General features: G+C 36.4%; 16 protein-coding genes, 2 long non-coding RNA genes and 4 pseudogenes across 22 annotated transcripts in view; 7 read left to right on the top strand and 15 right to left on the bottom strand.

Moving 5' to 3' along the window:
- The window catches only part of LOC106451398 (elongation factor 1-alpha 1), a 2,037-nt gene extending 808 nt beyond the window's left edge, over positions 1 to 1,229 (bottom strand). Inside the window, exons 1-3 of the mRNA XM_048754460.1 lie at positions 1,085 to 1,229; positions 420 to 892; positions 1 to 342 (exon numbers count right to left, since the gene is read on the bottom strand). The exon at positions 1 to 342 is cut by the window's left edge and continues 808 nt beyond it. Of these exons, the coding sequence (XP_048610417.1) occupies positions 1 to 342; positions 420 to 892; positions 1,085 to 1,214 (945 nt within the window). The 5' untranslated portion in view covers positions 1,215 to 1,229. The remainder of the gene's footprint in view (positions 343 to 419; positions 893 to 1,084) is intronic.
- A 28-nt stretch (positions 1,230 to 1,257) lies between these two features.
- LOC125585427 lies at positions 1,258 to 4,069 on the bottom strand (annotated as a pseudogene).
- Positions 4,070 to 6,571: 2,502 nt separating this feature from the next.
- LOC125585426 lies at positions 6,572 to 9,967 on the bottom strand (annotated as a pseudogene).
- Positions 9,968 to 12,692: 2,725 nt separating this feature from the next.
- Positions 12,693 to 14,018, bottom strand: LOC106417715 (F-box protein DOR). Its single transcript, XM_013858490.3, has one exon. The coding sequence runs from the start codon at positions 13,952 to 13,954 to the stop codon at positions 12,932 to 12,934; it is 1,023 nt and encodes a 340-aa protein (XP_013713944.3). The 5' UTR covers positions 13,955 to 14,018; the 3' UTR covers positions 12,693 to 12,931.
- Positions 14,019 to 18,062: 4,044 nt separating this feature from the next.
- LOC106417725 lies at positions 18,063 to 19,375 on the bottom strand (annotated as a pseudogene).
- LOC106416946 lies at positions 18,063 to 21,886 on the bottom strand. The gene is made up of 2 exons (XM_048754459.1): positions 19,083 to 21,886; positions 18,063 to 19,019 (listed from the first exon to the last, which is right to left on the bottom strand). The coding sequence occupies exon 1, from the start codon at positions 21,206 to 21,208 to the stop codon at positions 19,850 to 19,852; it is 1,359 nt and encodes a 452-aa protein (XP_048610416.1). The 5' UTR covers positions 21,209 to 21,886; the 3' UTR covers positions 18,063 to 19,019; positions 19,083 to 19,849.
- Positions 21,887 to 22,070: 184 nt separating this feature from the next.
- Positions 22,071 to 23,876, bottom strand: LOC106416945. The gene has a single exon (XM_013857820.3). The coding sequence runs from the start codon at positions 23,557 to 23,559 to the stop codon at positions 22,354 to 22,356; it is 1,206 nt and encodes a 401-aa protein (XP_013713274.1). The 5' UTR covers positions 23,560 to 23,876; the 3' UTR covers positions 22,071 to 22,353.
- A 614-nt stretch (positions 23,877 to 24,490) lies between these two features.
- On the top strand, positions 24,491 to 25,732 carry LOC106417592. The gene is made up of 2 exons (XM_013858374.3): positions 24,491 to 24,767; positions 25,378 to 25,732. The coding sequence occupies exons 1-2, from the start codon at positions 24,600 to 24,602 to the stop codon at positions 25,423 to 25,425; spliced, it is 216 nt and encodes a 71-aa protein (XP_013713828.1). The 5' UTR covers positions 24,491 to 24,599; the 3' UTR covers positions 25,426 to 25,732.
- An 858-nt stretch (positions 25,733 to 26,590) lies between these two features.
- LOC106418063 (calcium-dependent protein kinase 24-like) lies at positions 26,591 to 29,326 on the top strand. 2 transcript variants are annotated; one of them, XM_013858742.3, is made up of 7 exons: positions 26,592 to 27,097; positions 27,227 to 27,491; positions 27,570 to 27,693; positions 27,779 to 28,075; positions 28,161 to 28,276; positions 28,351 to 28,755; positions 28,827 to 29,323. In XM_013858742.3, exons 1-7 carry the CDS (start codon positions 26,817 to 26,819, stop codon positions 29,091 to 29,093), a joined length of 1,755 nt encoding a protein of 584 aa, XP_013714196.2. In that variant the 5' UTR covers positions 26,592 to 26,816; the 3' UTR covers positions 29,094 to 29,323. The 2 variants fall into 2 exon arrangements, with proteins under 2 accessions (XP_048610415.1, XP_013714196.2); XM_048754458.1 differs by having other exon boundaries at positions 26,591 to 27,097; positions 27,227 to 27,693; positions 28,827 to 29,326.
- Positions 29,327 to 35,741: 6,415 nt separating this feature from the next.
- LOC106417992 (GDSL esterase/lipase At2g31540) lies at positions 35,742 to 38,492 on the bottom strand. Its single transcript, XM_013858686.3, has 3 exons — positions 37,304 to 38,492; positions 36,965 to 37,223; positions 35,742 to 36,873 (listed from the first exon to the last, which is right to left on the bottom strand). The coding sequence occupies exons 1-3, from the start codon at positions 37,931 to 37,933 to the stop codon at positions 36,680 to 36,682; spliced, it is 1,083 nt and encodes a 360-aa protein (XP_013714140.1). The 5' UTR covers positions 37,934 to 38,492; the 3' UTR covers positions 35,742 to 36,679.
- A 9,602-nt stretch (positions 38,493 to 48,094) lies between these two features.
- On the top strand, positions 48,095 to 49,725 carry LOC106418583 (40S ribosomal protein S3-2). Its single transcript, XM_013859316.3, has 6 exons — positions 48,095 to 48,248; positions 48,336 to 48,483; positions 48,560 to 48,731; positions 48,905 to 48,959; positions 49,049 to 49,180; positions 49,275 to 49,725. Exons 1-6 carry the CDS (start codon positions 48,219 to 48,221, stop codon positions 49,542 to 49,544), a joined length of 807 nt encoding a protein of 268 aa, XP_013714770.1. The 5' UTR covers positions 48,095 to 48,218; the 3' UTR covers positions 49,545 to 49,725.
- An 8,110-nt stretch (positions 49,726 to 57,835) lies between these two features.
- On the bottom strand, positions 57,836 to 63,840 carry LOC106387138. Of its 3 annotated transcripts, XR_002655731.2 has the most exons (8): positions 63,639 to 63,840; positions 63,271 to 63,362; positions 62,998 to 63,048; positions 62,840 to 62,892; positions 58,709 to 59,019; positions 58,331 to 58,618; positions 58,228 to 58,245; positions 57,836 to 58,131 (listed from the first exon to the last, which is right to left on the bottom strand). It is a non-coding gene; the product is annotated as an uncharacterized LOC106387138 (long non-coding RNA). The 3 variants fall into 3 exon arrangements; XR_007322330.1 differs by having other exon boundaries at positions 57,836 to 58,245; positions 62,799 to 62,892; XR_007322329.1 differs by having other exon boundaries at positions 57,836 to 58,245.
- LOC125585425 lies at positions 58,329 to 62,633 on the top strand. The gene is made up of 2 exons (XR_007322331.1): positions 58,329 to 58,640; positions 58,863 to 62,633. It is a non-coding gene; the product is annotated as an uncharacterized LOC125585425 (long non-coding RNA).
- A 9,190-nt stretch (positions 63,841 to 73,030) lies between the features above and the next one.
- LOC106392855 lies at positions 73,031 to 82,733 on the bottom strand (annotated as a pseudogene).
- Positions 82,734 to 85,195: 2,462 nt separating this feature from the next.
- Positions 85,196 to 86,678, top strand: LOC106392854 (40S ribosomal protein S3-2-like). Its single transcript, XM_048755496.1, has 5 exons — positions 85,196 to 85,275; positions 85,908 to 85,962; positions 86,054 to 86,185; positions 86,292 to 86,426; positions 86,514 to 86,678. Exons 1-5 carry the CDS (start codon positions 85,196 to 85,198, stop codon positions 86,676 to 86,678), a joined length of 567 nt encoding a protein of 188 aa, XP_048611453.1.
- A 6,168-nt stretch (positions 86,679 to 92,846) lies between these two features.
- On the bottom strand, positions 92,847 to 93,866 carry LOC106392853 (ATP-dependent DNA helicase PIF1-like). The gene is made up of 2 exons (XM_013833631.1): positions 93,531 to 93,866; positions 92,847 to 92,873 (listed from the first exon to the last, which is right to left on the bottom strand). Exons 1-2 carry the CDS (start codon positions 93,864 to 93,866, stop codon positions 92,847 to 92,849), a joined length of 363 nt encoding a protein of 120 aa, XP_013689085.1.
- Positions 93,867 to 93,996: 130 nt separating this feature from the next.
- LOC125585803 lies at positions 93,997 to 96,570 on the bottom strand. Its single transcript, XM_048755495.1, has 3 exons — positions 96,565 to 96,570; positions 95,457 to 96,432; positions 93,997 to 94,466 (listed from the first exon to the last, which is right to left on the bottom strand). Exons 1-3 carry the CDS (start codon positions 96,568 to 96,570, stop codon positions 93,997 to 93,999), a joined length of 1,452 nt encoding a protein of 483 aa, XP_048611452.1.
- A 263-nt stretch (positions 96,571 to 96,833) lies between these two features.
- On the bottom strand, positions 96,834 to 99,233 carry LOC106391836. Its single transcript, XM_048755494.1, has 10 exons — positions 99,084 to 99,233; positions 98,736 to 99,009; positions 98,596 to 98,668; positions 98,338 to 98,462; positions 98,191 to 98,257; positions 97,983 to 98,088; positions 97,732 to 97,895; positions 97,524 to 97,638; positions 97,261 to 97,446; positions 96,834 to 97,191 (listed from the first exon to the last, which is right to left on the bottom strand). Exons 1-10 carry the CDS (start codon positions 99,231 to 99,233, stop codon positions 97,045 to 97,047), a joined length of 1,407 nt encoding a protein of 468 aa, XP_048611451.1. The 3' UTR covers positions 96,834 to 97,044.
- A 2,316-nt stretch (positions 99,234 to 101,549) lies between these two features.
- Positions 101,550 to 103,226, bottom strand: LOC106390185 (probable glutathione peroxidase 2). Its single transcript, XM_013830596.3, has 6 exons — positions 103,031 to 103,226; positions 102,786 to 102,862; positions 102,421 to 102,482; positions 102,217 to 102,335; positions 101,862 to 102,029; positions 101,550 to 101,772 (listed from the first exon to the last, which is right to left on the bottom strand). The coding sequence occupies exons 1-6, from the start codon at positions 103,073 to 103,075 to the stop codon at positions 101,734 to 101,736; spliced, it is 510 nt and encodes a 169-aa protein (XP_013686050.1). The 5' UTR covers positions 103,076 to 103,226; the 3' UTR covers positions 101,550 to 101,733.
- A 202-nt stretch (positions 103,227 to 103,428) lies between these two features.
- LOC106395244 (mitogen-activated protein kinase kinase kinase 20-like) lies at positions 103,429 to 115,965 on the top strand. Of its 2 annotated transcripts, XM_048754456.1 has the most exons (5): positions 103,429 to 105,785; positions 105,870 to 106,026; positions 106,189 to 106,206; positions 106,349 to 106,409; positions 108,079 to 112,762. In XM_048754456.1, the coding sequence occupies exon 5, from the start codon at positions 108,769 to 108,771 to the stop codon at positions 109,873 to 109,875; it is 1,107 nt and encodes a 368-aa protein (XP_048610413.1). In that variant the 5' UTR covers positions 103,429 to 105,785; positions 105,870 to 106,026; positions 106,189 to 106,206; positions 106,349 to 106,409; positions 108,079 to 108,768; the 3' UTR covers positions 109,876 to 112,762. The 2 variants fall into 2 exon arrangements, with proteins under 2 accessions (XP_048610413.1, XP_048610414.1); XM_048754457.1 differs by having other exon boundaries at positions 105,870 to 106,206; positions 108,079 to 115,965.
- Positions 106,947 to 107,819, top strand: LOC125585802 (glutathione S-transferase T3-like). The gene has a single exon (XM_048755493.1). It carries the CDS (start codon positions 106,947 to 106,949, stop codon positions 107,817 to 107,819), a length of 873 nt encoding a protein of 290 aa, XP_048611450.1.
- LOC106396573 (40S ribosomal protein S3-2) lies at positions 115,793 to 117,367 on the bottom strand. Its single transcript, XM_013837000.3, has 6 exons — positions 117,236 to 117,367; positions 117,000 to 117,147; positions 116,752 to 116,923; positions 116,523 to 116,577; positions 116,302 to 116,433; positions 115,793 to 116,209 (listed from the first exon to the last, which is right to left on the bottom strand). The coding sequence occupies exons 1-6, from the start codon at positions 117,263 to 117,265 to the stop codon at positions 115,997 to 115,999; spliced, it is 750 nt and encodes a 249-aa protein (XP_013692454.1). The 5' UTR covers positions 117,266 to 117,367; the 3' UTR covers positions 115,793 to 115,996.
- Positions 117,368 to 141,412: the final 24,045 nt, after the last annotated feature.

The following is a 141,412-nucleotide window of genomic DNA, read 5'->3' as shown; positions in this document are numbered from 1 at the left end:
GAATGTCACAACCATACCAGGCTTGAGCATACCAGTCTCAACACGACCAACCGGCACCGTTCCAATCCCACCAATCTTGTAGACATCCTGGAGGGGAAGACGGAGGGGCTTGTCTGAAGGCCTCTTGGGCTCGTTGATCTGGTCAAGAGCCTCGAGGAGAGTCGGCCCCTTGTACCAGTCGAGGTTGGTGGACCTCTCAATCATGTTGTCACCCTCGAAACCAGAGATGGGGACAAACGGGATCTTGTCAGGGTTGTAACCAACCTTCTTCAAGTAAGAAGACACCTCCTTGATAATCTCATCGTACCTAGCCTTAGAGTACTTAGGAGTCGTTGCATCCATCTGTTACATAATCAATAACGTTAGAATCAAGAACACAACAACACACAAATAAGCTAAAGAGTAAAGAGATCATTCACCTTGTTACAGCAGCAAATCATTTGCTTAACACCAAGCGTGAAAGCGAGAAGAGCATGCTCACGGGTCTGACCATCCTTAGAGATTCCAGCCTCAAACCCACCGGTGGTGGAATCGATAATTAGAACAGCACAATCAGCCTGGGAGGTACCGGTGATCATATTCTTGATGAAATCGCGATGGCCAGGAGCGTCGATGACGGTGCAGTAGTACTTGGTGGTTTCGAACTTCCAGAGAGCAATGTCGATGGTGATACCACGCTCACGCTCGGCCTTGAGCTTGTCCAGGACCCACGCGTACTTGAAAGACCTCTTGTTCATCTCGGCGGCTTCCTTCTCGAACCTCTCGATGACACGCTTGTCGATACCGCCGAGCTTGTAGATCAGGTGACCGGTGGTTGTCGATTTTCCGGAATCCACGTGGCCGATGACCACGATGTTGATGTGGAACTTCTCTTTACCCATGGCTGAATTATCTGCAGATGAAATTATAGAGAAACGATCAACACACAACAGATCTAACCAGCAATCAATCTTCCAAATAACAAAATCTCAGATAAGCTAAAATGATTTATGTAAAGAAGCGTTAAGCTGATAGAAATTGAATGAGGTCGAAACAGTTTCTGCAAAGTAAGAAATGAGATCGTAGATGAGGAGTAAAAGCTTACCTAAGTGATTGTTGCAGAGGGGAGATAGTGTAGCGGCTAGGTTGAAGAGGGAGATCGAGAAGCCTGTGTGTGTGTATATATATAGTGGTGAATGGCCTCGATGGAAAGGAAGGTAGGGTTTTAGCATCATAGCATAGCGATATTACAATCATGCCCCTGTTCTGAATGTTTTTTTCTTTTTTTTTTTGAAGTGGAATTCAGTTTAACACCTTTACAGTAATAGTAAACTGTCAAAAGAATAATAGTATGAACTATATACAAAAGGATGCACAATATAAACTACCAAAATCATTAAGAGTAGACCAAGATGAGAACTTAAGATCCAGCCTATGCGCTATTAAGAGAAGACCAAGAAACGGATTTTGGGTATTTGCGAGGGAGAAGACATCCTCTATAGTTTGGAGAAGGCTTGGGATTGTTGACTTCGGAAGCAACCTTGGATAGTATGTCAGTACTTGCCAAAATATGCATCCATTGGCTTAGAGTAATGGCACTAGTGCGAAAATTGAATAGATCTTCTCACCATCTATGAGACGACTGTTAAGAAACAAACTAGGTTTGTTTTAACTCTTTTAAGTTACTCAAACTCTCCCATTTCTTATCGATGAGGTCACACAAAACTCTAAATATATGCCCCAACCACGGCCTTTTCTATAGATAAATTAATCATCCATCAACGCAAAAGTCATCTCCATGATGAAATTAGCATTTTTTTTTTGTTATTCAACGAAAATGCTACATCTGACAAGCAAAGAAAACAGAGTAAGCTTGAATGTTTCATCAACTTGCATTTATGAAAACTAGCTCCGTCAATGACTTGGCTGGTCAACAAGTCTTCCATAGGCGGGTGAGCCTCTCGTGAACACTGAGTCAAGTAGCCGTTCATACTCATTACCCTCACTACAAGTTAGTTCTAAGAGCAACTTTCTCCAAAGCAGATGCTGGTATGGTTTTACTAGGATCAGATTGCACAACAGATGAGCTAACCGCTGAAGGACACACATCCCATTCTTGTTAGTCAAATGACTGGCTCACATACCTATTGGAAGTAGATGACCCTTAACATGATTTCAATGGAGAAGTAAAGACAGCTTTGCCGAACTTGTTCCAACATATTTATTTTTGCAGAAAGAAATTGGAGTCCACAGTAGTGTTGTCCTAGAGAATTCTGCAGCCTATCTCTGAGAAACAGGCAGGGCCATGAGATCCGATCCGCAAAGGAATCCACCACACCCCCAAGCCTCCTTCAGTATAAAACAAACAGCACAATAACAAGCTATATAGCCAATCTGAGTTTATCATTAATGTTTTGGCTCGTAGACGAATGAACAAAGGATGACAACAACTCAGATAGATTCCAACTATGATGTGCCAATCAATGTACATACCAATTTCAAACGTAAAACAATACATAGCTATTGTCTGGAAGTGAATTCAAAAACATAGTTTAGGACAATCATTGCTCCATAGTGTGTGCATGAGCCACTGAACAACAGATATGGGAAATAAGTTACAACAACACAAAATCAGTGGAAAAGATAAAGGGCTTTCATTAAGATCTTCAAGATGAGAAGTTTAGATCCAGCCTATGCTATTAAGTTCAAAAACAATTACACAAGCTTCACATCTGCTCCATGGTTCGTAAATAAGCCAACTATAGAACCCCTCTCAAATGCTCCCATTCCTTGGATTTCAACTCTTGTTATAGTTTCCTTGATGAAATTGTAGTAGTAAACATGGAAAGGCTCGGATGAAGATTTGCAGTTGCAGGACAAAACAAATTCATTTGTAGCAGTCACTCCTCTAAATAATAACTCCTCCCCTGCAACTACATCCTTCCACATAGAAGGTAATTTGAAAATACCTGGATACCATCCATGTTTTTCAGGGTCTCGTAGAATCCACATCTCAAAACTTGTACTTGTTCCACTAATAAAAAGGGGGTTGGGATGCGCCATTAGCGAAGCCAATTTACCTTGGAAGTTTATCAGAGTTGCAAAATACTTTTCTCTTTCCGTGAATTTAACAAAGCTGTACTTCTCAGATCTGACATCAAAGCAAACTATCATATAACCACCACTGGAAGCTCTAGCAGCGAGCGTAATACAAAACACCGCCGATGCAAATAGAGTCTGGATTCGGAGGAAAATGGGGTATGCCACATTCAGCCTTTCTCCATGTCAGGTTCCCGGAGCCTCTTAATGTGAGAACTTGATGATCCACAACTGTATCATATCGTTTGATCATTGCCAATACCTTGTCTTGTTTCTCAATGGGATCATACCCTAAAAAGCTTCTCACCGGAGTACTCTTTTTTACTAGTGGATCAATATTCATTTTGGGTAAAGGAAAGCATTGTCTCGTGCTAGGGTTACATATCACCGACACAAGCTCTTGGGTCTTCCTATCTTTTAACATCAAATCATCTCGTATACAGACAAAGCCATTGACAGGACTAGATATATCATAGACGCTCTCAAAGGGGAAACTCACTTGATGATCGGCGGTTATAGTAGACAAGTTCTCATCAGGATGTTGAAGCTGAGGTGAAGAGAAGAAGAGCAACTCCCTCTGTGTTCGGCAGGCGAACAAAAGCTTCGGGTGAGATAAAGATTTGGTCAAGAACAACTCCGTGAAATCAGAACGGCGAAGAAAGGAGGCCCACCGCTTAGATACGCAACGACATCTCGCAATAGACTTCAACGGCAACCTCGAGAATATCTCGATGGCGAGATCGATTGGTATCTTCTGTAAAAAATCGTCAATTGCACTAAGTTGTGTGCTGCTACGACAGATGGTCTGAGGATCATCCGAGACGTTGCACCCCCGTGAATTCATGCCGGAGGGAGACACTTGCTTCTTCGTCAAAGTCAAACTCTAGACAATTGGGAAGATGCAGTGCAATTAACCCATCCGGCACGACTGTCAATAAAATATGAAACGAAACGAAACGATCGTTTTGTTGGCTCAGTCAACAAAAGTTACACTTCATGTCGTTTTGGCTTGATTGAAACGACACACACGACACGAAATTAGTGTGCGTGTAGTTTGTCAATTAAAAAACGGAACGTCGTTCTTAGCTATTCATCATTTCGAGAGAAAAACACAAGAATTTCTCTGCTCGTCGGATATATTCACTATAATCCCAGCATGAGCCGTGTGATTTTCTAGCATACCACGAAAAGGTTAATTGCTCTAACAATTTTCTTTGATGCAGTTCTTTTCTTTGGTTACCTTCATTCAACTCGATGTCTCTTTATATGTAGCAGGACAATGCTTATTAGTGGCACTGAAGGCACGCAAATCAAATAGTTTTTCCAAAACCCAATTGTGTTAAAGAGTATGTCCAATTCTATGCTATTTTTATCTTTATATGTTATAATAGAGTAAGATCTACTCTAATTCACCTCTATTTTTTTTCTAAAATAAAAATTACTATTTTTTTTCTCTATATTTAAAAATTAAAATAACATTCCTCTATAATATAGACAAATTTTTTTATTTACACATCAGTCTTTTAACTTGTTATAACTATAACTAAAATATATGTATATGGAGAAATACAATTTATTTTTATATTTAACAATACAGTTTTTTTTGTTTACGTAATAATTCTTAAATTTTCACAGTTATAAATAACATAAATAAAAAATATTATTATTTTATTTTAAAAGAAAATTTGTATTTAACAAATGATATTTAGTTTTATATGTAACTAAAATGAAAATGAAAATTTAATTAATTAGAAGTTTCACATAGATTTTTCATATTGATAACATATTTAAATTTAACCTAAATATTAATTAATACAACATGCTCCAACAACTTTGATAAATAAAAATCATTTTTCATTTCGAAATGCATTAATTATTCATTTATAGGAAAATATAGTAATATCAATGGTTAGATAATGTCTATTTAGTTGACAAAAAAGAAGAAGATGATGTCTATTTTAATTTATTATATTTTGTATTATGTGTTTTTCAAGTAAAATGGTTAGTTTAAATAATATTTCAATTTTCTGAAAAAATCAAAATTCACAATGAATGGATTAATTTTCAACAATTATAAGTAAAATTTGTTAATTGTAAAATAGAAAAAGAATCTTGTAAGAATATTCTTTTTTAGAGAAAAAAATAGAGAAATACATCGGAAAATAATTCATGTCTATTATAGAGGAACAAATAGGAGAATACATTGGAGATGGTGTGAGTTACAATTCGATACTTTCATTGATTTTGAGTCGTGTCTCTTAAAGCATTTCTAACCCTCTCATATATTTACCTTTATATGCTATAATAGAGTAAAATTTACTTCAATCCACCTCTATTTCTTTCACTAAAATAGATATTGCTATTTTTTTCTTTTATATTTAGGGGAAAATAGCATTTCTGTGTAATATAGGCATATTTTTTTGTTTACACAATAGTATTTTAACTTTTTGTCATTAATAGATGAACTTTATATAGGGGGGGGGGGGGGGGGGTGCTCAAAGGGAAAAGCCATTTGATGATCGACTGCTATAGGAGAAGAAGATCAACTCACTCTCTTTTCGGCGGACGAACAATAGCCGAGGGCGAGCCAATGATTTCGTTAAGAACAAAAGCGAGCCAGGTACTCGGTCTACAAGATATTGGCAAGAAACTAATAATACATTACAAATAACAAAGTCCCTCAGTGACAATTGTCTCTGCTTCAAGTGGTCAGCAACATATACTTTCTCTCTCTCACTCACTTGAAAGTTGAAACACACAACAGCATATGGTTCCGGAAAAGGAAAAAGCAAGATGTAGCAAGTATATAGCACAAGGGAAACGACCTCTCTGCTAAAACATTCCCAAGAAGAAGGGAAACCATCTCTCTTCAAAAACATTTCTGAGATCCCCAAACTTGTATCAATACGGGTCACATGCTAAATAAACATGGACATGGAGTCATGAACATGGAGTCACGTAGCCATTCATACCATCAGTCACTACAAGTAGTTCTAGAAGCAATAGCTGATGCTAGTATGGTATATTGAGCTAACCCGTAAGGAGACACCTCTAATTCTAGTGAGAAGCTAACTTTCTTCTCGCCACTACTTGGTTAAGTCAAATCAGGACTGACATATATATTGTTAGCAGATTAGCTTTCACGTGATTTCCCTGGGAAAAGTCTTGTTGTTGCTTTCACGTAAAAGCAAAGACTGCTTTGAAGAACCTGTTTCAACAGATTTAGTTTCTCGGAAAGAAATTGTAGTCCACAGTTGTGTAGCAATCTGCCTCTTATCGCTGAGAAACAGGCGAGGCCATTAGATCTGCTGCGCAACAGAATCCAAGACACATCCTCGAGCCTCCTTCAGTATAGCAAGTTAGCAACAAACAACACAATAATATGTTACAGAGCAAGCTATACAGCCAATCTTAATTTATCATACGTCTGTTAGCTCTTAAACCACAACCGATAACAACTCAGATAGATTCCAATTGTGATGTGCCAATGTACTTATCTAAGTCTAGTATCAAACTTCAAAACTACAACAATTTGAACCTACAGTCTGAAATGAAATCAGGCGAGAGGAGTTTCAAAATATAATTTAGAACAATCATTGCTAAATATGCGAAACAAAATTACAACAACACAAAACCCGCGGAAACAATAACGGATTTCATTAAGATCCTCAAGATGAGAACTTAGGAGCCAGCCTCCACTATAAAGTCCTAAAACAATTACATAAGCCTCACATCTTCTACATGGTTGAGAAAGGTGAGAACTGTTGAACCTCTTTCAAACGCTCTCATTCCTTGGATTTCAACTCTTGTTATAGTTTCCTTGTCAAAATTGTAGTAGTCAACACAATTTCATTCGTAGTAGTCACTCCTTCAAAGAACAAGTCCTCCCCTGCAACAACATCCTTCCACATAGGAGGCAATTTGAAAATACGTTTGGACCATTCATGTTTCTCAGGGTCTTCTAGAATCCACACCTCCAAACTTGTACTTGTTTCGCTAATAAAATCGGGGTCCGGTTGCGCCATTAGTGAAGCCAACTTACCGTTGTAGTCTACTAGAACTGCGGGAGGCACTACACAAAGCTATACTTTTCAAATCTAACATCAAAGCAAACAATCAAATAATCACCATTGGGAGCCTTAGAAGCATAATACAAAACACCACTGATGCATATACAGTTTAGCCTCGGAAAGGAATGGGGTATACTGCATTCGATCCTTCTCCATGCCAGGTTCCCGTTTCCTCTTAATGTAAGAACTTGATGCTCATCAACTCTATCATCTTGCTTGGTCATTGCCAACACCTTGTGTTGTTTCTCAATGGGATCATACCCTAAAAAGCTTCTCATCCCAGTCCTCTTCCTTGTCTTCATTCTGGGTAAAGTAAAGGATTGTCCTGTGCTAGGGTTACATATCACAGATACAAGCTCTCTGGTTTTCCTTCCTTTTTAAGATCCGATAGTCTCTAATACATACAAAGCCATTGACAGGACTAGATATATCATAGACACGCTCAACTCTGAAGGTTATACGGTGATCACCGGTTATATGAGATAAGTTCTCACCATGATTTTGAGGCTGAACTGAAGAGAAGAAGGTCACCTTACTCTTTTTCTGGCATGCGAACAATACCTTCCGACTAGCCAAAGATTTGGTGAAGAACAACTCCGAGAAATCAGGACGTCGGAGTACGGAGGCCCACCGCTTCGATACGCAATAATATCTAGCAATTGACTTCAACGGTAACCTTGAGAATATATCCATGATGAGATCGATTGGGATATTCAGTAATAGTTCGTCAGCACTAAGTCTCGAGCTGCGTCGACGGATGGTTTGAGGATCATCGGAGACGTTATGCCGCCGAGAATTCATGGCGGAGGGAGATGCTTGCTTCTTCATTCTTCAATCCCTAGACAGTTGGGGGAATGCAAACCAAACCGTCTCGTTTCGCAGTGGAAATTACGAGTTCACGCCGCACCGCCGTAGATCAATTGATAAAATGACTGTTACGGTTTTGTGGAAAATAAATAATTGTATTTTTGTCGTTTATTATTAAAAAATCACCACAAGGGTTAAACTATTTATGTTTATCGATACAGGTCACAAAAGTGATCACATTAATACAAATCTTGGTATCATGTAGCTTCATAGAGCACCATTAATCATGTAACTTCTTAGAACCCTAGCATCTCTAATGGAGCTCTTAATCACTTTTTTAGTAATAAAGGGGTGTTAAACATTTTTTTAAGCAACCTCTAAATTTTATCCTCCAATACAAATATCTTATTTAGAGGTTCTTAAAAAAAAAAATTAAACATTGTTTTATTTAAGATAAAATTTATTTATCATATAAAACATATTAAAAAATCAAAAATAAAAAAATTAAGAAACACTTTGGTTTGTAAAATCTCTTGCCATCATCAGAAAGTAAGCCAACATTGTTTGAAACATCGAGTAAACCAAGAAGAAGACGTTCAAGAATAAATCAAGCTACACATACCTTTCATCCACACATAAACAAGTTGATTTAGTCATGCTTCTTGAACCCAAACCTTCCACTTGGAATTCAAGTGAGAAAGCCAGTATCCATCTTCTTATAGTGACTATGAAATTTCATGAGCAGAGAATCAACAAAACCATCAACTTCGTCTTCATATTTCTCATACAGAACCGGCATTGTGTGAGCTCCCACAAATCCTTCACACATACAAAATGCATCACCCCTTAGAAAAAAAAATCTTATAAACTCAAATTCTCAATCTTTCTAAAGAATCTCACTCACCAATATACAAAACGGTTAGGAAGTTGCAATCTGTAAGGGATCATTGCGGCTAGCCATAGTCCAATCGCAGCCTGAAAATTATGTTAATGCAGAACTGATTAAAGTGCCATGAACATTATTAACATTATGCAGATGTTAATAAGATATACACTATCATGAGGAACTGTTTCGAACTCCCTCTACAAGCCAAGTCCTGAAGAAACATCAAACCACGGTTAACCTCTGTTCCAATGGTCACACCGACTTCCGCAAAGAAATCTTTTGGAAGGACGAGGCGAGACACTCCAGACTGTGAGCTGCTTTGAAACATATGTAATAAAGCACTTGTTTAGATTGCAACCACAATGAGCCAATGATATGCTATGCAAACATTACCGGTTTAGAGCCCCTGAGGCATTAGACCAAACGAATTGCACGATCATACCAAGCAAGACCGTAACAAACGAGAGAGAGAAAATGGAAGTTGATCCACTCGAAAAGCACCCAGATCGCAGTAGCTCCCATCAGAACACTTGCGGAGATCTTCTTGTTCCTCCACAACAACACATCAGCAGCTGAAAGAATAGAATCTCTTAAAAGACTTTGTTAGAACACTGAAAGAATAGAATCTCTCGTTGATAACGTCCTCTACAATATTCTTCTCATGCATGATTCTGAAACATAATGAAATCTGAGATTCTCAAACAAACATATAAAAATCGAATCTTTCGGTTAAGTTCTTCCGACCAATACTGTCCTAAATCCTAAACCCTCGAAAGTATCCAGCTTTTTAACTAGTTCGTTTGTGATGATTGATATGAAACCCAGATCTTATTACTTGGCGAGAAAGAGCAGAACGAAAGTAAATATGAAGATGGCAAATCTCCTCGCCGTCACCGTCTCTTGCTCCAATATCCTCGCCGTCGCCGTCCGCGATCTCCTCATCAAGATGGCAAATCTCCTCGCGGTCACCGTCGCTTGCGTTTCTTGAAGAGAGAAAGGGACGTGAAGTCAATGATAGGGCAACATGTGTCCACTAAGCACCGCTTCTTTTCTAATTACTTCTTTTTCCTTTTTTTTTTAAATCCAAAAATCAGTAAGCAACCCATTAAGCACTTGGGTTAATAGGTGGCCTGGTTATTTGTTTATGTGCATAATAAAGTGTGTAAATGCAAAATCTGTGAAGCAAAAAGGAAAACAAATAAGCTTGAATGTTTTATCAACTTAAAGCCTTGATGACCTGAATATAGGCTGGTGAGTCTTTCATGAGCATAGAGATTCAAGTAGCCGTTCATACCATCACTGCAAGTAGTTTTAGGAGCAACTTTTTTCAAACCTGATGCTGGACTCGTATGGTTTTAGTAGGATCAGAGTGCCCAGTTAAGTTAACTGGTGACACCTCTGATTCTAGTGAGGAGCTAACTTTCTTTTTGTTGCGACTCGGTGAAGTCAAATTAGGACTGGCATATCTGTTGGAATTAGATTACCTTTCACATGATTTCGGTGGACAAGTTTTGTTGGTGCTTTACTTTAAAGCAAAGACGACTTTGAAGAACTTGTTCCAACAGATTTAGTTTCTCATAAAGCATTTGTAGTTCACAGTTGTCTTGTCCTAGAGCAATCTGCAGCTTATCTCTGAGAAACAGGCGATGCCATTAGATCTGATCCGCAACAGAATCCAAGACATCCTCAAGCTTGCTTCAGTATAACAATAAACAAACAGCACAATAATACCAGGCTGTACAGCCAATCTGAATTTATCACACATATAGTGGCTCGTAAACCACATGATCATATTAACAAAGGATAACAGCTCAGATCAATTCCAGTTATGATCTGCCAATGTACATACCTAAGTCTAATATCATAAGTAACATAATTTATAGCAATACTGGGAAGTGGATCAGTCAGAGAGGATTTTCAAAAACATAATTTAGCATGATCATTTCTCCATAATGCGTGAACCACTAAACAAGATATAAGCGAAAAAGTTATAACAACACAAAATCAGTGGAAAGGATAAGGGCTTTCATTAAGATCTTCAATATGAGAACTTAGAGAGAGCCATATATTTTGCTATATCTCCCTAACTGTTTGTTTCTCTCTTATTCCAATGACTAAGCAGTGCCAGCTCTTATCCACGGCAACATGGGCATTTTACATGGATCCATGGTTCATTTTTTTTTATTTTTAAAGTCCATTCAATCTGTTAAATTATCAAAAAATGTCCATAATTAAGTAAACTTAATTTACTTATTAAAAACAAAACAATAAAAAATCTGTACTTTCACCATTAGTTTTGGGATACTTTTTTTCTATTTGTTTGGGGTCTTAGAGATAAGTTAAAAAAATGCACTGAAGAAAAAATATAGAGAATATTTATAGCTCAGAAGTATAGAATTCAGCGTATAGCTCAGTTATGTAACCGTAATGTTGTTATCTTCTCGGTTTTAGAACCTTGAAAGCCTTTTCTTTTCAATAAATTAGGTCCGACATCTCACATGACTTGGTTGATCAAAGTTGTCCTCCATACCCTATACCAAGGATCTGAATATAGGCGGGTGAGTATCTCATGTCAAGTAGCCATTCATACCATCACTGTAAGTGGTTCTAGAAGAAACTTTCTCCAAAGCTGATGGTAGTATACGGTTTTAGTTAGGACCAGATCTCCTACCAGTTAAGCTAACAAGTGAAGGAAACACATCTGATTCTAGTGAGAAGCTAAGTTTCTTTCCTTCAGGACACGGTTAAGTTAAATCAGGACATATCTATTGGAAGTAGATGGCCCTTCACATGATTTCCCCGGGCAAGTTTTGTTGTTGCTTTCAGGTAAAAGCAAAGACGATTTGAAGAACTTGTTTCAAAGCAATTCTAGTCCACAGTTGTATAGCAATCTGCCTCTTTTCTCTGAGAAACAGGCGATGAGGCCCATTAGATCTGATCCGCAACAGAATCCAAGCAATCCTCGAGTCTTCTTCAGTATAGCAACAAACAACACAATAATATGTTTCATAGCAAGCTCTACAGCCAATCTGAATTTATAATACATGTATTTGGCTCATAAAACAGATCAACAAATGATACAACAATTCAGATAGATTCCAATTATGATGTAACATACCTAAGTTCAATATTAAAAGCAAAACAATTTGAAGCTATAGTAGGAAAGTGTAATTAGTGGATCACCAAATAACATAGTGTGACAGTTAGACAAGAGTTTCAAAAAAACATAATCTAGAACAATCATTGCTCCATAACCACTGAAACAAGAATATATGGTATAGAACAGAGAATATTCATTCTGATAACCGAATAGTTATAACACACACAGAAGCACTGTAAAAGATAAGGGGCTCTCACTAAGATTGCCTGAGGCGGTGCAATACATTCAGTTTCTTCAAGAACAAGTCAAGGTCTGCTCTGTTTCCTTCATTGTTTTGGATCCAAACATGCTTCATTTGTCTCTCTTCCGATCCAACAATGACTTTATTCTCAATTGTCTGTACAGGTTCTATGCGCTCCATATCTTTTAAACAACCCCATTACTACTCACGTGAGCAGAATCTCGACCCTTTTTGTTTACTAGGATCGCTACTCAAAAACCTGTGATCAGGACTCAACATCACTTTCTTGTTTCTGTAAACAGGACGAGGAGCTGGAGGAGTACAATTTGAGAAACAGTGGGTTATGTCTTATCCCAATGGAGGACACATGTGCCTAAGTGACATACCTAAGTTCAATATCAATAGTAAAACAAATAGTAGCAATAGTCGCAAGTGAAATCAGTGGAGAGGAGTTTCAAAACCATAATTTACACCTTTAAGCAAAAAAAAGTTATAACAACACAGAACCAATGGAAAAAATAAAGGTTTTCATTAAGATCCTCAAGGAGCAAGCTTCATTACAAAGTTCTAAAACAATTAGATAAGTTTCACGTCCTCTACATGGTTCAGTAAGGTAAAAACTCCAGAACCCCAACCCTTTCATTCCTTGGAATTCAACTCTTGTTATACTTTCCTTGTCGGAATTGTAGTAGTAAACGTAATAAATGTCATTTGGGGGACAAAACAATTTCATTTGTAGCAGTCACTCCTTAAAAGAATAAGACCTCCCCTGCAACTACATCCTTCCAAACAGGAGGCAATTTGTAAATACGGCTGGACCACTCATGTTTCTCAGGATCTTCTAGAATCCACATCTCAAAACTTGTACTTGTTCCACTAATAGCATGGGGGTTAGGTTGCGCCCTTAGCGAAGCCAATTTACCTTTGTAGTTTACCAGAGTTGCACCTTCCTCTACTGCTCGTTGAATGGCTTTAATGGAGCTGTACATCTCAGATCTGACATCAAAGCAAACTAGAATATGACACTTATTGGAACCCAAAGCACCGTAGTACAAAACAGTGTTGATACATATGCACTTTGGCCCTGGATAATAATGAGGTACGCTACATTCAATCATCCTCCAAGTCAGGTTCCTAGTTCCTTTTAATGTAAGAACTTGATGCACATATCTACCATCTACCCTGGCCATTGCCAACACCTTGTGTTGTTTCTCAATCGGATCATACACAAAAAAGCTCTTTGCAGTTCTCTTCATTTTCTTCAGTTTAGGTATTTTGGGTAAAGTAAAGGACTGTCCCGTGCTAGGGTTACATATCACCAACACATCCTCTGGGGTCTTTCTTCCTTTTAAGATCCGTTCATCGGTTATACAGACATAGCCATTGATAGAAATAGATATATCATCCACACGCTCAAAGGGGAAAGTCATATGATGATCCGCGGCTATAAGAGACACAGCCTCATCAGGATTTTTAGGCTGAGGTGAAGAAAGGAAGATCAACTCACTCTCTTTCTGGCAGGCGAGCAGTAGCTGAGGGTAAGCCAAAGATTTGGTCAAGAACAACTCCTTGAAGTCAGAACGGCCAAGGGCGGAGGCCCACCGCTTCGATACACAACGACGTCTCGCAATATACTTCAACGGCAACCTCGAGAATATCTCGATGACGAGATCGATTGGAATCTTCGATAATAATTCGTCAGCACTAAGTCGTGAGCTGCGTCTACGGATGGTTTGAGGATCCTCAGGGACGTTGCGACGCCGTGATTTCATGGCGGAGAGAGACGCTTGCTTCTTCAATGAAAATGAACTTATCGGACTGTGCAAAGGTACACTTTGGTCGTTTTGGTTTTGATTGAAACGACGCACTTGATATTAGATTGCATGTCGTTTGGTGTATTAAAAACGGCGAAACGTTTTTGACTGTTTCACCGGACTTGTATCAACACCGTTACATGCTAATGAAGAAAAGTTAGCTATATTTCTCCAATGGTTTTGTAACAAAACTTTTGTATCTCTCTTTGTGCCTGCTTATTACAGCTCTTTGACTGATCCAAAACGCATACATGTATGTTGTATATAGAAATGTTACATTTATTTACTATCCAACACATATGCACAATCAAGGAACAAATCTGTCCGCAATGCAGATGTTGGTATGACAGACAGGTCTACATTATATATAATAACAGTATGATGTTGTATAAAGCCTTTTTTTCATTTCAAATAGAATCTTCGAACAAGAAACAATCAGTGTTCAAGTCTGAATCAATGCCTTCTCTTCCCCTGAACTCGCAAAGCCCCACCACATTTTCAATAGAGAAATCATGCATCAAACCAAAGTCATCTTCTAAAAAAGTTCTGGACTTACGGGTCATGACAATCTTCCTAGGTGATTTTTCCTCTCCGCTTATCTCCACACTCTCTTCTGTAGCTTCAATAGGTACCACCTTTGACCATATTGCGCTCGAGTTTCTCAACCTTGATGGCAAACTTTTGTTCTTCTTCAAACTCTTCTTATTGGGTGGTCGGTTATTCCTGATCTCGGTTCGTTCCATTTCTGGAATCTGTGTTAGTTTTGAGTTTGACCCACGACCATTGAACATAAGCTTTTTCTTACACCCTTCTTTGAGATCTAGCTTTCTTGTATGAAGTTGTGCCCTCATTGACCTTGGTGAGGTGCTAGCACTTTTGGATCCAATATATTTTTTTCTCTGAGGAGACATGGAGAAAAGCGGCTCCACAACGTTCCTTCTCTTCGAACCTCCAAGTAGGGGTGTCAATTGGTTGGGCCACCCATGGGCTAACCTATTCCAAACAAACATGGGTGGGTGATGGTCATACCCAAATAATTAATGGTCCAATTGGGTTAAAGACCCACTTTGCCCATGGGTTAACTGGTCCAAACCAAATGGGTGTTGGACTGACCCAAAAACTTAATTTCTAGGGTTTAGAGAATTTGGGAAAAAATCAATCAGAAATAATTTTTCCCGATTCTTTTATTCTCTCTCGCGATTCTTTCTGCAACCAACGATTTTCTCCTCTCAGATTTTTCTTCGTCTACTATTCTTGTGTTCATCAATCCATACGATTCTCTCTTCCCTCCCATCGATTCCCTTCTTTATTTCTCTACAATTTCAGGTATGATTCGATTTTAGCTCTGATCTCGCGATTTCTCTACTTTCTGTGTTGTGGGTTTTGTGGGTTTTGTGGATGATAATCTCGTTTCCATTGTTTCCATTGTTTACTCTAGTTCTGATGATGATGATAAATCGTTTAGAATATTGTTTTGTTTTGGGTTGACGTGTATTGTATTTCTCTTTAAATACAGGTTTCGTTTCTGCTCGGAGTCATCCCTGTCTTCATAGCATGGATATACTCATAGTTTCTGGAGTACAAGAGTGAGAGAGCAAACGTTGGGAGAGAGTGAGAAAATCAAGCGTTGACGTTGAGTATATTCTTGTGTGTTTACTTATCAAATCACATCTTTTTACGAACAGGTATTAGAGCAAGAAAGTCAACAATATTTGGGGATCAATATGTGCATTTCAACGTCAGCATCCCTACGTAAGTCTCCATACAACACAGTTATTTTGCTTGAAATGTTAATGCTTGTGTTGATGTCTCTGCCCTTACATACAAGTTATGAGAATCATTGAATAACTCCAAGTTGCTATCTTTTTTCCTTCTTACAGGCTAAAGACAAGTAAAGAAGCTGGAAGCTAGAGCAAAGTGAATCATGATATCAGAGTTATAACTTTTTTTACATAAAACAGAGAGTTATGAAAAACTGAAGTCTATTGAATTTAATTTACATCACATTTGTATTCAGAAATTTTCAATGACATTAAAATTAAGTTTAGATTGAGTTTATACAAATTTTCTATAATTTTTATTTTCTATAAGTATATAAGTTTGTAAATTGAGTTTACAATAATTGATTATGAACAAAATTGAGCTAATTGTTAAAAAGAATAATAATTGGTGATCTTGGTTTATTTCCAATGGGTATGGGCTAACTTGGGTGTGGGTGTTTTTGGGTATGGGCATTAAATGGGTGTGGGTGTTCTTTGGTATGAGTGTTAAATGGCCCAACTGTACACACCCATTTGGGCGTGGGCCGCCAAACTTGACATCCCTACCTCCAAGCTCCGCAACTTTCTCCAAAGCTGATGCTAGTATGGTTATAGGAGGAGTAGATGGCCCAAGATTTGAATGTTTTTGTTGGACCAAGCTATCTTTCAATCAGAATACTTGTGTTTACTACAAAAAAAAAAAAGTTTGTATCCAAATCTTGACTGTTTAAAACAAGCGCTGAATATGATTGATGTTATCTCTCTGCATCAACCAGAGGAGGAAGAGAATATATTTATATGAGATTCTGAGTGTAGATCTTTTCTGATGATGAAACCGTCAAGAAACAGTACAACAAGTTAGCTCTTTTGCTTCATCTTGCATCAGAACAAGTTCAACGGCGCATAAGGCGCCTTTAAACTGGTTTTAAAAGATTGGTCTCAGTTTTCTGATTGAGAAGGTAAACATAAAAAGAGTGGAATGCAGAAACCACAAAAGCCACAAGCCAGATTCATCTAACAAGCTAAGGCCAAAGCCTAGGCATGAGTATGAATCTCAGCCTGAATTTGAACCTCCTTTTTTGGACAGTGTGCAATAGATGCACGACATATTGTGAATTTTTGAGGGCTGATTACCTTAATGTAACATAACATATTCTTTGGGGAGTTATTAGAACCAGAATTTGGAAAGAGTTTAGTGATTTTAGAAGTTGACAGATTTTTAAAAGTTTAGTAGATTTAACAAATGTTTTCTAAATTTCTATCAAATATTTTGTATTGATTTCTATAGATTGTTATTGATTATTAAGTATTTGCACAATGTATGTTTTCAAAATGTTTCTCCTTTTAATGTAATATACAAAATATTGTAGAAATTTTCAACAATGAATCTCGATGAGACACTAGTGTATTATTGTTTGGTACGTGTTCACATAGGCAAATGCATTTTATAGTATTGGTTCTTTGTGTTATGGTTTGTTCTTTGCTTTGTTATGAAAATAGTCATTTTTATCTTCATTTACGTGACAGATTTTTATCAGTCTTATTTTCATTGACATTTTTTTTGAGGCATCACTCTTACAAACGAAAGATTATGTTTGAACACACCAAATACGAAACTAACCGACAAAGAGATCTTCTGAAAATCACAGGTCAAACAAGAAAAATATATCATACAGTATGTGAATGTTTTTATTACTACACAGATTTCAGAAATCTTATGAGTAGACATGATATTTTCAAAGTCTAGGTTTATGAATAAAAATATAAAGAATTTAGCTCCCAATAACCATAGAATTTAATAGAATAGCAAAATCAATAAAAACTAAACTTTTTGAATAACAAAAAATTTAAACCAATAACAATGTATTTTGGAAAGATTTTAAAAATTAATAAACCAATAACAATAGATTCTTAAAATTTTATATTTCCTCAAGAATTCTTAAACCAATAACCCCCAGGCGCTCCATATCTTCAAACAACCACGTGAGCAGAATCTCGACCCCTTTTTTTTACTAGGATTGCTACTCAAAACCTATGATCGGGACTCAACATCACTTGCTCGTGTCTGTAAACAGGACGAGGAGCTGGGGGAGTACAGATTGAGAAGCAGAGGGTTATGTCTTATCCCAATGGAGTACACAGTAGGTGTTGCTTCAAGCAATTATGATCTGTTAATGTACATATACCTAAGTCCAATATCAAAAGTAAAACAAATAGTAGCAATAGTCGCAAGTGAAATCAGTCCAGAGGAGTTTCAAAACCATAATTTACAACTTAGATAAGTAAAAAGTTATAACAGCAACACAGAACCACTGGAAAAAAAGGTTTTCATTAACATCTTCAAGGAGCCAGCTTCCGTTACAAAGTTCTAAAACAATTACATAAGTTTCACGTCCTCTACATGGTTCAGTAAGGTGAAAACTCCAGAACCCCAACCCTTCCTAAACGGCCTCATTCCTTGGAATTCAACTCTTTTTATAGTTTCCTTGTCGAAATTGTAGTAGTAAACATAATAAAGATCGGATGAAGTTTTGGGGGACAAAACAATTTCATTTGTGGCAGTCACTCCTTTAAAGAATAAGACCTCCCCTGCAACTACATCCTTCCAAACAGGAGGAAATTTGTAAATACGGCTGGACCATTCATGTTTCTCAGGATCTTCTAGAATCCACATCTCAAAACTTGTACTTGTTCCATTAATAAAAAGGGGGTTGGGTTGCGCCATTAGTGAAGCCAATTTACCTTTGTAGTTTACCAGAGTTGCAGCATCCTCTATTGCTCTTTGAATGGCTTTAATGGAGCTGTACTTCTCGGATCTGACATCAAAGCAAACTAGAATATGACACATATTGGAACCCAAAGCACCGTAGTACAAAACACTGTCGATACATATGCACTCTGCCTTTGGAAAATAATGGGGTACGCTACATTCAATCATCCTTCAAGTCAGGTTCCTAGTTCCTTTTAATGTAAGAACTTGATGCACACCTCTACCATCTACCCTGGCCATTGCCAACACTTGTGTTGTTTCTCAATCAGATCATAACCTAAATAGATCTTTGCAGTGCTCTTCATGTTCTTCAGATTAGGTATTTTGGGTAAAGTAAAGGATTGTCCCGTGCTAGGGTTACATATCACCAACACATCCTTTCGGGTCTTCCTTCCTTTTAAGATCTGATGACCGCTTATACAGACATATCCATTGACAGAACTAGATATGCCATCCACACGCTCAAAGGGGAAAGTAATATGATGATCCGCGGCTGTAAGAGACACATACTCGTTAAGATTCTGAGACTGAGGTAAAGAGAAGAAGATCATCTCACTCTCTTTCTGGCATGCGAAAAAATAGCTGGGGGCGAGCCAACGATTTGGTGAAGAACAACTCCGTGAAATGGGGACGGCGGAGTAAGGACGCCCACCGCTTCGATACGCAACGACACCTCGCGATAGACTTCAACGGTAACCTCGAGAATATCTCGATGATGAGATCGATTGGAATCTTCAGTAACACTTCGTCAGCAGTAAGTAGTGAGATGCTTCGACTTATGATTTGAGGATCCTCCAAGACCGTGCACCGCCGTGAATTCATGGCGGAGGGAGAAGCTTGCTTCTTCATGAAACCCTAGACAATAGGGAAATGGATGTTAAGTGTTAACTCATCCGACAGTAAACAAAAGGTATACTTTGTGTCGTTTTGGTTTGATTGAAACGACACGCATGACATGATATCAGCGTTTCTATATTAAAAACAGCGCAGCGTTCTAGACTGGTCTCTCCCTCTTTTTTTTTTCTACTTTTTAAAACAGTGACTTTTCAATTTTCATCCATGGTTTCTATATTTCTCCAATGTGTTGTGTTTCTCTCCTTCTATCTGCTCTGCTTATTCTAAGGAGTAAGGACTAAGGAACATAAACTTATGTTCCAGATCTTTTGATTGATCCAAAACGCATGACATATATGTGTTATAAACTTATAAATAAATCTATCCAACAGGTATACAATCAAGGAACAAAGTTGTCGCCAATGCAGATGTTTGTTTGACAAGTATATGCAATATATAACCGTGATGTCGTATAAAGCCTTTTGCTTTTCATAGAGAATCTTCGAACAAGAAACAATCAGTGTTGAAGTCTGAATCAATGCCTTCTCTTCCCCTGAACTCGCAAAGCCCCACCGCGTTTTCTATAGAGAAATCATTCATCAAACCAAAGTCATCTTCTAAAAAAGTTCTGGACTTACGGGTCATGACAAGCTTCTTAGGTGTTTTCTTTTCCTCTCTACTTATCTCTACACTCTCTTCTGTAGCTTCAATAGGTACCACCTTTGAAGATATTTCGCTGGTGTTTCTCAACCTTGATGGCAAACTTTTGTTCCTCTTCAAACGGTTCTTGATGGGTGGTTGGTCGCTGCTGATTGTTTGTTTCAGTTCTGGAATCTGTGTTAGTTTTGAGTTTGATCCAGGCCGACCATGGAACATGAGTTTTCTCTTACACCCTTCTTTGAGATCTAGCTTTCTTGTATGAAGCTGTGCCCTCATTGACCTTGGTGAGGTGCTAGCACTTTTGGATCCAATATATTTTTTTCTCTGAGGAGACATGGAGAAATGCTTCATTATATCATCTGTTGTCCAATCAAACTTCTGCTCCAATGGCCAGAAAAGCGGCTCCACAACATTCCTTCTCTTTGAACCTCCAATCTCCGCAACTTTCTCCAAAGCTGATGCTAGTATGGTTATAGGAGGAGTAGGTGGCCAAAGATTTGAGATAACCGGTGAAGGAGACGCATCTGATTCTAGTGAGAAGGTAACTTTCTTTTCTTCGTGACTCTGCGAAGTCAACTCACGACTCACATATCTGTTGAAACTAGAGGTCTCTTCACAAGTCTTGTTGTTGTTTTCAGGTAAATGTGAAGAACACGGCTTTGCAGAATCTGTTCCAACATATTTTCCATCTTTTCGTATGTTCTCTGAAGAATATTTTGCATCCTTTGAACTTTTCTGGTGATGATGATGATGATGATTGTCTTTGGTGTCTTCTTGATTCTTAGCAGCATTTGATAACCAAGAGACGATGCTTTCGTCAAGTGAGAAGTGAAACGAGACAGAGACTTTACGTTCCCCTAGAAGGGAGCTAGAAGAATCAGAAGTCAACCAAATGGAATCGATATCTTCAATCTGTTGTTTCCTGGACTCGTCGATCTTTTCACGTCTTCGTTGAGGAGAGACACAAGCAGATTTGGTCCTCTTTGTCTTTTTTGCTGTGACATCAGGAAGAGCCTTTTTCCCCTGACGCAGCCTCATTGATTCATAGCTAGCACCTGTTGATCTAGACCGAGGAAAAACTGGTTTCGGATCATTTGTTGTTGTGTTTTGGTTTTTATTGATGGAGAAAGTTGATGTAATCCTCTTTATCAAACCTTTTGATCCATCTCTCCCACCTGCAAAACTCATGTTGTAGGTTTCAGATTTTACTCATTCAATCTTCAGAACCAAATACAAAGCTTTTTTTTTTTACTGTCAAAAGAATGAAGTTCTGAAGTAATCAAACTCTTAATGTGTTTATGTTTTTTTGTCTATTCATAATATTAACATATTAAGCTTCTGATTAGAGAAACAGAAACGGCAAATACAGGAAAGATTCATGCCGTTCTCTGAATAAAAAAAAAATAAGAAAGAAAATGTCAATTACTTGAAAGATGATATATGATTTTTTTTTTGTTTTAAGAATATTCTTTAAACATTCTTGCTACGTTGATGTAATAGGAATGATGTTGACATTAAAAATCATCCAACCATTTTTATCAAAGGCTTTGCTCTTTCATTACAACTAATTAAAAGTGATCATAGACATTATTAAACATTGTGGTATCATGTACGGGAGGAGGCCTGGTTATGTGTTTATATGCATCCGAAAGTCTGTAAATGCAACATCTGTGAAGCAAATAAAACAAATAACAAGAAGGTATTTATCAATTTAAACATTTTTGTACCTATCACACTATGTATTTGGGTGATCCTCTAAGTTCACTTCCAAATACAGTATAGCCACTGAAAGTAAATGTTTTTGTAATCGATAATGTAAATTATTTCTTACACAAACACTTATAAAAGCCAGACAGTTACTTGGTTTATAAAATATTTGCAAAAGATCAACACATCGCATTTTATCTTGGCAAATAAGAAGATATCAATAACAATTTTCTCTGCTTAGAGTGGTCAGAAACATACACATTATATCTCTCTGACTCACTTGAAACACAACACCAAATATTTCAGGAAAAGGGAAATAGCAAGATGTAGCAAACACACGAAAGGGAACGAGGAATTCTCAAAGAAAAAAGTATGTTTAATATAAGAGAAACAGTTATTCTGCTAAAACATTCCAAGAAGAAGGGAAACCATCTCTCTGCAAACACATTTCAGAGATTCCCAAACTTGTACCAACAGATACACAATTATTGAAACAAAAATGTCTCCAATGCAGATTTTTTTTTTTTTTTTGAAAATACCAGGAGGTTCGGAGCCGAATTCCGTAATCTACAGTGCAGATGTTGTTATAGTCTCGGGTTTTCGAACCTAGAAAGCCTTTTTCTTTTTCATAGAGCATCTTCAAACAAGAAACCATCAGTGTTGAAGTCTGAATCAATGCCTTCTCTTCCCCTGAACTCGCAAAGCCCCACCGCATTTTCTATAGAGAAATCATTCATCAAGGCAAAGTCATCTTCTATGAAAGTCCTGGACCTGCGTGTCATGATAAGCTTCTTAGGTGTTTTTCTGCACATCTCTACACTCTCTCCAGCAGCTTGAACAGGTACCTCCTCCCTCGAGTTTCTTAAACTTGCTGGAAAACTATTGTTCCTCTTCAAACTCTTCATGATGGGTTGTTGTTGGTTCTTGCTCATCTTGGTTTTCTTATTACCGATTGTCCGTGCTTGTTTTGGACTTGATCCAGGACCATTGAACATGAGTTTTCTCTTACACCCTTCTTTGAGAACCAGCTTTCTTGTCTGAAGCTGTGCCCTCATTGATCTTGGAGAGGTACCATTACTTTTATTTCCCGTTGACTTTTTTCTCCGAGGAGATATGGAGAAATGCTTCAATATATCATCTGGTGTCCAATCAAACTTCTGCTCATACGGCCAGAAGAGCGGCTCCGCAACAGTCTTGCTCTTGGGATCACCAATCTCTGCAGATTTCTCCAGAGACATCTCTGATTCTAAAGAGAAGCTAACTTTCTTTTCTTCTTGTAAAGTCAACTCAGGACTCGCATATGACTCTTCACTTGGACAAGTCTTGTTGTTGTTTTTCTCTGAAGAATATTTTGCCTTCTTTGAACTTTTCTGATGATTCTCTGCGGTAGTGATGATGTCACCTTGATTCTTAGCAGCATTTGATAACCAAGAGACAACCCTTTCGTCGAGTGAGAAATGAAACGACACAGAGACTCTGCGTTCCCCTAGAAGAGAGCTGGAAGAAGCACAATCCGAAGACAGCCAAACGGAATCGCTGTCATCAAAACATCTCAGCTTGGTGAACTGTTTCCCGGATTCATCGATCTTTTGACGCCTTGGCTGAGGAGAGACACCAGCAGATTTGGTTCTCTTTGTGTTAACATCTGGAAGAGCCCTTTTCCCCTGACCATGAAGTAGCCTCATGGATTCATAGTTTGAACCAGTTGATCTGGACCGAGGAAGTAGTGGTTTGGGATCATTTGTTGTGTTCTTGTTTTTCTTAGTGGAGAAAGTTGATGTAACCCTCTTCATGAAACCTTTAGATCCATCTCTCCCACCTGCAAAACTCATTTTGCAGGTTTTCAAATTTTACTCATTCAATCTTCACAACCAAATGTACAAAGCATTTTTTGGTTTTTTTTTTGTTTTACTTTGAAAAGAATGAAGTTATGAAGTAATCAAACGCACTGTGTTTATATTCTGTTTTTTATTTGTATCTAATCATAACATAAACATATTAATTGAGTGATTAGAGATTAAAAAAACACAGAGACGGCAAATGCAGGAAAGATTCATGCCATTCTCTCTCGATTTAAAAAACAAGAAAATGTCAACTATTTGAAAGTGATATAAGTATGTTTTTTAATATAGACTTATACTCTTTAAACATTCTTGATACGTTGGTGTAGTAAGAATGAATGATGTTTACATTAATAAGAATTCTTCAGACACACCAAGCACTAAGTTTGTTCTTTCTTTTATTCTGAGAATTAGAAAGAGTCAAGAGGTAAAATTCACAGAATATATATTATAAACCCTAGGAAAGCAATGTGTGGGGCAGAGTGGCCGTGCAACAATAAAGTAAGATGCTCTTTTTTTTTTTTTTTTGGTCGAAGTAAGATGCTCTTTACTATGAACCAAAGAGATAGCAACGAGTTAAAGAATACAGAAAGAGCTTTGATGAACGGCGATATCTCTATGCATATGGAAATGTAAAGTCTTAAGGAGAGAGAGAGAGAGCGGGAGAGAAACTGAGAATTTAATCCAAGTGACTCAAATGAATATAGCGCGATCCAATGACAATTACGTTCTCTGTATCCCTTTTGTTCCTCCGTAATAGTTAAAATCTTGGAACTTAAACATTTTACGCGGGAGTGCAAAAAGAAATTATTTTTGTAAATTGATGTAAAGATGTTTAAACGAAACTTTGGGCCGGGCCTTGAGCTTAAGTCACTTTCACATCTGATCATTGTTGTCGCCCGGTTTATCACTAAATTGATCGAAAAATCAAAATAATTTTAATTTAACCGGTATCTGAGTCTGAGGTGAATCGCGAGGCTCAAATTGGCAGAAACTAAAAGGGGTTGAATCGAGCGAGAAAGAAAGCGAAGATGGGAGGAGGAATGGAGACGAACAAGAACAAGTTCATAGAGGATTGGGGATCCGCCAGGGAGAATCTCGAGCATAACTTCCGCTGGACGCGTCGCAACTTCGCTCTCATCGGGATCTTCGGCATCGCTCTCCCCATCATTGTCTACAAGGGCATCGTCAAAGATTTCGTCAGTTCTATATCTCTCCTTCCTCTCAATCTTACTCGATTCGTATGAAAAATGATACATTAATTGGTTTAGCTTATGTGAAAGCAAATCAGTTATTCTGGTGGAACGATCGGATTCTGAAAAACTACAATTTTTCTATCTTCTTCCACAGTAGCATTCTTAGATGATGATGATGATGATGGTTCGATTACTGTGATTTTATTACAATATTTATTGGAGAAATTGAGTCTTGTTTTCATAATTGCTTGCTATTTTGTGTTTTACTAATCTGCTTCTGGTGGTGTTTTGTGTTCATCAGTGAAAAAAAAAGAAGAAGAAATAGACTTTCTTTTTGAATCTTAACAGTTTCTTGCTACAGCCCTCAAAAGGGTTTTTATTACTCCATTTTTAGTTTATGAACTATGAGCTCTTGAATATGGATTGGTGCAAGGGACACACTTATGCGATTTATTCTCTATGGCATTCCTTGTTTAGTTTGAGTTTTCAATGACGATTAATATGCAAAAGGTTATATGTGTTACTACTAGTTGCCACACAGTTCAGTGATATCTTATTTTGTCTTGTGTTTGACAGTCAAGCTAACGTAATCAAAACTTGAATTGTTTGGCAGCATATGCAAGACGAAGATGCAGGCAGACCACACAGAAAGTTCCTATGAGGTTCTTTGCAACACAACCACTCTCTGCATCTGTGATATTATCAAGAAGCCGATGCTACAACTTACCTTCTTGCATTATCTTCAGAATAAAAGAAGGAACATCTGAAGGATTACAATTTGCCTTTCAAAGTTCCTCATTTTAAACATTTTGCATTCTTGTTGGCGAATAAAAAAAACGTTAGTTTGCCAATTTTGACATTACCTTGGATCTCAATTTAGAAAGCTATTATCGTTTTGTAGATCTGCTTGCTTAGATCTTAAACACTATGGTGAAAGAGGAATAAGATCATACTCTCAATTTTCAAAATTTAACGCTCATGGATGTCCAACAGTCCAAGTAACTAACTCTTAACAATTTCAGTCTTAACTTAAGGATGCTGAGTTAAAATTCTATCTTTTTCACTGATTTGATAAAGATTTGTTAAATTAGCAAATTTAGATTTTAGTATGCCAATATATCATTGTTTAACAGGTCGCAGATATTTGATAGTTTATTCAGTTATTCGAGCGCAAACGTTACGGAATCCAAAATAATTGACAAACTTAATATTTCAGTCTACTATTTCATCATTGTTATCATAAACTTTCAAATTATCTAACAAACTAATAAGAATTTTTTTTTTTTATTGATATAGTTAGATTTCAGTCCGTAGTTCTGTTTTATTTAGATTTCAAATTTATCTTAAAACTGGTTTCAACAAGACAAGGATTTAGAAAATAGTCTTACAAGTCCTCTTGAGATCAGGACAAACCCATCAATAGCCAAAACTAAAAGGAAAGGGGGAACCAATGTTTAATCAATTTTGATACTAAATATACAATAAAGCAATTTTTGAAATTATGATTAAATATATAATTTGAGCAATAAAAATTTAGATAGATTATCCTGATTATGCATATAATTTATCATAGTTGATAGACGAACATATACTTTAATTATATATATACTTTAGAAAAGGTGATATTTGGATCATCCCTTATCTTTAGACGCATGGGAAATGGCGCGCGGGAGTAACGGCAAGAAAGTTAACGGATTTTTGAAAAAGAAAACTTAACCAAACAGACTGTCATAAACCAAATATAGAAAGAAGTCTCCATCCATCCAATCTTTTAGGACTTTCCTCTTTCTTTCAAACAAGCAACAAATAAACATAGAAAACACGAAAACACAAGAATATCACAAGAATAAGACAGAAGCCCCTAAGAAAAAAATTTTAGAAAAACAAAAAATAAGAAGATAACAAAAGAAACTTGAGCACAAAAGCTTCTCTCTTCCTTCCCATGGGGTGCATTTGAATAAGTCTCCTTCTTGAAAAAATCGCTTGATCGATCATCGATCATTCGTGGTTTTTTGGACATTAATTCCAAACAAAACCCAAGAAACAAATCCCATGGGAAGCTGTGTTTCGTCGCCATTGAAAGGTTCTCCCTTTGGGAAGAGACCTGCAAGAAGGCGAAACAACAGTAGTAGCACCAAAACATCCTCTAACCCTAAAACCGATACTTCTTCGACTAGTACTCTTTCCCGGAGATTGATTTTCCAGCCACCTAGCCGTGTTCTTCCCGAGCCCATTGGTGATGGAATCTTCCTCAAGTATGAACTCGGGAAAGAACTAGGCCGTGGTGAGTTTGGTGTCACTCATGAATGTATTGAGATAAGTACTCGAGAAAGGTATATTCTTTTTTCTTATACATGTTGTGGTTTCGGACCTGGCAGATAACATAATAGAAATCTTGAAAGTTTGTCTTTTTCGCAAAAACTGTTTTGTTTTGTTTGATTTCATGGAGCAAATATGAGCAGGTTTGCGTGTAAGAGGATATCGAAGGAGAAGCTAAGGACGGAGATAGACGTTGAGGACGTGAGAAGGGAGGTTGAGATCATGAGATCTTTACCAAAACATGCAAACATTGTTAGCTTTAAGGAAGCCTTTGAGGACAAAGACGCGGTTTATCTTGTCATGGAGATTTGTGAAGGAGGAGAGCTTTTTGACCGTATTGTCTCCAGAGGGCATTACACTGAACGCGCCGCTGCATCCGTCGCTAAAACCATTCTTGAAGTTGTCAAGGTGTGTGAAAAAAATTCAAATCTCTTTTGTATCTTTTGTTTTTTTCCCGCCTTTATTGTTGTTTTCTTGTGTCCCAAGGTATGTCATGAACATGGAGTGATCCATAGAGATCTTAAGCCTGAGAACTTCCTCTTCTCTAACGAAAGCGAGACTGCACAACTCAAAGCTATTGACTTTGGTCTCTCCATTTTCTTCAAACCTGGTAACTAAACCACACATCTCCATAGTATAACATCAGAAACAGTTTTAATAAGAAAAACTCTGTTTTAACCGAATGGTTATTGCAGCCCAACGGTTCAATGAGATTGTGGGGAGTCCTTATTACATGGCACCAGAGGTTTTGAGACGAAACTACGGTCCTGAGATCGATGTTTGGAGCGCTGGTGTTATACTCTACATCTTGCTTTGTGGTGTGCCTCCCTTTTGGGCAGAAACTGAGGAAGGAATAGCTCATGCAATTGTGAGAGGGAACATCGATTTCGAGAGAGATCCGTGGCCTAAAGTCTCACGTGAAGCCAAAGAACTTGTTAAGAACATGGTTGATGCTAATCCTTATAGCAGACTCACGGTTCAAGAAGTCCTTGGTAACTTCATAACAATACAATTTTCATTATCTATATAAAACGATCAATAAACGACATAGTTGATCTAACAACTATGTTTTTTCAGAACATCCATGGATCCAGAACGCAGAGAGAGCACCAAATGTGAATCTTGGAGATGGCGTGCGGACCAAGATTCAACAGTTCTTGTTGATGAACAGGTTCAAGAAGAAAGTCCTCAGGGTATATACAGTTTCTTGATTAATCTTACTTTACCACTCTATAAATTTTATAACTGATCTTTCAAATCTTTACAGGTCGTAGCTGACAATCTACCAAACGAGGAGATAGAATCGATAATACAAATGTTTCAGACGATGGACACTGATAAGAACGGCCACTTGACATTTGAGGAACTAAGAGATGGTCTGAAGAAGATAGGACAAGTTTGTCCGGATGACGATGTGAAGATGCTAATGGATGCGGCTGATACAGATGGAAACGGGACGTTGAGCTGTGAAGAGTTTGTGACACTGGCAATACACTTGAAGAGAATGGGCTGTGATGAGCATTTGCAGCAAGCTTTCAAGTATTTTGACAAGAACGGTAACGGATCTATTGAGCTAGATGAGCTCAAGGAAGCTCTATTTGATGACGATAAGCTAGGCCATGGTGGTGACCAGTGGATCAAAGACATCTTCTTTGACGTTGACCTCAACAAGGTAAATGAAACATAATCACACTTAACGGATGCATGTGAGGTTCCTAACATGTTTGGTTGGTAACGTGACAGGATGGGAGGATAAGCTTTGATGAGTTTAAGGCCATGATGAAATCAGGAACAGACTGGAAGATGGCGTCGAGGCAGTACTCAAGGGCGTTGTTGAATGCTTTGAGCATAAAGATGTTCAAAGAAGATGCTGGGGACAATGGTCCTAAGTCTTATTCCATGGAGTTCCCTTTAGCAAGGAAGAAAGCTAAGCTACTTGATGCTCCCAAGAACAAATCAATGGAGCTTGTTCATTCCAAAACCTATAGACCATCAGGTCTAAGAAACTAAAGAAGAAAGAATGATCTTTGATTTTTTTTTTTAATGTGTCTGTTTTTGGTGCTACAAAGAAAATGTGATTTAATTGGCTTAAAGTTGAGCACAATGGAGAATAACAAAAAAAAAAAAAAAATCAAAAGAGAGAATAGAAACAATCATTCAATTTATCAAGTTGTAGTAGCATCAATAATGGTGTCATTTGTAAACTTTTTTGAGCTGCAAACAAGTAGAAAACTCTTGTATCAAATTTGGATATAAAGTTGTAACAATTAAACACCTGACAGATTTAAAATAAATCAATTTCTTGAGATTAACTTCAATGTAGTATTATTACAAACATAGGATCGTTCAGGAAAAGCCAAACACAAAGCATGTACCATTTGCTCCTTTTTTTTCTTTAGAACCAGAGACACAAGAGTTCACTAGGTTTGGTTTCACAGAGCCTGCCATAGCAGAGCAGATGACAAAAGTGAAGTTACAATGGGTGTAGACTGTAGATATATAACACATACATATTCTTTTACACTATACATAAGAAGGAAAATGTATCACGAACCGTACAATCTAAACCCCACGCACCACCATGAGAGTACAGTTTGGTACTTTTCTTAGATCGTGTGCATTCTCCAAATGCTCTAAGAAACTGCTGGAAGTGATCTTAAGACCAGTTCGGGTTTTATACCTTAACGAGGACATGAGATCTGGGCTTTTGCTCGATCAACCAGTTCTGGAACTTCCTTTGCCTTTAACTCTTGTTTTACTACTGCAACCTGTTGATTTGCTGCTGCAAGCAGCGTGCGAGTCTACACCAGCAAGACCGTTCTCCAGAGCTTTCACCAGATTCTCAAAGTAGTTTTTCGTCACACTGTTAGAATACAAATGAAATAGAAGCAGAATCTTGTATTAAAAGTCTCGCTTAGGTCATGGAGCTACTTCGGAAAACTACTACAGGACCTGACTATGACCCTTGAACATAATGTATGGCTTCATTATTTTAAATATAGCAAACTTTTGTCACTTATACTTGCACAAAAATTATATATTCTTAGATCTGTCTGAACATCTGAAGCACCTTTTTCTTTTTCTTCTCTATCAAACAGCAGGATAGATGTACGAAGACAAAACGGTTACCTGGTCAAACCAGCTAGTTTTGTCCGGAAATCATTGAAATCTTTTGATGGGCCTTCCCCATTGAGAAATTGAAGCAACTCCTTTTCTACGCACTGATGGAGCCTCTCCAAACCTGACTCAGCTTCCCCTGAACCATTCAACAACGTTAAGCTGCTTTGAATTGGCAAGTATCTTCAGGGCCGGCTCACAAAGGAGGACAAGCGGTGCGAACGCGCCGGATCCAAGCGTGTGTCCCCGTATAATAATAATCAAGGGACCCATTTTTTTTATAAATTTATATATTTATATATAAAAATAAAATAAATAAAATAAAATTGAAAAGAGCTCAAAATTATTTGATATGTATATAGTTTTATTTTCATTACAAATATACAAAATACTACTGATTAAATTTTAAAAATATTTTAAACATTATCCACATATAAATTTTAAAGGGTAAAAAAAAATCTTTTGCCCTAGGACCCCTAACAATGTTGAGCCGGCCCTGAGTATCCTGAGCACAAGGAGGCAAGAAATGCATCAATCCAACAACGACTATTAGTCTTGATAGCATTAATTACCTTTCTGTTGTCTTCAATATAGGATCTAAGAAAGTATCTATTGTACTTCTTCTTGTCTTCTTCGGAAGCTGATTTGCCAACGATATGACCACCAGCAGCTACACAAGATGGGTCAGGACATCTTAGCATCAAACATCCCGCACTATTAATCCATGATCAGCTTTAAACCCAATTAAGATTTTTTTTTAAAAAAAAAAAACAGCAGAGATTTAGGGTAAACCCTTCTTTCACTGGAAACTAAGGGTTTGTCGGAGCAAACAACTTCGCAAAAGGAGAGTGGTTTGATGTCGATTTTTAGTTTGGAAATGAAATGAAATGAAGAAAGTATCCAAATCTTCCGGTCTACCGGAGAGAGAGTGAATCTTGAAAGGATTTGAGTGTAATGAACTGAAGTTTTATTTTACTGAAACTTCATGGATTCATTTCTTGTTGCAAGCCATTACATGAGTCTGATACTTATACTAGAATGTAAGTAGTGTTGCCCTAGACAGATGGCTTAATCACATACGTTCTATACATCAAGGGCTGAGAATCTATTTGCCATCTTCACACCATTAACCTCTTCTGTACCGGCTCTCGTCACGTTCTGCTTCTGTCCTTTGCTTTTGCTGAGTTTATCTTCATTTCCAAGACAGAGCCATTGAGCGGTTGATTCAAACTTGGGACCACTTGTATTGGGCTTATTCTTATCTTCGTGGCCCATCTTCTGTTTTCCCTTTTGCTCTCTTGTCAATCTTCTGCCGTTTTGTATGTTCTCATTAATATGCCCCCGCAAACTTGGTGTGGGTGTAACTTCAACACCAAGTTTGAACCTTAGACTGTCAAATGCTCTGAAACCAAGTGGTTTTGTGAATATGTCAGCTAGCTGATGACGAGCCGGGACATGTCGCACCACCAAAGCACCAAGAGCCACTCGTTCTCTTACATAATGATAATCTAGCTCAAAGTGCTTAGAACGCTTGTGATACGCTGGATTCGCAGTCAAGTGTACTGATGATAGATTGTCACAGTAGAGCTCTGGTGTGACAGTGATAGGTACTCCAATTTCTCTGAGAATTGAACACATCCAGCTCAGTTCTGCTGCTGTCTCAGATAGCGCTCTATACTCTGCCTCGGTTGAGCTCCTTGAGACCGTTGGTTGTTTCTTAGACGACCATGAGATGAGATTAGAGCCTAGATATGTACAGAGACCACTTGTTGATCTTCGTGTGTGATGGCATCCAGCCCAATCACTATCACTGTATGCCCTCAACGTGAAGTCTGTGTCTTTGGAGAGGTTGATCCCATGACTAAGCGTTCCTTTGACATACCTAAAGATCCTCTTCAATAACATAAAGTCTGATAATGTTGGCTCATGCATCTTCTGACACACGTAATTGACAGAGAACTGTAGGTCTGGTATTGTAAGCGTGAGGTATTGTAGCTTCCCCACGAGACTTCTGAACTAAGATGGATTCTCGAACTTCTTATCTTGATGTGGAGCTTTGCTTAGCTGAAGAGGGAGTGGTGTGTTCACTAGAGCGCAATCTGTCATCCCTGCTACAGCAAGCAAATCCCTTGCGTATCTCTCTTGAGATAGAAACAGACCAGACTCATGAAATATCGCTTGTATTCCCAAGAAGTAATGCATCTTCCCGAGATCCTTCATTCTAAACTGATTGTTGAGATCTGCCAACAACTTTTGTAACAAATCAGTGCAGTTTCCAGTCAATAACATGTCATCAACGTATAATAGAAGCAAGATAATGTTCTTCCCTTTAGCATAGATGAAGAGAGACGGGTCTTTGATGCTAGAAACGAAACCAAACTCCAGCAAGAATGTACTGAACTTATCAAACCAAGCTCGAGGTGACTGTTTAAGCCCGTACAAAGACTTGTGTAACAGACACACATGATCTGATCTTGTCTTGTCTACAAAGCCTGAAGGCTGCCTCATGTACACTGTTTCATTCAGATCTCCGTGTAAAAAGGCGTTTGCAACATCAAGCTGTTTTATATCCCACTGAAACACAGTAGCAATGTGTAGAACAATCCTCACGGTTGATGTTCTAACCACAGGGCTGTACGTCTCCAAGTAGTCTACTCCTTCCCCCTGTCCACAGCCTTGAACAACCAGTCGAGACCTCAGAGACTTCACAGTGCCGTCTGCATTGTATTTTGTCCTGTGAATCCATATATTGCCCAATACATGCATATCAGGAGTATGTGGGACCAACGACCAGGTTTTAGTCAGCTTGCAATTTTCCATCTTTTTTGTCATTGCAGCATTCCACCTGGGATGCTTCAGTGCTTCTGTCAAAGTCCTCGGTTCAGGGCTTGCTACTTTGTCTGTTAGAAGTGCATAGCGAGGATTAGGCTTGACAATACCCGCTTTAAGCCTTGTGGTCATTTGATGTTGATTCATAACCACTGATGGTGGAGAAACTGTATAATTGCTCCTTGCTTCTTGGAGATGTCCTGATGACTCCCCTCTTGTAGCTGTGAGATTCTGTCGAGACGTTGTAGTGTCAGAGGGGACAGTTGATCCTTGACTTGAGAAGACAGGAACACTGTGAGTAGAGGACACCGAGCTGTTGTGATCAAAGACAGAGTTGGTCACTGATGTCTGAGTTTCTGTGGGTGATATACGCACACCTTTGTGCCAAGCCGACAGTAGCGGCGTTGTAGCTTGAGGATGCAGGTGTTTGTAAGAATCTGAGAAAGGGAACTTTGATTCATCAAAGATCACATGTCTACTGATGTACACTCTTCCAGTAGGTGGGAATAGACATCTATATCCCTTGTGTTTCTCACTGTAACCCAAGAACACGCATGTTAATGACCTTGGATCCAGCTTGTTCTGCGTATATGGTCGTAGCATCGGGTAACATGAGCTTCCGAAGACTCTTAAAGACGAGTAAGATGGTTTCTTGTTGTGTAACTTCTCGTATGGACTTTGAGCTGAAGGAAGAGCCGAGTGTGGTAGCAAGTTGCTCAGGAAATTTGCTGTCACAAATGCTTCAACCCAAAATTTCTGAGGAGCTTTACTTTGAAACAGAAGAGACAATCCAAGCTCAACAATGTGTTTATGCTTTCTTTCAGCCAATCCGTTCTGTTGAGGCGTATGTGGGCAAGAGAAGAGCTGTTTGATTCCACATTGCTTGAAATGTAAGAGAAGTTGGTTGCTAATAAATTCACCACCCCCATCACATTGAAAGATACCAATATTTGTTGAGAATTGATTCTGAACAAGAGATTGAAAAGTGGTTAAAATAGAAAAGAAGTCTGATTTCCTCTTCATGGGATACAACCAACAAAATCTAGAGTAGTTATCTATAAGGACTACATAATACTTGAAACCTCTCTAGCGGTCAAATCCACATGGGTAATCCTTGGTGAACTTAGACACTGAAAGCAATGGTTTAGCAATATTAGGACAGACTAACACATCTTTCAGAGGAAGATTACCTGAGGAAGAAGCAATGCTTGCAGATCCAGTGTGTGTAATAGGAAGGTACTCGTCGTTTCCAACCATAACTGAATCAGATCCTTCATAAGCTTGAGACTGATGTAGATGATGAGGAGAGTTTGTAATGTGAGCGGAAGCACCCGTATCTGGGAACCACTCTCCTGCTTCAGACATGTCTGCGACTCTGAGAGCAGCTAGAGCTCTGTGTAACTCATTTGGTTGATAGCTGTTGTTGAAACGATGCCAGCACTTAATTGCAACGTGACCCGTCTTTCCACATATTTGGCATATTGGTCTGACATCTGAGTCTGATGAGACCGAGGATCTTGATGAGGAACTAGATGAGATATGTTGAGGAAAACCTCTTCCCCGTGTAGAGAAAAAGTTTCTTCCTCCTCTGTTTCGTCCTCTGTTCCTGCTGAAAAAGGGTCTTCCTCTCTCTGAGTTGAAAGCCAAATGTGGAGAGACACTAGTTTCTACAGCATAACTTTGAAGCCTGTCATCAAACGCAACCAGTCTTGGAACTACATCATCAAAGGTAGGTGAAAGCTCAGCATCCATTGTCCCTTCTATGCTTGTCTTTATGGGCTCATAGTCACGTCCTAGCCCCAACAGTGCAGCAAAGATCTTCATTCTCTCAGGAACTGGACTACCGATGGAAGAGAGCTGGTCACATATCATCTTTATGTCGCGAAGATAGTCTGGCATAGATTTGTCTTGTTTGACCGTTGTTTGAAGTTTCCTTTGTAGCTCGAACAGTCTGGCTGAAGTAGCACGGTTAAAGTGATTCGCCAGAGTCAACCAGATCTCGTAAGAACTTGTGCAGTGAATCACCTCGCTCTGGATGTCTTCGGAGAAAGAACCAAGCAGCCATGACTGAATGACTTGGTCGGTTTGAAACCAGAGTGTATGGTCCGGATTTGGCACAGGTGTGGTTGTGCCGTTGATTCCAGGAGCTGAGATAGTGGCCGATGGTTGTGGAGTAGATCCAGTGACAAACCCCAACAGCCTTTGGCCATTCAAAAACGCTTCAAACTGTCGCTTCCATAGGATGTAGTTCTTCTCCATCAGCTTTACTGTAACCGAGTTGATGATTTTTAGAGTAGGTGGAGTATAAGGTTCCATAGATCTGTTATCCATGGAGCTCTGATACCATGAAAGGATTTGAGTGTAATGAACTAAAGTTTTCTTTTACTGAAACTTCATGGATTCATTTCTTGTTGCAAGCCATTACATGAGTCTGATACTTATACTAGAATGTAAGTAGTGTTGCCCTAGACAGATGGCTTAATCACATACGTTCTATACATCAAGGGCTGAGAATCTATTTGCCAGCTTCACACCAATAACCTCTTATGTACCGGCTCTCGTCACGTTCTGCTTCTGTCCTTTGCTTTTGCTGAGTTTATCTTCATTTCCAAGACAGAGCCGTTGAGCGGTTGATTCAAACTTGGGACCACTTGTATTGGGCTTATTCTTATCTTCGTGGCCCATCTTCTGTTTTCCCTTTTGCTCTCTTGTCAATCTGCTGCCGTTTTGTATGTTCTCATTAATAAATCTAACGAAGATTGGATCCGTTGCGATTATTACTAACTGGATGGATATAGAATGTAGACTTGTATCACTGAGAAATGATTTTTGAGAAAAGAAAAAACAAATTTTGATTTTTACTTCTTTTCTGCACTTTTAAGACAAAGTAACCATTTTTTGCGTGGACAAAGTAGCCATTTAATTTCACGAAGTTACATCCAATGTAAATTAAGATGAATATATGAATTACAACAAAAATTGTAAAAAAAAAAGAATTACAAATTTACAACAATTCCCGACAAATTATTTAGATTCAAGTATTTCTTTTACCAGATTTTTTTTTTTGTAACACTACCAGATTAAAATATGTTTTTTTTCTGGATTATTTACCACAACATAGTTTATCTCAAATAAAATTTTGGATCAAAGTTTTCTTGATTATTTTGTTGTGCTGTCGTATATATAATTCAGAAACATGTGTTACTTGATTAAAACTAGGACGGTGACATAATGTCAACATGAGTACAGTACCTACGCAGCATCAATCAAGGCTTTTCTATCTGGTTTACATCGGTTTCCCATTTCATACATTAAACAATACCAATTTCATTTTTCGTTGACATCTCTATTGATTGGTTACAGGTTAGCTCCACTATTGAGCAGAAGATCTTAGCATGCCTACAATGTAAGCAAAGCCTTGAAGAGGGATGGTGTGTAATGGGATAAGAGAGGAATCAGGAGATTATATATGTTTAGGTAAAGTTTCTACTTCAAGAATCTGCCAAAGCATTTCAATACTTGGAAAGATTTGCAGAAAGTAGAACTACATTCGCAATATTTTTGGTTGGCCAATATAAAGTACATTAATACAATATTAGCATTAAAAACAAATAAAAATACTTTTGTTTTTACGAATCTGTGATGATGACTTAAGCCGCAATCCACTCACGGACCTGAGTGTCGAGCAAGTCTCCTATGTAATTATAGGTAGCTTCAGACGGATGAATGGAGTCAAAGAACAAAAACTCAGCGTGATTCGGACACGATGGAGAGAAAACATTACACATGAAACTCGTCTCCAGAAAACCTGTTCCACAACATCCTCTCTTCGTCTCTGTAAACCCTGTTTTTTTTTAAAAAAAAATTAGACATGAGTGATGATCATAGTGCTGAATAAAGGAAAACTTGTGGAACAAGAAAGATTGTATCTATACCGTATTTGCTAGGGTTTTGCATCATGTCAAAAATAGGGTTGTATATATCAGCGTAAAAGATCTTGCTTCCAGTATGTGATGATTGGATCTGAGGCAATAGCTTTTGAAGTTTCTGATTGTATACCACAGAGTCTTTGTTCTCTTGTTCTAAGCAGAACCTAAAGATGTTGCGGAACTTAGCAGTCATTTGAATCGGTAAACAACCAATCGGAGGTAAACCTGCGATCGCAATGTTCCGGGCACCTAAACTATAAAGCTCCTGCACATAGAACACATCAAAAAAGATTAGCAAAACTTTTGGGTTTCACTTATGATTTGAGAACATGTTTGAAGCCTTACCCCGATGAAACCATAAAGCCTCTTAAGTATAAATTCATGGTAACCAGAGATAAAAGGAAACTCAAGACGCCTTGTAGGAATGGTATAAAAATTCAAGACCATATCGTTAGTCCCTGCGCTTATAACCACCAAAGCGTTGTTTATAATCTCCATAGCTTTCTTGTCTCCCACGATACTCTTAAGACGAGCAATGTAATTCCTGAACATCTTAGGTTGTTCCGAGACGGGAATGGCCTGAGTGGAGAGGCTGGTTAGGTCATCGTAACCCGAACCGGCTGATGCAAAACAGACTCCGGTTACAATCTCTTGGTCGGAGAGGTTTGGTTGTAAGAAAGGAGGAACAAACTGTTTGATGTTGAATTTGCCTGCGAGTATGTCGGGGATTAGTTTCCCGTTTGAGAATCTCCCGTTGGCTTTGTGGTCTGGGAGGTCAATGCCGTAGGGAAAATGTGTAGCTCTGAAGATGTTTAGAGGGTAGTTGTTGTTGCCTGTGTCCACGGTCGAGTCGCCGAAGATTAGAATGGCTGGGAATAGAGGTTTGGTTGTGGCGTTTGCGGCTGCGTTGCAGGACGCGAATAGTGTTGTCGCGAGGAATAGAGTGATGAAGGCAATGGTTTTAGAAGTCGACATGTTTTTTGGCTGTTTCTTGTGTTTTGATTGCTTGAAATGTGAATGGTGATCAATTTATAAAGACCTTTGGAGGTTAGTTTTTTTTTGTTGGACCTTGCTGGATTTTTTGATAATTGTGTGAGTTTGTTTTTTTGGTCATTACAGTGAAAAACAAATGGATAAGTGCTTTGGATTTCATAGTCTAAAATAAGATTCACCTAAAAACAAAATGGTTAAAGAAAATAGTTAAAACCGCTGGTCGAGGGGTTTAACAGTTCATAAGGTGTGTAAAGAGAAATAATATCAAATCCATTTGTCTAATCACCCCATTTGTCCATCCATGCATATATCTGTGATTTGTAAGAGGAAGACATAATATTAAATATAACATTTCTACAAACTATACAAGGTGAGGGAAGTTTAACAATACATATTTGTTAAAAACAAAATTACATAAACAACCTAATATAACTTTACTCTAAACACTATATGATGTATTCCCCCGTCTTAGAAAAATACCTATATAAATACTCTTTCTATTTACAAATAATTAATGTTTTTAAAAAATAAAATTTTGAATTTTATAAGTATTTTTATTAGTTATAATCATACCTATATTTTCTTTAGAATATTAATTTATTTTTAGTTTAAACTTATTAAAATTGTTCTTGAAAAATATATTAATAGTCAAACTTTATTATATTTACCTATTATGTGAAAATAACAAAAGAAAATATTAATTAGAAACGAATGGAGTATTAATCAAAAGAAATTTAATAGTTTGTTAGTGGTAAACGTTTTCTTGTTACCAACCCATTTACTTCATAGTTTTTCTTTAAGATAAATCCAATATTGATGCTTAAAGAAAACAATACTTGGGATGCTAAACCTTATATTATTGGGAAACAAGAGAACCTGCTACATAATACAAAACATTTGGCTTCAGAAATTGTCAAAAAAACATGGGAAAATTGCCAAATATGACTCACAACTTGATTTCAAACACAAAAATTAACCCAAACTTGAATCAAATGCAAAAGTAACCTAAAAGACTATTGAAATTACAACCAACCCCTTGTGAACAAACAAAAAAACCGAATTTTTTTTACGTTTCTAACCCCCGTAAGTCGTCTGGACTAGTTTTACTTAGAAATAATTTAAAATTTTTGTAAAAAATATTTTGATAAGTGAAAAATTGAAATCATGTAATTAACATATGTTTTAAGAGATATAAATTAAGATATAACAAAAGTTAATTGTTTTCAACATAGATGAGTGAAATAGTTAGTCATGATATTCTTTGGTTTAGGTTTTGCCAACATATGTTGTAGTATTGTATGTGTTCTTAGGGTTAGATTTTGGAATGCATAAATGTTTTTTTTGAAAACTTTAAAATTTACCTAAGTGTTTTTATTTCTGTGTGTAGTAAACACTATTTAAGTATAACTACGGGTTTATAACGTGGTTAGTTAGTTAATTTAGTCAATTTAGTTTAGGGGTTAAATTTAGGGTCTGGGTAAGTCGTCTGATGTACAGTATTCAACAGACGACTTACTAGTAAGTCGTCCAAACCGGACCAAACCTTTAATTTTACAATGTACTTTTAAACCTAACCGGATTATTTACCGGCCATATATAAGGTGTTTTTTTCACTGTTTATCGAAAATCAGAAAACCCTAAAGTCGTTTCTCTCAAAGGCGATTTCGAAGGCGATTTCCGTCGATTCTCTCTAATCCATCGTTCTCATCGTTCTCACCGCCGGTTATCTCTCCGCCGTTATCACCGTCGTTCTCACCACCGTTCTCACATCCGCTTCCTCTATTTAAGATCCGAGAGGAAACCCTAGCGCGCATTCTCTCAGAGGCATCTCGTTGAACTCCGCTGCCGGTAAGTTATATCTCTTACTGTCGAGTGATTGATTGAGGAAAAGGTGAACATAAAACTGGAAGTCTTGGAAGACTTATAATTAAGTCGTCTGGAAAGTCTTCTAGCTGGAAGACTTTCCAGACGACTTAATTATAAGTCTTTCAGCTGGAAAACTTGCCAGACGACTTAATTATAAGTCTTTGATTGTTTGAGATGGTTGTCTTTGATTGTTTTGCAGGCAAAAAAAATAGAGATGCCAGAACTCTCCCGTAGGATATATACATTAGGGGAAGAGCCCCCCGCAGTGCATAGCATTTCGTATCATACTTGTTGGACGTTGCATGCTGCTTTAAAGAAAGCTCTTCATGATGACGAATATGAAGAGCTGAAGGAGTCGAAGTTGGGAGTTTTCATCAAGTTCCAAGAGCTGGGATTTGATTGGGCTTCAAGGCTGGTTCACTACATGCTCGGTTTCCAGCTGGACATAAAGAAGAAGTATGAGCTGTGGAGTCTCGTTGGTCCAGAACCTGTGAGGTTTTCACTGTTAGAGTTTGAAAACCTCACTGGTCTAAACTGCGAGTACATCGAGGACCTTGAGAGACCTCACTCTGCTGTTACAAAGGAGTTGACTTCTTTTTGGGAGATGCTGGGAGTTCATGTCGAAGTTGGGCCATCTACTCAGGAGATAATAGCAGCACTTGAGAGATGCGAAGGGTGGTCTCGGGATGATCGCAAGCGGCTCGCGTACCTTGCCATCTTCACTGGATACATTGAAGGGAGAAAGTATTCAACCCCTACACGGGTTAGTCTGGCAAGGCTAGTGATGGAGCTAGAACGGTTTGAGAATTATCCATGGGGGAGAGTCGCGTTTAAGGTGCTGATGGACTCTGTGAAGGGCAGAGATATTTCGGGTTGTTACACTATTAATGGGTTTGCGCAAGCTCTCCAGGTCTGGGTGTACACAGCTCTTCCGGAATTGGGTGCTACTTTTGGTAATCCTCTCCCAAACAATCCGTCTCCACCGATACTGGCTTACAAGGGTCGCAAAGGACGCAGACAATTTAAAGAGACTATCCTCAGTCAGGTATTTACTTCAATCTAGACGACTTCACAAAAAACTTATAATTAAGTCGTCTGATAAGTCTTCCAATTAGACGACTTAGTAGAAGACTTATAATTAAGTCGTCTGGAAAGTCTTCCAGCTGGATGACTTAGTAGAAGCCTTATAATTAAATCGTCTGGGAAGACTATCCAGACTACTTAATTATAAGTCTTCTACTAAGTCATCCAGCTGGAAGACTTTACAAACGACTTAATTATAAGTCGTCTACTAAGTCGTCCAGCTGGAAGACTTTCCAGACGACTTAATTATAAGTCGTCTGTGAAGTCTTTTCTTTCCATCTTTCTTAATCCGTCAAATATCTAAGTTCATATCTTCTATTTACTGCAGACTAGGGTGATCAACTTTGTTGAAAAGGACACTGCTGAAATGTTTCCAAAATGGGAGTTTGATGTTGAGGACACGCTCGCGGAGAACATAATTAAACTCATGTTTGTGAAGAAACCGTGGAAGTGGACCATGGATTGCTGGGAAGTCACCGGTACTTGGGTCAATACAAAGCCGGCGGTTGTGAGTCCAGCGAAGAAAAAGGTAGTGAAGGAAGACAGTCCAAGACCTCGGAAGAAAGCTCGTAAAGAGGCACCTGCTGAAGCTAGTGAAGAGGCAGCTGCAGAGGCTAGTGAAGAGGCAGCTGCAGAGGCTAGTGAAGAGATGACTACGACTGTTGGTGGGTTGACCAAAGAGGATATTAAAACCATGTTCAAGGACATAGCTGATGCCATGAGGGAAGGGTTTGGGACGTGCCTTAAGGAGAGCAAGTATCTGTCGGAAAGGGTGGAAGCTGTGGAGAAGAAGGTTCGTATCACCACAAAACGGAAAGGGACATCATCTCAAAACACTACCTCTCCACCTAAACCGACGATCGAACCCGGGGTTAGTAACGAATCCTCTCACAACAAGAGATTGACTAGACAAAGTCTTAAGAATAAGAATTGAAAACTTGCATTTGCTTTGTTTCTTGTATGTCAGAACATGTGTGCTTTGCTTATAGTGTATGGATTTTATATATGTATTTTGTTTCATGTTTGAAGACACTGATTGGTTCTTATTGTTTGAAATGGATCTTTGGTTATTATTGTATAAACCCATCTTGTATATTGCAGAGTGAAAGTGTCAATGGGACGAACGCGGGAAGGAAGAGCTTGGCGGAGGATAAAGGTCCAGATGTGCCCGCAGATGTGCCCACAGATGTGCCCGCAGATGTGCCCGCAGCTGTGCCCGCAGATGCTAGTTCCTCGGAAGATAAAGCTCCAGAACCGAGCCTTGTTCTATTGGACAAAAATCAATCCACTGTTTCAAATTTACAGAAGGAGGATGCTAGATATCTAGAAAAGAGGGATGTTGCTTTGGCACTTTGCCGTGCAAAGAGTGATCGAACAAGGAAACTTGCTGCCTCACAGAAATCTCCTTATACGGCAAACAGAACGGCCAGAGTGATCATTTCAAAAAGAAAGCTTTATCCAGGCTATAATCCTTTTGGATCAATTGACAAGACGAAGTTAAAGGAGCTCGCTGATTGGTTGAAATCTTGTCCGTAAGTGTTTGCTTTTCCCATAATAGCTTGCTTTTCACATAATAGCTTGCTTTTCCCATAAAACCTGATTGTTTTTCAGCATTTTGTGTTTGCAGTCATTATAGAACAGCTCTCGATAAAAAACCACGTAAAAGTAGAATTTTGTGGTATCAAATCCTCCGAACCTCCCTAGAGTGGCTGGAGGACTGTGTAAGTCTTCTGCTATGACGTAGACGACTTACTTGTAAGTCGTCTGGTAAGTCTTCTACGTAGACGACTTATCAGACGACTTAATTCGTCTACGACTTACTTGTAAGTCGTCTGGTAAGTCGTCTACGTAGAAGACTTACCACTAAGTCGTCTGATATCTTCTGACTTGTACTCTATTTTATATGCAGCATATTGATGCTTGGATTAATGTGCTGAGGAAGAGGTACGACGCTAACCCACAACATTTCAGGAGCGAGAGAATTTGCTTCCTTGATCATCTCTTTGCTCAGCAATGGATATTCAACTTCAAGGATTTTAAGGACTCGAAGCCCGATCACAACGGTTTAGGAAGAAGACTCCCTGGTGGGGCGTGGAATTATTATGCAGGCACTATACCCACATTTTGCCAATCGAACAAGGTTTGGGGGACGGATATTGATGATATCTATGCGCCAGTAAACTTCGCCGACAGTCATTGGATTGCTATGTGGATATCGATCCCTAAGAGGCACATAGTCGTCTTTGACAGCATTTGTTCCAGTATCTCCCCAGAAGAACTCGATGTGGTAATGGAGCCTTTTCTCTACATGGTCCCTTATCTGCTTGTTGAGTGCGCTTCCTCAGACGAACAACGTGCCCAATACAGCCTGGAGCCATTCACATATGAGAGACCGACCAATATACCTCCGGCCAAAGCTGGTGATTGTGGCGTGTACACTCTAAAGTACATTGAATGTCATGCTCTTGGGATAAAGTTTAGTAAAAAAAGACTTTGCTAAGACCAACGAGAAGAGTGTGAGGGATAAGATGGCGGTGGATACATTTCAAGAGCTTCCTAACGTGCATGAGTTCGAAAACAAGGACATGGATGACATCCTGGGTACGTATGACGACTAATGTGTGTATTTGAACTTGACCTCTATTTTGTATTTGAACTTGACCTCTATTTTGTATTTGAACTTGATCCCTATTTTGTAACTATATTCTGCGCAGAAGACTTACAGTTAAGTCGTCTGGAATGTTGGACGACTTAACTATAAGTAGTCTGGAAAGTCTTCTGAGCAGTGACCTTTTGTAACTATATTTCAGATAATATAAAGGACAAGACCATCTCAAATTTGTTTGGTAGTGCAATTTGACAAAGAAGTTGACACAGATAAGTTCATAACACAAATTTTTAGTACATAGACTGAACACTGGACGACTAACTTGAAGGTCTTCTGGAAGAAAAAACCCTGGACGACTAACTGGACGACCTTCTGGACGACTTAATTGAAGGTCTTCTGGAAGACTAATCACTGGACGACTAACTTGAAGGTCTTCTGGAAGAAAAAACTCTGGACGACTAACTGGACGACCTTCTGGAACGACTTAATTGAAGGTCTTCTGGAAGACTAATCACTGGACGACTAACTTGAAGGTCTTCTGGAAGAAAAAACCCTGAACGACTAACTGGACGACCTTATGGACGACTTAATTGAAGGTCTTCTGGAAGACTAATCACTGGACGACTAACGTGAAGGTCTTCTGGAAGAAAAAACCCTGGACGACTAACTGGACGACCTTATGGACGACTAACTGAACGACTTACATTGTGGTTTCGTATGGCCAGTTTCCTTGCATTTTGAGCATCTATAAACCCTGTGTTACTTCTGGGGTTTGCGTCCTCTCATCCTGGATAGCTCCAACCAAGATTGCCATCTTGATTTCTTCTGTCTTCCCGGACCACGTTTTACTTCCGGAGGAAAGCATGTGCGTTCCTCAATTTGTTGTCCAACACAAGGATATATATTCTCTGAGTATCCTGCAAACAGAAAATCCTTTGAGTACACTGGACATACAAGTGTGGAGATATGCAAACCAACAGATGTTCCAGCAGCTATAGCATGAGAGCAAGGTATTTTCTCCACTGCATAGACACCACAATCACACTTTCCATGTTCCAAATCAACCACACAGTCCATTTTCCCACCTTTCACAAAGAATCGCCATCCATCAATTGGTTGTACCGTCATCGTATCTGCTATCTCCGATCGAACAGCAAGCAAGTATTCAACACCTCGACTATGTTGAGTTGGGAGACTCAAAGCATCTTCTCTCCTTTTCCAAAACCACTTTCCTAGCTTCTCCCTTATGAACTCCAACAGGAACTGAATCGGAAATCCTCTAGTTCGCTTCAGAGCGGAATTAATAGATTCAACGATGTTGCTTGTCTTTATGTTGTACATGTCCCCCTGACAATAAACCCTTGACCATAGGCTGACGTCGGCATTCTCCAAATACGTTGCAAGGTCCGGGTTTGCACTCCGTATCTCAGCCATGTACCGGTCAAAATCTGAAACCGTATGAGCATAAACAACACCTTTCACCAAGTACAAGAGATGTTTCCCTTTAAACTTTTTGACAATGTTTTCTTGAAGGTGATAATAACATATTCCTCGGGTTGCCCAAGGAAACACCTTATCACACGCACTTTTAATGGCCGCGTGCCGGTCAGAGACTATCACCAGAGGCTGCTCATCAGATACACAACTAGCCAATTTTGTGAAAAACCATTCCCAAGAAGGTTCATCTTCAGCATCTACGATCCCAAAAGCCAATGGAAATATCTGAAAATTCCCATCTTGTGCGGCTGCAACTAACATAACACCTCCATATTTCCCACTTAGGTGAGTCCCATCCACCACAATGACCCTTCTCTGATACTTAAAACCTTTGATAGAAGCTCCAAAAGAGAGAAATAGATACTTAAATCTATTGATAGAATCAAGTTCTATAGCCGTGATAGAATCAGGATTTGCTAAGGAGATTTGCTCGAGATATGATGGCAGACGCGAATACCCATCTTCTGCTGATCCTCTCACCAATGTTTGTGCATATAAAAGTGCTCTGTATGAAGTGGTGTAATCAAGCGTCATGCCAAACATGTTCTTCATTGCATCAGTGATATGCTGCGGATTCAACCCATCAATGATTCCAACACGATCAATGAAAAGCCTACCAACATACTTCGGAGTACAGTGTCTCCGCTGAGCGAGTCGGTCTCCCGCTGAGCATGTATGTTTTTCCACATACTTTGTTACCCAAAACGTGTTTGTCCCATGTTTCACACTCGCTCTGACCTTCCATTGACAACCACTAACCGGACATGTTGTCACAAGGAGAGTTTTCGTTGACTTGTATATTCTGAAGGAGAACTTAAACCTCACTGCTGTCAACCGTAGCTCTGAAAGCAGTGCATCCTTGCTAACAAAACTCTGGTTGACATAGATATTGTTACCATTCGATCTTCCTCCTTCAATCTTTTCGATATCTTCATAACACATATCATTATCTTCCTCATCATCATCTTCAACCTTTCCATAAACACTGTAATCCTCACCATTCTCGTCCACTTCAGCAACAATAGAGATACTAGCATCCTCCTCCCCATCGTCCTCCTCCCCATCGTCCTCCTCCCCATCATGATTTTCATCTTCAACCAAATCATCATCTTCAAAACATTCATCAGCTTCATCAGCTTCATCATCTTCCCTGAACTCTGAAACCGTTTCCACCTTGCTACGGCTTGATACACAAAGCCGTACTCCATGCGTTTTGGTTATCTCGAGCAAGTTTTGAACTTGTCTATCACTTGTAACATGAATAGGAGGGGTGTCTGGAGCCTGCATCATTTCTGCTGGTAATGAGTAGGTTATCTCCACAGATTCTGTGCTCATGTCTAGGTTATAATCTTCTTGAGCCATTGCAAGAAGTTCAGCATGTTTCGAACCTTTCCCCAAAAAAATGATTCTCGCTCCTTTGACATTATCAACCACAAAATCCCAGCGGCAATCATTCAACAACCATTCTTCATACACTGCATGTAACTGATGCATCATCTACAAAAATTCAAAATAAAACACATTAGTAAACATATAGAAAATGAAAGTTCACTAAACATTGACGCAGACGACATACCAGTAAGTCGTCTGGAAGACTTACCAATAAGTCGTCCAAACAGGTCATTTTTGCAATTGAATTTTAAATAGGACAACTTACTTGTAAGTCGTCCAGCTTTGTTTGTTAAAAAAAAAAAACCTAGACGACTTTCTGGTAAGTCGTCTAGGATAAATGAGTTAGTTTTGCATTTGACCGAATTGTATCAGATATTTGACTTTTCCTGGACGACTTACCAGTAAGTCGTCTCAGGGAAAACAAGAATTTGAATATTTTATTAAAGCTAGACGACTTATTTGTAAGTCTTCTCAGGTTAGTTTGCAATTCGAAAAAGAAACTTATATATTTAACTTCACCCAAACGACTTACTTGAAAGTCGTCCAGGCAGACGACGTACAAGAAAGTAGTCCCAGATAAGCAAGGTTTGACCATAATCTAGAAAATAAATCTGGACGACTTTGCTTATCCTGGACGACTTTCAGGTAAGTCGTCTTACTTGACGACTTCCGAGTAAGTCGTCTGGGAAACGTTAAATATTTAAGTTTTATTTTCCAATTGCAAAAGTAACTTGAGCGACTTACAGATAAGTCGTCCAGATTTAATAAAATATTGAAATTTTTGTTTTTCCGGAGACGACTTACTCGTAAGTCGTCCAGGAAAAGTCAAATATCCGATATAATTCGGTCAAATGCAAAACTAACTCATTTATCCTAGACGACTTATCAGTAAGTCGTCTAGGATATTCTCTAGATTTTTTTTTAACAAACAAAGATGACGACTTAAAAGTAAGTCGTCCGTTTGACCAGAAGACTTACCCGTAAGTCTTCTACAGCCAGACTACTTACGAGTAAGTCTTCTACACAAACAGATCTGGAAAAAAATTCAATTTCATGCCTTAAACTAGTGAGATGACTTCCTTAGCACACAGAGTCTTCTCCAACCACCCAGAATCTCAAACGAAAGTAACCTACCAAGAATAGTATGCTTGAATGGCTCTATAAACCATAAAAAAAATTTGAATCAAAAGCTTGAGTTTTTTGGATGAATATGGAGGCAAAGTGAAAGAGATGTTGTTTTTAGTTCATAACAAGTGAGGAAGAAAGAGTGTAAATCGATTTTAGGTGCATTAAGAGCTTCAAATTGGTTGTTCATGGTGGTTGGGGTATTGATGACAATGGCAATCTTGTAATTACTTGAAGATGATGAGGGTGAGAGAGTAAAAATGTTATTTTCGGAAAAAAAATTAAATAAAATTTGATGGCATTTTCGTGAATATCATGAACTCGTGGGGTGAATAGGACAAAATAAAAATCCAAGAAAAGCATGGATTAGTTTTAGGTTTAACTTTGAGTTTTGAATCAATCTTGCAAAAAAACCCAAAAAACATTGAGATCAGACGTTTGTGTGTTAGCGTGTTTCCTTCTGAATTACTCATATAATTCTAGCTATTGAAAAATCAAACTCTTTGCCCATTTATCAATTAAAGGGCCGAGATTATCTATAAATGAGCCCAATCAAGCATTTATCAAATTAATGGGCCGCCTTAATAAAGGAACAAATAAGCCCATGCACGAGACTCGGAAGCCCTAGCCCCAGACTATTTATTTGGTAACCACCGCTCATCGAACCGACTCTAGGGTTTCAGTGGCTTGAACATCATGGCGACGCAAATCAGCAAGAAGAGGAAGGTGAGCTTCACGGTGTCCCTTCCTATCTTCATGGATCTCTTTCGTTAATTTCGTAGTTTGAACCGTGACTGTGTCGAGTTTCTGTAGTTTGTTGCCGACGGTGTATTCTACGCTGAGTTGAACGAGGTTCTAACTAGAGAGCTAGCAGAGGATGGTTACTCAGGTGTGGAGGTTAGGGTCACTCCCATGAGGACTGAGATTATCATCAGAGCTACCCGTACCCAAAATGTTCTCGGTAATATGCTCAATCTTGAAAATGTACAAAGCTTGCTAGGGATGATCTCATAAGGATAGCTATTGGATATTTATAGGTGAGAAGGGGAGGAGAATCAGGGAGTTGACATCTCTTGTGCAGAAGAGATTCAGATTCCCTCAAGACAGTGTTGAGCTTTACGCTGAGAAGGTTGCCAACAGAGGTCTCTGTGCCATTGCTCAGGCTGAGTCTCTCCGTTACAAGCTCCTTGGTGGTCTTGCCATTCGCAGGTACACTCATGTTTATTTGTGATGCTTACTGCGAAATATTATTCATCAACTGATACTTGATTTGGTTCACATACTAGAAGAGAGAGTGTGATTAGTTTAGTGGCTGTTTCTGTAGGTTGTTGCGTTGTTGTCATTGTCTCTTGCTGATGTTGGAATGATATTGTGTTGCATAGGGCTTGCTATGGTGTCTTGAGATTCGTCATGGAGAGTGGCGCTAAGGGATGTGAGGTGATGACAAATCCCAGTACTCTCTAATTGTTTTTATTTCTTCTCCACATAAAATTCTCAGACGTTATTCGTTTGAAATGCTTACTCAGGTGATTGTGAGTGGAAAGCTCCGTGCAGCACGTGCCAAGTCCATGAAATTCAAAGACGGTTACATGGTTTCCTCTGGTCAACCTACCAAGGAGTACATCGACTCTGCAGTCAGGCATGTTCTCCTCAGACAGGTGAGAGTTTTTTCTTCCTGAGTTCCCTCCTATTGACTGACTATGTGAACCAGAGATGTTTAACTTGTGTCTGTTTAAACTCCAAATGGTGCAGGGTGTGCTTGGAATCAAGGTCAAGGTCATGCTTGACTGGGACCCTAAGGGAGTGCTGGGACCAAAGACACCACTGCCTGATGTTGTCATCATCCATACTCCCAAGGAAGAAGATGTCAACTCCGCACCAGCTCAGGTTGCTGCTCCGGCTGCTCTTCTACCAGAAGCTCCCCTCACAACCGTAGATTACCCTGAGATGATCCCTGTCGCCCAGAAGAAGACTCCTTGGAATGCCTCTGTTTTTGGTCAAACCTTATCAGCGGCTCTTTAAGATACTTCTTGTTTTTATATCTTCGAAGCAGACAAGTTTTTTCTCATGTTGTTTTTAAACCTATGTTAAGTTTTTTTGGCATTGAATGCGTTTAGTTCAATGGAATTTTTGGGCTTGAATAATGAATCGTTGCAGTGTAATACGTTACTCCAAAGTCCAAAAATTGTTTCAACTGACCCTACATAGATGTTCCATGATTCATTCTTTTGGCACAATATAAATCAGTAAATTCCAACTCTCCAGCATTATTGGTATGCTTTTTTCACCACTCTTACATTGTAACTTCTATTTTTTGTTTGTAAGTAGAGCATGTTACTAACATTTTAGATGTGAAAACGTAAAAATATGATGATTGGACAAGTTTTAGTTAATTTATTAAACATTTGTTTGATTGTATTCATTTTCAGGAAGCCGTTGCAGAACGGAGTAGCTATTCTTAAAACAGCTGCTTCTTCAACCGAGCTTTGGAGACATGGAAACACTCTTTTATCTTAGACTTTTTTGTTATCTTGTTTGAGAGGAAGACAATGAAATAGAACAAAAAGAGAAAGACTCATTAACATAAACTCTCTAGTTTTTTTTTTTTTTTTGACAGCAAACAAAACATTTACAGACTCATATTGACTCTGTAAACCAATTTGGTAACTCCGCATCCATGTGAACGACGAAAGACAGTTGTTTCCTAGCACTACGTGCTAGGCTATCCGCCCGTAGGTTCTCCGTCCGTGGTACATGAGCGATGTCTGAGTTGAGAAAACTTCTTTTTAAAATCTTAATGTCTTCCAGATAATTTTCAAATGATGGCCATTCTTTTGGTTGCGAAACCATTTTTACCAATTGAGAACAATCCGTTGCAAACGTCACCTGAAACTGTCTTAAATTCTTCATACATTCCATTGCCCAAATTAAATCCTCCACCTCCGAATGAAGGGGTGAGAGACATGCCCTTACATTCCTTGCCCCTAATAAACCATCGAAACCCGGTAAAGTGCTATACCAGCCTTGCCCTGAAAATAAATCTTTATCTTTCCATGATCCATCTATGAAGCACCATCGTCCTGACGTTGCTAATGTGGAAGTGGTATGTACCTGATGCCCCCTCATTGGATCATTTCCTACATGTGCCTCGGCCCAGAGTGATGATTCCAATTCTGCTAATTTGAGTGTTTCCCTCGGATCAATATTCAGATTGCTAAAAACTTTGTTATTCCGGCCTTTCCATATTACCATAATATCCATGCAAATTGGTGGTCATCCATCTTTGGATTAACTCTCCAAAAAAGATGATCCATATTGGCAAAAAAGAACCGATAGGAAAAATATTGGGATGCGATGGTATCTTAGATAAAGCTCATACTTGACGTGCTGGAGAACATTCAAAAAACGCATGATTTATTGATTCCTCCGGATCTCCGCATCGGGCACAACATATATACCATTAATTGCGAATTGCGAATATTAAGAAGGCGGAGAGGGTGAAACAATTATCTGGTCTAAAGGTAGTAAGAGGTTGTCCAGCAATATCTCATTTGCTATTTGCAGATGATAGTCTTTTCTTTTGTAAGGCAAATAAGGAGGAGTGTCAAACCATTCTCAGGATTTTGAAGGAATATGAGGCTGTCTCAGGGCAACAAATTAATTTCCAGAAATCTTCAATTCAATTTGGACATAAGATTGAAGAAGCTAGTCGTCAAGAATTGAGAGATATTTTGGGAATTCAGAATATAGGAGGCATGGGATCTTACTTAGGTTTACCAGAAAGTCTTGGAGGATCTAAGGTACAAGTGTTTGGTTTTGAACAAGAACGCTTGAATAATAGGGTTAATGGATGGACTTTTAGATTTTTTACTAAAGGAGGAAAAGAAGTGATTATTAAATCGGTGGTTAAGGCCCTGCCAAATCATGTTATGTCTGTTTATCAGTTACCGAAGGCTACAGTAAAAAAGTTAACGAGTGCAATAGCTCAGTTTTGGTGGAGTCCAGGAGGAAGTACAAAAGGCATGCATTGGAAATCATGGGATAAATTATGTGTGCTTAAAGATAATGGTGGACTAGGCTTTAAGGATCTAATTGATTTTAACACAGCAATGCTTGGTAAGCAATTCTGGAGGCTGATTGAGAAGCCAAATACTCTTTTTTCAAGAGTCTTCAAAGGACGTTACTACAGGAATGCTTCACCCCTGGAACCGATCCGCTCATACTCCCCGTCATATGGCTAGAGGAGTATTATTTCTGCTAGATCTCTGGTTTGTAAAGGACTAATTAAAAGGGTGGGAACAAGTTCATCTATATCAGTATGGAATGATCCTTGGATCCCAGCCACTCGCCCGAGACCAGCAAACAAAAACCTTCAAAACAGTTACCCGTATCTCACAGTGGATTGTCTCATTAATCAGGAATCCCGAACATGGAATTTACAGGCAATCATGGCTTTGGTGGATCCTCATGATGTAAAAATTATTGGAAGTATTCCATTAAGTCGTAATCAGATGGAGGATAGAAATGGAAGGCATTTTACCAACAATGGAAAATATTCGGTTCAATCAGATTATCAAGTGGAAAGGGTCTATCCTGATAAGGAAAAACCACCAGTTTTTTATGGCCCCATGGTAGATACATTAAAAGCTTTCTGCTGGAAAGTGCGGTGCCCTCCGAAAATAAAACATTTTTTATGGCAACTCTTTTCAGGATGTATAGCGGTAATGAAAAATCTAAAATCAAGAGGGATACAAGGGGATGTATGTTGTGGCCTGAACATAAACTCTCTAGTATTGCTACAAATTTATGTAAGAGGATTTACAGAACCAAATATACACAAAATAGGTACACTAGATTTCAAACACGAGAACTTAAAAAACAAAAGTTACGAGATGGTTCTGTAAAAGTGACAATGCTAACACAGGAACCAAACTTGGTCTCGCTGGTCTTGGCTACTCCTTGATCGATATCCTTTAGGATCCTTCTAACATAGATTTAACTTTCCACTGTATAATTTTCACAACTGTGTGTTAACTTGATCTACAAAATCTACCACCAAGTAACAAGACGACTGTATACACTAACACACTCTGCTGAACCGAAACGAGATTGCATCCTGGTGGTTTTGGAGGTGTAATCTTCAACCTCAAAGGTCTATCCGCTATTTCACTCTCTCTCTGCATATCTCGTTATCTTTTCCATTAAAACATGATGGGGTCAAATTATGGAATGACAATCGCGAAGAACAGAAAAGAGCTAAACCACTCAAATTCTTGCACACTTAGATGCCCAAAACCCTTTGTAGCTCAAAAGGTTAGAAGCTACTAACTTTTCGTCTTAATGTTCTTAAGAGACTAGTAATTACTGAGATCATAATATTTATAAAGAAATAATTTATATAGTTATTGGTTAATCATTAATTATATACTTATACTAGGATCAAACCCGCGTTAAAACGCGGATAATATTTCTTTTATGTTTATTTTTTCAATTCAACAGAAATATCTGCATGTTCTTGTTTTATGTTAAAATTGGTCCATAAATTTAATTGAAGCAAATCTAGGGTTGTTAATGTATTATGATAAGATGTAAAATTTAATTGTTATCGGCTTGCTTACATTTAATTTAATCGATTTTTTTTGTATTGGGGAGTTGGTTAGAGTCATCGCGCTGTTATTCTTATGGTTACTAGATATTTTCTCCGCGCTACGCGCGGATAATATATTTAAATTTGTTACATTTATCATTTTTATTTGTATGTGAATTTTTGCATGTTAAATTATATTTAACTAATTTTTAAATTTGATTTTTTTTATATTTTTAGTTTTAAGTAAGTATTTCTATTATATGTAATACAATTAACTAATAAAATATGAAGAATCAAGTCCGAGATTTTAGAGTTATGTAAAAAATATAATTATGTATAGAACATATATTAACTTAGTTTAAAAGATCGGAATCTCATCTCGAATAAATTCACAAAAAAGTACTCCAATAACCTATTTAAAATATAATCCCCTTTTAAAAAAATAAGCGTACTTAATAATATTTTTACGTGTAATAGTTGAAAACTGACAATTGAATATCAATCTAGAATATTATTTTGATATATCTAAAGGTAAAATATTAATTGTAATAAACAATTTTTGAGTTTTGTAATATTACATGAATTAGAAGTCTTTAAAATCTAAAATCTATTTTATTAACATAATACATTTTTATTCATTTATTATTTTGACGTTATAAAATATTGCTTTAGTTTTATTTGTATATTAGTTTTTTAATAATTTAGTTTCTTTTTAAGTAACTTTAAAATTATCAAGAATATAATATATTTAAAATTATTTATTTAAATATATCCAAATATGATGTCTCATTTTTATGTGTGTTTGCGTTGAGCATATTTAATTCGTAGTTTGTATATTTAATAACACTTTGTTGCATGTCGTTCTATGATTTTAATAAATGTATTGTCATTTCATTTTTATTACTACTAACATGATTTTTAGTGATCAATGATAATTTATTTTTAACGTTATGTATTATATTTTATCCTATATTTTCTAACTCTTCATGCTGGCACTCTTTTTTAGAATCATTTTAATTAGATAATAAGTTTAAAGATGTAAATAAAACTGTGTATGTTGTAAATTTAGATTTTTTAGTGTAACTGAGCACTAAAGAAAAATTCCTTGGAATTGACATTAAAAAGAAAAAAATTGAACCCTTAAAGGTAAGAAGTGACACGTGGTCTTTGAGACTTGGATTAAGAAGAAGAAGAACAACGGCAGAGTCTTAGCGGTACAAGGAACACCGGCGACGGCAAGATCTGAGAAGCCAATGACTTGAAATCGACTTCTCTATCGCCAAAAAAGAAGCAGAAATTAGGGTTTTTAGTCTCCCCGATTTGGGAAATAATCAATTAACCCCTTTTTAACCACATCCGCTTTTGTTTATTTACTTTTTTTTTGTCTTTTTAAATTTTAGCTTTTTTTTTTAAACAATTAAATTTGTAAAAAAAACGTATATATTAAGATTAGATTAAGGGTTTAATTGGGTTTTCAGAAAACATTATACTAAGTAGACAACTTATAGTTCATATTATGACATAGGACAATCTATTAGTTTTTTTGTTCCATATTCACAATTTTCCCTTTAAATTATGATGTGTATCCAAAATATCATTATTGCCAAATATCTTTTTCACTTTCAACCCAAATTATTTTTCCAAAATTATTATTCATTACATTTTATATAAATAGATTTTTGAAATGTATAATTATTGTTTTATCAATAAATAAACATAAAATAATAAATAAAATAATTTTTTTATAGTTTTCAGATTTATCTTTTGATTTTTAAGAAAAAATTATATGTTTTAAATTTTATATAGCTTTCAAATTATATGTTATAAAAATTCGAAATTCTTTTTCAAATTTAAAATAAAAATAGTTTCAATTTTAAAAATATAAAGAAACAAATTCAAAATAATTTGAAAAAATAGTCATGAAGTAGCAATTTACAAAAGTTTGATCAAATTTTGTGAGTCAGTGTATATATATTTTCTTATCCAAGTAACTTTTAAAATTCAGAAAATCTACACAATTTTATCTCCCAATAACCACCATCTTTATAGTAGACTTTCTACTCACTTTAATCATGCTTTCTTGCTCACTTACACCTAATCCATACCTCTAGTCTCTAGACCAATCTTTACACCCACAACTTAACTATTCCAACAACTCGTTAACAAACAACAACTCTTACTAACGACTTGTTACGACCTGGTTCACGTTCATCATCTTCAGCTTTGACTTTGTATTCATGGCAGACATAGATTAGCATATTCAATGTTCTTATAAAGCAAGTTCTTAGTTCTTCTTCTTCTTCATTTGAAACTTCTTCTTCTCACAGATCAATGTCAGACATAGACAGATGACATAGACTCATCTTTCAGTGTTTGTGAATGAAAGAGATCTAAAAGAAACAAAGACATAGTGGGTGTACCAGACATTGTAAAAAATACAAAAAGCTTTTATTGCTTACAACTATATATTTGGCTGAGTGATTCTTGAGAAGCTTCAGTTCCTCCTCCAGCTCCTGAGTTTTTTTCCTAGGAGGTGATGCAATCAGAACATGGAAAGAACAACTAAAATAAGTTAAATCAACAACAACAATCATTAGAGCCAACGCCAAAACAAAAAGTAGAATTATGTGAATAATCAACGAATTTAGATGATAGATTTTACTACATATTAAGAACGAAACAGCTTGGTAAGTAGTTTATTGATTACCAAAAACTTATAAGAGGAATCAAACGTGACGGAAAAAAGGAAAATAAAGATCGACTTGCAGAGAATGATAACAGATCTGAAAATCCAAAAGGGAGTTAACTAATTAACATGTTTATCCGCCAAAAGCTCTTGGTATCGAGCTAATAGCAATTGAACATGCAAGGTAGATTAAAAACCTAATAATCCCAGTGAAGGATGAGTCGCCGGACAACCACTTGAGAAAACGGCAAAGATGCTGATTGTCGAGTGTAGATTAGGAGGACAAAATCGAGGTTAGCCATGAAGGAAAAGAGGAGTAGAAAGGTAAGAATTTGCAGAGAACTTGGTTTGGGGTAGTGAGGGTTCATGTGTATGGCCCTAAATTTATAGCAAGTGGTTGATAAATTCATGAAACGTCTAGATTTGAAAGATGAAGAATCATCGGGAGGTAGAACGAAACATTGAAGAAGAGTTTAAAGATCATTGATTGATCAGAAGTGGCTCAAGGTAGCGCAAACCTCTAACTCAGAGATTGGAGAAGATGAATTGGAAGAGTCGAGGGGGAGAGAATCTTAAGCTTGAGACGAATTAGGTTTTAGGCTTTTGATGGGCTGAATTATAATTTTTAGAAAGCCCACCCGAAATACCTATTCTAATGCAGCGATGTGGACGTGGCAAAATCAAACCTCCTCATTGGCTAATTTTAATTGCCAACGTGGAGGGTCTCTCTGTTGCTCGTATCCTGCTTTTTATTTATTGTATTGTATGTATGATATGAGTTTTGACTTCATATATTTGTATTCATATTTTATTCATTGAATACATAAGGTTGATGTTCCTGACATCCGATTGAATACATTAATTTTGTGTTTATATGATGAATACAATCTTTAATCTGTTTATAATAGTAGTTGTAAATTGTTCTCTTGTTTTCTAGGTTCTTGTGGTAGCACATAGTTTTTGCTTATGTAGTCCGAAGCATAATTTACTTTTACTCTGTCCATGGATATTTTGATGCATTTCCAGTTTTAATCTTTTTTTCCATTGAGTTTTCAAGTAGTTTATTATTTATATAATGTTATAGATAATATAAACTTGAAACCAACAGCAATCCAAAAATCATATTAGACATATATTTATTTACTTTTAGTCAAATTAGGTGTTTTAAGTATAATATTTATAAATAATGGAATAAAGTTGTAAGATGATATTTTAAAAAGGGTAAATATAATATATGTTTAAGGGTAGAGTTATATAAATGACGATAGTTTGATATATTGTGATTTCTGGGACTTATTATGTTGATTGTTTATTGGTCGTGGCTTAAATATTTGCATGATTGTTTATGAAAAATGAATAATTATAATTTTTTGATTAATAATAGATTTAATTTATAAGATAATTTACAAAAGGAAGAAAATTACTTACTTTTTACAAATGATTTTTTTTAATTTAACTTAACTGTACAAAAAAATATGATATCTATTTGACATGTTTTATTGGTGGTGTCAAATCTTTTATTAATATAATTAAGAAACTTTCAAATGAATCTTCTTTATATATTAGATATTACTTTTTATTTTCACATATATGATTTAGAACTTTAAGTGTTTTGAGATATTTTTTTTATTAGTTAATCTTTCTCTGTTTCAAAGAGTTGATTTTTATTCTAAAAAACTAATTTTTGAAAACAATAACAAAGAAAACTAAATAAAACAATACACCGTTTTTTGATGTTTTTTTCTTCCGAGCACCTTTATAACATCATTCTGATGTTCTTTCCGAATTTCTCAAATTATTTGGTGTCTAAATACAATACAAAAATATACATCATCCCCATGATATAAAATAAAATTTTGAAATTAGTGAAATTTATCTGAAGTATAAAGAAGTTCTTAAAACATTCAATTGATGCTAGTTGTTGTAGATCCTGAATTCTTAAATAGACAAAAATATACACATTTTTTCTTTACAAACCGAAAGAACTCTTAAAATAAATTTACATTTGAGACCAAAATTGGTAGAAACTCGAAATATGAATTGCGAACAAAGCGATAAATACTATTATCTCAAACCAGTTCATGAACAGTAGTCACCCATTATATATGAAAAAACAGACAAACCACACCAAATACCCAATTTTTTAGCAAACCACCCGACAAAACTTGATATATCATATAAACCGGACCACGACTTTGCAACTTAAGAAGCAGAAAGACCCGACTCTTCTTCACAATAAACCAATCTTTTTTATCGCAGAAGAAGTTTACTCACTGTTAATTATGCTCCAGTAGCCTCTCACCTTGTTGACCTTATGCAAGTTGACTGCTTCTAGACTTTTGTTTAAAAAGAAAAGAGCCTCATGTTATAAACAGCCCTTAAATAATTAGAAGATATAGAACCTAAGGTCGATATTGAGTGATTGTTATAACCTTGCACCCAGATGATGACTGCAACAAAACAAAGAGAAACTACCAATATCAGTTTCCGAGGTTTGAGTTATATGTAAAACCGTTTTAACCACTAAATTAGTACCCTTTTCTGCACTTTTTTCCTTGCTCATCCTCTTCATCTTCCACCCTTCCCGTCCTCATCACATCTTCAGCAATCTCATCATCATCGTCGCCCATCTCAAGGTCATCTGCGTCAACAACTTCACCTTAAACCATAACACAACATGCGAGATGCTTGTCTCTTTAATGGTTGATCTACAGATTAAACAGTCTGACAGATTTGGATCCTAGAACTGAGCTAAAGAGCAAAGAGAACTGAAGATGAAATAAGAAGGTGGTCGTGCTCCGTATGGCCATGGAGTTCTTCAGCCTGTGCAATAACAAATTATTAGGTTAACACTCAACACATTCTGAAGTACTAAATCAAGTATTAAACAATTGCTTTTGGGGATGTCCATACCTATCCATCATCAGGATCATCGTTGCTCTGAAAACCTTGAAGTGGACTGAAGAAGTTGCAGAAACTCTTGTAGTCTTCACTCTAAGTGATTGGCTTTGTGTTTTGGATACCTTTGTTGGTTTCTTTTTAATATGTTGAGTCAAACATTTTCCAGGATACCACTCAGTCTCCGTCGTGGACGATTAGTAATGGCCTTTTCAAGGATATGCTCATCTTCATCAATGATGTGATATGTCTTGGTCAAAACTGTGTGCTTGAAGTGAGGGCTCTGATCAAAGATAAACTCAAGATTCTCTTTTGGTTCTTCATCCCTATTACATTTGATATTGTTAAGATACTTATCTTGCTTAGTTATTGTTGGGGGTGGATTTACATCCTCCCTCAAGGCCCATTAGACAACCAAATTAGGCTCATTTTACCATCAAACCCTACATCTCTCTTCTATAAATAAGGAACTATCTCCTTATGAGAAAGGAGGGGGTTTCTCCTCTTCTTAGATTAAGAAACATACTTTCATAAGAGATTTGTAGATTGAAAAGGTTCACTTTACATTTGTATCCATTTTTGTAATGAACCTTTACTCAATAAAATCTCATTTATGTTCTTTTCCATTTGATTTCATCTAAAGATTTCTCCTAAACCTCAAGAATCTAACTCTCATTCTTAGATTCTTTTATTGTATTGATTCAACAAACATTTCAGCATAAACACCATTTTTGGATCAAACAGTTGGCGCTAGAAAGAGGGGGAAAGGAGAACAATCTTCAAAAGGTGGAAAAAAAAAAAAAAAAGGATGAAGTATCAATGTCGTTTGTTTCTTCACGAAGGGAGATGGCTTTGAGCAAGAGAGATTGACGATAACAGGTCAAGCTCGAAGCTTTCTTCAACCAAGATGAAAGTTTTGGTTTCGATTTACCCCCCAACAAGCCCAAGACTCTGAGCTTGCAAATCTGGTCCTTCGTTTCATGAAGATCGCGAAAGAGAGGAGGGCTTGAGGGGAGCGGCAATGGCGATCTCGGCGATGCTCGAGTCTCGTTCTTTCCCGAGTCTGGTCAAGCAGAAGTCGCGAAGAACACCAGGACAGAGAGAGACGCGAAGAAGCGACTGAGCTCCGAGACACGAGGGGAAAGTTCGAAACTTTCTTCAATCTCGATCCGCCGGTGAAGTTGGCCCCGAGACACGATCAGGTCTCGATCTTTGCCGGAGAGCGAGCTGCGACTTTAACAAGTTCAACGGATAGGCTGCGAAGGAGAAAGATCGAGACTATCCGCCGGTGAAGACGACATCTCGATCCGCCGGTGAGGTTAACGGTATCTCGCCCACTTCTGGTCCTTGGGTTCAGGAAGATCGCGGAAGAGCGGAGGACTTGATCGGAGCGGCAACTGCGATCTCGGTGATGCTCGAGTCTTGTTCTTTCCCCAGTTTGGTCAAGTAGAAGTCACGAAGAAGACTAGGACAGAGAGAGACGCGAAGAAGCGACTGAGCTCCGACGTGAATGGCAGCAGATCTGTGGCTCCTTCTTGCGATGATTGAGTCTGGTTCCGCCAGTGAAGCTTCTGAGATTGCTCTTCTCGGACTGATCATGCTTCTTTCCAGTCCACCAACGAGTCTCAAGCTTGAAGACCTGAGCTCCGACGTCAACGGCAACAAGTATTTGGCTTCTCCTCGTCATAACTGGGAGCCTTCTCTTCGGTGACCACGGTCCAAAAGCAGTGACGATGAACCAATCACCTCCTCGTTGTGCAAACTAGCTGCAACTCATCCTCAAAGAGTCAGTCGTGATTGTTGAGGCAAGAAGAAAAGTCAGAACCAAGAGTAATATGAAATCCTCAAGCCACGCTTTGAGAAACAAACTCAAAGTCTCATGTTTTGACATGTGAGGTCTTAGCTCAAGCTCGTATCCCCAGACCCCAGTGGAGAGATCAAGACACATCCTCATAGCGGCGTCCCACCAGCTTGACCGTTGTACCCAAGAACCTCGTGTTAATGGGTCAGGCTATGCGGCTCCTTCTCGTCAAAGCTCGAGACTTGATCCCGGCAAGAACCATCTCATCACAAGCTTGCCGTCTCGGCACGAGCTTGTCGTCTCGTCCTTTCACTTGAAGAGATTGCAGCACAACTCACAAGCTGAATCTCAGCAGAGCTCACGAGCCTGACCTCGTCCAACATTATCTACATCTCGATCCTAAGTTCTCAGCATAATAAACTCATCAAGCTCTTGCCTCTACATCACGCCGGACACGGTCTTGCACCTGAGCTTCTCATCAAAGTGTAAAATGTGGATCACGACATCTCTGCTCTCAATTTGAGGCTTGGGAATTTCAGTTCCTGACACCACTATCCTACATTCTTCCACTGCCTCTTGCTGCTCTGTCATGACTTGTCTCGGGCTTGTGCTTCTACGGATGGAGCCTGAGCACCCGCTTTGGCATGCTCCAGCTTCTCACTGCCCCTGTTATGAGGCCACTCATCTTCACAAGATAACTATGTGAGACAGCTCACTGCTCCTGTTCGAAGTTCGTCAGCAACTTGGCACCAGTTCAACCCTGGCAGTCGCGCGATCACCTCAGTAACAGCTCGGCACGACTTGCCACCGCTTCCAGTAACTAGGCGATCATCTTAAAGTTTGGCATCTCCAGCTCGTGATCACATGACAAGCATCACCAGCTCATGATCACAAGACAAGGCCTCTTCTACTCGCCACCATTCACAAGACGTCAAGCTCTCCCACCGCTTGTTTCATCTCCACCGCAAAGATAAGTTCTTTATTGAATTATCACATATTCACATGTTTTAATTACTTTTAAATTAATGCTACGGTAAACATTGTGGCTTTGGTTTAAATTTTTAAACAATTTTAAGTTGTTCATTCTCATATAACCTTTATGAGATGATTCATGCCATTGCTGATATTAATAATTAACAATTATCATGTCATCATGTGCAAGAGCCGAGCATTAACATGGATTTAACCATCGTTTGCTTTCTTATTGACTATGCAAAACTTGGCTATTTCTTTTGGTTAACCTTGATCTGATCATGCTTTTTGTTGTGAGCCAGTGATCATTGAGCCAAAGAGAAAAAAAAAAGAATCAACAAGCAGTTGCCACCATCATGTCTTCATGCTTTGTAAGACGGCTCTCAACCACGAGCTCATCGGGAGGAAGCGGTACCGGCAACACAAGCCAACACGATTCTCAACATCATCGTAGCCCGACGAACACACAATCCAACAACTTGCTCGACACACATGATCTCAACGCGAGACTTCGGGTCAGCAATAGTTCGGTAAACATGATTTTAGGCACGAATTTAAATTAAACTTGCTTTTTATTAGGCACGAATTTGCAGTCGACTCGCTTATTGCTAGACACGAGTTTACAAAAACTCGTCTTTGGCAAGGCATGAGTTTACAGAAACTCTCCTTCTATAAGGCACGAGCTCTCAGTAAACTCGCATTCGTCTCAGCATGAGTTTAGTAAACTCGTCTTTCGCTAAGCACGAGTTTAAAGCAAATTCGCCTTTTATTAGGCACAAGTTCAAAATAAACTCGCCTAAATCGTCATAGGCATGAATGTGTCTAATTAATTGTCTAATAAACCATATTCGTAAAATTCATAGAGATCGACTTCATCTCTCTCTACGAACTTGGGGGGGGGCTTACTGTTGGGGGTGGATTTACATCCTCCCTCAAGGCCCATTAGACAACCAAATTAGGCTCATTTTACCATCAAACCCTACATCTCTCTTCTATAAATAAGGAACTATCTCCTTATGAGAAAGGAGGGGGTTTCTCCTCTTCTTAGATTAAGAAACATACTTTCATAAGAGATTTGTAGATTGAAAAGGTTCACTTTACATTTGTATCCATTTTTGTAATGAACCTTTACTCAATAAAATCTCATTTATGTTCTTTTCCATTTGATTTCATCTAAAGATTTCTCCTAAACCTCAAGAATCTAACTCTCATTCTTAGATTCTTTTATTGTATTGATTCAACAAACATTTCAGCATAAACACCATTTTTGGATCAAACAGTTATCTAGTAACATGGAGAACCAAAAAAAAACTTCAAGATTAAGAGAATCACATTTTCTAAAAAAACAAAAGTAGAGTATCCTTGAAAAAAACCTCATGATCTGCAATTTCATTGTTATTCAGCCAGGACTCTGGTACTCCTTTCTCTGCAGAAAAGAAAAACAGATGGTCATATCAGTCCTAACATGATTTCAACATTTTTGGAAGCTTAAACACATAACAAAATTTAGTGCAAGTATTTGACAGCACACCTTCAGCATCTTTATCTTTTTTTGTTTAGTTTTATACTTCTTCATGTGCACCTTGAAATTCAACCACACCGTTCAGAATCTCAAAGTGTTATATGTGATTCATCAAGTAGAAAAAGAAGAAAACCATCAATATAAAAAGAAGAAAACCATCAATATCGGTTATTGATAATTTAGGAGTCTTATTCTAATGATAAGTTAGGAAAGGATAAAAGTATAAAACCGTTGACATCAGTCAAAATCATGTGATCACATAATCAGTGATCATTTCAGTACCTAGGTGTACAAATGCTGATACAACTTTGATATTTAGCTTCTAAAGCTGCCATGTACTCAAAGAACTTTGCTCCAGTCTCATCATATTGAATCTGCAATGTAAAATGAATAAAAAGTTTTCAGATAACAATTGGAAGTCCACCAAAATCCAAGATCACAGATCAAAAGAGAAAGAACTTTGCTCCAAGATCACAAATCAAAAGAGAAGTTCCATTTCATCTAGGTGGAAGATTGATTCGCCTGAATCTCTCTGAATCAAATCACTAAAGTATCATTCAGAAGAACTGATCGATCTTAGTAAAATTAATAGGTAAAAACAAATCCCTAAAGTAAACCCAAAATCTTCGCTTCGTCTAGTTAAAACTGACCTTAAGAGCATTCAGAAGAACTGATGGATCCTCCCCGTTAAGAGCTACGAAGCAAGCCACTATAAGATCAGCACTTTCGAAGAGCAAAATATATATTAATGAAGAGTGGATTTATGGTAACGGCGAAAGGCTGGAATTTGATTAGTGATGACCTAAGAGGAGTCGGGGAAGAACAAACTTCAAGCTTCAGACATGGGTGTTGGACTTAAATTGAGTCATTTAACAGAGCCCAAGTTAAAGACCCGTTTCTGTTAACGAAAGCATGAATGACGTACCAAAACGGAGCTCTATAATTGGATGATTTATTACCACTAAGCGTCTTCTTTAGCGGGTTCCAAGCATCCCAGAAATGGATGAGCCGAAACCGCAACTGAGCTTCGTGGGGACCGAGCGAGAGATCTTTGAGGAAGAGGACTTTTTTGTCGTAATCGAAGGAGACAGTAGACTTCCCATGCGGTTTCATCGCCATCACTACAAGAAAACACATGGTTAACTACGAAAATTAACGAGGAAAAAAAATCCTCGTAAATTTGCGTCGAGTTTACGACGAATTTACGTGAAAAACTAAAGTCATCGTTATTTTCTCGTAACGTAACGACAAAACTGTTTCGTCGTAAAGTGGATGTAATTTTACGAGTATTTTACGAGGAAAAACTATTTCCTCGTAAATACGACGTAAACTTTGCGTGGTATTTACGAGGTAATAGTTTACGTGTATTTAGCGAGGAAATTTTTGAATCCACCAACTTTATAGGTGTTACACGTTTTTTTTGCCCACCTAATTAATTTTCGTCGTAAATTCATAGCAAAATTACAACTACCAGATTCGAATTTTCCTATAAATATGGATGTTTGAACATCATTTTAAACACACCAACAACAAAAAACGTGAAAGAAAAAAAATGGCTGGCTCCGGGACTATTTACGAGTTGCGGAAGTGGATGTATATGCATAGAGATGCTAACGGGAGAGTGACGAAAGAATACCTTGCGGGTCTGGAGACATTTATGCATCAAGCAGATTCAACACCGCTCGCCCAAGAAAGTGGTAAGATGTTCTGTCCTTGTCGGAAATGCAACAATTCGAAACTGGCAAATCGTGAAAATGTTTGGAAGCATTTAATAAATAGAGGTTTCACGGCAAATTACTATATCTGGTTTCAACATGGAGAATGTTTTAATTATGATCAGAATGAAGCAAGTAGTAGTAATAGCAATTTTCAGAAAAAAGAACCGGTTGATCATCATTTGCATAATGAACATAGTTACCATCAGGAGGAGATGGTAGATTATGATAGGGTTCATGATATGGTAGCTGATGCATTCGTAGCTCATGATGAAGATGAAGAACCTAATATAGATGCAAAAAAGTTTTACGAAATGTTAAACGCGGCGAATCAACCACTTTACAGTGGTTGTAGAGAAGGTCTCTCTAAATTGTCGTTAGCTGCTAGAATGATGAATATTAAAACTGATCACAATCTACCTGAAAGTTGCATGAACGAATGGGCGGACTTGTTTAAAGAGTACTTGCCGGAAGACAATGTGTCTGCTGATTCTTATTATGAGATTCAGAAACTTGTTTATAGTCTTGGGTTGCCTTCGGAGATGATAGATGTTTGCATCGACAACTGCATGATCTATTGGGGAGATGATGAGAAGCTAGAAGAATGTCGATTCTGCAAGAAGCCACGATTCAAGCCGCAAGGACGGGGACGTAATAGGGTACCGTACCAAAGGATGTGGAACCTACCAATTACAGATAGATTGAAAAGATTGTATCAATCAGAGCAGACTGCTGGAAAGATGAGATGGCATGCCGAGCATACTCAGACGGATGGTGAGATGACTCATCCATCAGATGCAAGAGCTTGGAAACATTTCAACAAAGTACATCCAGATTTCGCTAGCAATATCCGGAATGTGTATCTCGGATTATGCACAGATGGATTTAGTCCGTTCGGAATGTCAGGGAGACAATATTCATTGTGGCCAGTCTTTCTTACTCCATACAACCTGCCACCGGAGATGTGCATGCAACGGGAGTTACTATTCTTGACCATATTAATACCTGGTCCGAACCATCCAAAAAGGTCCCTAGATGTTTTCCTACAACCACTGATAAAAGAGTTGAAGGATTTGTGGTCAACAGGGGTGAGAAATCTCTCTAGATGTGTTGAAAAGGGTCAAAAGTTCTCCGGGATGAAGAGTCATGATTGTCATGTATTTATGCAACGACTACTGCCCTTTGCATTTGCGGAGCTACTTCCAACAAACGTACATGAAGCACTTGCAGGTACGTAGTGTATTATATCACAATAATTTACAAAATAATATATGACTAACAATGTGTTTAATTTTTTTTGAATATAAAAGGCATTAGAGCATTTTTCAGGGATCTGAGCACACGCACTCTTAAAGAAGAAGTTGTGGAACAGCTTCAGGAGAACATTCCCATCTTATTGTGCAACTTGGAGAAGATATTTCCTCCCGGATTTTTTGACGTCATGGAGCATCTAGCTGTCCACCTCCCATATGAGGCATTGCTTCGTGAACCTGTACATTACGGATGGATGTATCAGTATGAGCGAGCCATGAAATATTTGAAGGGAAAAGCAAAGAACCTCGCCAAAGTTGAAGGTTCTATAATTGCTGGAAGTTTGACTGAAGAATTTTCTCACTTCACATCGTACTACTTTGCGTCAAAAGTACGTACACGGAGAAGAGCTCCAAGAAGATATGATGATGGTGGTGTTGCGCCAACATATGCAGTTGCTGGTGTTCCAGACATCTTTAGCCAGATTGGGCGACTCGGTTGGAAGTCTAAAGAGGTTTGGTGGTCGAGTGAACAAGACGCTCATAGTGCACACACCTATATTCTACTCAATTGCGAAGATCCATTGATTCGTTATTTTGAAAGGTAACATATATTGACACTTCGAAACACATATAAGTATAATTAATTGTATAATTGCGAGAGATTCATTCCTATAAAATGTGATTTTACAGCCTATTTGTTTCTCAAGTCGAAGAAACATTTCCTGGTATATCCACAAGTGACGTAGACAAAAGGAAAGATCAACACTTCATTAAGTGGTTGCAGAATCAGGTATTAACTAAAAAAATTTTCATACATTATCTGTATTTCATTAACATTCTCTTTATTTTTGCAGGTTGATTATGATGACGACGATGTAGATTATCCTAAGTGGTTACACGAAGTAATTCAATCTCCACTTGTAAAGGTCACCACATCACAGATGTATTTCACACAAGGCTATACTTTTCATACATATGACTATGGTAGACAACGGGCGACCAGTAACTATGGAATATGTGTGAAAGGGGAAACAAATTTCTACGGGATCTTGACGGAGATTATTGAAGTCGAATTTCCAGGGATACTGAAGCTGAAATGCGTCCTCTTCAAATGTGAATGGTTCGACCCCGTCGTCAACAGAGGTGTTCTGTCTAAAAAATTCGGTGTAGTTGATGTCAACGGTGGACGAAGGTACAACAAATTCGAGCCTTTCATCTTAGCTTCACAAGCAGACCAAGTTAGCTTCCTTCAATACCCTCGGATGAGAGATTCAGGTATAAATTGGTTAGCAGTAATCAAAGTTACACCTCGAGGACGAATCATCAGTGGAGAAGAACCACCATTGCAAGAAGAACAGATAAATGAAGTTGAGGAACCTGAACAAGAAATTGATGATATCCTTCTCATTGATCCGCATAATCACAAGTACGAAGATCTTACCGATGATGCCACAGAAGAAACTGTTGAAGACGAGTTTAATGAAAATGATGATGTTTCTAGTGATGACGAGAATGTCGATGTATCCGATTGATGTATTTGTTTTATGAATAAGATGAGGGAGTTTGTTTTATGAATAAGATAATGTGGGGTTTGTTTTATGAATAAGGTAATGTGGGAGTTTGTTTTATGAATAAGCAAATGTGGGAATTGTGGTTTGGAATGGAAATAAAGATGGGGTTTGAAATATATGAAGTAGAAAATAAGGAATATGGGGTTTGGAGTTTCGGGTTTTGGATTCTAGGGATTTAAACATAACACTCGTTAATTCCACGTAAGCTTAAATCGTCGTAAAGTCCTCGTATTCCAACGAGTAAATAACGACGAAGGACTCGTTAATTCCACGTAGGACTAAATCGTCGTAAATACCACGTAGGATGAATTCGTCGTAAAAACCACGTAGGATGAAATCGTCGTAAATATAACGTAATACAACGAGGAAATAACGACGAAACCTAAAAATAAATATGGGGTTTGGAATATATGAAGTAGAAAATAAGGAATATGGGGTTTGGGGTTTGGGGTTTCGGGTTTGGGGTTTGGGGTTTGGGGTTTCGGGTTTCGGGTTTGGGGTTTGGGGTTTGGGGTTTCGGGTTTTGGGGTTCCGGGTTTTGGATTTCGGGTTTCGGGTTTCGGGTTTTTGGTTTCGGGTTTGGGGTTTCGGGTTTAGGTGTTCGGGGTTTGGGGTTTCGGGTTTTGGATTTCGGGTTTCGAGTTTCGGGTTTCGGGTTTTGGGTTTCGGGTTTTGGGTTTCGGGTTTCGGGTTCTAGGGATTTAACCATAACACTCGTTAAAAATAACGACGAAACTTAAAATTAAATATGGGGTTTGGAATATATTAAGTAGAAAATTAAAGATGGGGGTTTGGGTTTCGGGTTTCGGGTTTGGGGGTTGGGGTTTCGGGTTTCGGGTATGGGGTTTCGGGTTTCGGGTATGGGTTTCGGGTTTCGTGTTTCGGGTTTCGGATTCTAGGGATTTAAACATAACACTCGTTAATTCCACGTAAGCACAAATCGTCGTAAAGTCCTCGTAGGATGAAATTGTCGTAACTACCACGTAAAATGATTTAAACAAAACACTCGTTAATTCCACGTAAGCATAAATCATCGTAAAGACCACGTAAACGGATTTATACATAAACCCGTTAATTCCACGTAAGTACAAATCATCGTAAATATCTCGTAGTGTACAAACTTGAAAAAAAAAGGAAAAGAAGAGAAATATCAGATTAACATGTGGCAAGACTTCCAGCAATTATAATACGTAAGTCTCGCCCACATGAGTTCTAATATCTTCTCCTTTTCCTATTTTTTTCAAATATTTATAATTTGAATAGGATTTTTTTGAGGATTGTGATTTGAGATAAGGTGTGATTTGGGAGTTTGTGTGTGGTTTGAGAGTGAGAGTTGTGAGTATATTTATAGGAAAGCAAGCCTCGTTAATTCCTCGTAAGGTAAATCGTCGTTAATACCTCGTATAAAAAAACACGGGCCTTTGTGATTCCTCGCAATTTCCTCGTAAAAAAAAGACGGGCCTTTGTAACTGCTCGCTATTTCGTCAAAAACTTACGAGGAATTTGCGACGATATGTAATCTTATATATACACCCGAGCGCTCACTCTTTCTTTCCTCTCTACTTCCTCTCTACTTCCTCTCCATTTCGTAGCAATGGTTAGCCTCTCTGATTCCTCTCTAATTTGGTTAGTTTATGATAGATTAGGTGGTTAGTATAGGGAATTTAGATAGGTTTGCGGATTTTATGTTGTTTAGTGTTGATTATGTGGATAATGTTGGGAAATATATTGTTGATGTTAATTTTAAAATTTTTATTTTTTTTCCAGGTTCGAAAAGGAAGACTTACTGCCCATTACAGAGAGATCTTCGGTGAGCCGGGTAGTCGTTTAGACCCGGCCTCTTCTTCCGCTCCCAGTTCTTCGGGCCAGGAGACTGTCCCCGAGACTCAGTACACTCAGAGAGTCTCTGGGTCTACTTCTTCTACTGCACCATCGGCTCCTCATGTGCCTCCTCCGATGCCTCCTCATGTGCCTCCTCCGATGACACCTCCGATGGCCGCCGATATTCATCCTGATTTGATGGTGCCTCCGAGTGCTCCTTACTCGCAGTACACTGTAGAGGACATTCTCAGTCTGCCAGGCAGAGAAGGTTTACCAGTCATCGACCCAGACCGACCGGACGGAACTTTGTGGTATCTTGCATTAATTTTTTTTGAATTCGTTTAAATTTCTTTTATAACATTAAAAAATAATTTATATTTTAAATTTGTATTTTCCAGGTGGGGGGTTGACGGATGTCTTGCATCGGACGTAACCGACACGATCAAGGGTTACTTCTCCATGCCACATCCAAACTGGAGTAAGACGCCTCACTACGTCAGAAAGACGTGGTTCAAAATTTACGCTGTAAGTTTCTATTAATTAATTATATATACTTTAATTTTTTCATGATTTATATATATAATTTCTAAAAAACTAATTGTTAATTTATTTTTCCAACAGCAAAAATATACTTGGGCCTTGGGGATCACTGAGAGGGTGAGGAAGAAGTTTAACGCGAAGGCGAAAGTTCGCTTGTTGGACACGGTCTCCAACTGGAAGGGTGACTGGATCGTGAAGGGGTATGAGCGTGGCAAACCCGCCGGGCTCACCACGGATGTGTGGGATGGCCTCATCCGTTATTGGTGCCTTCCTGATTCCATTAGAATCGCCCAGACTTGCTCTAACTCCCGTAACACGGTCGATGAGCACGGGAACGGGCCGATGCTTCACACTACGGGCCAAAAACCCCACGCCGGTGTCCGTTTGGAAATGGTAATTAAATATTTTATTAAATAATTTTTTTAATATATATATTAATTTATTCTAACTTTTTTAACTGTTTTTTAGGCCAAAGAGACGGGACATCTCCCTTCTCTTATGGAACTTTACGAGAGGACCCACAAGAACAAGGCGGGTGTATTTGTAGATGGCAAGTCCGAGCAAATCTACAACGACGTAGTTGCTCGGGTTGAAGACCGCCAGACTCAGCTGACCCAGCAGTCTACCGACGGATTACCCGTCACCTTATCCACACTTGACGTGGGTAATATTTACGAGGAGGTAAATTTTCAAAAAAAATTAATTTTTTATTATTCATTTAATTTAACTTTAAATTTTTACTTACAATATTTATTTTTTGTTTTTAAGGTTGTCCCTAAAAAAAAGGGACGGACTTTGGGTATTGGTTCCGTCAACGATGTTCCGAGAGCGACATCGTCTTATGGTCAGCGACGGGATGATGAAGTCACTGAGCTGTGTAGAGAGTCCGCTCAGCTGCGTAACGAGTTGACCGCGACAAAATCTCGTATGGGTGGAGTCGAGGGTTTCTTGGACGTTATTGCGGCCACAAAACCGGAATGGGAGTCCATGTTGAGGAACATGCGACAACAACATCCCATTCAAGGCGAGTCATCCGACGTACATAACGAGACGGATGTTACGAGGAGGAGTGATGAATTCTATCGGGCGATGAACGACCCTTAGTTTTTTTTTTGGTTGTTGTATTATATAAATTCAAAACTTATTTATATATAAAATATTTTCATTTTGATTTATTTTTATTTTAAATTTTAATTTATTATTAAATTAAATAATTTTAATTATTTTTTAATTATATTTTTAAATTCTGTAAAAATAATAAAAACGAAGTAAATTCGTAGCTAATGTACGACCTCTTTACGTGGAAACCTTACGAGGAAATGACGAGAAACAATTAACGACTATTTTACGAGGAAACATTTGCGAGGAAATAACGAGGAAAAGTTTACGAGTATTTTACGAGGAAATCGTTTCGTGGTTGTTACGTGTATTTTGCGAGGAAACTCTTTCAAGGTATTTACGTGTAGGTTACGAGGAACTCATTTCGAGGTATTTAGGAGGAATTGTAGCGACGTCTTTGCGTGGAATCTTGACGTGGTCTTTACGACGAATCGCCCTACTTCGTCTTTACGACGAAATATATTTCTCGCTAAGTTACGACGAATTAGCGAGGAAATATGTGTTACGACGGACGAGTAACGAGCAAACGCGCTTCCTCGCTATTTCGTCGTAAAGCCTCTTTTACGACGAAATAACGAGGAAAACCGCCCTCGTTAAGGTGATATTTCGTCGTAAAGCCTCTTGCATCGATCGAGTTTCTAGGGTTTTGATTCGAACACGAAGGAGAAAACAATATATAAAGAAGGAGGAAAGGAGGGAGATGAAACAAAACCATTAAGAAGAGATTGATTGCGAAATTGATTGTGAAGAATCGATGAAAAACATAGAGTCTACGGTTTGAAGGTGAGAAGACGAAGTGAATTGGGATGAGGAGAAGAGCCTCGCAGACTCGCGACTTCCTCCCGTAGAGAGCTAGGTTTAGGAAAAAAAACGATTGCAGGGCAAAACAGAAAGACCCATAACCTGAAATTGAAACGAAGCCCATAAAATCAAATCTGAAGCCCAATCCGAAATTAAAGAGCTATGATTGGTCGATTAAATAAAATGGCGTGGCATGCTTAAGGGGAGCCCTTATTCCTCTTTTAGTATTGTACTAGATCGTTTTTCCGCGCTACGCGCGGATAATATACTTTTATTTATTTTTTATATTTTATTACATGTAAATTATCATATTAATTTTAGATTAATTGTGTTTATTTGATCAATTGCAACTTACTATTTTTACTTTCATGGTAAATCTTTTGTATAAATGAGAAAATTTAGTTTTAAAATTTTATTTATCGTTTGAAAATTTTATTTATATTAATCTCAAATAAGTTTCTATTATATGAAATGAAAAAAGTAACTTGACTATCACAGTAAAATTAGGAAGATAGTTTGAATAACTTTTATTTTATTATATTTGGTAAACTTTACTTCTGTATAAGATTTGAAACATTTTAAGGATCAAAATTTCATATAAGTAAACACATCAGAACAAAAAAAAATTGTTTAATAATGCAACTGCATTTATTATTATTGTTTAACGTAAATTTTACAAAATCGATGATTGATAACTGTTTTAGAAATGAAACCGTTTAAAATTTGTCTATGCATTATTAAATAATGCATAGACAATAATTTCCCATAAAATAAAACAACAAAATCAATTGGAAAAACAATCTCATAACAAACAATGATTTCACATTGTTATATATTTTAGTTGCCTTATGGTTGAAGGACCATGTGGGATTAGTATAATCGTGTTGAAGAGAGTGTCAATATATTTTAACCATAGGTTGTGTCAATGCTTATTAAGAAGCGACCGCCAACTAAGAGTTATTTACCTATTTGTTATTTGTCTTAAACTATCTATTGTAAACTACGTTTGTTTGGGTTTGTTAATCATATGTGGACTTGTTGCCGTGGAAAATTAGGATGTTTTTTTTGTTATGTTTGTGTTTTTGTAGTAATAACTTGTCTGTCAAGTCATCTTTAGTTTTTTTTTTATTGTACTTGTTGCAGAGATATGATTCAAACAGATAGGCAGATTGAAATGGAACTTTCTACTTTCAGTATCATTTTCGAGAATATGTTTTGTTAGTGTATTATATATTATTGTATATATGGTAAATATTAGTTGTTTTTAATATTTAATTTGTTATCTTTGATGATGTTTTTCACTTAAGCTTCCAATAGCTAAGTAGGCAACTTATGCAAAAGAAGATATAATTATGGGAAGTTTACTAAAGTGACACAAATTTATTGGGTTATTACTAGAATAACTCATATTTTAAAAAAATTATTAGAATATTTTTCTGGTCGAAATTACCTTTCTCTATAGTTATATCAAAAAAACAGAATTACAAAAGTGCCATTAATAATTGATCGCTGGCAGATTTATTTTCAAAAAAATAAATCTGCCGGATATTAAGTCTGCTAATTAAATCGGTTTAGAAAATAAAATCTGTCAAGAGAGTGATGTCAGATTTTCTTTAAAATGACAGATTTGTTTATACGACAGAGTTGTTTGTTCGATTTAAGTTGAAAACAGATTTTTAAGGATAAGTCTACCAAACGAGGTAGCAGATTTTTTATAAATGATAGATTTTTTTTGTTAGACTTAATTTTTATGACAGATTTGCGTATCCGATTTAAATGGGATAATAGATTTATTATAAATTGTAGAGTTTTGTGTTAGACTTAAATTTCTATGTCAGATTTTTTTATTTATGAATGGGCAGATTTTTATAAAGAAATCCGGGTTTGAATAAACCAAACTTAATTTAATTTTGAATAAACCAAACTTAATTTAATTTTGAATTAAATTTGGTTTTCTTTAGTGTCAAATCCGGTTTATTTCTAGTGTAACTAAAATCAGAATTATGTTTAAATTTTTGAAATTGACGTTAACTTCTGACATGCACAAGTCAATAGAAAAAAATATTGCATGCACCATTTATATAAAATCATCTTGTTACGTTACACAGAGAATGATTTACATGTATAACTTTTATAAAAAAAATACATCTTGTTACGAAGGAATGATTTTGCTTGTTGAGGTACGGAGGAAATGATTTGTTTGGGTCGGTCAAACAATACTAATGGTCAAAAGGCCAAACCGTGTTAACGTTGAAACCTAATTGTACCTATAACGTTTTGTTCTCATTCTTCAACTTGTTTACAGGTTAAAGCTGCAAATAATAGCATTGTTCATGAACAACTCAATCAAACGGTTGAGAAATTTGTTCTTTATCAATTTGTCTCAGGTTTACAATTTGTCGAGAATTTAATAACCGACGAAGTATTTAATAACCGACTTCCACTTTCCACCCAATACCTTAACGGTATTTCCACTTCTAAATAAACACTATACAGACACTAAAGAGTACAAACATGTAGATGTCTATTTACAGAGAACAAGAAGCAAAGTTAAAGAGTATTGGGTTGAACTCAGAGAGGCCTAAGATTGTTCTTAGGAGAACTTATCCCTGGAGTGTCTGCTATGGAAAATCTCCATAAGGCATTGACATGTTAAGGTAATGCGTAATCCATCCCGACTCAAGTACCAACCAATACTTTCTCCACACCATCCAGAACCTCTAATCCTCCTGTTTTCACACGTATTATTGCACAACAGATATTCTTGAGAAAGAGCAAACTCAGAAACACAAGCAACTGATTTGGTTTATTTGTTCGTCTAACCAGGAGAATACAGAGGATGATGAGACCACTCTGTTGAAAGTCCAAGCGCTTGCCCGACCAGAAAGAGGAACATATGAATGCAGAGTAAGTGAATATCCGCATAGTGTACAGAGCTTGATGCAAGGTATAATTGTATAAATTGATAAAGATAAGACTAGCCTCTCCTGGTCAATTTAGAAGAACGGGTTTGTAGGTAAACTGGCCACAACGCTCATGTATGGTCTCCATCCCTGCAAAACTGTCACACCCTATGAAGCCAACCAAAGATCTATATAATCATTTTCTAATGCAAACATCGAACAAGCAACGCAGACACGAAACAAGTAGTAACTTCAAGTTCAAGATCTAGAAGACACATATTGAACTATACCACACTTGTTACCGACCAATTCAAATATGTAGTTTTACTCATTCAAAGCACGATACTTTCATTAACAGAACACAATCCCTAAAAATCGATTGAGGGTTAAAGTTCTGAAAATCGATTGAGGGTTAAAGAAAGACACGGGATTTTACCTTGAAATCACTCTTGGTTGAAAACGAGCAATTGTTTCGTCTCTTCGATTTAAAGGCGGAGACAGAGGTGAAATCGGATTCAGGGTTCCTCTTGTCTTACAGAGACGACGGCGATTCAGGTGGAGGTGACGAAATGGAAGGAGGCTCTGGCAGAGAAGAAGTTGTCGGAGGCGGAAGTGAAAGAGAGGTGTCCGATTTGGTGTTGTCGCAAATGAAGGAGACGACTTTCTCCAGTCTCGATCAAAAGGTTTTGTTTTTCTTTATAAAAAAAATAAACATTTTCCTACTAATAATTTCCTATGGCAATCTCGTGAAAAATGAAAGAGAGACTGGTTTTTTGGTATTTTCGGTTGCTCTGTGCTTTAGTCTAATAATTACAAAAGTTTATGAGTTAGTCTAGTAATTACGTGTATGATTTGAGTCATTCTAGGTAATTTCTCTATAATTATTGAAACGGAAAAATTTGAAGCAGAGCTTAGCAAACTAAAAATCATGGAAAATGTTAATCATGCATCGTGAAGATCCGCAGCAATAGTCTTACTCAGTTATCTTGGTCTTCTTCTTGATCATGGCATCAAACCCAGCAGCTCAAACTCCACATCAGCCAAGCACAACTTGTTCTCTGCTGTTTCTTCCCGGAGCCCTCCTCCTCCACCCTCTAGTACAGTTACATTCCAGTAATAATTTGTGGGTTAGCAACTGAAGTTATTGGTGAAGAAGAAGTCATTGTCGTGGTCATGTTCCCAATTTGCTTATTACTGGTTTCTCCGAGGATTATCTGACGCTTTTGTGACTCTAGGCAATGTAGAAGTTGCTACAACTCTCTCACAAACTCTATCGCTCCACCTATGATCAAAGCTTGATATCCATGTTATATACATGCATATTAAAAAATGTTTTAAGATATATGAATACAAAAAGAAGTATATGCGTTATTATGATGCCCTTTGAACGTAGGATCCAAGCATAAGAGACCTGAGGACACGAAGATGCTCGTTCATTTTCTTCATACGGTTCCTTTAACTACTGCGATATAAGTAGTTCTTTGGCTTTCTACTTCTTCACTTGTCTTGCATGTTCTTGTTCTCTTCCTCTTGCTCTTCAACTCCTTTGTCAAATCATTCTTGTTCTCTCTATTTCCTTCTTCTTCTCCTCCAGTAAAATGGAGTTGCACGGAGTTGTTGCCGTTTTCATCGTCTTGATTCTCCTTTTCTTCAAGAAACACGTTGACTATGTTTCCTTCACATTCACCTCCTGCTTGAGACATGAGATTATGGGTTTGGTTATGATCCTCTATCTTATCATTTAAGACTGGTAACTTCAAGAAATAAACTGGGTCCATCCAGGTTTCTTGATCATCTTGGTTACTGGTCTGGTTCAACGCCACTTTCAGACCAAAGTCCGCAAACTGCATCACGCATGCGAGGCTAGGTGTTACTCCAAATCCTGACGGAGACAGTTGATGCTGCTGCTGCATCGTTTGCTTTTGTTGTTCAATGCTTCTTCTGGACATATAGTATATCACATCGGAGTTGTTATCGTCCTTAACACTTGAGAATTCACCTAAGAAGTTCGGTTCCTGAAAGAAACCGGAGTATTTCTGAATATATATAGGTGAAATAATTATTAAAATATAGAGAGAACTTACAAACCGAGTAACCTTTATCCACGGCTCCGTACTTGATTATAAAGCTTCTGGCCTGATAACAACAATCCATGAACTTCACAGTGACTTTGAATCAATTTTTCACCCTGCAAGTTGATTCCGTGGTTTCTTACTAATGTTCTACACCCAGAGTAAAAGACAGAATTTTGGTTGTGACCAAGACAAATACCCGATCTGCTCCTTTCTTTACATTCCCCACTCGAGCTTCCTGTTAGGCGATCCCCACTCCGAGACATTCAAATAAGCCACCGGAGCTGGTTTAAAACTCAAAATGCGTCTGGCAAACGCCGAGGATCTCACGTTCACCGCAGCTGCCATAGCCGCTGCAGATTCGAACCCGTGTGGAGGCGGTTGCCTCACAGGGGAAGAAGAGTAATGGTTACTAATTGGAGACTGAAGTTATATCACAGAAGAAGAATCATAAGCACCACGACGAAGCCTTAGCTCCATCTCCATATCCATATCTCTAGCGCTCAAACTCAACTTCAAATTAGAGAGGAGGACCAAAACATTGACCATAGCACACAATTTTTGTATTGGTTAGATTAGAACGAATGAGCTGATGTTACAATGAAGTTATAATGTGGTAAACACCAAGCAAATCCTGTTAAACATAATCATATTTTTTCTGGCCGAGATACAATTAATCAGAATAAAAGCAAATTTACCCACCACAAAAAGGTCAAGTTTAGAAGGAGAGAGCTGTAGTCAATCTCTTCTCCAGATCATCCACTTCAGTAAATTCCAAGCTGCAATAATATTTGAACACCGAAAAGAATGAATTATCTATTCCTCATAAACTTAATGGATCAAAGTAAGTAATTTGAACCGTCATGTCTATTTACATACACGTGCCTCTTTTTATTGACTGTAGTGGGAACGTCATTTTTTTGTAGCCATCCTGCGTTTTAGAGATGAAGATACATACCTGTTAAGAAAGAAGCAGGTAAAGTTAGTTTTAAACCATTTGTAATATTTTCTTGACAAATTTTAACTTGACTACTTAAGAAAAGCCAACCTGTGAACTTGTAATCTCATCGACCACCTATAAGAACAGCAGAATACTGAGGAATTAGTTAGATTGAAGAATATTGAGAAAACAAACGAAAGTTGTGTGTGTATCTTGTGACTGAAATTTCAATAATTACCTAATTAGCTAGATCTGTAGTTTTTTCCAACTTGTTCTTTGTCTATTGTTTCATCAATTGCCTATGACATCATCTCTATCTATAAACACACAACACACAGTATCCAGTCATAAGTACGTTTCTTAGTGTTTAGACTCTACACTATGTTCACTCTTTTGATCTTGTACAGAGGGATTGACACTTTGTAGTGAACCCTCATGATCTCCCTGAGGAGAAGCCAGTTGGATAGATCTGTCGCTGCAGAAAGCAATCTTCTTTGATGAGATGAAGAGTAACGCTGCGATTGTGGATAAGTAACATCGTAGACTCTAAAGAGCCGCTTCTAGTTCTTCTCTAAGCCTCCCGTTTGAATGATCTTAGATCCTAAGAATAGCTTTCTAACTTGCTTTGATCTCTAGCTCCGTTTGTGTAGCTCCGCTGCAGAAGTTTCCATGTTGGTTAGAAGAATCGATTTTTTCTTGCTTTGTAAGATGTTGACAATCAAGATATTACTGATCAAAACATGGAAACTTCTTACCTCCAATATTTTTAGTGTTCACTGTGGTTACTAACAGAACAGCAGGATAATGAACCACATATAAGTCTGGAAACTGAAATCATAGATAAAAATGTCTTAAAAAATATAACAGAGAGATCGAAAGGGAGTAGGAGGATAATGAACCACATATAATTGTGTTTGGAGATCTTACTTGGTTCGCTTTGATAGAAAATAATAACACAGCATCAGAGTTTCATTGAATATCTAAGGCCTTCGACTTTGTAATGCAATTTTTTGTATGGAGATCGTATATAGTTGTTCGATGAAAGCTCTAGGGTTTATATCGAAAGCTTTGATGTAAGGTTTATATAAGAGAAAAAAGGGAGGTCAAAGGATAACATCTCTTATTAAGATAGGTGTAAAGAACAAAACTGAATGAGTGTGATTGGGTAACGTTGGATTGCAGAAGTCGGAGCGATGATCTTGAAGGCGAAGAGACGGAGACAACTCAGAAGCAGTGTATTTAGAAGAGGCTCGAGCTCGTTAAAAATGGGCAAATCTATCTCGATTAACAAAAGAATGACATGACAATTTAGAAACATTTGATTGGTTGATTTTTTTAGATGATGTGGACAGCCTCCCTACTCTTCATATATCCTTTTTAGTATTAGTTAGATTGATTATGATATATAATATATGTAAATTTTAGTAGGATCATTTGAAACAGAAAAAAATAGATGAAAATAAGACTTTAGTTTAATAAAATAGATTCTTACTAAAATCTCTAGTCATTATTTTAGTTTCAAAGGTATTTTGTAAATAATATTGAAAAAAGGTTATTTCTAAACTACAACTCTAAATTAATAGAATAAATATTATTATGATTAAATTTACTATAATATTATGTTTCAAAAACTGTATTATGTACTGTATAATATACTATATCATATACGTTTATTAGTTTTGTAAGATGTTTGCATTTTAAACGCTTTATCCGAAAAAAGATCGTTATTTTTTTGACATCCGTTTTTCGCTATTAAGTATGAACTATATTTTGACCCGCGCTTTAAAGCGCGGAATACAGTTTCTGTTAAAACATTAATTTTAGCACATTCTTCATTCGATTAAATATGCGGTATAATTTATATTTTTCAATGTTTGATTTTACGTCTATAACTGGTAATTTAATATATTGACATAAATATATCTAAAATATGTAAATTTATATGGTATGGAAATTATGTTTGTAATTTATAGATGCCAATTTTGTAAGCCCAAAAAAAAATAGTAAGAAGAATTTAATATCATGACCATATTTACTTTTTTTATAGTAAAATCTTAATAGAAGTCATAATTCAGATACTTTAATTCTCATGTTGGTAAGAAAATTGTAATGCAGTTTTAAAGAATTGTTTATAGCTATACAAAAAATTATAATTTATTACATGTAATTTTGTTAAATAAAAGATGAATCATTTAGTTTAAAACAATTTTTTTCATTTTAAAAAACTTCTCTAAATTAAAATTAATCTAAACTCAAGACCATTCTAAATACATAAACCATTCTGAAGACCATTTTAAATTTTTTTCAAAAAGAAAAGATAATTCTAAATTAAAACAAAAAAAATCCCCATTTTTATGTTTTAAAACTAAACGAATAAATTGGGCTTTGATAACTGATATACAAACTGATCTTTTTTTTTTTGTAACACTATATACAAACTGATCAGATAACCAAATTATTGTAAAGTTGGTCTTACAATTCATGTTTATATTTGTTTAATATGACCCAGGAACACAACTCGTTTTAGTACCAACGGTAAAACATATAGCTCTGTTTTATACTTTTCATAATTATCTAGCTAAAAAAACCCAGAAATATCGATGGGCCTTGAGTTTGGTCGACACTTCAAAACGCCTCGTTTCTGATTGGCCGAGAATATATAGTTGGCGAAAATAATTAAAAGATTCAAAAAGGTAATGGCATGGTAAGGTAAATAACTCTAAAAATAAGGGTAGAATCTTATAAAAGATTCTGCTTTAATAGTATAGACTAGATCTTGACCATGTTTTTTATTATTTGAGAATCATTTTTATTATTTACTGGTGGTATTCTGGCGCTATGCGCCGAGGTTCGTGGGTTTTATTTTTACATGAATTTACAATTCATTTTATGGTCTTAGTAAATAAAATATGTTCAAAAATATGAAAACAGAAATTTGTTAAAAGAAAATTATATATTTTCTGGTCCAGTGGTTAACGACCGTAATGTATTAATTTGTTTTGAAATTGCTTATTTCAAAGTATAATAGCATAAGTTGTTGTGACTAATCGATTCAATAAAAGTAGAGTAAAAAATTGATAGTCGTTACATAGTTAATTTAATTAAAACTTAAACATAAAGTAAATTTGATGTTTTATTTAAACGTATATAATGAATTTTTTTTTATATATTCTTCTTATTTGATTTTGGTAAGAAACCTATTCTGACAATGGAACATATTAGGAAATGAGAAAAATATTTTTTTTGAAAATTAAAACGAAAATTAAAAAAACAGTATGTAAATAAAACTAAAAATTGGACCATAAGAAACTCCTTTATAAATTGTCATAATTCTGAAATATAGATGACTTTTTTTATATATGGAACAATTTTATCGGTACGAAGCCATTGATCAATGCAGCAGAAATAGAAAATATGATCACAAATAAGAGAGCATAGATAGTTTCCACTGCGGACTTCGAACCGCTATTGTTGTAATTTATTTATGGACATTTATAAGTAGCCATTTTGATTAATTTGAAAATTTACTATTGTAGTTGCTATTTGTGTCGAGGCGGTTGCTCTTTTAAAAAAAGTGAGATATGATTGCATCACGGTAGAAGACAAATAATGTATTTTTTGTTGTTAAGAACATAAAGGCTACCTTATCGATGCATTATTTGAAGCTATAAAGTTTTTATAAGAGTCCATAACAATTTATAAAGATCTATAAATATTTTATAAAAGTTAATAAATCATTTGTACAGTTTATAAATCATTTATAGACTAATCTGAGATTAGCATAAAGTTTTGAGAAGTACCCTTCAAAATCAGTTATATGTAATAAATCCTTATAAAATGACAGTGGTGAACGCATCTCTGTTTTATTCTCTCTGATTGCATTAGCCTTAATAAATATTCCATTTTTTCAAGCTCCTTCTCTCCCGAACGCTTCAGTGACCACATTGTAGGTGACTATGGCCCATGAATTCCAACGGTCATCTTTGGCCAAGGTCCGCATCAATGGCCTTCCTTGCAGCTTTCACCGCCTGGTTGATATCTTCAGTGTCGCCTTCAGCTACGTTCACAATGACTTTCCATGTGCGTCGATCAAGAGTCGGGAACGTCTTACTTAAACTCCCAATCCAAAACCAAACATTAGTGCTCATGGAACTTGAATCTCAAAAGTCAAAATTTTCCTTTGTTATTCCGATGTTTATGAATGAAAACATTACTCACCAGAAGCAGAGTCGACGAAGTTCCCATCTATGAGGAACTGTGTGTAAGAAACTTGAACCGACATGCTTATTCTTCAGCTGCAAATGAGGTTCCAACTATCCATACGATCTTAATTTCATTGTAACAGTATCTCCCTGCAAACCAATATGTTTTAATACATCATAGACACAGATTCACACATCAAAGAATCTAACTTTCGTTTTACTTAAAAACGACGAATTTTTCTGCTTGATTGTTGTACCATACTCAACACTTTGTTTAAAACTAACTCAAAAAGCAGAAACTAGCACCTTAATGCACTAAAAATATAAACGACCAAAGAACACACAGATTTCAAAGGAGCCGAACCTCAAGTCACCGTCTTGCGAGAGCCAGGAACAGCATAAGCAGCGCCTCTATCGTCAATTTGGCAGCACGATCTGACTTCATCCCTTTTCCCTAACAAAAACAAAACTTTGAAAAATTCATAGACCAAAATCAAACGGAATACATGGACTGAATCTCTGTGAAATTTGGAATACCTCTTTGAAATTTTCAAACCTATAATTAACCAAGAAATATAAAAACCACTCAATCTAATTAAATATAGTATGGTTAAGATAATCGGCGATGGCAGTTTATATTGGAAAAGGAAGGCGAGGGAAGATGAGGAGGACAAACTTTTCATCATTGAGGAGGATGTCAACACATTAGCTCCCTTCTTCTTGATATAGATTAGGTGCCTCTGTGAAACGAAGGAGAAGCGTGACCACCAGCTGTGAAGAACCCGGCCGGTTGACAGCTGGTCGCCATCGTCCCTAGAACAAAAACTCTAGTGGTGGGATGCGAAGGAGAAGCGTGACCACCAGCCGGTTACGGTGGATGCGAAGAGATCGATTGAATGCTTCCACTGAGAGGAGTGGATCAAACACGCAAGAACTCTGAGTTAAGAACGGATTAATGGAAGGCTGAGACGATACGAGATAGGAACATCGATTGAATTTTCTGGAAATTGCATCGGGGAAGTCGCAAGCTTGAGAGAAGAAGATAGCTAATGATACGTGGGCTTGACATAATATTGAGCTTAATAATAAAATTTAATAAAAGCCCAGTTGGAATAAGACCGGATTACACAGAAATCGTTTGTTTGGTGAGGCGACACGTGGCGAGAAAGCCCCCCCCTCTCCAGAGTGACGTGGACGCCTGAGAAAGCAGATATGTCAACTTTATTTAATAAGATATTTGCATGAAGAAATTATGATGGATTTAGTGTATATTGACAGTAGTTTTATTTTTATTTGGTTCCACTATTGTGGAATAAAAGTAAGGACACTTTGTAAATTTAAAATAGATATTTCGAACAACTAATACTATTATCAGATTTTTTTTTAATTTACCAATAACAATGATATCATTAAAAACATTTATTGTCATATTGTTTGTTGTTTTTGATTAAAAACATTTATTGTCATGGTACATGATATATTTTTAAAATCATTTAGAAATAAAACATACCTTGAAAAAAAAAAAATAAAGCACCATAAAATGTAATTAAATACAAAATTATATATACAATAATATAATTAGATGTCATTATATAGCTACATGTATTTATATATTATAAAAAAAATCAATACAATTTAAAAATATATAAATACAACCGCCACTCTAAATACAAAAAAATAAATACCTATTTTTGACAAAAAAAGTAAATACTCACACCTAAATTTTTTTTAACTAACTTCCAATAAGAACTTCTTTTAACCAAACGATTTTGTTGCATTTCCTACACAATTATATGATACCTCGTAACAAAACCAACAATGGGCCTTTACAAAAATGTGGAATTCATGCATGGATTTAAGATGGGAGCATCTCATTGGTTGAGCCATATATGGCAAAGTTAATTTAGAGTTTTTTTTTAAAAAGGGAATGGCATAAGAATGTAAATAACTCAAAAAATCATGAGGGCAAAATCATATTAGAGATTCTATTTTAATAGTATAGATATATTTTTCAATATGATTACCACACAATAGTTTGAAAATTTCTATAACCAACTTAATAAGGAAAAAAGAGTTGAACACAAATATGATAACCACACACTAATTAGAAAAAAAACAAGTCAAACAAATCTAATCAATTTTTAAGGATTACAGTACAAGACATGCATTACTAATTACATTGTTCTATCTATAAATTAATTATGATCTTAAATAGAAATTACAACCATCAAACTAGTAAACCAAAAAAATAAAAATTCTAATAAACGTCTCTTTATCGTAATAATATCACGAAGAACGATATGTCTTCATCACAGTTTGCTATCTTTTGCGCCATCCTGATTACATTATTTCCTCTTCATGAATGTATGTGTTTATACTATTTTCCCTTTTCTCATCATATATCTATATTATCATTGCAATCACATCATGATATCCAAGTGATATTGCTGTTGCTTTTTTTTTATATAGTTGTCGATGGCCAAGGTGGTAATGCGGGATTTTGCGTACCAGTCAATTGCGACACTAATGACAAAAATCGAAGTTGTGCTACCTGTCACATTGCCTCCCCACGCAAGTCACTTAGTTTCAAGAGCTTAGCAGAATGTAATGCTGGGTGCAAGGCATAAGTTAACTCGAGGCGTGCAAATAGCACTGAATAAACGTTTTGTTTAATACCTAATTTATCTGCTTCCGATTTTGATTACAATACAGAATCTTATTTTGAGTCCAATAAATAAAATTTATGCCTATTGTATCTGTGTTTAGAGACTTCCATAGTCTACGTAATACAAAATATATAGTTTAACATATTTCTCTCCTTTTGTTTTGTTTGACTATTAATATTTTTTTAAGAAAATATATCTTCTTTTTAATTACTAAGAGTACGTTTTTTAAACTGGATAGTTTGTAATAATGGTAAATGGTAAGTTTTTTTTTTCTATTTCCTTCTACGCCATATAACTACTACTTGTGAGTAAGGAAAAAACATAGATCAAAGAGTAAACGTAGAGATTTTCTTATTTGTCTTCACAATCACTTAAAACAATAATAAAAACTTATATTACTCTTTTATCTAAGACTTTTTGTTATCTTGCTTAATAGGAAGACAATGAAAATAGAACAAAAGAGAAAGACTCATTTACATAAACGCTCTAAGTATTGCTACAAATTTACGTAAAAGACTTTATTATGTAAAAGACTTTACATAACCAAATATAAACAGAGTAGGTACATCAGATTTCAAAGACAATAACTAACAAAAGTAACGAGATGGTTCTGCAAAGTGACAATGCTAACACAGGAACCAAACTTGGTCTCGCCGGTCTTGGCTACTCTTTGATGGATGATATGTAACATCCCGATTTTTGGTATATGTGGAAAGGATTAAAAGAATTGATTTGGTTACTTATGTTATCAATGTTGACTTACCTTTTTCGTCACACATCCGTTTAGTACTTCATGCTTAAGTGTGTTTTGGGCTGGAGTAATGAAAGGATGGTGGCCTATCGAGAAGTGATTCGCGATACCGTGTGAGTGAGGCCAAAGCACGGGAAAAGGTCATGTAGTGATTGCAGGGTCAGTAAACAAGACTTTCGGGCCTTGAAAAAATTAATGAACTGCTCGTCAGAGGGATGGGGTCCACAGGCCGAGTGAGTGGGCGTGGGTGGTCGGGTGTTACACGATATTCTTTAGGATCCTTCTAACATAGATTTAACTTTCCTCTGTGCAATTTTCTCAACTGTGTTAACTTGTTATCTACCACCAAGTAACAAGACGACAGTATACACTAACACACTCTACTGAACCGAAACGAGATTGCATCCTGGTGGTTTCGGAGGTATAATCTTCAACCTCAAAGGTCTATCCGCTATTTTCTTTAGTCATCAAGCCATTTCCTTCATAGGGACAGTGGCAGTTTCTCTATGATGTTGTGTAGTTGTGATGTGTCTTGCTGATATTGGAATGATGTTGTGGTGTATAGGGCTTGCTATGGTGTCTTGAGATTCTTCATGGAGAGTGGCGCTAAGGGATGTGAGGTGATGACAAATCCCAGTACTCTCTAATCGTTTTCATTTTCTCTCCACATAACAATCTCTGACAGTGTTGATTTGAAATGCTTACTGTCAGGTCATTGTGAATGGAAAGCTTCGTGCAGCACGTGCCAAGTCCATGAAATTCAAGGACGGTTACATGGTTTCCTCTGGTCAACCCACCAAGGAGTACACCGACTCTGCAGTGAGACATGTTTTGCTCAGACATGTTTGATTTTATTCTTCCTGAGTTCCTCATTTAATTTTCTTCTTATTGACTGATTATATGATCCAGAAATGTGTAACCTGAGTCTGGTTAAAACCCAAATGTGCAGGGTGTGCTTGGAATCAAGGTGAAGGCCATGCTTGACTGGGACCCTAAGGGTGTATTGGGACCAAAGACACCATTGCCTGATGTTGTCATCATCCATGCTCCCAAGGAAGAAGATGTCAGCTCCGCACCGGCTCAGGTTGCTGCTCCGGCTGCCTTCTACCAGAAGCACCCCTCACAACCGTCTGGTTAAAACCCAAATGTGAAGGGTGTGCTTGGAATCAAGGTGAAGGCCATGCTTGACTGGGACCCTAAGGGTGTATTGGGACCAAAGACACCATTGCCTGATGTTGTCATCATCCATGCTCCCAAGGAAGAAGATGTCAGCTCCGCACCGGCTCAGGTTGCTGCTCCGGCTGCCTTCTACCAGAAGCACCCCTCACAGCCGTAGATTACCCTGAGATGATCCCAGTCGCCTAGAAGAAGAGACTCGTTTTACTAGTACAACAACGTGGTTTTGTTATTTTGACTTTTCTTGCTCTGTTGACAGTTTATAGTTTCTCCGTCTGTTCGAATCAAACACCTTTCTTCAAATCTTACTTAAAAAATATTCCAAATTTTACAATGTGAAAGTACCTTCGGTTTCATTATGTTTTTGGTTTTTTTCATAGTAAATACATTTATTTACGGTATTTTTTCAAAACCAACCTACGATTTGGAGTTAACCCGAGAACCAACCTCTTTTTTTTGTCATTACTATTCACCTTTGAAATTCCAAACTCTCCTTATGTTTTTGAATTATTTATAAAAGTGTCATTATTAATTAATTATTTAATTATTTCGAAAATGAGAAAAAAACTATTACACCCTAAACATTTCTTCTTATTTACAACAATGTCATCATCATCAATTTTCCAACCACCATGAACCACCATTTTTGAGCTCTTAAAAACTCAAGAATTCAATTTGTAACCACTTTTTCTCTTTCTAAACTAACAAATCTTCATTTTCTCTCATTTCCTCTCTATTTTCATCTAAAAAACTCCTATAACTTCCATTTTTATAATCTAAACTTTCAGATTTTCGAGTTTATTCAGCTGTGAGTTGAGAAAGGTGGTTCTTTTTGGTCATATTTGGAGCTTGGACGGTGGTAAAGGGCGGAAAGAAACTTTACACCGGAAAAAATAACTATTTACTGAGTTTTCGTCATTTTTCAGATCTTTTTCGCGATAGTATACTGTTTCGTATATCTACGCTTATGTGTATACTTACGATGTGGTCTACTTTTCAACGCACATGTTTCTTTTGCAATTGACCAAAATAATTTTTTTGTATAGTACATCTTAACATTTGAAAACAAAAACAAAAAAGTAGGTAGACTTACTAAAAAGTCTACGTAAAGAGTTTAGTTTTTGCATTTGACCGAACTTTGGGCAACTTTTGACTTTTCATAATAGACTTCACCAGAAGTCTACATTATGTAGAGTGCTAGAGAAGTATACAAAATGTCAGTTTTGCATTTGACCAAAACTTTGATTGCGTTGAATATGTTAGTTTTGTATTTGACTAAAATATTATAAAGTTGACCAAATAAAAAAAAAATAGTGTAGACTTCATGTTTAGTCTACTATTCTCAGAAAAAAAACGTAGACTGCATATGAAGTTTATTATTTTATTTTGGTCAAATGCAAAACTAATCTGTCAAATTTAGGAGTAGACTTCAAGTCTACACTTGTGTAGACGTTCATTTCAATCTATTTGTAGAAAGTCAAACTTGGTCAATTGCAAAAACTAACATTTTCTAAAAAAATTAAAAATATAGACTGTAAATGAAGTCTACTTTTGAAAGTCAAATCCTCTTGAATTCTGGTCAATTGCAAAAACTAACATTTTTCAAAATGTAAAATGAAAAGAAAGTCTACACGTATAAAATTATAACTTTTAAAAAAAAATACAAATACTAACCCGTGGATTTTTCAACTGCAAAAATTAACCCAAATTATAGACCTACTTGATAGTCTACAAACGTAAACTGAAAAGAAAGTCTATTAGTGTGTAGACGGAATATAAAGTCTATGTAAAAAAATCTATAAAAAATGGATTTGTGTATTATTCATAATGTATTTTCAAGATTTTTTAGTTTGATAGTGTGTGTTAGTTAATCCTAATGGTCTTGAACTATTTTGAAAAGATGATCTTTTATAGTTATGAAATTATCAACATTTTTGTTTCAATATCTAGTTAGCTAATAAGTGTAAACGTCTTTGTAAATCTACTTTGTAATATTATCAAACATGAAATTTTTCTTCGCTTATTTTGTACACATGGTGAACTTGTTGAGATGACACAAGAATATTATGATCTCGACAAAAAAACTGAGATGGTGGAGCTAGCATATTCCTTACCAGACGTAACTTTAGAGCAAATGGGTCATGATACTCAGAATATGCATGTCACGAATGATCGACAAGTGCGGAACTTGATCGAGTTATGTAAGATACATATTGTACGCCTTTGTGTATCAAGACAGTGCCAAGTAGACTACAAATTTTTGGTTTGACTATATGTTAGATAATAAGTATAGACATCTTTGGAAGTCTACAAAAGTAGATTGATGTTGAAGTCTACGTCGTAAATACTATTAACAGTATGTTTGTGTATTAGTCATCATATTTTCATGATTTAATTATATTACAGTGTGTTAGTAGTTTGCTTCTGCATTTTGTTGTTTGAAGTATACACTTGAAACTTACTACAAAATTTTGTGATTAGTTTTACTCTTCAAACTTCTTAGGAATTTTGTGTAGATTTTCTTCTTCTCACATGTGTGTTAGTTATTGTTTTAGCTTATGAAGGTTTTAATCGTTTGGTTGATTAGAGTATCTTGTGAAAAAAATTGATAGCTAACAAAAATTAATAATATCATACAAGTCAAACACAACTAAAAAATAATACAATGTTTATAGATTATGCATCATATAATTGTTTACAAATGAATATTTTATTATGACAAATTATTACAAGGAAATTTATTAAAAAATATTCTTCAGAACGTGTTTGACTTTTCATAATCTTGATGCCTCAAATGAATGTTGGAAAAAAGTACATGCAAAGTAATATAAAGTTACGAGAAAAACATAAGATAAAAAAATTAAATCATATTTTAGTAGACTTTTTATTAAGTCTACTTCAAATTTATGGTAGAGTAGACTTTAGTTTAAGTCTACTAGCCCTGACTTTTGAAGTCTACTTTGTCAGAAAAGTTTTAGATCTGAAAAATAAATACATTAAAAAATATGAAAATAAGTTTAGATCTAAAACATTTTAGAAAATAGAATTTATAAGACAAAATAGTAGTAAATTAAAGACATAAAGTTTGAATATGTAATTTTATTTAAATATAAATACAAAAACACATATTTAAAATCAATAGATGTAAATCTTACATTTTTGGATAGAGAGATATTAACCATGGAAGAAAATACCTGAAAAATAAGATAAAATTATTAATAAAACATAGGAAAAAAATTGAAGTCATATTTTTGTAAACTTCCAATGAAGTCTGCTTAAAATTAGTGGTTTAGTATACTTTTTTGAAGTTTACTAGCTTTAGCTTATAAGTAGACTTCATTAGAAGTCTACATTATCTAATAATTTTCAGATCTGAAAAAATCTGTACATTTTAAAATGTGAAAAATAGTTTTAAATCTGAAAATACTTTAAAAACAGAATTCGTAAGATAAAATAGTAGCAAAGTAAATGTACAGATTTGAATCTATAACTTTATTTGAATATGAACATATAAATACACATTTAAAATCTATAGATTTAAAACTTACATTTTTAGAGGAGAAGATGAAAACCATGAATGATAGTACCTATAAAACAAGATAATATTGTGAGAAAGACATAACATTAAAATATGAATTTAAAATCTATAGATCTAAAACTTACACTTTTAGAGAAGATGAAAACCATGAATGATAATACCTACAAAAACAAAATAATATTTTGAGAAAGACATAGCATAAAAACACACATTTAAAATTTATAAATCTAAAACTTACATTTTTAAAGGACAAGATGAAAACCATGAATCATAATACCTATAATAACAAGATAATATTGTGAGAAAGACATGAAAGGGTTTTAGAGAAAAAAAAGAGAGAAATGAGAGAATTTTAGAGAGAAGAGAGAGTTTTAGAGAGAAGTGAGTGAGTTTTATAAACTTGTGCAGTCATTTTAGATAGAGATAGTATAAATTTCATTTATATAGGGAGACAAAAATTGTAACCAGGTTAAAATTTACGACACTGTAGACTTCTTTTGAAATCTACTAAAATTAAATTTGGTTAAAATTAACTTGGTTAAATTCAGTTAGGTTAAATTCAGTGGGAGTCGACTTTTTTATCAGTTTGCAGCGGTAAGGCTGGTTTAAATTTGATTAGGTTAGAATTTTGTTGGTTACATCCGGTTAGGTTAAATTCGTTGAGAGTAGACTTCTTTATCAGTCTACACATATTTTTATTTTCCTACTTCCTTTATATTTTTAGCAATTTATATATGAATTAATAAATTTCTTTCATTATTTTTTAATATTTATAATATATAATTTCATATTTAAATTTTAAAATAATGATATTTTTTAAAAACACTAATTACAGTAGACTAAATTGTAAGTCTACAAAACTCAAACCCTAAATGTTTGCTTGATAATCAAAAGAGTCTCAATTATTGTATCAAATATCCAGATATATAAACTACTCAACACTAGTATGCAAATTTTAATCAATAAAACAAAAACATATCAATCTAAAATATTACCCTAAGAATTTAACCTTAAAAGACATAACATGCTACAACATTTTATTTTAAACCATAAACATTGTCTAACACATGTACCAAATCAATATGTATTCTTTTAAATTGTTCAGTTATATAAAATTTCCATTTCTCAACTTCATATTAACCCTTATATTAATGATTAGTTTAAAGTTTCACAAAAAATATTTTTGTACACTTTTAAAATTAATTTATACGATCAAATTACGATATAAACTTGTATTGACGTCTACAGATATGTAGACTTTCATTTTTACGTGTAGATTTACGAAGGACATAATTGTAAAATAACTTTCTTGTTTTTTGTTTTGTCATAAGGGTTATATATATAGTACTTTTACTATCTCTTTAGGTTGGTTTTGCATTTGATTGAATATGGGGTAGGGAAGTTTGAATAAAACAATTTCATATATTTATGAATAATTTATAATTATGATATAGATGATATCATATACAAACAACACAGATGAGAACTTTTAAGTTATAATATACTGGTTATGAGTTCGATTTTAGTATCATATATTACTATGAGAGTAATCTTCGCTATTATTTCAAAAGTTTAGTTTTAGCTATCCTCCATTAGACTACCTTATAAAATTATTTACGTGAGTACGACCCAAACCCCCAAAGCATCCTTTTATTATTCGAGGCCTTTTGTTTTTTTTTTCAAGATGCATATATACACATGTGAATTTTGTACGGAAGAATAATGTATAAATTGGAGAAATCTTATTATTTGTTATTAAGCTTGATGCAAAAGTTTAATTTAAATAATGTTTCAATAAATTTGGCGGGTTTGTTCACGGTTTCTTTGTGCGTATGTAGTCACTAAATTCGTTCATCTTCTTAAAATAATAACAATCTTCGCATGCGCTGTCCATATTATGCTGGTGACATTCTGCTTCAGGCTCCATCCTGGCTGTATTTGCTAAATACCTTATCTTCAAAATAACTTTGATCGATCTAAGTGAAGTTTTAATCGTGGTCAAGCACTGTGGGGATCTATCCTGATTAGTTTTCCAAGATAGTTTATCGATGTACTCTTTCCCCTCAGCAAAATCGCCTCTGCACAACATTAATATACCATAAATGTATATACCGTTGTCATAGCCTCCATCTGCAGATTGACGAAGATGGGTGAGTCCTTTGATAGATTTCATACACTGGAAATAGTTTGCGGGGTCTGTGAACGGGGGGTTTCCTTCACAGCTACCGATACTCTCGTCGGAATCATAATCGTTTTCTGACATGACTGATACCAGTATTTGGGATTTTTATTATCTAATATAATGAGAGATCAGGTTGTATTCGTATGCTCCCGTACGTGTATTAGATGTTAATATAATGTGTAAAATGAGTTTTTTTTTTGTATGAACATTTGTGTGTAATTGATGTTACATAGAAGATTGTTGGTTTTAATTTACATTTCAGTTATAATGAGACATTACGTGGCCTAAATTTAATACCTTTTATTAAGATTACGTTGTATTGTTGAACGGTTGAATGATGTTTTTTTTTTTTGGCGTATATTCGTTTAATACGGTGTAAAAAATAATTTTAAATGCATTTGGATGTTTTTTTTTTTAATCAGTTGCGTGAATTCTTAATCCTAAGATTGTGCGGATGTCAAAATGATTAATTTATTATTATTTTTTTTGTTCATACATCCGAGTATTCCAAAACGGCTAAATTCCAATTGAATTGATGCGACTATGAAGAATTAATTTACGGTGTTGTATATAGTAAAAGATAACACATTTGTTTGTTTTTATCTTCATTAAGTCATGTAACTCTCGATAGATGACTATATTACAGTTATAAGTATTAGATTTTATCATTTTTGTATTATTCGTAAAGAAGTGATAGTTTGTAATCGCAATTGGTGAATCTAAGTTACATTGAATACTTAACTTTTGTATAATATATTATCGCTAAGTTGCTTGATTATAATTTAGAAGCGTATAAGCTAATTATTAACTTATGAACACAAATTGTTTAGTTGGATTTGTATTAAATACATTTGAAGTTTGACCCGAATTGTTAATATTCGTTTTTTACGTATAACTAACACTTCATGCAAATTATATGACTCATAATGCCAATTCCTTTTTTAATTTGTTTTTTTATGTATATGAAAGGTATTTATGTAAACTGATACGTAAATCTTAAATGAATTAAGATGGATGAACCTAATCTTTCGACATTGGTGCATGTTTTAATATTTTTTTTTTTCATGGATAGGTCATCGACAACTCGTGCACCAAAAGGTAAACAAAAACAAAACATAGATGTCGCCTGACTGAAAATTAAGAAAGCAGTTTTCTGAAAAAAATATCTGAATCAAAACAATGGTGTATTCGTGAGGTAGTCGGAGCGAGCAGTGCAAAACAATGGTGTAGTTAATTACTGAAAACGAAATCAATGCGATATTGTTTTTTAAGTAAAATTTGTTAGTTCTAACCTGAGTCACTCGAACATCCCTGAAAATTTCCTTGTATACGATATTGGTAACTCCATCTTCACCGTCTTTGTCGGAAGTCTCGTCTAATATCTTCAGACCAGCTGGGGTTGTCACTCTGGACATGGCAACGTACAACTGTCCGTGAGTAAAAACAGGGCGAGGAAGGTATAAAGCAACTTGTCTTAAGCTCTGGCCTTGACTCTTGTTTATTGTCATGGCGTAACATAGCCTGATTGGGAACTGGCGTCGACGAAAGACGAAAGGATGAATCGTGTCGGTGGGACTCAGCTGTATCCTAGGAATCAAAACCTCTTCTCCAACATCCGTCCCAGTCATGATTTCGCTGCAACAACCTGTTACCTAGTCGCTTGACCATCATTCTTGACCATCATTCTTCTTTTTACCCCCTTCGACATTGGTACCTGGATCATTCATCTCTAGAAGAGCAGTTGCTCGATCAACGCCTTTAGTGATATACTTGAAACAGATATTTTATTGCGCTAGTTCTGCAGCACCACTCAACGTTTATATGTGCTTGATATTTCTTCAGCAGGCCAAGGTTATGAGGCACAACAAATCGATTGTCCACTTGTATGTCGTTCTTAACGACAAAAGACGTATCATCAGACCTCCTTCTATAAACGACAAACCCAGATTTGTCAATTCTTGTATGCTCAGATAAAGGTTTAGGGAAGTTCTTTGTGCACTCTCCCTTGTCCATGCACGGTGACTTGGGGCGCATCCTGCCACACGGACCATGGATCATATGACGCTCAACCAGTTCAAATCCTTCTCTATCAACTTCCTTATCGGGAAACTCTGCTGAGATGTATTCGTCAATCATCGCGGCTATAACGTCTTTTCTGATCCCTTTCAACCACAATAAGATATGGGCATGCGGTAAACCTCGCTTTTGAAATTCGATTGTGTAGACAGCTACAATGATATGAGAAATAACTATATTAAGGTCAAATAAAAAAATAAATTAATGAAACTACTATGGAATTAGATATTGAACTGTTTTTAAATATTTCATATAACTTTAAGGAAAAAAATTTTAAAAATATATTTTCGGCATGAGTTACTTATAAGTCAAGGACAACATATCAGAAAGTATAATTAGAAACTGAAACGTAGTTTATTTATGACTGGACACCAAAAGTAATAATAATAATAATAGTTATAAAGATATGTCTAATATCATTTTAATGATCATAATAATTTTAAATTGATTATATTTTAAGTTTAAATATAATAAATGTTGTAAAGATGGTATTATAAAAGTATGCATTTGTATTTATAATGTAACAATTATATATTACGTGCGACTTTATTTTAATTCATATCGTATATATAAAGCATCAGTCTACTGATATTAACGTTTGTGTACTCTTTTACATTAAAATATATTTGGTTTATTTTTTAAACAACTCTACATAATTGATTTAACTAATCACTATAATCCAGATTATATATTATGTGTGTTCAAATTAATTTTCACTTCGTAAAACATATGATGCAGATTATGATGTTTTTGTACAATTAATTTATTTAGATCGTATATATAAATTTGAGTCTACTACTATTTAGGGTTTATATATTCTAATGAACTAAGAATTTATTCAGTTTATTGTTTAAACAACTTTTCTTAATTGATGTAAATAATCACTAAATATCATATTCTATAGTATGATGGTTCATCTCATTTGAATTTATACATATATTTCAGTTATATAATTAAAATTAAAAAGTATGTAAACTTTCAAAATAAATTCTTATATGAAAACATAAAATTTATCATAAAATATCGTAGTAATATTATATGTCACACCGATATTTTAAAAACTTTCAAAACGATCCTGAACATATTATAAACTGATAAGCGAAAACATATAATAATAGTTTAGTATATAGTAGTATTTTTACCTGCGTCGGGTTTCGGGAAGTATACTCCCTTTTTAAAATCTGCCATCATCTCATCAAGCTTAAGTTTGAAAATCCGACACTCCAGATCAGGTCGACTATTAGCGGAATCACCCCCATATGCATCAAGATGATCGGTGAGCTCTACCCAATTTGGATTTGCGGTGACAGTGATAAACAGATGAGGATTTCCATACCAACGACAGATAGCCATGGCGTCTTGATATTTTTCAGACATATACCGAGGGCTAGCAGTGAAGGACGAAGGCAGGATGACTTTTTTTCCAAGCTGCGTTGCATCTGCATCGCCTATTTCAACTGCGTCGCATACGTTATTATATAGATCTGCTCTCAGTTTCTTCTGATTCAGACTAATAAACCGCAGCCTCTCCGTCTCGGTAGCTACGTACGCGTCAACAATATACTGATGGAACAGTTTTCCACCCTTAATTATTGTCATTCCTTCTGAAGGCCTAGTCTGGATTTGGTAAGCATCGAACTCACGCATTGTCATGTATTCTCTTCTCACAGTGGATGCCTCTGGTCCACAGTATGGTAATCTCTCGTGGTAACCGGTATCCCCATAAGGAAATAACAATGGATATTGAAGACTCATCAGCAGTGGGTGAAGATCACTTATCCTCTGAAGTGCTGATGACTTCAGCTCAACCACTATATCTTTTCCTACTGACGTTGCAGATAAGTCCCCAACGATTAGTCCACCGATTTCATTCGCAGTAGGAAGATCATATTGACGACCTCGGTTTGGCTGTCTGACCAATGTGATACTGAATTCGATTGATCCAGTGGCTTTGTACCGGTCGCTTGCGTGTCTGAAAGTCCTCGCTAGATGATTGTGGATGTCTAGCATCTCAATCAAGCGGACGATGATACTATCGTCAAGTGCCAGTGAAGAAGGATCTTCCGTGATCGCCCTCTTTCTGTTTTGAAGCTCATTCTCAGTGTCAAAGATATATAGCTACAGACATAGTAATTAATGCAGGAGGTCAATATGCGATAACACTAAGTTTAAAAAAAAAAAAAAAAAGGAAAAACTTTCGTAAATACATGGAGAATAATAATTATATTAGCTTGTGGACAACAGACGTACACTCATGCACGTAACCAAAGTTTTGTAATACATAATATGATTATGGACGTCAGTTTATGCACACAATTTAAAGAACATTAAATATTTTCATACTCATATACATAATTATATTAGACCGTGGACTGTATACATACACTCATACTAACGTACCCAAAGTTTTTGTAGTCCATAATATGATTATGGACGTCCACTTACGTACACAATTAAAATAAAACACTAAATCTTTTAATAAAATAATCACTAACATTTATTAACTCATCGGAATCAAATAAAGCATCAACTTGTTCCTTTTTTAAACTTATGTCAACTCAATATAAAAAGCATCCATAGCAACCATAAAGTAGAGAGTTTGAAAAACAAAAAAAAACAACGTGATTGTAGAAAATCCATAACATAGATAGAGTAAAGATGAGAATAAAGAAGAATGCAGAAACATTATTAAGCTGCAGAATATCGAGAGATTATTATCGAAGATCCATCTTAAGCAATACGCGCCCTCTTACGCATATTACCGACTGGCTCCTTTCCAGCCCTCTTTGATGACTCACAATTGCCCTTGCCGGAACCAGACTTCTCACGGTTGTTAGGTCCGTCTGGCGCATCATCATCATCATTGTCATCACCTTCCTGTTACATTCAAATTGTTATACGCTGCATATGCTAATGGCGAAATATCATAATAAGTATTGCACTTACATCATCGACAAATTCTGGAGCTGGTGCACGCTCAACCTCATTGATGATACGCGATACGGTGAACGTCTTGTGGTTGACGGTGAAGTTGTAGGGCGTGACAAGGACTTGGAAAGTGTAGGTCTTGCCTTCCATTCCTGCAACGAACGGAGGCATCACGGAATCCTCAGGGTTCACTCCTTCTTCAGCCTTGTCATTTAATGGAAGCATCGAGAGTGTCAACAACATTATATAATAACCACATAAGTAATCAAATTATATATTACCAGTAACTGGACCGCCTCACTTGCCCTGAGATTATGCAACTTAGTCATAACACCATCAAAGCAAACAAATGTCCATTCCGCAGTATCATCAGTTACAACCATCTCAACACGATAACTAAAAGAGAACAAATAAACCGAAGTGGAATCAGTGTGACGCAAGTGATCAAGAAGGCGACCAACTATCATATTATAACAAATCGATACATACCGTAAAGATCCGACCGCATGAGGATTATTACAGCGTGCACATTCGAAAGAAGTGACAGTGCGTTGCAATTTCTTGCTGCACTTAGAACACGCAACATAGCACCACCCTTTGTCCGCTTCAACTCGAGAAACTCTCGCAGTGCATAAGAAATCTATTTCCTGCTGCTTAAACATCAACATTGCGTGCAGTCAAAAAACAATCTTTATAATTAAACACACGAATGAGCTAATTGCATATACATAACTCATTACCTGGGGCGGATCTGTAGTGATAAAATGGTTAAGCTCTGCAATTGTCACAGGCTCAACCTTCGCATAAGACTTCAAGAGAGGTGCGGCAGACGGAAGACCAGTGTCTCTAGCCACCAATCAGAACAAAAGTTCACGAAGTTAACATCACAAACTCTCAACGTCTGATTACATACTCAAAACAGACCAAGCTTATCGGCAAAATAAAGACTCTCCTGCATGTGTCTCCTTATCATAATAAACATGTGTTCCTGACGTCGCGTTGAGGAATAAACGACCTACACAAAATAGTAAAAATTTCTGAAAAAGGAATTACACATATTAATTTATGCCACATACGAAATAAGCAACGAAATACCTCCAACCATCTTTGGGTTTATGCTTGTGGCAACAATCACTTTAGGATCATCATGCATGCCTCCAAGCTTCTGGTGGAATGAAACGGCTTGAGCGTCAAACAGACTAAGAGTGACAGACACATCACTGCACATATATAACAAAAGTTAGTGCAGCTAAAATGATTAAGCAAATATGAAAGTTGTTAAAGAAACAAATAAATTAATTTTCTAGTTTGACGGTGACCATGACACGGTTCTTGTCCTCCGGAGGGTCAGACACGGTGCTCTTCACCGCCACGATTTCACCAATAATATCTACAGGTTTAATATTGAGATCAGAGAGCTCAGTGGCTTAATACATAAAGCACAAAACCCATACAGATAAATATACATATGTACGATACGATCACATCTGTACCTGGAAGCTGAGTGTTTGTATTGGCTAAACCAACCAACTCGGTCTGGTTACGGAACCGGAATCCCTCTGCAGGTATTGGCGAGACCGGATCAGATAACACGTCAAACTCGGTGGAATCGTTAAACCGGATCATCAAAGAAGAGTCCGCAAGCTTGAAGTTCTGAGCACAGCGAGCCACGTCAAAGCCAGAGACAGAGTACATCGTCCCGGCGGCGAGCCTATCTCGGAACCTTGGAAGCCGATTCGGGTTGATAGTAGCTTGGATCAAAGTCGACTGAAACAGATAAGATTTAGAAGTCAGAAAATGACGTAAACAGATCTAAGGAGATCAAGAAGAATCAAACTTACATTCACGTCCATAAGTAGCATATCGACCCACATCAGCTCGCCACCGCGTTTGACGTTCCTCGCCTCCCAGAACCATAGGAGCCGGGCCTCGACGACGGAGGAGCATTTGCCGGACTTCAGGTCAGAGAAGAAGACTCTCGAAATAGACATAGCAACAGGAATCAGAAAGTCTCAAGAGAAAGAAAGAGATGATGCGTTGGGGATCTATAGATCTTACATATTTATACAGATCCGCTCGGGATCAAAGGGCGCATCGAAGAGTCTGAGAGAGGGATTGAATGAGCGAGGGATTGAATGCAATTGGAATAAAGACGACGACATAACTCCGGCCGTTTCATCGAAGAAGAAGGAATCGAAGACGTCACGCGTCGACGGCGCAGAAAAGAGTTACGCGAGAGAAATGTGTCTTAGGGTTGGAGACGTTGTGACATCGTTCGGGATGTGAGTGTAAAAGGCCCAACACAGAAAGATCGAGCGAGGCCCAGAAGATAACGCGTTCGGTTTAATGAAACGCAGCACCTCGTCGTCAGTGACACGTGTCGGCGAGAGAGGAAGCGAACGTGGATGGCCTAAGAAGAGACTAAACTGTCTTTTATATATAAAGATAATTTTATGGTTAGAATCAATATTTGGATTGGTTTTGGCAAAAACCCATTTATTAATTGTGCACTTCCCCATTTACTACTATATAAAGTATTTAATTGTTTTACAAAATAATTAATCTTATATATTAAAACAGAAGTCACAACCTTGAATCTTGTGTGATTTTTTTTTAAAAAATGGACCTAATGGACATATTCTTATAGTCATATTAAATTTAATCTATAATCCTATCATTTAAATTTTGGGCATACTAGAAATTTTTATTGGACTATCAATAATTGAATTTAAACAATAGAAGATCCACTAGATTTATAGATAGTATAAATTAAATAGATATAATTTAATGTTAAATAGATAAAATTATAAAAAAAAAATTTAAATAACAAAAATCATATTATCTAACAATGATTAATCTTTACTAACTTAAACCAATGAAAACAAATTTTAAACTATATAGTTTATTTTAAAAATTAAACAAAAACTAAATGTTTAATTATTTACTCGATAATATAAATCTATGAAGCAAAAATTTTAATTTTTTAAAAAATTTCTGAATTTGTGAAATGTTACAATATCTTTGAATATGGCAATAAAACAATATTTTACTAATCTTTATATATATAGTTACGATTTTAATAATGAAATAATAATCCGAAAATATATACATAGAAGAAGATAGAAATACATGTGAAAGTTTGAAACAATCTATTCAATGAAAAAAATATACCGTAAACTTATTATGTTTTAAAAATTGATAGACACATATAAATTATAATATATACCAATTTAGAGTTGAAAATAAAATATTTGTATAAAAATAAATGAAAATAAAAACTCGCACGGTTGCGTGGATCGAGATCTAGTAATGATTTAAATTAAGTGATAGTGTTACTTTCTATTAATCCGTGTTCCTATATATAAATATGATTTCACATCTTTTATTTTTTGATAAACTCTATTGGCTGATCCGGTCAGCCTTGGGACTTAGTGCTACAGAGTGGACTGACTACTACATTGTCTGATCCGAGTTTGAAATACCTTCCGACTAATATCAGGGGGTGAACCGATCATCTGTTACGATCTACCATGTAAACCACTTGTACCGAATCTCAAGTTCACGCTGGCCAAGTGATGATAATTTAGTTCCAAGAGAAAATTAAATCCATGACTGATGTGAATACACACCAAACCCCAAAAAATTGTCACTAACCTGCCACTACTTGGCTTATTTCACATCTTTTCGTTCTTGTAATCCTTAAAACATTTTTTAATGCAACATAAGCCAGTATCGTAACGCAATGAGTTTTTTTTCTTCAACACAGTAGTGAAATTAGATAGTAAAAGCATTGTTCCTCAGGCACATCGAATCAGTGATGTGCAGTCGATGGTTTTACTTTGATACAGGTGATAATTCAGAATACTTAACGTGTGGTGATGTTACGGTAAGGCAAATTATTCAACAAGATCCTTTCACGTATTCGGTTTACGTATCCAGCTCAGCCTGACTTTTTTAAAAAAAATGAGCTTTAAAACGAGTCACATGATTAATGTGGTTTCTTTCGGGGCAGGCTGAGTATGGGACAAGCGGTGCGACCGCCCCAGATCCAAACATATATCATCACGTATATTAATAGTTAATGGGCTGATTTTTTTTTATAAATCTATATTTTTATATAAAAAATTATAAATACAATAAATAAAATGGAAAAAAAACACAAAATTATTTGATATGTATATAGTTTTATTTTCATTATAAAATATTGCAAAATATTACTGATTAAATTTTAAAAATATTTTAAACATTATCCGAATATAAATGGTTTATTTAACCCTAGAGTTTATTTAACCCTAGGGCCCATAACATGTGTCAAGCCGGCCCTGATTTCTTTTTATTTCTTATCAATGAAACGACACTTTATTTAAAGACGCGGTCTCAAGGATTAAGCGAACAAACAAGTTTGCAAAGTTGTGGATTCTTAAGACACGGACCAAATGTAAAAACGTTTAATAAATAGATAAACCCGTTCTTGAAGCTTTCGATGATGATTCAAGAAGAAGCCTGTCCCAGCAGAGCTTGAATGTCTTTCTGCACACAAAAAAAAGACCGGTTATAAGATTGTGCACACATGAAAATATGAGGATTCCGGTTTAGGTGGGAACAGGGGTGGTACGTACCTCGAACTGAAGAGGAGACGTTCTGGGAGAATATCTCTGGGAGACTTTGCCGTCAGGAGAAACCAAGAACTTTGTGAAGTTCCATTTGATTGCGTCAATTAGCAATCCTCCTTTCTCTGCTTTCAAGTATTTGTATAACGGGGCCGTGTTCTTCCCGTTCACATCTACCTACATTAATGCCGTCAAGTATTTCTCTTTTATAATATATAACCAATCTTTTTAACTACTAGTAAATAAATAATTGCAATTTTGACTGGATGTGAAGGTTGTGGGATTGCAGGTTGATAATTTCGATTAGAGTGTGATTAGTAGAGGTTGTACATACTTCAATTTGATAAATAAAAAGTTTAAGTACCTTGTCAAAGATGGGGAACTCAGCTTTGAACCTTGTGCAGACAGTTTGCTGAATCTCTTCATTGTTTCCTGGTTCTTGTCCCAAAAACTGATTGCATGGGAACGCTAATATCTCCAACCCTAAATATTTTTGTCCAGTTTTTTAAATTATATTTCACAAATAATATTTGAAAACCAGATTTTGTATAGATGTATGGTAACAGACCTTGTTCCTTGTATTTTTCGTACAGAACATTGAGTTCCTTGTAGTTCGCATCCGTTAGTCCACTGCAATTAAAAATTTAGCTTAGTTTCAGCTTTTCAAAAGTTCTGTTATTAATATGAATGAATTAATCAAATATTACTATTCTTGTTCTTACATAAACAAATTACATATTATGGTAAACCGTAACTGCAAAAGCAGGGTCTGGTACTAATCATCAACCAAACCGAGTTGATTAAATACTAGTATTACAAAATCTTCTGTGTTTCAAATTTCATTCCTATCTTGTGAAATTAGAGGAACCATAGTAACGCTTAAAAGAGTATTTTTTTAATTAGTGCGAAAATAAATGAAAGGGTATTTTTTACCATTTGGAGGCAACGTTTACAATCAGAAGAGTTTTGCCTTTGAATTGGCTCAAACTCACATCGTTACCTGAGATATCCTGCGATGGTTCAACAAACAAAACATAAACACATATGTATTATCTTCCTTAAGCAAACCACTGGAAGATCCATTGAATCAAAATGAAAGTCTCTTCTTCTTCTTTTTGAGTCTTTACTTTGTTTATATGAATCAAGAATCAAGAATGATGCATGAAGAAAAACCTTACCTTGACGGTGAAGTCGTAGATAGACTTTGGAGATTCATCCGCCATTTTTTGGCCTCTCTCTATCGCTTTCTGAGTTTTTTTTTTTTGTTTTGAAGAAAGAAAAGAAATATATACTATCAAGATAAAATTTTCGTATATTTATAATATATGGTAGAGAAATGTGCATAAACGAGATGCTCTAAATCAGGAATCTCTTTTGACGAATGGTGGTGGGGGTAGGAATCAGTGACCATATTGATTGTTTCCAATTTTATTTTATATTTCTTTTTCTTTCATTAAATTATTCGGTACATGAACACAAATATATTGTTCAGATTAAAGTATATATTTATCCTACTCAGACAAAAAGGAATACATAATTCTTTTTGAAGTTTAGTAATAGGAAAAAATTTTCGTAAGACTTTCAAATTGTTACCTTATAAATGAGGGCTTGTTTGAACTCATTATATCTAATTTTATAAGGAAAACAAATCTTTACTAGTATAATATTATTCGCTATCAATTATGGACTTTGACCGGATTTTTTTCTCTATTATAGCCTATTCAAAGAGCTAAGAGCATATTTAATGCGAAGAAGTTCCTAGGACGGAGTTTTTAACGGGATATAAGAAACCGTCTCTTAACGTTTAACTAAAAACGCTAAAAACTGACTCTTAGATAAGATATTTAAAAGCTGGTTTTTAGTTTTTTTAGTTAAAAACTAAGAGACGATTTTTATATTTCGTTAAGAACTCCACCATAAAAACCTACATCAATCATGCTCCTTGGATGCTAAGAGAACATATATATAACTTTAATTTTTAGCTGTGCATTTTCTTTAATTCATTCGCTATAGAATAAACAAAAGGTCATTGGAAAGATACGTATTTTATTTAGTTTTTTTTTTAACTTGAACTAAACCCAAGAATTGAAAAGATATTTACTAGATTTAATCGAGGAAATCCATTGTATAAAAATCCATGATTACAACACAAGACATGTATAAAAAAGTCCACACATCTAAATTTGATATGAGAACCAAAACAATTCTCAAAAGCTATTTTTATTGGTAAAATGTTAAGTTACAATTCTCAGCTAACAGTCAGACTTGAAAGTTTCAGTCTTGTTAGGTCGTATCAAGTAGTTGGACCGACTTAATAGACATTTGGAGTACAATTAACTATACAACGCGATATAAACTTTTAAATATATTGTCTTTGTTTTTTGGGTCTAATATATTGTCTTTGTTCATTATAAAAAGAGAAGATAAAGTTACTTTTACGTAACGCAACAGAAGTTAGCGGTTGGTCGATGCACAGATATGGTGTGAATTTAATGTCTTGCATATCTCCCTATCTCTCTTCCACAATTATATACTATATGAATTATTTATGCTTACGTATATGTTATTTTCCTACCTTTAAACATTCATTCATGACCAATGTAAATTCTCTGAAGTCTGAATAATTGTAACCTTTTAAATAACAAGTTAACTTGATTAATTCCACATTGCGTATAGTTGACATAATCCTACCATATAGATTACATTAAGTATATGCAAATAAACTAGTCTTGCAAGTGAAGTGAAAAGCAGCTGTTTGATGAGTAGCAGCTAAGAATGTGAAGATGTTCTTCACAAAAAAAGCCGTCAATGATATTGCAATGATCTACAACCAGTTCTCATTCCAGTTTTCAGTTTATTCCGTGAAACTAATCCATTCTCGACTGAAACAGCTTCCTGAAAATGAATACCTTCAGACTTCTGTTAAACAAATAAACAGAATGATCAGCCATGGAAAAGATGTTCCACACACCATTCATATCCTTGATGGGCTTGATAAGAAATGAGCAGCAAACATTCAGGTTTGGTGTATGATTTAGCCGTTTAGGAGTTAGTCACCGAAATTTGAGAAACTTAATTGGTTCTGACGATAAGAAACACAAGCAGTTTTGCACTTATTAAGTTCTTTAGCTAGTCCATTGTATACATCAAAACTGAAAGTTTTCATTTTATCACATATGGATGTAAAGAGGGATGCGATTGCAGATAATATAGTACTGCAATACAATATCAGAAAATCAAGAACGAGTGAAACCAGAGAGAAAGAGCCAAAACTGTAAGGGAATTTTTTTTGTATTTGACCTAGTTTGTATTCTATTATATAGAGCTCATATTATTTCTTCAACACATAGCTCGAATAGAAGAGGTTGAGAAATGTAGATCTCATCACTCACACCAAAGGCAAAGTGATATTCTCAAACATCAAGAGAACAAACAATGCAAATGAATTGTATTTAAGAGTCTGATCATCATCTTGCTTCTCAAATTTATGTACTCCAGAAAAATATATCAAAATCCGAGGAAGCTCCATAAGTTATATTTTCAACATAGTAAGTTAGAGCAGGATTATCCCTCGTATTTAGGGGAGATCTTATGATTAAAAGAAAATCAAAAAGAAAATTACAAGGTAAAGACGTTTCTTATTTGGGGTAAAGAAGAAACGTGTTTATGGAACACGTGTAAGCAAAATGAGAGGAGAGAAGGGGAGCGTGTCTTTGTTTCGTCATTTCTCTCTTTCTCGAAACCGAATCATCTCCTTTCTCTCTCTCTCGAAACCGAAGCTCGGAGAAGGCGATTCTCCTATTCTCACCGCGGATCGTCGACATACCGGCGATACTCCCTGTCTCCACACCTCCTAACGGAATCCTCTGTCTCTGTGGCTCGTGTGACTATGCGATTATCCCTCTCTCGCCGTGGATCAACTGGAATCGGAAGGTAAATGTATTGTTGTGTTTTTCAATCATGCATGTTTAGATTAGACTTCTTCTTGGTTTGATCGCGAGTTTTATTTGTTTGTAGGTTCAATTCTGTCTTGCGGTGGCTCTCCTCGACGGCTGACGGATCTCTCTGTCTCTCGGTGGCTCTCCTCGACGGCTGACGGAGCTATCTGTCTGGCGGTGGCTGTCCTCGACGGCTGACGGAGCTCTCAGCCGATGGCTCTCTGCGAATCGCTCAGGTAAAGCTTATGTTCCATGTTCTTCAGTCATACATGTCTTAGGTTCAAATATATTATTTCAATCTCGTTTTGTTTATTGGTTTTGATTGGGCTTCTCTGTGGTGATTAATTTTATTATTTGTTTGTGTCTTTTGGTTCTGTCTTTTGCGTGCTGAGATGAAGGGATCAAATCGCGTTGAGGTTAGTGTTTGCTTCTTAATCCTTTTCTGTCTTAGATAAAATAGCTTCTGTATTGTGTACTGAAAAGAAAAGAATTAAAGTCTCGGGCTTTGTTTCAGAATTAAAGAAAATAGGTTAATGTGTTCAGTCTTTGTGTGTTTAGATGGCTGGATCAAACGTGCTTAAGCACGGGTCATTTGACAGAGGAATACGCAGCATCAAAGGTTAGTCTTTCTCTCTTTTATCTGGTCGAAATGTGCTGGTGTAGCTTCTGGTCTATAATAAAATGGTGTAGCTTCTGTTTGACTGGTAGTTAGGGTAATTAATGGTTACTTTAGTGTTGGGTTATGGTTGTATCACCGTAATAAATAGAATTGATGGTGTGGTTTGAGTTATTTGAAATTGAAAATAAAGCATTGTTTGTTATTAGTTGTTTGTTGTTAGATATATGTCAAGTCATATTGGTTGTGTGTGTTGAATGCGAGTTGTGTGTGTTGGTTACATAGACTTGTTGGTTGTGTGTGTTGAATGCGAAATCTCTCTCCTTCATTTTCTTGAACGTTTTATAAACTGTGTCTTCTAGTTCATTCTCCAACAGATGAATGCGCCTTCTCGTTCCTTCTCCTCTTTCCCCTGTTTATTCTCATTCGCATGTGTCTCCTCTTTCACCTCTTTCACCTCTTTCTCCTCTGTCTCCTCTGTCTCCTTTGTCTCATCTTTCTCCTCTGTCTCCTCTTTCTCCTCTCTCCTTGACTTCGAAAATGGATTTCAATCCATTCCAGGACTCGGCAAATTTTGTTGAACTTCTCCATAGTCAACAAAATGTAGTCTTTGGCAGTCAAGGACGCGTTCTAACCTCTTCATCGCAAGTGCCGTCCTTTGGCAGTCAAGCTGCGGAGCTTCCAGTAGAGCGTAAGGAAAGAAGGACGTGGACAGTGACAGAGGATATAGTGCTGATTAGCAGCTGGCTGAACACTAGCAAAGACCCCGTGGTGGGGAATGAGCAGAAGTCAGCAACGTTCTGGACAAGAGTTGCAGCATACTTCTCGGCTAGTCCAAAACTTGCTGGCTGTGAAAAACGCGACGGAAATCAATGCAAGCAACGTTGGCACAAGCTGAATGAAGCAGTTTGCAAGTTTGCTGGGGCTTATGAGGCAGCCACAAGAGAGAAAACCAGTGGCATGAATGACAATGACGTTCTAAAACTAGCCCACGAAATCTACTTCAACAACCAAACAAAGAAGTTCAGCCTTGAACATGCGTGGAACGAGCTCCGCAACGACCAGAAGTGGTGTGAGCTCGCTACCTCTAAAACTGAAAGTAGCTCCAAAAGGAGGAAGTTCGCTGATGGTTCGCATTCAGGAGCAAGCTCTCAAGTCAATGAATGCGATGCTGGTGTAGAAGGAACATCTCGTCCCTCTGGTGTTAAGGCTGCAAAAGCTCGTGGAAAGAAGCCACAGGTTGAGGGGCAAGATGTGTCTGATTATCAGCTCATGTGGAGCATCAAGAAGGATGACTTGGCAATGAAGCAACAGCTCTCCAAGATGAGGGTACTTGAGAAGCTTCTTGCAAAGGAGAATCTAGCTGATTATGAAGAAGGTCTCAAGAAAAAGCTTATAAATGAGTTAATGTAACTCTCGGTTTGTTTGTTTGATGTTCAAGTTCATGTTCTAGTTTGTTTCATGTTCAAGTTGTCTCGGCTTTATGTCTTCCTTATGTTTCATGTTTCATGTTCTCGGCTTTAGGATCTACTTACATTTGTAATGTTTTGCTTCATGTTATGTCATGTTCTTTTTCTTGTTCTAAAGCTTTGATGTTTTGTGTTCTTCTTCATTGTTTCATGATCTTGTTCCGGGCCATTGTTTCATGTTCTTGTTCTTTTATTTGTTTCAGGTAGCGGGAAAGGAGAGGCTACATTGGAGAGGAGCATCACGGGTTCTTTTATTTGTGTCAGTTTGTATTGTATCAGTTTGTGTCAGTTTGGCTTGTCTCGGCTTGATTCAGTGTGTCACGGGTTTCAGTGTGCATGTGCATCACGCAGTTTGTATTATTTGATCACACAATACCAACTACTTGAACAAATAAACACACGTTTCACACATTACCAATACCAATACCAACTACATTTGATCATTTGTATTATATAATTCACTGTTATTGCTCTCTACTTCTAATTAACATCACGCAAACTCATCTACTCTCTATTTCTAACAAAACCAAATTCATCTTCTCTCTATTCTCTCTACTTGTATCAAGCATACTCATCTTCTTCTTTTTTCCTCTCTTTGATCACAAGTTTATAAAACTCTTTAATCATTTCTATGGCTTCTTCTTCTCAAAACACATTCGATGAATCATCTGATGATACATTTGATGACATATTTGATCAAAAATTTGATGAAAAATTTGATCAATTCTTTGATCAAGCGTTTGATAATTTAAATATTAGTGGTGGTCAAAAAAAAAAAAAAACCCCGAGCTTATATCGAAAGAAATCGCGAAGAGGGGCATATTCATTTATGGAATGATTATTTCTGTGATACTCCAACGTATCCTGATAATTTATTCCGACGACGTTTTCGAATGAACAAGCCATTGTTCATGCACATTGTTGATCAACTCTCCAACGAAGTTCTATATTTTCGGGAAAAAAAAGATGGTCTCGGAAGGATTAGTCTCTCTCCTCTTCAAAAGTGCACCGCAGCCATTCGTGTCTTGGCGTATGGTTCTGCAACTGATGCGGTCAACGAATACCTCCGGCTCGGTGAAACAACAACTCGGTTATGTGTGGAAAATTTTGTAGAAGGAATAATATATTTGTTCGGCGATGAGTACTTAAGAAGACCAACACCGGCTGATCTTCAACGTCTACTTGATGTTGGAGAATATCGTGGATTTTCCGGGATGATAGGAAGCATCGATTGTATGCATTGGGAGTGGAAGAATTGTCCAACCGCTTGGAAAGGGCAATATTCTCGTGGTTCGGGTAAACCAACAATCGTTTTAGAGGCGGTTGCTTCATACGATCTCTGGATATGGCATGCATTTTTTGGACCTCCAGGTACATTAAATGATATCAATGTTCTTGATCGTTCACCTGTTTTTGATGACATAATAAAAGGTGAAGCTCTGAATGTCACTTTCTCTGTCAATGGAAGAGAGTATCATATGCCTTACTATCTCACCGACGGTATTTATCCGAAATGGGCAACTTTTATCCAATCTATTCCTCTACCACAAGGGCCGCAAGCAGTTTTATTTGCTCAACGTCAAGAAGCTGTCCGAAAAGATGTCGAGCGTGCTTTTGGAGTCCTGCAAGCTCGCTTTGCCATTGTTAAAAATCCAGCGCTGTTTTGGGATAAAGTCAAAATTGGCAAGATTATGAGAGTATGTATCATACTCCATAATATGATAGTAGAAAACGAACGAGATGGATACACTCAATATGATGTTTCAGAATTCCAGCAAGGAGAAGACAACGGAAGTTCACATGTCGATCTCACGTATTCTACAGATATCCCTACAAATAACGCAAACCAGATGGGTGTTCGGATAAGAATTCGTGATAGACAAATGCATCAACAACTGAAAGATGATTTGGTTCAACATATATGGCATAAATTTGGACGTGATGAAAACAACAACTCAGCTCATATGCTTATTTCAAATAATTCTTGTTTATTTTACTAATCTTTATTTTCATGTTTTAATTTTAAAATCTATGTTTAAAATGTTATCTTTTATATAATAAAAAATTAATTTAATAAAAAAAAATTAAATATTTTTTTAAGAAACCCTAAATAATAAACTTGCAATGGAGGAAAAAAAATACAAAGTTTTTAAACATGTCTCTTACCAAAATTAACTCCTAAAATACTATTAAAAATAAATTAAGAGACCCATTAGAGTATATGGGATAAAGATGCCCTTAGTACTTAGTTGATTAGTGATCAAATTTGTCTTCCTGCTTAGATTGCAAGTTAAGATTCAAGAACTAAAAAAGTAGACCAAAGCAACCACTTCCTAACATAAGCAAAAGCAGGTCGGGTACCCAAGCTGGAGAAGCCCATCTTACGACCTTTTATTTTAATGACAAACTAGATTTTGACATGCGCGTCCGCGCGGATGTTTTCTTTAATTTTTAAACATTTTAGAATAACCCTATTTTACTATTTTATGGTTTTAACATATTAGAACGACTTCACTCGACTTCAACTTGTTTGTTCATGTTTAGCTACTGAATTTATTTCTTAATGAGTATTTCTTATAACTGTGTGTGTTAAGTAATCATTTTATTTTGACAAATATATATAACACAAAAATACAGCATATTTGAGTTTCAATTATATCTTTTATTATATTAAATCTAGAGATGGTTATTTAAATTTTAAAATTGTATATAAATATCAAAATTTATTTTTATTATATTCGAAAATATATTATTTAAAACTACTTACATATGATTTAAAATAATATTATTTGTTGGTATATGTTTTGATAGATTAGATTTATTGTAAAAATTTGTTGCAAAAATAGGTAGTTTATATATATTTAAATGTTATGAAATTATAATAATATAGAAATAAAATTAAGAATTGTTTTGATAATTTGTCGGCCCAACAAAAGAGAAATTGCCAAACATATTGCACTTCATCTATTATAAAGGCTCAAACCAAAATTGTTTTTTTTTTTTGGGAAAAAAAAATAAAAGAAAATTACCGGATTTTTTCGTTGTAAGGACTTTTCGTGGTGTCTTATCTCTTTGTCTTTAGCTGATATTTTGCTGCCAACCGCGCGGGTATTTTCTTCCACTTTTATATACGTATAAATCTTATTTTTACATCGTTAATAGTAAATATTTTTAACATTGAACATTTTTTCAAACGTTTATTATTTTTTCGAACAAAATAATGTTATAGTCAACATGTTCCAATCTAAGTAATTGTTTCAAACGATTACATATATTTATAACTTAGTATTATGTATTTATTTCATTGGATATGCGTTTGAATATTAGACGTCTTCATATATTCAAAGATTAACTAATTCATTTGAGTTATTTTGTATTTAACACATATATTATTTAAAAAATTATAAGTAATAATTTAATATAATAGTTTAAATTATATGGTTATGAAAGTTATTATTGTTTAGCTAGATTATATAAAGTAGGGTTAGGTAAAAAACGGAGTTCGAAGAACCAATCTAATCCATTCTGAATCCGAACCTAAATTGGTTAAATATCCGAACATAAAATTTTGGTTTCTAGATAAACGGAACCGAACCCGACCTGAACTGAAGTATTTCGAGTACCAGAATCCAAAATAGAATTATATACCTAAATATATTAATTAATTTAGATGTAATATATAAAAATATCCAAAATATATTAGATATTTAAAGTTGTCTAAAATAATTGAAAATATATACAAATAGTCAAAAATAAATGTATAAAATAGCTGAAAAATACTCGAAATACCAAAAATACTTAAAATATTTATTGATTGTCTATTCAAATATTCAAGCCAACCCAATTTAAATGTTAAGTTTATAAATTTAAAGTATATTATGCATTTAAATTTTTTAAAAATAATTTAAATGGGTTATTCGAACCCGTAAAAATCCGAATAGAAGCCAAACAAAATTTTATAAGTATCTGAATGGGCCAGGATTTTTAATTTCGAAACCCGAATAGATTGGAACCAAATTTGATTTGACACCCGAATGCTAACACTTATAATGTATTGCCTAAATCAATTTATAGTTATGAAGAATATTATGTATTTAATTCACTTGTGTTTCATTCAAACGAATTTTCAGTTTATAGTGATTTGTGGTCATATTTTGGATTGTCAAGATTAGTTATGATGCTAGCATAAAAATAGGTAAATTATTCTGAATGTTATTGATTTAGGAAAATACAAAGTTATCTCCCCACCGTTTTTTTTTGTCAATCTGTTTTCATTAAATTTTAAAGCCCAAAAGTTTAGTACATAAAGATTGATGACATACAGCCCAAAAAAGTTCAAACACGTGAGTAAGGATGATTCTACAAACAAAACACGTGTACTATTGCGAAAGAAAATTTCACACGTGACTTCTGATTAAAGAAGATGAATTGCCCAAAAAAAGAATTGTGGGTCGCCGGTGAACGTCTTTGACCTCCAGTCATCTTCTCCGGTTACCATCACCAATCTTCAATTGCTTAGAGCTCCAGAAAACAGCCGTGAACATCAACCCCACCTCCTTTACTAAATGCCACTGTATTTAGAGACGCCATCAAAGACCCCTAATCTACTTTTCTGAAGCTAGAATTACCATATCGATCCCTAACATCTCGATTTGATCAACATGGGAAAACTTACACTAAAATCCAAGATTCACATCCGTGTATAATCTCGATCAAGCATAATCAAAGAAAATCGTGATCCTTTAAAGATCCAGTAATTGTAAAGAGATGCAAAAGTAGAAGAGAACATCGGCAAGACGAAAAACGGAATTCGCGATTGAACATGATAATCCCATTAAACGAAATTCGCTATCATTCTCTCTCTGTCGATTATACATATACACTGACGAAAAAAACTGGTTATGTCGATTTAAGTTTGCTGGTTTTGTCAAGTTATAAAACGACAGTGAATAACACTCCATTGTACCGAACGGGATTGGTTAACGTTTATTTGGTGTAGGAAATAGGTTAAAGAAACTGTAAAACTACCGTGTTTTTTGTTAGTGGCATTTCCTTGTAATTATTGAAAAAAACTCAGGGCTAATTACCATTTGTACTTCTGTTTTAATAGTTTAGATAGATATTTCAGCCCAGATTGCTAAGGTCTCTGAAGCTGCAAAAATATATTTTACTATAATTTTTATAATCCGGAGTATTTGGTGTACCAAGATCCAGCCGACTAATTTTATTGGCGCTAGATAGATTTGGTTGCTCACAATGAGATTTAGATATTCATGTCACATGACCATACAAACAGGTAAATCTAAGATTTCAAATTCTAAATGTTTACCAATTTTCAAATCCGCCATACCATTCGATGATTTTTAAAATATTTTATTACATTTTTAATCAGTTAAAACCATTTATTTCTATTAGTTTGCAGCTTTGTAAATTTAAAACACGCTCTAAACCAGTTTATAAGCAATGTTGCATAGAACTGTATGTATATAGTAAATTTGTCACATATATTTCAAGTATAAAATAATGTTAATAGAAACAAGTTAATTCTGGAACCAATCAGAAATCTTGACTTTTTTTTTTAAGAAACAGTTAGCTTTACTTAAGATTTTCATCTTCATAAGGAAAAAAATCAATAATGTGTTTGAATAATTTTTGCACATTTGTAACGTTTGAGCCAACGGTTAAGATCGAATCTATTGCGTAGATCTTCCCTTGTAAAAACGGCGCGTTAGTCGATTTCCCAAAGCTAACGGTTTGATTCAACGGTTAAGATCAGATCAATGGTATAACGGCGTGTAAGATCGACGGTTGCTATTCAATTTCCTTTTTTTTTTTGATTTGTCGGCGTATGATTCAACGGTTCAGATCGAATTAATGATAAATCCTCTGAGTAAGATTGACGGCCGTTATTCAATTTCCTTTTTTTGATGTTCCCGTAATTTCCTTTTTTTGAACTAGTAGTGTATAGTATATAGTTTCCTTTTCATTAATATCATAACCGCTATTTAAACAACTCCAAAAGTTTCCTTTCTCTCTCAACGAATCAAAGATTCACTCTCTAATTAGGGTTTTGTTTGCAGCGAAGTAAAAAGTATGATGGCGTCCATGGAGTTTGTGAAACCATTAGGCAAAGGCTCGTATGGTTCAGTCAATCTCATCAAGTTCAATAAACACGACGGCTCGAAGCCACACTACCACGCCGTGAAAAGCTCGTTCGCGCATGACTTCGATTCTCTATACAACGAGTTTCAGATTATCTCCAAACTCAGAGATTGTCCTGGAATCGTGCGAACCTTTGGTACATCTCTGTCGAGAGGAGTCAATGATCACGGGAACAGAGTTTACGGCATGTCGATGGAGTACGCAGCTGGCGGAAGTTTAACTTCTTTCATGGAAACAAGGTCGTTGACGGATACGATGATCAGAGACTTCACTCGTATGATTCTTGAAGGACTGGTCTCTGTTCATGATCACGGATACGTCCACTGCGATCTCAAACCGGATAATATTCTCGTGTTTCCACGTGATGTTAATGGTGGTGTAACGAAAGAAGTTTCGTACGAGTTGAAGATTTCTGATTTTGGGATGTCGACAGAAGCTGGAGAGGGGTCGGTGTTTTGGGAGTTTGATTCTCCCTACTTGGGAACGCCTCTTTACATGTCTCCTGAGTCTGTTCACTACGGCGTCGCCGAGAAGTCGTTAGACTTGTGGTCGTTAGGTTGCGTTGTGTTGGAGATGTACACAGGACAGTCTCCGTGGCCGTTACAAGACTCGGAGGAGATTTTGCGTCATTTGTTGGATGGGAAGGCGCCGGAGGTTCCAGAGTCTCTTCCTTGGGAGGCAAGGCAGTTTATAGAAACGTGTTTCGCAAGGAATCCTGTGGAGAGAGGAAGTGCTTTGGATATGTTGAAGCATCAGTTTCTTCTTTCTGATGAGAAGAAAGTGATGGTTACCGTTTCCGGAAGTAGGAGAAAGTCGGTGGCTGTGGTACTGAAGTCTGAGGATATTATGAAGAAGCCACGAAGATTGAAGATTATTCCACCAAAGCCGCCACAGTTTAAGAAAGTTGAGAATAGACCCTTGAGGTTGAAGATCATCCCTCCGAAACCACCAGGATGCAATCTCGTTTCTGTTCAGTAGAGTGTGTCAGTGTATACTGTCGTCTTTGTAGTTGGTGTAGATCAAGTTAACACACAGTTGTGAAAATTGCACAGAGGAAACATCAAGGAGAAGCCAAGACTAGTGAGACGGAGTTTGGTTCTTCTGTTAGCATTGCCACTTGGGAGAACCATCTCGTTACTTTTGTTATATTTTAGTTCTCCTCTTTAAATATGATGTCTCTGCTTTGTTTATATTTGGTTCTACAGAACTTTGTGACAACACTTGGAGAATTTATGTTAATGAGTTTTCTATTTCTGTTCTCTTTTCATTGTCAAACAAGATCTCAAAAGTCTAGCTAAAAAGTGTTTCCATGTGTACAAAGCTTGATTAAAGAAGTAGCTGTTTTATGAATAGCTAAGGATGTGTGGATGTTCTTCCTAGAAACAGAGTTCCATGATGTTGCAGTGATCCACAACCTCTTCTCCTTCCCGTTTCAGTTTCTTCCCTGAAACTTACTCCATTCTCGACAACAACAGCTTCCAGAAAATGAAAATGAATATTATCAGACGAATGTTTAACAAATGAACCAAAACTTGTCCAATCATCATATTTTTATTGTCCAATCATTATATTTTTATTTGTTTACGACATCTAAAATTGTAGAAACAGACTCTGCTTACACACCAAAGCAGTGGTTAAAAATGCAGTTGAAATTTACTGAATTATATCGTGACCAAACAGTGAATCATTGCACAACACTACTACAGAACATATCACTCTGCAGGGTCGGTTGAAACAATGTTTGAATTAACAAAATACGTCGCAACGATTGATTTTTTTCTTTTATGACCAAAAATTCCATTGAGCTAAACGCATTCAACATCCAAAAATACTTGACATAGATTTTAAAAACAACATGAGAAAAAACTTGTCTGCTTCGAGGACATTTAAACAACAAGCATCTTAAAAAGAAGCTGATAACGTTTAACCAAAAACAGAGGCATCCCAATGAGTTTTCTTCTAGGCGACAGGGATCATCTCAGGGTAATCTACGGCTGTGAGGGGAGCTTCTGGTAGAAGAGCAGCCGGAGCAGCAACCTGAGCTGGTGCGGAGTTGACATCTTCTTCCTTGGGAGTATGAATGATGACAACATCAGGTAGTGGTGTCTTTGGTCCAAGTACACCCTTAGGGTCCCAGTCAAGCATGACCTTGACCTTGATTCCAAGCACACCCTGCACCATTTGGAGTTTAAACAGACAAGTTAAACATCTCTGGTTCACATAGTCAGTCAACAGGAGGGAACTCAGGAAGAAGAAACTCTCACCTGTCTGAGGAGAACATGTCTGACTGCAGAGTCGATGTACTCCTTGGTAGGTTGACCAGAGGAAACCATGTAACCGTCCTTGAATTTCATGGACTTGGCACGTGCTGCACGGAGCTTTCCACTCACAATCACCTGAGTAAGCATTTCAAACGAATAACGTCTGAGAATTTTATGTGGAGAGAAAATAAAAACAAATAGAGAGTACTGGAATTTGTCATCACCTCACATCCCTTAGCGCCACTCTCCATGACGAATCTCAAGACACCATAGCAAGCCCTATACAACACAACACCATTCCAATATCAGCAAGAGACAATGAAAACTACGCAACAACCTACAGAAACTGCCACTAAACTAATCACACTCTCTCTTCTAGTATGTGAACCAAATCAAGTATCAGTTGATGAATAATATTTCGCAGCAAGACATTACAGACAAACATGAGTGTACCTGCGAACAGCAAGACCACCGAGGAGCTTGTAACGGAGAGACTCAGCCTGAGCAATGGCACAGAGGCCTCTGTTAGCAACCTTCTCAGCGTAAAGCTCAACACTGTCTTGAGGGAATCTGAATCTCTTCTGCACAAGAGATGTCAACTCCCTGAATCTCCTCCCCTTCTCACCTATAAATATCCAATAGCTATCCTTATGAGATCATCCCTAGCAAGCTTTGTACATTTTCAAGATTGAGCATATTACCGAGAACATTTTGGGTACGGGTAGCTCTAATGATAATCTCAGTCCTCATGGGAGTAACCCTAACCTCCACACCTGAGTAACCATCCTCTGCTAGCTCCCTAGTTAGAACCTCGTTCAACTCGGCGTAGAACACACCGTCGGCGACAAACTACAGAAACTCAACACAGTCACGGTTCAAACTACGAAATTACACGAAAGAGATCCATCAAGATAGAAAGGGACACAGTAAAGCTCACCTTCCTCTTCTTGCTGATTTGCGTCGCCATCTTCAAGTCGCTGAAACCCTAGAGTCGGTTCGATGAACGGTAGTTGCCAAATAAATAGTCTGGGGCGATTCTGAGGCTCGTACATGGGCTCATTAATTTGATAAAATATTTACTTGGGCTCATTAATTTGATAAAATATTTACTTGGGCTCATTTAAAGATAAAATTAGCCTTTTATTTGATAAATGGGCAAATACAGTTTTATCTTTCCAATAGCTAGAATTATGTGTGTACAAGAAGGAAACACGCTGACGCAGAAACATATGATCTCTCATCTTTTAACAATTTCTGAAGCCAAAGGCTTGTATATTATACGTAGCAGGCGCTTTTGCTTCCCATAAGATAAGTTTTAGCATCGAAAGTACTGCATTTATTTATTTATATGGAAAAATTGTCAAATATGACTCACAACTTGATTTCAAATACAAAGGTTAACCTAAACTTGAATCAAATGCAAAAATAATCTAAAAAGCTATTGAAATTACAACCAACCCCTTATGAACAAACAAAAAAACCGAAATTTTTTTACGTTTCTAGCCCCCGTAAATCGTCCAGACGATTTACGGTAAGACGACTTACTGGAAAGTCGTCTGGACTAGTTTTACTTAGAAATAATTTAAAAATTTTGTAAAAAATATTTTGATAAGTGAAAAATTGAAATCATGTAATTAACATATGTTTTAAAAGATATAAATTAAGATATAACAAAAGTTAATTGTTTTCAACATAGATGAGTGAAAGTAGTGAGTCATGATATTATTTGGTTTAGGTTTTGCCAACATATGTTGTAGTATTGTATGTGTTCTTAGGGTTAGATTTTGGAATGCATAAATGTTTTTTTTGAAAACTTTAAAATTTACCTAAGTGTTTTTATTTCTGTGTATAGTAAACACTATTTAAGTATAACTACGGGTTTATAACGTGGTTAGTTAGTTAATTTAGTCAATTTAGTTTAGGGGTTAAATTTAGGGTCTGAGACGACTTACTAGTAAGGCGTCCAAACCAGACCAAACCTTTAATTTTACAATGTACTTTTAAACCTAACCGGATTATTTATCGGCCATATATAAGAGGTTTTTTTTTCATTGTTTATCGAAAATCAGAAAACCCTAAAGCCGTTTCTCTCAAAGGCGATTTCGAAGGCGATTTCCGTCGATTCTCTCTAATCCATCGTTCTCATCGTTCTCACCGCCGATTATCTGTCCGCCGTTATCACCGTCGTTCTCACCACCGTTCTCACAGCCGCTTCCTCTATTTAAGATCCGAGAGGAAACCCTAGCGCACATTCTCTCAGAGGCGTCTCGTTGAACTCCGCCGCCGGTAAGTTAAATCACTTACTGTCTAGTGATTGATTGAGGAAAAGATGAACATAAAACTGGAAGTCTTGGAAGACTTATAATTAAGTCGTCTGGAAAGTCTTCCAGCTGGAAGACTTTCCAAACGACTTAATTATAAGTCTTTCAGCTGGAAAACTTGCCAGATGAGTTAATTATAAGTCTTTGATTGTTTGAGATGGTTGTCTTTGATTGTTTTGCAGGCAAAAAAAATGGAGATCCCAGAACTCCCCCGTAGGATATATACGTTAGGGGAAGAGCCCCCCGCAATGCATAGCATTTCGTATCACACTTGCTGGACGTTGCATGCTGCTTTAAATAAAGCTCTTCATGATGACGAATACGAAGAGCTGAAGCAGTCGAAGTTGGGAGTTTTCATCAAGTTCCAAGAGCTGGGATTTGATTGGGCTTCAAGGCTGGTTCACTACATGCTCGGTTTCCAGCTGGACATAAAGAAGAAGTATGAGCTGTGGAGTCTCGTTGGTCCAGAACCTGTGAGGTTTTCACCGTTAGAGTTTGAAAACCTCACTGGTCTAAACTGTGAGTACATCGAGGACCTTGAGAGACCTCACTCTATTGTTACAAAGGAGTTGACTTCTTTTTGAGAGATGCTGGGAGTTCATGTCAAAGCTGGGCCATCTACTCAGGAGATAATAGCAGCACTTGAGAGATGCGAAGGGTGGTCTCGGGATGATCGCAAGCGGCTCGCGTACCTTGCCATCTTCACTGGATACATTGAAGGGAGAAAGTATTCAACCCCTACACGGATTAGTCTGGCAAGGCTAGTGATGGAGCTAGAACGGTTTGAGAATTATCCATGGGGGAGAGTCGCGTTTAAGGTGCTGATGGACTCTGTGAAGGGCAGAGATATTTCGGGTTGTTACAATATTAATGGGTTTGCGCAAGCTCTCCAGGTCTGGGTGTACACAGCTCTTCCGGAATTGGGTGCTACTTTTGGTAATCCTGTCCCAAACAATCCGTCTCCACCGATACTGGCTTACAAGGGTCGCAAAGGACGCAGACAGTTTAAAGAGGCTATCCTCAGTCAGGTATTTACTTCAATCTGGACGACTTCTAATTAAGTCGTCTGAAAAGTCTTCCAGCTGGAAGACTTAGTAGAATACTTATAATTAAGTAGTCTGGATAGTCTTCCCAGACTACTTAATTATAAGTCTTCTACTAAGTCTTCCAGCTAAAAGAATTTTCAGACGACTTAATTATAAGTCGTCTACTAAGTCGTCCAACTTGAAGACTTTCCAGACGACTTAATTATAAGTCGTCTGCGAAGTCTTTTCTTTCCATCTTTCTTAATCCGTCAAATATCTAAGTTCACATCTTCTATTTAGTGCAGACTATGGTGATCAACTTTGTTCTGAAGGACATGGGTCAAATGTTTCCAAAATGGGATTTTGATGTTGATGACACGCAGGATGTACCCGCAGATGTGCCCGCAGCTGTGCCCGTAGATGCTAGTTCCTCGGAAGATAAAGCTCCAGAACCGAGCCTTGTTCTATTGGACAAAAATCAATCCACTGTTTCAGATTTACAGAAGGAGGATGCTAGATATCTAGAAAAGAGGGATGCTGCTTTGGCACTTTGCCGTGCAAAGAGTGATCGAACAAGGAAACTTGCTGCCTCACAGCAATCTCCTTTAGTACATAGACTGAACACTGGACGACTAACTTGAGGTCTTCTGGAAGAAAAAATCCTGGACGACTAAATGGACGACCTTCTGGACGACTTAATTGAAGGTCTTCTGGAAGACTAAACACTGGACGACTAACTTGAAGGTCTTCTGGAAGAAAAAACTCTGGACGACTAACTGGACGACCTTCTGGACGACTTAATTGAAGGTATTCTGGAAGACTAATCACTGGACGACTAACTTGAAGGTCTTCAGAAAGAAAAAACCTTGGACGACTAACTGGACGACCTTTTGGACGACTTAATTGAAAGTCTTCTGGAAGACTAATCACTGGACAACTTACATTGTGGTTTCGTATGACCAGTTTCCTTGCATTATGAGCATCTATAAACCCTGTGTTGCTTCCGGTGTTTGCGTCCTCTCATCCTGGATATCTCCAACCAAGATTACCATCTTGATTTCTTCTGTCTTCCCGGACCACGCTCTACTTCCGGAGGAAAGCATGTGCGTTCCTCCACAGATTATGTGCTCATGTGCAGGTTATAATCTTCTTGAGTCATTGCAAGAAGTTCAGCATGTGTCGAACCTTCCCCCAAAAAAATGATTCTCGCTCCTTTTACATTATCAACCACAAAATCCCAACGGCAATCATTCAACAACCATTCTTCATACACTGCATGTAACTGACGCATCAGCTACAAAAATTCAAAATAAAACACATTAGTAAACATAGAGAAAATGAAAGTTTACTAAACATTGACGCAGACGACATACCAGTAAGTCGTCTGGAAGACTTACCAGTAAGTCGTCCAAACAGGTCATTTTTGCAATTGAATTTTAAATAGGACGACTTACAAGTAAGTCGTCCAGCTTTGTTTATTAAAAAAAAAAACCTAGACGACTTACCAGTAAGTCGTCTAGGATAAATAGGTTAGTTTTGCATTTGACCGAATTGTGTCAGATATTTGACTTTTCCTGGACGACTTACCAGTAAGTCGTCTCAGGGAAAACAAAATTTTAATATTTTATTAAAGCTAGACTACTTATTTGTAAGTCTTCTCAGGTTAGTTTGCAATTCGAAAAAGAAACTTATATATTTAACTTTACACAGACGACTTACTTGAAAGTCGTCTAGGCAGACGACGTACAAGAAAGTGCCTGGACGACTTTCAAGTAAGTCGTCCGAGATAAGCAAGGTTTGACCATAATCTAGGAAATAAATCTGGACGACTTTGCTTATCCTGGACGACTTTCAAGTAAGTCGTCTTACTTGACGACTTCCGCGTAAGTCGTTTGGGAAAAGTTAAATATTTAAGTTTTATTTTCCAATTGCAAAAGTAACCTGAGACGACTTACAGATAAGTCGTCTAGATTTAATAAAATATTGAAATTTTTGTTTTCCCGGAGACGACTTACTGGTAAGTCGTCTAGGAAAAGTCAAATATCTGACACAATTTGGTCAAATGCAAAACTAACCATTTTATCGTAGACGACTTATCAGTAAGTCGTCTATGGTATTCTCTAGATTTTTTTTTAACAAACAAAGATGACGACTTAAAAGTAAATCGTCCGTTTGACCAGAAGACTTACTCGTAAGTCTTCTACTGCCAGACTACTTACGGTAAGTCTTCTACATGAACAGATCTGGAAAAATTTCAATTTCATACCTTAAACTAGTGAGATGACTTCCTTAGCACACAGAGTCTTCTCCAACCACCCAGAAATCTCAAACGAAAGTAACCCACCAAGAATAGTATGCTTGAATGGCTCTATAAACCATAAAAAAAAATTTGAATCAAAAGCTTGAGTTTTTTGGATGAATATGGAGGCAAAGTGAAAGAGATGTTGTTTTTAGTTCATAACAAGTGAGAAAGAGAGAGAGTGTAAATCGATTTTAGGTGCATTAAGAGCTTCAATTTGGTTTTTCATGGTGGTTGGGGTATTGATGACAATGACAATCTTGTAATTACTTGAAGATGATGAGGGTGAGAGAGTAAAAATGTCATTTCGGAAAAAAAAATAAAAAAAATTTGATGGCATTTTTGTGAATATCATGAACTTGTGGGGTGAATAGAACAAAAGAAAATCGAAGAAAATCATGGGTTAGTTTTAGGTTTGACTTTGAGTTTTAAGTCAATCTTGCAAAAAACCCTATTTATATTTAAGAAGAAATAGTTGCATTTTTTTTTGTCAGTTGTCTTTAACCCAAATTTTGATCAGGAAAAATATTGTTTTGAAACACAACACTATATGACTATGTCTCGTTTACATGGATATGAATTACTATTACATTCTCAAAATTATCCTTCAAAAGGCGAGATGAAGGTCGGTCAGTCTACCGGGCTTATAATTATATCCACTAAATTTGAGAAATAAGTCTCAGTTTGGATTGTGGAAATTTGTATATTTTCTTTTTGAAAGAAAATTTTGTATATTTTCACACACGACGTTGCCCATAGCAATCCTTCAATCTCAACATGTAATGCTGAGAAGCTTCTTTTTTGAATAAAAAGAAAAGAAAGGGGGCATTCCAAAAAATGCTGAGAAGCTTCTGCTATAACCACGAGACCAAATGATTAACCATTTGATCTTTAAGACTCCGTCCTAAGCCAATAACTGGGCCATTACCAACAGATGTTACGCAGCCATAATGTTACACCATCCAAATGATAATGAGTATATGTTCCGATATTGTAAAGAAAAAGAACAATTATACTATCTTCCTCTAAGAACACTAGCCAATAATGATGAAGAAATTGAATTAGCCTCCACAATTTTTTCGCCAGAAGCGCAACAATGAAGCTATGCTGATCTAGAAAGTTTAACCCTCCCATATTCTCAGGAATAAAAATTTTATCCATGCAATCCAGTTATCTATATGTTTTGTTTTGAGCTCTACCAGAATTTTAAAATCGTATTTTAATTTTTTTCAATAATGTTGATACTGCCAGAGCCACATATTTTATTTGAAATTCTTTTCTTTCCTTTCGGATTTTACCCTGACCCAAAAACTTGAACTAGAACCAATCCAAAAATATAAATCCAGTTTCGATCTAGGCTAAAATACATATTGAATATAATATTTTTTGGACCCACGTGTAGGTTTGGGTCTGGGTCCTATCCAAGACATGATTGGGTACCCAAAATACCAGAACTTTCTAGTATATAGGTATATTTGGGTGTTTGGGTATATTTTTGGTATTACAAATATTTTGTTTCAGTTTTGGGTTCAGGTTTTCGTGTATAGTTTCAGGTTTCAGGTCAAAATTTAAAATTTTCAGAAATATAATTCGTGTATTTGAATAAAAAATTTGGTATTTTTAGATCTTTGTGTTAGATTAATGGTAAAAAAAATTGGGTATTTTCCGGATTTTTTTTTGTTGGTTTTAAGGTATTTTCGGGTTTTCAAATCCAGTTCGGATACTTTACTTCGGGTCCTAAATACCCAAACCGAACGGAACTCAAAATATACCCGAAAATTATGGGTTTTACGGGTATATGAATTAGAACCGATTCGGACCCAACAAGAAGTGATCCGAACCCGAACCAAAATTTTTAAATACCTAGTCAGGTTCAAATGTTTAGGACACGAAAGACCCGGACTTGGCAGAAACCCGAATGCCCAGACCTAATTCTCATGAGAGTCTAATAATAATCTTCCTAAGAAACCTTTGTGTGCTTTACTCTTAGCAATTTGTCAGTAGTGCAGTATAACGAGCCATACTTTTGGTTAAGTAACGTGTCTCGATTATTTAAATGAAAGAATAAGAAGCAGAGAATAAAAACATTGAAGTTGAAGTTATGGAACTCAAGAGAAACTGATATTAATTGATTGCGACGAAGATTCGAAGGTCATAACGCACACATCATGTTTTACTCGAGCTCGTCAGCTTCGTAAAACAATCAACAACTCAATTGGAAACAGAACAAACTCCGATCCTATAGGATCATTCCGAACGTTAACCGGATCCCAGCTGAAGCTCTTCAAGCCAACATTTTTATTTAGTCGACCCTTGATCATACTGTTAGTACAGTGACGACTGAGTTTTAGAAGCTGAAGAAAAACAACTCCTCAAGGTGTTCATGTACCAGTCGTGAAGTACTAAATGAATTAGTACAAGAAGTGTTACGTGAAGCGAAGCTCTGTAACTGACTTGAAGACTGGAACTGGAGCTGACTTAGAGCTGAAGTAAAGACTACTTGAAGGTTAAGTAAGCTATGATTTACCGAGGAGAAAAGGTAAATAATCACGGGAAGATTTTCAAAAGGCTTTGAGAAAGATTTGGAAATATTCCATAAAGGAAATTTGGGAATATCTCTTCCTTGGGAAGTTAGCTACTCTCATTCGATACCAAAACCTTTATGCTTACGGTCTTTCTTATAAGGTGGTGCCTAACCTAAGGCACGTCTCTATTTATTTATACTAGTAGACTTCATGGCACGAGTAACAAACATGGACAAAAGAGAAGCCTTCCACTCACTTGTTAAAGTCTCCATGCTTGTTGACTGGTTTTCTCGCTCGTTGATCAAGTCTCTTCACTTCTTGATCAAATCTCCTTGCTGGTTGACCAAGTCTCCTCACCATTGACGTTTTGTCTTCACTCAATGACGTCACAAGTATCTGCGACTAATACGCTCCAATATACCTTTATACAAAACATCTCTCGTAAAAATTGCACGAAATTATATAGACGGAACGAGTTATAAAAAATAACTTTCAGAAAAACCAAATCAAGTTTACGAAACAGTTTTTAATACAACTTTCATATGACCCAAACAAGTTGTGCAAAACAGTTTCGCAAAGATCAAAGCGGAACTATACAAAACATTCCTCGTGTAACTACGAACAAAGTTATACAATTTGTCTTTCAGTGACAAAGTTAAATTGACCTCCTTGGTCTTACGGCCGAGCAGATCACCCTCCTCAGCCCTACGGCTCAATTTCTTCGGCCTTACGCCCCTCAGCATTACAACCATACAAATCATTATATTTAGGCTTACAGCTCAATGGCTTCGGCCTTTTGCCCCTCGACGTTATGGCCCATCAATTCATTGTCTGCCTTGCACCCAAAGGATTCAAAGTTGAGGCTCTTAGGCTTCATCTTCCTCGGCGGTAACTAAAAAAGTCAAAGAAAAGTATTTTTGGAATGGCTTCATAGTTAAAACAATTTTATACCAAAAGAAGTTTTGTATAACTAAAGGAAATTATACGAAACAATCGTTGTATGATAAAAATGGAAAAATATGAATCATTTTCTACTACATTGGACACTTTAACGCTAACCCCTAGCGCGGTCTGGCCATTCACACTTGGCCAAACCTAAAGGCCTTTAACCCTCTTGACTTAAACTCTTTGGCCATCGGACAATTACATTTTCCTTCAGTCAGAACCAAAAAATCGACACATCTTTTTTTTAAATTCAAGAAATTCTGGGCCAAAGCCCGTAATCTCCTTAGACCAACGACAAGAGCCGGTTGTTGCTAAATTTCCTCTCACAACTGCTGAGACTGAAACCTGACACCTCTACCCTTAGAGCATAAATCTTTACCGGTAGAGTTAATAGCTCTGGGTAAAATCCGCACATCTCTAAGGATGATTCTAAAATAGCATAACGTTAATGCTAATACGAAACTGGCTTCTTTTAGCGGTCGATCCAAAACGCCTCCGACCATAAGGCTAAACACATCCTTCATATATTAATTGAATCTGTTTATGTGACTTATCTTACGTGTCACTCATATATGTAATATTGTTAGAAATGTATATAAAGATAACTAAATTTTTTTATATTTCACTTTAAAAATGTATTTCTACTTTAGTAGACTAAATTACCATTAATCATTTATCTTTCAGTTTCTTTTCCTACTAGGTATTACATAAGTTTTGAATTTGTGACTTAATAGAATTTGATTTCTTATGTATATCGAGAAACATTTTAAATAAAATTAAAATAAATGAGTCAGACTTTTTATGTATTAAATAAATTAAAAAAGACTAGAAACTGTGAATGTTTTGGTTTTTGGGTCAAACTAGATACTTGTATATCTGAATTTTAAAAAGCACATAGCTTAATTTAGATATATTTCAATTTGACCACGGATGTGGCAGCTCAGTTGGTTTAAGCGCAGGCGTTGGTGTTGTTGCGCTCCTGGATTCGATCCACCGTGGGAGGAGTGTCTAGGGCCTTACCGGTACAGACACAGGCTGGCTCCGGGCCTAGGGGGAGGGAGTAGGGCCGAAGGCCCGAACCCACCACCTGGTTAAAAAAAAAAAAAGATATATTTCAATTTGTGATTCATCTATAAATATACTTGTTTTTACACTACAAGAAAACATGAATTTCCCGACTACAGAATCAGTAGCTAATCAGTCGCAAAACGTAAGTTTACGACTAATTTGCGACTGATACACGTAGTAACAAATCAACGTGTCACAAAAATTGTTAGTAGTAAATTAGTTGTAATTTTGCGACTGAATTACAACTAATTTACGACCAATGTTATTAGTCATGGAACAGTCGCTAAATTTTACGATTGAATTGCAACAATTTTGCGAGGACGGTTGGTGGTCTCTATTTAGTTGCAATTTTTGGCGACTAACTTGCGACGAGCAAAACATTGATGTAGTAACTTTTTAGAGCATTTCCAACCTCACTCTATAATATACTGCAAAATGGAGTGGGAAATAGAGTGATGAACAAACAAAAAAGTGATTACTGCATAAATGGAGTAATAGGTTTTTTGATTGTTTATCACTCCATTTTGCAGTAATTTATGGAGTGGGAGTTGGAGATGCTCTTAGTCGCAAAATAAATTAAAATATTAAAAAAAATTAAAAACTTTTCATTAATAAACTAAATCATTTTGATTTATCAATAAAAACATAATACAAATATGTTATACATATGTCACATATACATGTTACATTACATATAACATACATATATATATATATATATATCTTTGTGTTGGATGCAGGCGGCGGAGAAGACCGCCGTTACCGAACCTGTCACTCTCAGCCAAAACGTTGTGTTCTTCCTCCATTTCTTCATCTTCTTCTTTTTATCCTCCTCTTAGTTCTTAGATCTACACAAATAAACAAACAATAATAAGAAAACAAGAACAAAAATCATATTAGACAAATAAGTAAGAGATAGATATAAGGTCTATGAAAGAATGTGAGATTGGACAAAACCTAATTTACCTCTGCAGCCGCCATGACTATTGAATGTTTTCAATTAAAGCTTTCTTAACCCAAGTTTGTTACAAGCAGTTACCTTTTATATCAGATTGGCTTAGTAAAAGAAAGCTAAACCAACCGGTACAATACATAACCGAATATATATAGATGATCTAATACGCCCCCCTCAAGCCGATGATGCGGAAGTCAGAAGTGAAGAAGAAGATGGAGTGAAGAGGCTTGAAGTGGACATACGAGCAAGAATGGAGGTGAAAGGACCCGACTGCAACGGCTTAGTGAGAATGTCAGCGTGTTGATTAGAACTCGAGACATTCATCAACCAAAGAAAGCCGTTCTTGACTTGATCACGAACCGTATGACAGTCGATTTCCACATGCTTCGTGCGCTCATGGAAAACAGGATTGGTTGCAATGTAAATTGCGGACTTGCTGTCACAGAAAAGCTTCGCCTGAGTGGTAACGTGGACACCAAGAAACGTAAGAAGTTGTTGGAACCAAAGAAGTTCACAAGTCGCATGCGCCATACTTCGATACTCTGCTTCAGTGCTGCTGCGACTAACCACATCCTGCTTCTTAGATTTCCAAGTTATTAGAGAAGAACCAAGGTAAACACAATAACCAGTGATGGAGCTTCTGCTGTCAGCACAAGCACCCGAATTTGAATCAGCAAAGGCGTTGAGACATAGTTCTGAAGAAGCAGAGTAGAATAGACCTTGGCCGGGGTTATTCTTGATGTATTTGAGAATCCTGTGTGCAGCCTGAAGATGTACATCCGTCGGAGCAGACATAAACTGACTGAGACAGTGTACAGAGTAAGTGATATCAGGCCGCGTGATCGTAAGATATAGCAAACGACCAATCAAAGCACGAAAAGATGTCGGATCATCCAAGAGAGTGTCTGAAGTCTTGCGTAGTTTAGCAACAGGATCCATCGGAACCGAAGATGGTTTACAAGCCAATAAGCCTGCATCAGAGAGAAGATTCAAAGCATACTTCCGTTGGCAAATAGAAATACCAGCAGCAGTACGCGCAATCTCAAGACCTAAGAAGAATCGCAAATCACCCAAGTCTTTGATCTTGAAATGTTGATGAAGTGTGTTCTTAAGCGTCTGGACCGCATGTTCATCATTGCTAGCGATCATAATATCATCAACATAAATGAGAATCGCAGTGAAAGAGGCACCAGAACGTCGAACAAACAAAGTGTTATCTAAGGGAGACTGAAGATAGCCAGCAGCAAAGAGGACATCAGTGAGACAATGGTACCATTGCCTCGATGCTTGCTTAAGACCGTAGATAGATTTATTCGAGAGACAGACATGATTAGGAGGTAGAGTCGTGCCAGGAGGTGGAGTGTAAACTTGAGGGAGGCTCATGTAGATTTCTTCATCAAGATCACTGTGAAGAAATGCGTTTGATACATCCATCTGACTCAACTTCAGACCTTTAACAGCAGCAAGACCAAGAAGGAGTTTCACAGAGGCCAATTTAGCAACCGGAGAACACGTATCAGTGTAATCAACACCTTCCTGTTGTGTATATCCCTTTGCAACCAAGCGAGACTTTCGTTGTTCAACAGTCCCATATGCTTTATACTTCATGGTAAAGACCCATTTGCACCCAACCACATTATTTCCAGGAGGAAGAGAAACAACTAACCAAGTATGATTATCTTCCATAGCATGTAGTTCATCATCAGTTGCTTTACGAAATTCAGGCGATAACATGGCTTGTTTGAATGTTGTAGGTTCAGGGTCAATGGAATAAGACAGAAGGAATTGTTGATATAGAGGTTTGAGGTTTGAATAGGTATGAACAGAATCAAGAGGGTAAAGAGAAGAGGAAGATGGAAGAGACGTATGATGAATAAAAGAACAATGATACTCAGAGAGATAACCTGGAGTACGAGCATTCCGTTGTGGCCTTGTGCGAAGTAGTTGACTCTGTCCAGTCACTGGGGGAACAGGTTCTCTAGTAACAGTCACAGGAGGCAATGCAGATGTAGATGAAGAAGATGCAGTAGATGCAGGTAAAGAAACATGATTCAATTGAACAACAAAATCTAAAGCAACAGGAGTAGACATCGGTAAAACAGTTTTAGGAAACATGTTATCAAGAGAAACCGAACCAGGTATTGTATGATAAGGGAAAATATGTTCTTTAAATGTGACATTTCGAAAGACAAAGATTCTTTGAGTATCTATGTTTAAAACTTTATAACCTTTGTAACCTGGAGAGTATCCTAAGAAAACACAAGGATCAGCACGAGGTGTGAACTTATTCATATCCTTATCATGAGTAGACACAAAACAAAGACAACCAAATGATCGCAAGAATGAATAGTCAGGTTGCTTGTTCATCAATTTCTCATATGGTGATCGTTAAGAAGAATAGAAGGAGTTCGATTAATAAGAAACACAGCTGTGGAAACACAATCAGTCCAATATATCAAAGGTACTTTTGATTGAAATAACAAAGCGCTAGCCACATTCAAAATATGTTGGTGCTTACGCTCAACAACAGAGTTTTGTGGAGGAGTGTATGCACAAGAAAATTGGTGAATCATACCAGTTTTGCGAATGAGATCAGTAAATGCAAGCTCAGGAGCATTGTCAGTACGAATTGATTTCACAGTTGCATTATATTGTGTATTAACATGCTTAAGAAAGTCAGGGAATACTGAAGCAACATCACTTTTATTCTTTAAAAAATATATCCAAGTTACACGGGTACAATCATCAACCAAAGTGAGAAAATATCTAAAACCCTCTATTGATTCTACTGAAAAAGGACCCCATACATCCATATGAACTAAAGCAAAAGGTAAAGAAGACAAGTGATTATGAGAAATGTATGGTAGGCGTCTTTGCTTAGCTAAAAGACATACAAGACAATCTTCAACATTAGACAGAGAGGACTTTGTAATACCCGGAACATGAAGTAACTTTGCAATAGGAGTGTGACCAAGACATTGATGCCAGAGATGTGCATCATCCAATACGGAACCACATAAACTAGAAGAAGAACTAGATGCAGTAATACGTGCATCGAGAACGTAAAGATTGTTGTAAACAAAACCTCTACCAATCGTCAATCCCTGAGTAGATTCCTGAATTAAACATTGATCAACATAGAAGTGAGCAGAGGAATTGTTATCAACAAGCGAACAATGAACACTTATAAGATTGAAACGAAATGAAGGCACATAGAGAACATTATGCAAAGTGATAGTTGGTGACACAATGATACTGCCTATATGATTGATGGGTTCTTTGTGACCATTAGGAAGAGAAACCATAACACCAGTGACAGAAGAGAGGTCACTAAAAGCAGCAAGGTCAGAGCAGACATGTGTCGTAGCCCCACTGTCAACAATCCAAGAACCACTAGGCAGGGAATTATATGAAGATGAAAGACATTCATGGTTATATGTAAGTGTTTGGTTTTCAAAACGAAGGTTGGAGGAAAGAGAAAGAATTATACCAGATGATGATTGAGCAGCCATGTGACCTTGTTCAGTTATAGTAGCATGTTGATGTTGAACCACAGTCTCTGAAGGACGAAAAATAGCTTGGAGTTGCTGAAGAATGTACTGAACTTGATCTTGGCTCAAACAGCTAAGTTCCAAATTCGAGTGAGGTGGGAGAGAAGGATTCATCAGGGGAGCATTAGTGACATTCGCAACAGTGTTACTAGGAGGATATGAAGTATGCTGATGCTGATTCTGAGGGCGAGGATAACCACTCTGATTCTGATGTCCTCGAGGAGTCGGAAAAGAAGATTGATCTCTCGGTGCTTGACCATGAAAGCGGTGACCCGGAGGATAACCATGAATCTTGAAACATTTCTGAAGAATATGTCCATATTGACCACAGTAGGTACACAAAGGTCGTGACTTAGGACGATAGCCATGCTGATACTGAGCAGCAAGAACTGGACTTTCAGAAGGAGAAATCAGCTCCGGTACAGAACCAGTAGCTTGGAAAACCACAGCATCAGACTTCACAGGTGGCTTGATGTTCTTCTGTCGCTCATCTTGAGTGATCATGTTAATCTGGCTCTGATACCATATTGAATGTTTTCAATTAAAGCTTTCTTAACCCAAGTTTGTTACAAGCAATTGCCTTTTATATCAGATTGGTTTAGTAAAAGGAAGTTAAACCAACCGGTACAATACATAACCGAATATATATAGATGATCTAATAATGACAAAACCAAGAAGAATAGGAGGCACATGGAGCAGAGGAGGAGTGAGGCGTCACGGAGCAGAGGAGGAGGGAGGCGTCACGGAGGAAAGAGAAATACAGAGAAGGCGTCATGGTGGACTTGTCGCTGCCTTTAAGATTAGGATGAATTATTATGGGCTGATAACAATGCTTCGGTGTGAACTCATCACTTAGAAAATCTTAGAGAGACAGATAGTGGAATACATAGAAAGAGAAGATAAGATTCGTAGGGGTGAGAGGAAAGAGAGAAAATGAAATAAATAAATAAAAGAAAATTTCAGTTAATTGACAACCATTGGATGATTTAATCTAATGACTAATAATGATGATCTTTATGCTTCTCAAATTGGCCAATCAGAGAGAAGGACGAAGATACATAACAGATTGATTTTTGACCATTGGATCGAAGCTAATCAATGGCCAAAAGAAAGAAAATCAAAATTTCCTTTGTATTTTGTATATCTTTAATTTTATGTGTTTTTGGTTGTTTTGTTATGTAGTGGTTTAGTTTTATTTTTGAAATGTATAATTAAAATTTCGAAGTCTAGCATATAGTTTGGGATAGTTAACAAAAAAGTATATAGTTTGAGATATACATATCATATAAATTAGATCTTTGTTTTAGTGTTTTATAGTATATGGTTTGAAGTATGTAGTTTTAGGGTTTAAGAATTACTACAAGGGTTGAAATAGGGTTTAAAGATTTAGAATTACTACAAGGGTTGAAATAAGGTTTAAAGAATTTAGTTTGGAGATTATATTTAAATAATGAGATTATGGTTTAGAAGAATAATGTATAATATTTGTAAAACTAGTATTAATATTATTTTGATAACTTTAAATACATATATAGATAATGATTATAAATGTTCGAGATTTGAATCCAAATCTTTAAAAGATAAATTTGTAAAATGTATGTTTAAGATTTGGTGTTTAACTTTGAAAATATTAGAGGTGTTTAAGTTCAGATTTGGGGTACAAGGTTAATTTGGAGTATAGGGTTTAGGTTTAGAGTTAATGGTTTGGTGTATAGTGTATAGTATTTGAGTTATAGATTAAAGATTTGAGATTAATTATTAAAAAATTAATTTAAAAGTTTAAGGTTAATTTATAGTATTGGGAGTTTAGTTGAAATTTTAGTGTTTATGATATAAGGTATATAGTATATATAAGATTTATATTTTGATTATATGATTTTATAAAATATTTTGAGTTTAAATTTAGTTTAGATTATAAGATTGAAAAGATTAGATTTTATAATTTTATATCTAGATTTAAATTTGGGGTTTAGGGTATAGATGTTAAGATTCAGGGTATAGAGTATTTAGCGACTACTTACTAAGTTTAGGATACATCGTAAGTGGTTGTAAAAACGGTCGCTAAATTAACGACTATTTTACGACTACTTACTATCGCCATCGTTAAATTAGCGACTGTTTTACGAGTACGTGTTGCCGACCACATAGGTAGTCGCAAAACAATCGCTAATTAACGACTATTTTACGACTGATGTCATTAGTCGCTAATTAGCGACTTATTGGCGACTAATTTTTCTTAGTCGTAAAAGAGTACAAAACAGTCGCAATTTAGTTACATAATCAGCCGCAACATGCAGTCAGTAAATTGATGTTTTCTTGTAATGAATTTCTTTCTAAATTTTAAAACACCATTAGTTCATTATCTAAGATGAAAAATTATTTTCGATCTTCGCTTATTGGTCTCGTTATGCTCACAATTCTTCTGCTGTACTTACATTTACAATTTTATTAATATATTATATAGTTATTCTAAAATAAATATATTTTGATGCCGTATTATTTAATATACTCATATAAATCGTCTGTTTATTCTGTAATATTGAGTTTAGTACTTTCCAAGAATAATCAATGATTAATGGGTGATTGGTAGTTGCCGTAGGTACTGTCCAAATCCCTATTTATTTTTAAAGCACTAAATTCAGAGCAATTAAGATTTAATTTTTTTTCGAAACCACAGCTCTTGAAATAACCTACATCTGTACAAGTGCTCTGCAGAGCCAAATATCGAAAGCAATTTTTTAGTGCTTTCCATAAAATTCTACAACAATAAAATTTAAAACCACAGTAAAAAATCTACAGATTTTTTTCTACATCAAAAATTTTAAAGCTACAGCCATTACCAATCGGACCCTAATGAAAAATTGTTTAGACTTTCAAATTAGTCTACAAATATACTAAAAAAACTCCGTCAAGCATATGTTATTAGAAAAAAAAATTATAAATACAGAAACTAAAGTTATGTTTTAATTATTAAAAACAGGAGAAATGGCAATTGCTCAAAAGCGAGGACCAATCCAAAAAGCTTGTGTTGAACGATACCCTCACAAAAATGGAAAATGTGATATCAACCAATGTAAATCACAATGTACCAAAAATAGGAAAAACGGGTTAGGTCGTTGCATGGATACAGGCGAAGGACACATGCAATGCAGATGCGATTATCCTTGCCGAAATCCCTGATTTTTTTATACGTTGAAACTCAAATAATATTTATAATAATATTACGCCTTTGTCAATAAAAGGAATTATAATATTAATAATTTTGTTGGTGTTTTTTTTGCGTAATAAGGTGTAAGGTTACCAAATATAAATAACAACTAGATTTTGATCCGCGCTTTCAAAGTGCGGAATTTATTATTTGTTATAATCATATAAAAGTATATTTAAAAATAAAATGTGCATTTGATAATTAATACTTTTATTGTTATAATGTATTTACGATTTGGATTCTCAATTTCAAAATGTAAACTACTTTCTTCTTCATATTTTATTTTTATTATAGTATGTCATCTCTTTTTAGACACATTTCTTATGGAATAGTTAAGATTTTCGTAGTTGTACATAAGGGCTTTTATGATTTTGTATATATATATATTGTGAATTGGGATGTAGGTTTTGTTAGGGATCTCACGGATGATCCACATTAATGCTCAGAATATATTTAGTTTCCAGTTGGCTACTTGCTTTCCGCTTCCAAGTATTAATGTGATTGGTTATCAAAATTACTGACATCTGATTGGTTGAAAATTTATTTGGCGAACTAAAAAAATATTCTAAAAAAGTCAATGGTATTGCCATTGTAAATAACCGACAAAACCAAGGGCAGAATCCTAATAGATATTATACTTTAATAGTATATATTAGATTTTGATCTGCGCTTTCAAAACACGGGATCGTTTTCTTTTTACAATTTTATTTGAAAAGGATAAATATTTGTAAAGTATAAGATTTTTCCTAAATTTTATGATTCTATAATACATTTAAAATGTGTTGATTGTTTATGTTTTCTTTGTATTTATTCTGTTTAAAATGATTGTTTATGTGTACAAAATAGGAATGAAACTGAGAATGGATTCAAAAAGTGTTATATTTCTAATCAATAATATTAGTTATGCAGTGTTTATATATTTTAAAGTTAATTGTATATACTTTTAATTTCTATAAACTAATATAATTTAACATTTATTAAATGGTAATGTTTTTATTATTCATATTTAATGTTTATTCAAACTAAAACTTTATAAAAATTTAATCTAATAATGAAATTAAATACAAAAATGCAGTAGGTTTATATGTGAAAAGGATAAATTATATAATCGGCTTCAATTATGTTGAATATCAGGGCCCAAATGGCCCATTATACTAAAAAATTTGTACAAAAATTAAAAATTATAGTTTGGGCTAATTTGTTTTCGGGATTGGATCGAACATGTTTGGGTTTTAATTTTTTTGTCATTAGACTTAAAAATAGTTGGTTCTTGGTCAATTAATATGCACGATGTTCTTTTAAAAAAGAAAAGAAAAAGACAGTGCTGTTATAAAAATAACTAAAATTTTATCGTATCGCGAGAATTTAAATAAGAGCAAAATTTATATCCGTAGAATTTTTAACACTGATAGAAAGAGTTTATTATAGAGAGAAGAGAAGGTTGAGGGATGATTTATAAACGATCGAATTGATCGTTTATATAGAAGTTAAAACGTAAGATTTACTGTGCAAATAGTACAGCGGGCCCCACATCTTTTTATTTTCAACAATTGTGGTGGCTGTTTTCGTAACACTCCCCCTTGGGGACCGGTGTCACTATCCATTCTCGCTTACCGTCTTTGTTGCCTCGTTAAAAACCTTTCTTGTAAAACCCAATGGAAAAAACCATAGTAAGGTAAAAAGAGTACAACCACGTAAGCTCCCCCTCGAATAAGTAGTCATAGATCCTTCTGATGACGCATTCCAATGTTATGGATGTGTTTTCTGAATACCGAGGTAGGGAGTGATTTTGTGAAGAGGTCGGCTGCATTGTCGCATGATTGGACATATCTACCTTCAATCTCTTTCTTCTTCACGAGCTCTTGAGTGTATGAGAAGAACTTCGGATGAATATGCTTCGTTCTATCGCTTTTAATATATCCGTCCTTTGTTTGAGCAACACATGCTGCATTATCTTCATATAGAATAGTTGGCTCCGTATTTTCGTCAATCCCGCTGCTTGAACAGATGTGTCGGCTTATTGATCATAGCCATACACATTCTCTACTTGCTTCATGGAGTGCAATGATCTCAGCATGATTTGAAGAAGTAGCCACGAGCGTTTGTTTCTGAGAACGCCAAGATATAGCGGTGCCTCCGATCGTGAAAACGTATCATGTTTGCGATCGGGCTTTGTGTGGATCTGAAAGATATCCTGCATCAGCAAACCAACCATTTGACCTTTTGAACTTTTAGGATAAAACAAGCCTAAATCAATGGTCCCTTGGAGGTAACGAAAAACATGTTTAATCCCATTCCAATGTCTTCGAGTTGGAGATGAGCTGAATCTTGCCAAAAGATTCACATCAAATGATACATCAGGCCGTGTACAATTTGCAAGGTACATCAGCGCTCCAATTGCACTTAGATATGGTACTTCCAGACCAAATATCTCTTCTTTCTCCTCAGGTGGTCGAAATGGGTCACTTTCAATATTAAGTGACCTAAGGACCATCGGGGTACTAAGAGGAGTTGATTTATCCATGTTAAATCGTTTCAACACTCTTTTAGTGTATGTGGATTGATGCACAAATATACCATTTTGTGAATGTTCTATTTGTAGGTCAAGACAATACTGTGTCTGTCGAAGATCTTTCATCTCAAATTCTCCTTTGAGATAGTCTGATGCCTTTTGTATTTCCTTTTGAGTTCCGATAATGTTAAGATCATCAACATATACCGCGATTATTACAAATCCGGATATTGTTTTCTTGATGAAAACACATGGGCATATATGATCATTCACATATCCTTCTTTTATTAAATGATCACTGAGACGATTATACCACATACGTCCAGATTGTTTTAACCCATATAGTGATCTTTGCAATTTTATTACACATAACTCTTTAGGTTTGGAATTTAACGTTTCTGGCATTTTAAATCCATATGGGATTTTCATATAGATATCAATATCTAATGATCCATATAAATATGCCGTAACGACATCCATGAGATGCATTTCTAAATTTTCATTGGCCGCTAGGCTCATCAGGAATCTAAATGTGATTGCGTCCATAATAGGAGAATAAGTTTCCTCATAATCAATTCCTGGCCTTTGAGAGAAACCTTGGGCTACGAGACGAGCTTTGTATCTTGTAATCTCGTTTTTCTCATTTCTTTTTCGGACAAACACCAATTTGTACCCAACAGGTTTTACATCTTTGGGTGTGAACACAATAGGTCCGAATACATTTCGTTTGTTAAGCGAATCTAGTTCGACTTGAATCGCATCTTTCCATTTTATCCAGTCATGTCTCTTTTGACAGTCATATACAGACGTTGGTTCTGGATCTTCGTTTTCTTCGTTAATTTCCTTTGCTAAAAGGTATGAGAAAACGTCATCAATATCATCCATCTCATTTCGTTTCCATATCTTTCCATTATGGATGTAATTGATAGAAATCTCGTGATTTCCTTAAGATTCATGATGCTCTATATTGTCGTTAGATTTACATCTCGCTTCTTCCAAAATATTTTCCGCTATTTTGGGAGTATCATGCTTTTCACATTCCTTACGTTTTCTAGGAAGTTTATCCTTTGAACCAATAGGTCTACCGCACTTTAAACGTGTTCCTGATTCACGTGTCTCAACTGCCGTTCCACCGTTTTGTGGTATTTCAACACGAGCAGGAGTATTTGCAGCGGGTATATGTGATTTAGTTACCATTTTGGTAGCAGCAAATGCATCAGGTAGCTGATTTGCTATATTTTGTAAATTCATGATACGTCGAACTTCTAGTTCTGACTGTTTCGTAGGAGGATCAAGGTGTAATAACGATGGTACACTCCATTTGATTTCTTTTCCTATTTGCTTATTGTCTCACCCTAGAGCTGGGAATTCTTTCTCGTTGAAATGACAATCGGAAAATCGTGCCGTAAACAAGTCACCAGTTTGCGGTTCTATATATCATATAATTGATGGAGAGTCACAACCAACATATATCCCTAACCTCCTTTGGGGTCCCATCTTTGTACGTTGGGGAGGTACAATTGGCACATATACAGCACAACCAAAAATTCTTAAATGAGAAATATTTGGTTCTCGTCCAAATGCTAACTGTATTGGGGAGTATTTGTGATATGCACTTGGTCTCACCCGAATCAGTGCTTCTGCATGCAAAATAGCATGTCCCCACACGGAAGTTGGGAGTTTAGATTTCATGATCAATGGTCTCACAATCAGCTGCAGACGTTTAATTAATGATTCATCCAAACCATTTTGTGTATGAACATGAGCGACAGGGTGTTCAACATTAATTCCAGTTACCATACAATAATCATTGAATGCTTGAGAGGTAAATTCACCAGCGTTGTCCAGTCTAACTCTCTTTATCGGATAATCAGGAAACTGAGCTCTTAGTTTGATTATCTGAGAAAAAAATCTCGCAAATGCCAAATTTCGAGAGGACAATAGAAAAATATGTGATCATCTACTCGACGCGTCGATCATTACCATAAAATAATAGAATGGTCCACAAGGTGGATGTATAGGTCCACAAATATCGCCTTGAATTCGTTCAAGGAACTTTGGTAACTCTTTCTCTATTTTGGTTGGCGATGGTCTTATAATCAACTTTCCAAGAGAACACGCAATACATGTCATTTTATTCCCTTGATAAACTTCTTGGGGTTTCAGTAAATGACCATGTGAGTTCTCGATGATTTTTCGCATCATTGTAGTGCCTGGATGACCAAGACGATCATGCCATAGTGTAAAATCATCAAAATTTTCCTTAATCACCAAATGTGATTCAAGGGCACTTATATATGTATGATGCAGACCAGAAGAGAGTTTTGGTAATTTTTCCAATACCTTTTGTTTTCCCGATTTCTCAAGAGTAATATACATATACTTCTTTCTATCCTCAGTTGCAGACTGAGTATCAAATCCTTGAAGATATATGTCTTTAAAACTCAACAAATTCCTTTTAGAATTTGGAGAAAATAGTGCATTATTTATCGAGAATTTTGTCCCATTAGGTAATGTGAAATAGGCTTTACCAATCCCTTCAATCAAGTCTGCAGGACCCGATATTGTGTTAACAGTGATATTTGTCGGTTTTAGTTCAGAAAAATATTTTCTGTCTTTCAGAATAGTGTGCGTTGTTCCACTATCTGGTATACAAATATCTTTAGTATTGATCTTCGTTGATGTTCCATTTGTAATGTCCATTTCTGAGACAAACATAAGATAATATTATTCATAAAATATTATACATCATTAGGAAACATTAAACACACAATAATTATACATAAGAAGGTGAAAAACACACAATAATTATACATTAATCTTCCATAAACAACAATTATTTATGGTATAATTGTGGAATTTCAAGAGTCACATGATGGTCACTTAATCTTCCGTGATAACGGTCTCTTCGAAATCATTCACAAAGTCAGACGCATCGAGGTGCGTTGTACCCTGAGAGTGTTCCGCAAAGTCTACTTCGTTTTCTTTCCCTTTGACGGACTCCTTGTATAGAGCGCAAAGGTGTGCAGGGGTACGACATAAACGAGACTAGTGTCCCTTAGTACCGCATCTGAAACAAGCTTCTTCTCGCTTCTGGGAGGTATTTCCTTGGTGTTCTTTTCCCTTAGGGGTTTGTTCAGAGCGGACCCACTGGAATGACTTCCTATCTTTTGGATTGTACTTTCGTCGTCGTCCATGGTAGTTTTGACGACCGCGATCGCGAGCCCGAAAGGTATTATTTTCCTTTAGTGGTTTCTTCGCATCTAATGCGTTTGCTTCAGGAAACGGTTTAGAACCAGTTGGACGGGTCATGTGATTCTTGATCAGAAGCTTGTTGTTCTTTTCTGCTATGAGAAGAGCTACAATCAATTCCGAAAATTTGGTACATCCCCGCAACATGTACTATTGTTGCAGGGTGATGTGGCTCTTGTGGAATGTGGTGTATGTCTTCTCAAACATTTGAGATTCGGTGATCGTTTCACCACAGTATCTCAATTTAGCCACAATTCCTAGCACAGCAGAATTGTAATTCATCACTTTGTCGAAATCTTGGAATCTCAGACTCTGCCATTCATCCCGAGCAAGTGGAAGTGTTATGTCTTTCTGATGATCAAAACGATCTTTCAGAGACTTCCATAGCTCTTTAGGGCCTCTCATGTTGGCATAGTCATAAATAATACTTTCATCAAGGTGTCTTCTAAGGAAGATCACCGATTTAGCCTTTTTCTTGAGGCGTTGAAGTATTATTCTCTTTAACGGTCTGGGATAGACCAAGAGATTCAAGATGAAGTTCAACATTTGTAACCCATAAAATGTAGTTGGTACCAGTGATGTCTAAAGCTGGAAATTGGAGCTTCTCTACGTTTTCCATTTGTATTTCTAAGACACAAAATAAAAATTATTAGAATATTATTAATATTAAAAGGAACCGTTTACATTAATAATGCAAGCAATTACAAGGAGAAGCAACGCATAGAAAAGTAAACCGACATTAAGCATAAATTCTTCAGGAGCAAATTCTCCAACAAAAAGACCATACATAGAAGCAAAAATAAAAATTGCACATAAGACCAAAAATCCGCGAATCATCTTTCTTGAAATGAAAAAATTCGGTGGAGAGCGATTTGAAATATTTTGAGAGAAGATGTAATGTTTTGGATGATGAAATGGAGTGAAAATGAGTTGTATTTATAGATGAAAATTACTGTTCATGACGGTTTGAGAAAGGGAAAATTTTTGAAAAAAATTTCTTTGTGACCATTGGTGTTAAATCGAGTGCACCAAAAATCAGTCTGAAAATATTGTATTAAACAGTAAATCAAATCTATAAAATTTCATAAAAATTAATAAAAGTAAAAAAAAATTATGGCAATGAAATATTTATGTTATGACAATAAATCATCTGACGGCTCAGCCGGTCAATGCAGAGTAATAAATAAACTATACGGCGGCTCGGCCGACCAATTAATAATAAACAGAATATAAGGCGGCTCGGCCGACCAATAAATAATAAACAGAATATAAGGCGGCTCGGCCGACCAATAAATAATAAACAGAATATAAGGCGGTTCGGCCGACCAATAAATAATAAACAGAATATAAGGCGGTTCGGCCGACCAATAAATTAATTAAATTACTAATAAATAATATAGGCGGTATTCCGGCCATTATAACATGATAATAGTAGAGGCGGTATACCGACCA

Source organism: Brassica napus, chromosome C4, assembly GCF_020379485.1.
Source record: "Brassica napus cultivar Da-Ae chromosome C4, Da-Ae, whole genome shotgun sequence".
Taxonomy (NCBI): Eukaryota; Viridiplantae; Streptophyta; class Magnoliopsida; order Brassicales; family Brassicaceae; genus Brassica; species Brassica napus.
This window is presented reverse-complemented; position numbering and strand designations above follow the sequence as displayed.

What these genes read in the sequence shown, in the direction of transcription:
- LOC106417715 (XM_013858490.3), bottom strand. Translation starts at nt 13,954, where the DNA reads ATGAAATCACGGCGTCGCAACGTCCCTGAGGATCCTCAAACCATCCGT.
- LOC106416946 (XM_048754459.1), bottom strand. Translation starts at nt 21,208, where the DNA reads ATGAGTTTTGCAGGTGGGAGAGATGGATCAAAAGGTTTGATAAAGAGG.
- LOC106416945 (XM_013857820.3), bottom strand. Translation starts at nt 23,559, where the DNA reads ATGAGTTTTGCAGGTGGGAGAGATGGATCTAAAGGTTTCATGAAGAGG.
- LOC106417592 (XM_013858374.3), top strand. Translation starts at nt 24,600, where the DNA reads ATGGGAGGAGGAATGGAGACGAACAAGAACAAGTTCATAGAGGATTGG. An exon ending in AGGGCATCGTCAAAGATTTC is followed by an intron (nt 24,768 to 25,377) that starts GTCAGTTCTATA and finishes ATTGTTTGGCAG; the next exon opens with CATATGCAAGACGAAGATGC.
- LOC106418063 (XM_048754458.1), top strand. Translation starts at nt 26,817, where the DNA reads ATGGGAAGCTGTGTTTCGTCGCCATTGAAAGGTTCTCCCTTTGGGAAG. An exon ending in GAGATAAGTACTCGAGAAAG is followed by an intron (nt 27,098 to 27,226) that starts GTATATTCTTTT and finishes AAATATGAGCAG; the next exon opens with GTTTGCGTGTAAGAGGATAT. An exon ending in TCAAGAAGAAAGTCCTCAGG is followed by an intron (nt 28,277 to 28,350) that starts GTATATACAGTT and finishes AAATCTTTACAG; the next exon opens with GTCGTAGCTGACAATCTACC.
- LOC106417992 (XM_013858686.3), bottom strand. Translation starts at nt 37,933, where the DNA reads ATGTCGACTTCTAAAACCATTGCCTTCATCACTCTATTCCTCGCGACA. An exon ending in GGCTTTATGGTTTCATCGGG is followed by an intron (nt 37,224 to 37,303) that starts GTAAGGCTTCAA and finishes TTCTATGTGCAG; the next exon opens with GAGCTTTATAGTTTAGGTGC. An exon ending in GCAAAACCCTAGCAAATACG is followed by an intron (nt 36,874 to 36,964) that starts GTATAGATACAA and finishes AAAAAAAAACAG; the next exon opens with GGTTTACAGAGACGAAGAGA.
- LOC106418583 (XM_013859316.3), top strand. Translation starts at nt 48,219, where the DNA reads ATGGCGACGCAAATCAGCAAGAAGAGGAAG. An exon ending in AAATCAGCAAGAAGAGGAAG is followed by an intron (nt 48,249 to 48,335) that starts GTGAGCTTCACG and finishes GAGTTTCTGTAG; the next exon opens with TTTGTTGCCGACGGTGTATT. An exon ending in GGCATGTTCTCCTCAGACAG is followed by an intron (nt 49,181 to 49,274) that starts GTGAGAGTTTTT and finishes CAAATGGTGCAG; the next exon opens with GGTGTGCTTGGAATCAAGGT.
- LOC106392854 (XM_048755496.1), top strand. Translation starts at nt 85,196, where the DNA reads ATGGTTCTGCAAAGTGACAATGCTAACACAGGAACCAAACTTGGTCTC. An exon ending in GACATGTTTTGCTCAGACAT is followed by an intron (nt 86,186 to 86,291) that starts GTTTGATTTTAT and finishes CCAAATGTGCAG; the next exon opens with GGTGTGCTTGGAATCAAGGT. An exon ending in TCAGCTCCGCACCGGCTCAG is followed by an intron (nt 86,427 to 86,513) that starts GTTGCTGCTCCG and finishes CTTGGAATCAAG; the next exon opens with GTGAAGGCCATGCTTGACTG.
- LOC106392853 (XM_013833631.1), bottom strand. Translation starts at nt 93,866, where the DNA reads ATGACTGGGACGGATGTTGGAGAAGAGGTTTTGATTCCTAGGATACAG. An exon ending in GGGATGTTCGAGTGACTCAG is followed by an intron (nt 92,874 to 93,530) that starts GTTAGAACTAAC and finishes ACTGTAATATAG; the next exon opens with TCATCTATCGAGAGTTACAT.
- LOC125585803 (XM_048755495.1), bottom strand. An exon ending in CTTCCCGAAACCCGACGCAG is followed by an intron (nt 94,467 to 95,456) that starts GTAAAAATACTA and finishes ATATCATTGTAG; the next exon opens with CTGTCTACACAATCGAATTT.
- LOC106391836 (XM_048755494.1), bottom strand. Translation starts at nt 99,233, where the DNA reads ATGTCTATTTCGAGAGTCTTCTTCTCTGACCTGAAGTCCGGCAAATGC. An exon ending in CATGCGGTCGGATCTTTACG is followed by an intron (nt 97,639 to 97,731) that starts GTATGTATCGAT and finishes GTTCTCTTTTAG; the next exon opens with TTATCGTGTTGAGATGGTTG. An exon ending in CTCCAGAATTTGTCGATGAT is followed by an intron (nt 97,192 to 97,260) that starts GTAAGTGCAATA and finishes TGAATGTAACAG; the next exon opens with GAAGGTGATGACAATGATGA.
- LOC106390185 (XM_013830596.3), bottom strand. Translation starts at nt 103,075, where the DNA reads ATGGCGGATGAATCTCCAAAGTCTATCTACGACTTCACCGTCAAG. An exon ending in AGTTCCCCATCTTTGACAAG is followed by an intron (nt 102,030 to 102,216) that starts GTACTTAAACTT and finishes GCATTAATGTAG; the next exon opens with GTAGATGTGAACGGGAAGAA. An exon ending in CGTCTCCTCTTCAGTTCGAG is followed by an intron (nt 101,773 to 101,861) that starts GTACGTACCACC and finishes TTTTGTGTGCAG; the next exon opens with AAAGACATTCAAGCTCTGCT.
- LOC125585802 (XM_048755493.1), top strand. Translation starts at nt 106,947, where the DNA reads ATGGATTTCAATCCATTCCAGGACTCGGCAAATTTTGTTGAACTTCTC.
- LOC106395244 (XM_048754456.1), top strand. Translation starts at nt 108,769, where the DNA reads ATGAACAAGCCATTGTTCATGCACATTGTTGATCAACTCTCCAACGAA.
- LOC106396573 (XM_013837000.3), bottom strand. Translation starts at nt 117,265, where the DNA reads ATGGCGACGCAAATCAGCAAGAAGAGGAAG. An exon ending in AAATCAGCAAGAAGAGGAAG is followed by an intron (nt 117,148 to 117,235) that starts GTGAGCTTTACT and finishes GAGTTTCTGTAG; the next exon opens with TTTGTCGCCGACGGTGTGTT. An exon ending in GGTGGTCTTGCTGTTCGCAG is followed by an intron (nt 116,578 to 116,751) that starts GTACACTCATGT and finishes TGTGTTGTATAG; the next exon opens with GGCTTGCTATGGTGTCTTGA.